The sequence below is a fragment of the Humulus lupulus genome, chromosome 5, assembly GCF_963169125.1.
Source record: "Humulus lupulus chromosome 5, drHumLupu1.1, whole genome shotgun sequence".
Classification (NCBI taxonomy): Eukaryota; Viridiplantae; Streptophyta; class Magnoliopsida; order Rosales; family Cannabaceae; genus Humulus; species Humulus lupulus.
This window is the reverse complement of record NC_084797.1, coordinates 127,986,833-128,131,011: the sequence shown is the minus strand read 5'-3', so window position 1 is coordinate 128,131,011 and position 144,179 is coordinate 127,986,833. Positions and strand designations below refer to the sequence as shown.

Genomic DNA, 144,179 nt, shown 5'->3' with positions numbered 1-144,179 from the left:
ATTTGTTGTTCTTGCAAATCATTAACATGATCAACATGTACAGGAACAACAACTTGAGAATAAGCTACATGCAACGGAACTTGCACTCTAACTTCTTGAATTTCCACTGTACATGGTTCCAAACTCCCACTAACTTCACCATTCTCAATGAATCTAGCATTTCCAGTTTCAACAATTATTGTACTATGGTTAGGACAATAAAATCGATACCCTTTAGATATTTCTAGATAACCAATGAAGAAAGCACTGATTGTTCTTGAATCCAGTTTCTTTTCTTCTGGATTATAAAATCTTACTTCCGCTGGCAACCCTAAACATGCAGGTGCCTTAAACTGGGTTTCCTTCCTATCCATAGTTCAAAAGGTGTCTTTGGAACTGCCTTGCTAGGAATCATGTTTAACAAATATATATTGATCCTTAAAGTGTGCATCCACAATGATTTGGGTGAAGATGAATTACTTAACATACTTCTAACCATATCCATTAAAGTACGATTGCCCCTTTTTGCAACACCATTTTGTTGTGGTGTTCCTAACATTATGTATTGAGCACATATGCCATGACTTTCTAGGAATTTAGCAAATGGACCGAGGCACTGTCCACTTTCATCATACCTTCCATAATATTCACTGGTTCTTCAAATCTGACAATTTTCACATTTCTATCTAATTGCCTTTCAAATTTATTGATCAACACCTCCAATGTATTATCGATTGAGACTTTTCATGCTATAAAAAGATATATCCATAAGGTGAAAAATCATCAATAAAGGTGATAAAATACTTTTCTCCACCAAGATATGGAACATCAAAAGTCCCACAAATATCAGTGTGTATTATTTCAAGGAGATGTGTGCTTCTTGTGGCTGCTTTCTTAATTGTGTGTTTTGTGTGTTTCCCTTTAATACATTCCACACAATTCCTAGATTAGTAAAATCCAAATTAGGTAGGATTTCATTCTTTACTAATCTTTCAATTCTTTCTTTGGATATATGACCCAAACGTTTATGCCACAAGTAAGCTGATGATTCATTAATTAAACCATGTTTAGTACCAACATTATGATGAAAGGTTAACAAAGTTTCAACAAAAAGGGTATCTAGCTTTAATTTGTACAAAACCATCATAAAGAATACCCGAGCAAATAAAAAGATTTTGTTTAAACAAACTTGTTGACCCTGATTTTAGTCAACTGACATGGAGTCAAAATGCTTGATGTGGACAGATATGTTGGAATGAATATAATGACAAAAACAGTAAAACACACAAGAATTTATAGTGGTTCGGCCCCAAAAACTGGAAATAACCTACGTCCACTTGAGCTATTATTGATATGGGATTCAAAGGAGTGATCAAAGAACTAGGTTTCTATGAGTTTCACCAACCTCTGAAGAATAAACAATATATCGTAATGTATTAGCTCTATTTCTCTCTTAAATCTATACTCTCAAGTAATCAAAAAGCCAAAAGTCCCCTCCTTGAGCTGTCTTTCTCTATTTATAGGCTCAAGGAGGAGTACATTAATTTGTTACAGATATTCTCTCCTAATTAATCGGATCATCATGAATTATTGGAGACAATCTCGAGATTGACTAAGATCTTTACAAAATTATCTTGAAATATGCGGAGTGTACGACCAGGTTGGTCGTAAGAAAAACTCAACCGTTATGCTTGTAATATCTTACTGGTCGATACTCTAATAGAATTCTGCCAAGTGTCAGTCACGTGTTCAGAAATCACATGCCACGTCATCCATGTCTGTTTTTTGGATAACATTTGCCCCCCAAGTTTATTTATTACGACCAACAATAAATAAACTTTAAGGAAATGACCCTTTGACTACCCCATCAGACCTGTCAGAGTAATTCGTGCCACCTTGGGAAAAGTAATCTACCCTTGTCTAATCACGACTTTTCGGTTCCCAAGTAACCTTTCGACGGCTATCACCCTTCCCCATGCTTCGAAAAAGAGGAACTGATGATTACTTCCTCTTTCATGCCACGGACAAAATATATATATAGGCTTCCCAGAGTCTTCTTTTCCTTTTTACGCAACCATTCCTTCTTCAAGAAACCCTAAAATTAGGACTTCCATTCTCTTCTGGAGGCCATCTTCCAGTGTTTTCAAGATCCAGTCTGTCAGTTCGTCGACGCTCAAAACTTTCTTAAATCTCCACAATCTTCTCTCTGGTAAGTCTCAGAACTTCTATGCTCTTTATTTTTGCCGTGCATGTCTCTGTGGATTGACTATTAAGCTTTTACGTTTATGGGTTGAGATGCATGATAGTAGGGGGTTAAATGGGTGATGTTGTATAGGATGATATTTCTTTGCCATTAAGGAGTTATGAGTTAGTTTGATAGTTGAGATCACGACTTTAGGACGTAAAACCGAAGTAAAAATTCTATTTTTATGCCAGTTGAAAAACCAAGTTTTTCCCGCCCTAAAAGGAGTTGAAAAAGCTTTTTCAAAAAACTTTTTGCTTTCACTTTTTGATCTGTTTTTCAAACTGTTCATGTGAAAAAATTAGTTTTTTGTTAGAATGTTGTTGTATAAAAGCTTAACTTTTATACTCGACCAGCATTATTCTAAAAAACTTTCTAGATTCTTCATCCTCACCTCCCCATTCTTCTGTTCGCAAATTTTAATGCCAGATTTGTGGGGAGGTGAGCGGCCAATCGATGACGATCTTCTTGCACAACTACTTGAAGGCGAAGAACAGCCAGCCCAGCGTGTTAGCGAGGTTCCATTTTCAAGAACTTCCTTCTAGACCTCAACCATCACCACCTCAAATGGCCTGTTCTAAATCCCCAGGCAAGAAAAAACCAAACCTCGAAAACAACACAAATCCACCTGCCCAGCCTGATTCTCAGGCTAGGGTTCCCTCGACCAGTGGTCGAGAAAATGCTGCCCCAGACTCTCGCATTCAAGTCAGGGCTCGCCCTCAGCATCAAAACCTTCCTGATGTCGAGTGGTATCTTTCTGCTACCAGCTAGGTAACTCCCCCGATGCTTGCCAATTACCTTAGGAGGTATCCCCTTACCAGAGTTAATCTCAAAATCCCGGCTGCTGACCAAAGAGTTAACCTGCCTGGGGGCATCTACAGCGCTTGGTCAAGGTATCACATAGAGGCGGGGGCTATCCTCCCTCTACATCCATTCTACCAGGGGTGGCCAACTACTTCGGTGTTGCCCCCTTTCAAATTACCCTAAACGGATATAGAATGCTGGCCGCACTCTATATCCTTTATAAACTTAAAAAATGGCCATAACCCACTCCTCACGAGGTCAACTTCCTTTTTAACCTTAAGTCCAACCCTCAACAATACGGGACGGGCTTTTTTCATCTTTGTCACCAGGAAACAAACCGAACGTTCCTGAGTGACACTACTCATATCTCCAACGTGGGGAAGCACAACCAAGAGTATTTCCTCACGCCAAACATGACTACGAACAACTTGGCCTTCGCTCGAGGAGGTAAATGTCACTTTTCACTGGTCGCTACTTTTCCTTCGCAAGTTCTTCTACACTTCTCTAAAGTATATTGTGCCTTTCAGGACCATGGTTACGCCCAAAGCCAACACTAGACATGGTGTTGAGGTCCAACGCACTGGCCAGGATGGCAAACACTGAAAAAAGCGTTAAGTCCCTGGTCACTGATGAAAACTTGAGGCTATCTAGCCTCCTGGCTCCTCGCCATGAAACGAGAGGACCCGTGGTGGCAGACACCACTGCCGAGGGGTATCTCGAGCAGCAACCCCAGCGTCTCCTCCCCGAAGGAGGCCAACGGGGGTTACGATCAGGGAACCCACTTGCGGCCCTTCAGCAGAGAGGCCTTCTGCGCCCCAAGGGAAGGGGAAACAAAAGGAAACAGAGCCCGTCATAGACTTGGATGAGTCTTAAGACGAAAACGGTACTGTTATTCTGCTTTTAAATAACTTGCCAATTCCCAGTCACTTGTTTGACGGGGACGACAATTTTACGTATACTCTAAATCCAAGGCCAGACTTCTTCGTGCCAGATAATGAGTGTATGACTAATAGAGTCAGTAGTGTAGCGACAAGTAGTTGTAGCTCGACTATTAAACTTTGTGACCTCTTTTATGATTTTCCATGATTTTTTATCTACCTTTGTCTTACTGTCTGCATGTTTTTCTTTATCTGCAGAGATGGCTTCCCCAATGTTTTCGATCTGTACCAGACCCAGGAGGAAGAGGAGGTCCCCCTGGACCGCCGGAGGAAATCGGCCAGGAGACATGATGGTGAATCAAGCTAAGCACCCTTGGCCAAGAAGGGTCGAACAGCTGATCCTTCCAAGGATGGGCCTACTGGCAAACCTTCTACCCAACCTCCTGCTTCTGCCGAGAAGGAGACTACCCCTGCTGCCAATCCTTCGCCTGCGGCCAAAAAAGAACAGGCCCCGCAAGCAGAACTTCCCGGGGCCAAACTCTCGAGCAGTTCCCTGCGATCAGCTAAAGATCGCCTTGCTCATATTCTGAAGCATGATCGTTGCAGGGAAGCAATGGCTAAAGCTGAGAGCATGGGGGTCGAGCAGATCCTTAACAGGGCCCTCAATGAAGTGGCTAGTGTAAGTACTCTTTCTCTTGGCTTTTATCTTTCCTCATTGTAATATAGCCTAACTCTTATTCTTTGACTGTAGGCCATGCAGACAATGACTGTTGCTCACACCCGCGCCATCGTTAGCATCGAGTAGTCCCGGGCGAAGGTTGCTGGGGAGCTTAAGGCCACGGAGGCTAGGCATGCTGGGGAGTTGGAGGTGGTCACCCAGCAAAGGGATGCAGTGGTAGCAGAACTGGCTGAGAAGCAAGCTTCTTAGGAATCTTTGAGGAAGCAAAGGGATGACTACCTAGAGTCCAGCCGAATCCAATGGCGTGAAATTAAGAAACTTAGGGAGGAGCATCTCGCTAAGGACGTGACCATTGCTGTTCTCAAAAGCAAGGTGGATCAGCTTAAGCTCACTAATGCCAAGGACCTGGAGAGGTACAAGAACACGACACTTCGGTGTTTTTATGATTTTTGGAAACACAACCAAGGTGCCGACTTCAGCTACCTCCCAGAAGATGCCAGGAATGTTGAGATATCCCGCTGCACTGCTCGGCTGGCTGCGGAAGAAGAAAGAGCTAGAGTTCCCGCTTCCCTAAGTATTCAGCTAGTTGTCGGAGCGGAGGGAGGAGAAGCCACTGGGGACGTAGTCAACCAGAGTGCTAACCAAGATCCTCCTGCTCCTAATGCTCCTTGAAATTTATATTCTTTTTCTTTTCTTTGATTACACAACCCAGGGGTCGTGATGTAAAGACTAAATTTTTATTTTTAATTTTGCTGCATGGGCAGCCAACTTTCCTTTTACTTTAAACAATTACATCCAAGCAGTACTACTTGCGGTGTAAGAGAATTCGTTTTTGATATTATAATATTTCTTCTTATTATAACATCTGTTCGCATGACCAAACTTAGCATAGTACTTTGGCTTGATTTAACAAAATATAAATTTTGAAAAATACTCTAAGTACCATAGCATGCTTTCACTCATTTTGTTCATGTGTTTACATACCTCTTGGTATGCTTTGCTATCGATGTACCTTATATGCCCCCCAAGTGACTGAGGAGCTTTAGGTCCTTGGTCACTTGCCTTGACCACGACCTGTACGAACATTACTGCTCGATAGGAAATACAACAGTTATAATACAGCAAAACAACACACGTAATGAACAAATACTTGTAAAACAAAATTTACAAAGGTTGGCAAGAATGACTGACTGCGCACAGTCCCTTATAATTCTCGTATTAAAAATAGACTAAACATGTCTTTACGAGTGATCTTAAAAAGATCTTACACTTATAAGCGATTAGCCATATAACATGGCTAACCCTTTTTCAAAACTTGTAAAAAGTAAAAATTAATAGGAGCCAGTCCTTTAAAAAGGATTGTTTATTGATAATACTTGCGTAGGTGTTCTCCGTTCCAATAGCGTGGAACGAGATCTCCATTTAAGCGTGCAAGCTTATAGGTGCCTGGATGAAGGACTTCTTCAATCTGGTAAGGTCCTTCCCTGTTTGGTCCGAGTACTCCAGCAGTTGGGTCGCGGGTGTTTAAGAATACTCGTCGAAGTACTAGATCTCCCACGTTGAACTTTCTCTCTTTCACCTTTGAGTTAAAATACGGAGCGACTTTTTGCTGGTACGCAGCTACTCGGAGTTGGGCTTTTTCCCGTTTCTCTTCAAGCGAGTCTAGGGACTCCATCATCAGTTGGTTATTCTGGTCTTGGTCGTATGTAATTCGTCGATGTGAGGGCAGATTTAACTCAATGGGCAACATAGCTTCATACCCGTATGCTAAGGAAAACAGGGTATGACCTGTCGCTATTCGATGAGAAGTTCTATTCGACCAGAGTACTTCAGGCAGCTGTTCTGGCCATGCTCCTTTAGCGTCTTCAATTCTTTTCTTTAGGGTATCTTTAAGTGTTTTGTTCACTGCTTCGACTTGCCCATTTTCCTGTGGATGTGCGACTGAAGAAAAGCTTTTGACGATTCCATGCCTTTCGTAGAAGTCTGTGAATAAGTCGTTGTCAAACTGGGTGCCGTTGTCTGAGACAATTTTTTGAGGTAAACCATACCAGCAAACAATGTTCTTGATAACAAAGTCAAGAACTTTCTTGGTCGTTATGGTAGCGAGCGGCTCAGCTTCGGCCCATTTGGTGAAGTAGTCGACTGCTACGACTGCGTATTTTACTCCACCCTTTCCCGTTGGCAAGGATCCAATCAAGTCTATCCCCCACACTGCGAAAGGCCAAGGACTTTGTATCTGCTTTAACTCGTTGGGAGTTGCGCGTGGGATCTTGGAAAATCTTTGACACTTATCACATTTTCGCACAAACTCCATTGAGTCTTCGTTCATAGTCGGCCAGAAATAACCCTACCTCAGAATCTTTTTTGACAAGCTCTGCCCCCCAGCGTGGTCCCCACAGAAGCCTTCATATACTTCCTTCATTAGTTCTTTAGCCTTTTCTGGTGTAATACATATGAGTAGTGGCATGGAGTATCCTCTTCGGTAAAGAACACCATCGACCAGTATATACCTAGTAGCCTACCTTTGAAGAGTTCTGGCTTTGTTTCTATCTGCTAGTAGTACACCATTCGTGAGATACTCCAAGTACGGTGCCATCCATGTATCCTCCATCCGGATTTCCATATTGGTCATGTCTACTCGTATGCTTGGTTCGCATAATCTCTTTACTGGCACTATATTCAAAGTGTTAGCATCTTTTGCATTCGCGAGTTTGGCTAAAGCATCTGCGTTTGAATTCTGATCTCGGGGAATTTTCTGTAGGGTATACTTCTCGAATTGCACCAACAAATCTCTAGTTTTGTTTAAGTAGGCCACCATTTTGAGGCCCCGTGCTTGATACTCCCCTAAGACCTGATTCACTACCAGCTGTGAATCACTGTAGATATCAAGCACTTTTATACTCATGTCTTTGGCTAACCTTAGTCCTGCGAGGAGTGCTTCATATTCGGCCTCATTGTTTGATGCAGTGAAATCAAACCTAATAGCGCAGTGAAATCGATGACCCTCTGGCGTTATCAATATCACTCCTGCTCCTGCGTGAGATTCGTTGGACGATCCGTCCGTGAATAACTTCCACGAAGGGGCTTTGACTTAGGGCTCAGGCGCACTAGGTTTTTCGCACTGTTCGTCACCTGGGAGCTCAGTGAATTCAGCGATAAGGTCAGCCAAGACTTGTCCATTTACTGCTGCTCGCGGTGAATATGTGATATCGAACTGCCCGAGTTCGACTGCCCATTTTAACAAGCGTCCAGCCGCCTCTGGCTTTTGCAGAACTTGCCGAAGGGGCTGGTCAGTTAAGACTGTAATGGGACGGGCTTGGAAGTAAGGACGTAACTTCCTTGAGGCCAATATTAAGCAATAGACTAATCTTTCGATTGGAGGATACCTCAATTCGGCCCCGATTAACCTCTTGCTTACATAGTAAACCACCCTTTGTACGCCTTCTTCCTCTCGTACTAGCACCACACTGGCAGCAAATTCAGCGATCGCCAGGTAAATGAACAAAGTTTCTCCATCTATGGGTTTTGATAAAACAGGAGACTATGCCATGTGGGCCTATAAGGTCTGGAAATCATGTTCGCAGTCTCCTGTCCATTCGAACTTCTTGTTGCCCCTAAGTAGATTAAAGAAAGGGACGCATTTATCCGTCGACTTGGAAATGAATCTACTTAGTGCGGCAATTCTTCCAGTTAAACTTTGCACATCCTTGATTTTCATCGGTGATTTCATGTCGATCAGGGATTTGATCTTGTCGGGGTTGGCCTTAATTCCTCTTGAATTAATAATGAACCCCAAGAATTTCCCTGATCCTACTCCGAAGGAACATTTGAGAGGATTTAACTTCATCTGATATTTGTTCAGAACGTTGAAACACTCTTGTAAATCCTTCACATGTCCTTCTACCTTTTTTGACTTTACCAGCATGTCGTCCACGTATACCTCCATGTTTACTCCGATCAACTCCTTAAACATGTGGTTAACCAATCGCTGGTAAGTCACGCCAGCATTTTTCAGTTCGAAGGGCATTACTTTATAACAGTATAACCCTGTATCGGTCTGAAAGCTAGTGTGATCCTCGTCAAGGGATGCATACTGATCTGATTGTATCCTGAGTATGCATCCATGAAAGAGAGGATCTCATGTCCTGCAGTTGCATCGACCAGCTGGTCGATCCTTGGGAGTGGGAAGCAATCTTTTGGGCAGGCTTTATTAAGGTCTATGAAATCCACACAGGTTCGCCATTTGCCATCAGGCTTAGGAACCAGTACTGGATTAGAGACCCACGATGGATAAAACGCCACCCTGATGAACCCATTCTCCTTCAGTCTTTCGACTTCCTCCTTTAAGGCTTTCAATCTATCCTTATCGAGCAGCCTTCTTTTCTGTTGCACGGGTGGAAAACTCTTGTCAACGTTCAGGACATGGCTGATAACAGCAGAATCTATCCCTGCCATGTCTTTGTGTGACCAAGCAAAAACGTCCTGGTTCTTTCGCAAAAATTCCACCAGTGCATGCTTCGTTGTTGCTTCTAAATTTTTCCCGACCTTTACCACTCTGGTCGGGTCTTTTTCGTCAAGTTGGACCTCTTCCAGGTCCTCGACAGGTCCAACCTCTTCCTCGAAATCCCTAAAGCGAGGATCTAAATCCCTATCCTCACTTTGGGCAACACCCTATTTGGTGACTCCATCACCGGATTGGGCTTGTGTATCAATAGCCATCTGTAACCTATCTGGGGGAGTGCTCTTCAACGTTCCCTTCTTCGCCTTTGTGACTAAGGCATTGTAGCACGCCCTTGCTTCCCTTTGATTACCCAACACGCGTCCTACCCCTGCGTCTGTCGGGAATTTCATGGCCAAGTGCCATACTGAGGTGACGGCCCGAAGATCAACCAGTATGGGCCTTCCAATGACAGCATTGTACGCCGAAGGACAATTGACTACTATAAAAGTAGCGAGTAATGTCCTGGTAGCAAGTGTTGTACCTGCTGTCACTGGAAGTCTGATTGACCCTGCCGGGGCGAGTCCCTCACCGGAGAAGCCGTAAATCGTTTGGTTGGAGGGCTCCATGTCCTTAACGTACAACTTCATGCGTTCCGGCGAAGATTTGTACAGGATGTTTATTGAACTTCCTGTATCAACTAGTACTCTCTTCACCATCATGTTGGCGATTTGAACGTCCATGACCAGCGGATCAGAATGTGGGAACCGGACATGCTGGGCGTCGCTATCAGAGAAGGTTATCTCACCATCCTCTGATCGAGCCTTCTTGGATGCCCTGTCCTCCACAGTCATCATCTCGATATCCTGGTCGTGACGTAGGGTCCGAGCATATCGTTCCCTCACCTTTCCACTGCTTCTCGCGAGGTGCGGGCCTCCGCAGATGGTGAGTAAAGTGCCAGCTACAGGGTCAGGCTGCAAAGGTGGGGAGCGTTGGCATGCAAGCGCATGCTCGTTGCCACCTGGAGCCTCTCATTGGGAATTTCCCGAGGACCGTACATATCTTCTTAAGTGTCCTTGTCTAATAAGGAACTTGATTTCATCCTTGAGCTGGTTGCATTCATTTGTGTCATGTCCGTAGTCTTTATGATAACAACAGAACTTGGTAGTGTCTCTCTTCGAAATATCTTTTCGAATGGGAGAAGGTTTTTTGTAAGGCACACTGGAACTCGTGGCCTGATACACCTCTCCCCGAGACTCGACAAGGGTAGTGTAGTTAGTGAACCGTGGTTCATAACGATTGCCCTTGGCTCGTTTATTATCAGAGGTGGAAGGCTCATTATGCAGCCGTTTCCCCCCATTCTTGCCATTGCCGTTCCCGTTGCCTTTGCCGTTGCCATTGGGCTTTGACCCATTGGCGGCTTTGGCGGGCTCGGCAGTCCCCTTATCCTTGCCTGGGGGTTTTCCTTCACTAGTGATGGAATCTTCGAGCTTGATGTAGCGATCAGCTCGATCCAAAAACTCTTGAGTAGTCTTAACTCCATGCTTTCTGAGGCTACTCCACAAAGGCATGCGGCGCCTAACTCCCGCAGTTATGGCCATCATCTTGCCCTCATCACCCACTGGTTTGTCTCCAGCCACTGCTCGCATGAAGCGCTAGAAGTAATCCTTTAGTGGCTCTCCTTCTTGCTGGCGTATCTCGACCAGCTGATTCGCCTCAGTTGGGTGCACACGACCCGCATAGAATTGTTCGTAAAATTCTTTCACGAACATCTCCTAAGAAACAATACTTGTAGGAGGATATTTGAAAAACCACACCTGTGCAGCATCAGAAAATGTTGCAGGAAAGATCATGCACCGAGCGTCTTCGGACACTTTCTGAATGTCCACCTGTATCTCAAACTTGTTGACATGAGATACCGGGTCACCATACCCGTCAAAGTTTGGAAGCGTGGGCATCTTAAACTTGCTAGGAGATTCTGCCATAGCTATCCTTTGAACGAAAGGAGTGCCTCTTTTCCTGTCGTACTCAATATGAGACGTTCTTCCCCCGACAATTTGTTGTACTGCCTGGTTCAGGGAATCTATTTGGGCTTGCACGGCTTCGGGAATCTCCGGGGCCTCTAGTGCTGGGGGAACGTACTCGTCGTGCCGTTCCCAGCGATAGTTGAGTACGTCTCTCAAATCCTCGTCTCTTCGTCGCTGCTCGCTAGCTCCGAGCCGGTTAAAGACGTTATTTTGCCTGGTTTGCCCCCCAGCATCACGTCTCTCGGGTTGGTCACCTCTAGGTGGTGGGCTTCTGCCCCCATCTCTATCTTTATTTCTTCAACCGGAATTTCCTCTGCCTGAGTCGGCCTCATTGTAACCATGGCCATCTCTGAACCTCGACTGGCTATGGTGGGATCGACTATTCCCTCGGTTGCCTCCTCGAGCTGGAACTTCCCCAGCGTTAGAGGGTGGCCTGCGCTGGTCGGTAGGTCCCCGTGCATTATCATGCCGTGGGGGGCCTCGGACCGCAGAGCTTATCTCTGAGTTCCTTCTATTACCAGATGGACGCTGCCCTCTGCTCGGTGGGTTCGGCTCTTCGCCCCTATGGCGTCTAGGATTGCGGGGCTGCTGCCCGGCCCTATCTTGCCTTGGCTGCGGGGGAGGCTGGGATGGAGCCTGCGCTTCAGGATCCCTTAGCGGGACATCGTCTTGAGGCATTGGTGGCTGCTCGGGCCTCTGGGGGCTCGAGGGCTGGATCGGCGGGCTAGGATTGGGACCCCTTTGGGGTGGCCCATTTGTAGGTTGATCAAGCTGTAATGCAGGTGCAGCCTGATTCCTAGCCAACTATAGGGCTGCTTCGAGGGCTGCCATGGCCTCCCTCTAACGGCGATCCATCTCCGCCTGTCTCTCACTCAATTCCTAGCGCTGTCGCTCAATCTCTTGTTCTTGCCGCGCCATAATCTCAGCAACACCTTCCTGGCTGGCCCTCAGATTGGCCAGTTCATCCTGCAATACCCCCAGGGTATTCCTCAGCATCTCGGAATCCAGTTCTTCCTCATCGAATTCCAAATGTGACTCATCTTCTGTCACATTTGGAGGAGGAGGCGGTTGAGATGGTGCAGCGCAGCGCCTGCCCAGTCTTCTTTGCGGTTTTCGCCATTACTGTTTCAACAATATCGTATCAAGCTCTCAATGAAAGAACCAGAATGTTGACCCCGATTTTAGTCAACTGACACGGAGTCAAAAATGCTTGATGTGGACAGATATGTTGGAATGAATATAATGACAAAAACAGTAAAGCACACGAGAATTTATAGTGGTTCGGCCCCTGAAACTGGAAATAACCTACGTCCACTTGAGCTATTATTGATATGGGATTCAAAGGAGTGATCAAAGAACTAGGGTTCTATGAGTTTCACCAACCTCTGAAGAATAAACAATATATCGTAATGTATTAGCTCTATTTCTCTTGTAAATCTATACTCTCAAGTAATCAAAAAGCCAAAAGTCCCCTCCTTGAGCTATCTTTCTCTATTTATAGGCTCAAGGAGGAGTACATTAATTTGTTATAGATATTCTCTCCTAATTAATCGGATCATCAAGAATTATTGGAGACAATCTCGGGATTGACTAAGATCTTTACAAAATTATCTTGAAATATGCAGAGTGTACGACCAGGCTGGTCGTAAGAAAAACTCAATCGTTATGCTTGTAATATCTTACTGGTCGATACTCTAACAGAATTCTGCCAGGTGTCAGCCACGTGTTCAGAAATCACCGGCCACATCATCCGTGTTTGTTTTTTGGATAACAAAACTGGAACATCCATTCCCAAATTTAAAAAAGTAGCCTGCAGTATCAAGTTTAGACAACGAAATCAAATTGTGAGAAACAGAAGGAACATAAAATGTTAGAAAAAGATCTAAATGATGTCCAAGGTCTAAAATTAAACGATAGGTTCCAATGGCTTCAATTAAAACTTTGACTCGATTTCCCATAAAGATGAATTTTTCATTTGGGCTTATTGTTTGGGTCGTAAGGAATCCCTACATCGTATTTGAAACATGAGTAGTACAACAAGAATAAATCCACCAAGTATTATAAGGAACTTCTGCTAAATTTGATTTGAAACATACTAAAGCACTAGGCTTACCTTTCCTTTCAAACCATGCCTTACGTTTTAGGCAATCATTCTAAAAGTGTCCAGACTTTCCACAGAAATGACACTTATCCTTGCTTGGTTCCTTCTTGTGGATTTGGGCAGATGACTGATTTAACTTTGATAGTCCTTGCTTGCCTTTTCCATCATTATTTCTTTGTTTCATTCCAGCTCCTTTCTGATCCATGAGATTTGCTTAATGAATTTCATATTTCTTAAGCCTTGCTTCCTCTTGAATGAGCATACTTTGCAATTCATGCACATTCCATTTATCCTTCAGAGTATTATAGTTCATATGAAATGGACAATACTAAGGAGGTAAGGAGTTAAGGATGAACGTTACTAGAAAATTTTCATTCACCCATGGTCTTTAATCTTGTTTCCATATTCGTCATTTCAATGATATGCTCATGCATAGTACGAGAACCATCAAACTTAATGGTGGTTAAAGTATCGATTAATGTCCCAGGGATTGACTTATCAACAAACTCAGACTGGGAGGATTCTTCCAAAAACTTCATAAATTCCTTAGCACTTTCAATTTTCTTAATTGTGGACTTGATATTGTTTGCTACAGTCATTCGCATAAACATTAAGCTCAGTCTATTAGGTCTTTCCCAAGCTTTATAGGAAGGTCTTTGTTCAGCTCTGCTAGTAGTAGTAACTGCAGCTGGTTTCTCACTTAAGAGTGTCAAATCAAGATCCAGAACATTGAGGTGAAATTGAACTTGTTCAGACCATTCAGAGAAATTTAGTCCATTAAACTTAACAACAAACGTGGCTTGCGAATGAAGAGAAATAGGAACAGATATTGCAAAAATATATAAATTATGCTCACACATTAAGGCTTTAAGTAATAATCATAAATTCATAATACATATTCAGAAAACATCAAACAAACATAAAGTGTATATTGAAGTTCTCCTTTGGGCGATACAACAATATACAACAAAACAAACATAATTGATGCTCAATAGAAATTTTACATAATTGGTAATTAACATGCTCCAATTAGATATGTTTGCTATCTTTTGATATACTAAACATAGCTAACCAAGCACATTAATATTTACCACGATAATGTTCATAAATTATAAAATAACTAATCAACCTTTGGGCGATCCAAAATATTTTATAACTATGAACTCAATATACTTATGACAAAGCTGTAAAATTATAGATATACGATAATGGCATTCATTCATAAGCATCACATAAACATGAGTAATTGAATTTATTTTAATTTGACATCCATAACACCTTTCTAATTTGGCCACTTTCGTGAATAACACACTACACATAATATAAATATCAAATTAAAATTGCAATATTACATAATCTTTATGATTTAGTCACTATGGTGACCAATAACATACACTATATTGACTACTAATAATACTTTAATTCAAATGGCCGCATACGTGTATTGTGAACATAATATAAAATTTATATATATATACATAAATTACTTCGATAATTTAGAAACGCACACATTGACATAGATGGGAGGGTAGTTTCTGCCCATTAATAACTTAAACATATACCCACTACCCAGATATGTGAAACTGCATTAACTATTTATAACACTATACTATAATCTAAAACATTGCATGCAAGCCGAATTGTTATAGCAATAAAATAATACACTTGTTCATTATGCGAGATAGAAGCAAGCATACACACAATCATATATATAGCTTTACAATTAAGTCGTTAAATAGAGCAACAAAAATATTTCAAAGCTTTATATATATATATATATCATAAATTAACATCGAAAATTGTAAACGAACGATCTTAAAGAAAAACAAACATTAATCAGCAAATATAATAATATAGCATACTTTGAAAATTTTAAAATATGTCACAGCGAAATATATATTACTTTACAATCATTAACGAAAAATCATTTGTTCTCAACCTGGCTCTGATACCACATGTGAACATTAATCTTTAGATCAATAATATTTATGCAAATCAAAACCTAATTTTAGATAAATAATAAAAGGCAAGATCTTGAACAAAATGATTTTCACAACCACATAATATATCGAGAACATACCTTGATCCATAGCAAGAGCAATTCATTTCTAGTGAATAATTGCTTAGGATTGTATTTCTCCCTCTTGACCTCTTTAGGTTGATAAGTTTTCTTGATGGAGAGGAAAAATAAAAAAATGGGTAGAGAGAGCCAATCCTATTAGGGTTTTCTTTTCTTTATATACACCTACCATCAAGGTGCTAATAGGAAATTACCTTTTATTAACCAATAAGAATTATTATCTTTATTTTAGTAAACCAATTTTTGTACTTTTCACTTGGGCCACTTAAATACCCACATATGGGCTTGTGGGTAAGTCCAACACGTTAACTAGAGCTGGTCAAAATTACCTTGTGTTCCTTAAGTACCATTAATTCACTAAAGAATATTTAATTTATAATCATATTATAGATTTGAGCTCAATAACTATTCAATTCCATAATTAATCCTTAAGGGAACCAATATTTGAGCCATTAGGAAAACATGCATTCCATTATTGTAAAGTCATGTTCCTAGAAATTCATGATATTAAATCTCAAAAAAAAAAAGTCACTATCCTCATTATACTAAGAGACTTTAATGAATGAATCAAAAGATCTAATAAACACAAATAGGAGTTCATGATAACTAAGAATTTAGACTGATCTACAAATGATCATCTATTATGATAGGAATTAAATCTTTATGGAAAATGGTAAGATTATGAAGATAATTTATATTAGTTCTTTCATATATACTCACTAATATGTATGTATATATAACACATTTACCAAGATGTGTATCCACATAAGCAATCTAAATCTAGACTACTTGCATATCATATGCTTAGTAAACTATACTAGTAACCATTCATTAACGATTCTTTGCTTTAATATGTTACTGACTATTTTACTCATTTTATATAATTTTAATTCTCTCGTACTAATACAAGATCATATCATCATAAATGAATATGAATTTTTCTTGATATTTATATATATTATTCAAACTATAATTATAACATTCAAGTATAATAAAATTTTACTTTTATTTAAATCAATAAAATATCTTTTTACATGTTTTTAGGGCATAAACCCTAACACAAAGCCCAACAGCTTAAGCACTAGGTGCATCAAGCACTGTTGCCTAACACATAGACGCACAAGCGCCCTTGTGCCAATGCCCTATTGTGCCCTTGCGTCAGCACCCAGTCATAGGCCAACATTATTGACCCTCATCACTGTGGTTAATGTGCTCAAGTGGCTACCAGGTTCTGTAGTCCTGTCGTATGGTGCCACGCGAGGTATCTTACACCTGAATAGGAAAGGTGTGCCTGAAATATGAGGAGCAAAAGTGTAACGCCCTAAACTCCAGGGACCGTTACGGTGTGCATTTTGAACAGTGCTAAACTCGCTAACCGAGTCATTTGGCCATAATCGTGTAACTAAGTATGATAAGCGGTTTAGGATTAAATTTTTTGGATAATATGTAACGTTTCACTAAAACATTTACTGTATACATTGGGATCCAAAAAATATAATTTAAAGGTTAATTACAAGAAAATATTTACAACCAGTCGATCTAAGCGGAAAAATATGGTTTAACCCTAGTTCCTTTTTGAACCCTCGGTCGTGGCGGACGAGAAGCCGCATATGTACACATCATTACCTAAGCTCTCCAACTCAAGGATGGTCCAGCTTTCTTTTGCCTTTACCTGCTCCACATAGCACCCATGAGCCGAAGCCCAGCATGAAAACGCAATATGCTCATGAACAGTAATATCATGTCACAAAATCATAACTGGCATGCCTAGCAATTTATAGCCTATTCAAGCATGCAAATGATTTCAGACACTGCTGGGGAATCTAGGATAAGAAATCCTGCCCTCCTGATCAGATGACTATCAAGTCAATCCTAATCAGATGAGTGATTTAACACTAGTGGTTCCGTTAACCATAATGAGTGACGGACAAGCAAGTCACCACGGGGCTCAGCACCCACAGCCATGCAATTGATGATTCTTATGATCATATAGAGCTTATAGCCTTGAACAGATGAGTGAATATCACTTTAAGGTTCTGTTAAACCATAATGAGTGACTGACGAGCAAGTCACTAGGGGCTCAGTACCAATAGCTATGTGACGAAGCAATCACCTGGGCTTTCTGGCAATGGCTCTAATTAAATGAGTGACTGACGAACAAGTCACTACGGGGCTCGGCACCCACATCCATGTGATGAGACAGTCACCTGGGCTCAACACCCATAGCCATGTGACTAAATAGTCACTGGGGCTCTCTGTCCCTGGCTCCAATCAAATGAGTGACTGCTGAGTAAGTCACTTTGGGCTCAACACCCATAGCCATGTGACTAAATAGACACTGGGGCTCTTTGGCCCTGACTCTAAGTGACTAGCCTTTGGCTAGACAAGCGCTTTTAGTTTTCATCAAACTTGAGGTCGGTCCGGCATTAATGCTCATTCGAGTCATTCAATGCAGATGTCGATTAGATCTAATCTTTATCGGCATGCGTTAAACACGCTAAGACCGTCCTTGACTTATTAATCAATACCAGGTGACCAGTGCTCAGTGTACTGTCGAACTTGACAAGTGAGTCATAGCTTCACAGTTAATACTGACACCATTGCCAATTCTAACTATATAGTCAGTGCCACGCACAAGTAAGCAATCCTACCAGGCATATATCATATGTCAAATATACAAATGTAGTGCATTCAGCATACTTACTTAACAGTTGGTAGCATAATTATGATCATGCACAAACACAGAGACTCAAGCTCTGATCAATCTCGTATTCAACATTCATGGCATGCCCTAATCACATGTTTTTCGTGCATCACATACTTGGTGCAGTTTTCTTACCTCTAGTTCGAGTGAGAAATAATAATTGAACAACCATTGAGAATGATCGATCCTTTAATCCCTTACCAGTCACCTAGTCATTACCAAATACAACCTCCAATTAATGAAATCAACAATAATAGGGTCTTGACCTAACCCTCACTCCCGGGACCCCGAATTGTACCCAAACGGTGAGTAGATTCGATATCGAGCCTTAGGAATTGAAACCCCAAGCCAAAAACCCTTTAAAACACCCAAAATATGTATCTGAGAGAATATGATAGCGCTGGCGGTACCCCCCTAACCCCCCAGCACTACAACCAGGGGCATTTTTCCCTGGCTAGCGCTGTAGCGCTACCCTTTGGGCGCTATAGCGCTAAGACCAAGCAGAAATGGCCCTGGTTCTTCCTCCTTCTAATCCTCCATTTCCAACCTGATTAAAAAGCTTCCAAACACCATTTAAACCCCCAAATGAACCCAAATATCATATACACATGTCCTAGGCATCACAACCCAAGTAACCTTAGCCAAAACTTCCATCAAATTCTCATCTTTCCAACTTAAAAACTAAAGTGAAACTCCAACGAAAACAGAACAAGAAAAAGAGATTCTATGGCTAAAAACTCACCTCAATCTTAGCTTAGCATCCTCTTCAATGGTAGAGCATAACCCAAAACTCTCACGGCTTGGTTCCTCAAAAAGAGCTCCAAAATTCAAAGAGAAATGGAGAGGAAATGTTGCACGGGAGAGAAGATGAAGGAGACTCTGTTTTTTGTTCACTTCCACAACCTTCTAATGGCTAATTATAAGCTTAGGGTGAAAATACCTAAATGCCCTCAAGTCTAAATAAAAGCCTTAACAGCCACCAAGGGCAAAATCGTCATTTCCCGCCTATTTCGTTAATTATAATTAACACCCTCCAATTCCCGTTATTCTCGATATTCTAAAATATCAATAATTCATATCCCATTACCCTTTAATTCTCGGTAATGTTCTAATCACCAAATCACCCCGAGACTCACCCCGAGCCCCAAAACTAATCCCGTTATGACCAGACCGAAAACTTGCATTCCATGATTGTCTCATGTCGAATGGCTCGAAAAAATCCACATATAATGTGATATTATTTATAATTCACCCACATGCATGAAAATACACAATCGCGCCCTCAATGGGCCAAATTACTAAAATTCCCTTATAATTAAAAATGGACCCATATGCATGCATTTATCATCATATCATAATATAATTCACATAAACATGCCTATAATCATTTAATGGCATAATAAATCAATTATGGCCCTCCTGGCCTCCTAATCAAGGTCCTAAACCTTATTAGGAAATTTGGAGCATTACAAAAAGCCTCGAGCTCCCCATCTAAGTCGCGGGCCTTTTGTTTATCCTTTTTCCTCTTAAAGAAGCTTGAACTATTCCTTGAGCTGAATTATTCTCTCCTGGACCATATCTACTAAGGGGGGAGCCTGCACTACTGGAGGTTGCTTATTGTTGAGACGAACTCCAGCACCTTGTAGTAGTATCGGGTTATAATTATTACCATTTATAAGTTGTAAAGGAACCCTTTGGGCATTAAGATGTGCCCTTAAGTCGTATTCAGCATGCTAACAACACTCTACTTTTCATACAATCATACATCACATACATACAGAACAATTTATCTTACAACTGATATCTCATACAGTTCAACATAATAGCGTAAGAATTCTAGCTAACTTCCTTACCTCAAGTCCAATCAAATTAAAGTGCGAGGTACTTCAGAACGAGCCTAGAATCACAATCAAACACTCGTTTAAAAATAGAGTAAGATTAAGCATACCCCACGTGTGCATGGGCCATGCACATGTGGCTCAAGTTGCATCCGAAATTCATTCATACAATAATCTCGTATAAACTTGTTAAATAATAATGACAATTCTACTAAGGGTAGCTCAATAATCTCAAAACAAGGATCATACACATGATCAAGTAGCGTAATTTTGAACGTAAAAATTAACTTCCATGTAACATGCATATATGGGGGGGTTTCTAAAACACACTTTGAAGTTGGTAATATTTACTTGTTTATTTTATCGCTACTTTCTTAAAACATCAGCAAGAGTTACCAACTTGTTAATATTACAATATTATCTCTTTGGATCATAAGGTTCCATTCTAGATTTTAATTTCACAAAATTTATTTTATGTAACTAGCACTTTAGTCACATTTGTTCTAAAATAATAAAATGTCATTGATTATTTTTTATAAAGATAAAATATGACACCATTTTCTATTTCTCACAAAATAATTAGTTTGACATAATTAAATAAAAAAAATACTCTCATTCACTTAATCAAATTTACTTAATTAATAAATAAATTAATTAACTTTGTAAAAATTTAAGACCTCAAGGTCACCACAGTTACATCTAAGTCTTAAATTTTATATTAGTTGAAAAAAAAAATCCAATCTATACTCCCATCTATTTAAATAAATTTGTTGGTCCCATTTTAAAAATAATTTTTTACTTAATTATTTTACAAATAAAAACTGCATTAATGTAGATGAGAAAATTACATATTTAAAGTGTGGAAATCATATTTTTCAGGTATAAAATATAAGACATAAATTTGGAAAATATATATTTTATATCTTTTACTTAAAAGAGACTTTTTCCATGAAACTGAAAAAATTAGCAAGCATAACATCACATAAATTTTAAGGCATGAGTTTTTCAAAACATATTTTTGCTATCTTTTTAATTAAAGAAATTTACTACAATACTAAGAAAAATTCAACAAACAATAATATAGTCAACTTCACACTCTAAAAATTATTCCCATCACCCCAAAATAAAAATAATAAGAACAAGAATCTAAACACTCCTCCTAATTCTAAAACTAAGCCTAGGCCGAATATAATATCAAAATATTACAAAAATTAAAACCAAATCACGCTTACCTTACACAATAAAATAGCACAAATTATCATGCATAAAAATGATCAAACAAACTGCAAAATAAAATAGAACCCTAAGTCTATTACAACACATAAGGCCAAAACCCACATAGTATTCTTTTAGTGTAACTTTTGCATTCTTTTATTATCACAACACCAATATTGTTTATCTATAAGTCCTCACTCTCAAAATAACAATAAGCATTTTTCATAGATATTGAACAAAATCATATATTAATATTAAGCCAAAACTCAAATCCAAATTCTTTAAAATCCATATGAACCCAAAACAAAAATACAACATAAAATAATACTAACATGCTTTCTAAGAACAAGATAAAACCAAGATTCAACAACATCATAAATGACCATTTGCCTAGCCGAAACCCATAGGCGATTGGAACCCCAAATAAATCTTTCAAACTCATAACAACATTCTTAGCATGCTTCTAAATAGATATCACCATCAATTACATCAAGGATTCTCATTATCACCAAACATAAACATATATTGACAAAACATCAAATATTACAAATCCACAACCAACAATCAAATCATGAAACAAACATAGATTGAGAGAAAATCCATTACCTTCCTTGGTAGAGTTCAACAACCCAAACAAAATCTCCTCTTTGAAACACCCCTAGGGATTTCGAATCCACAACAAGAAAAAGAGAAGAGAAAAAGAAAAAAAAAATTAACACTTACAATTTAGAAGAAGAACTACTCTTAGAGAATCAAAACCAAGAACAAATAAAACATACCTAGCAAGATCTCTAACCCTAGCCTTCTTCTCCTCTTTCTTCCCCCACGAGCTATCTCTCTTTCTCTTTCTTTGTCTCAGTCTGGCCTTTCACTCTCTCTCTAGGTGTAGTTGGCCACAACCTCAAATGGTTGAGATAGTTTTCTCTCTTTCCTTTTATCTCTACAAAACCTAACCCTAAGAGGAAATCTCCTCATTCAAAACCCTATCCTCCCCCTTGATCCTTTCCCCCAAATTCAAGTGATGGAGCACAAAAAGGGAAACTAAATCCCTTGCCTTGACCAACTCCCCTTCTCTCCCTCTCTTCCTCTACCACTCAAATTTCAACTCTCACTTACCCAAAAAGACCAAAGTCAACTAATGACACAAAGGCTCTTACCCTATTTATCTTCATTTGGTTTAAATCCATAAATAAATGGAAAAGAATTTTCCTCCCTTTCCCTCTCTTCCTCACGCCACCTCCCCTCTCTCTCCTCTTGGTTTCCATTTCTTTCACTTGTGTGAGCACAAGTCTTCTAGAACCTTCCTTCCTAATTTCTCCCATTTTCCTTTTCTTAATCAATAAAATAAATAAATAAAAGGAGCATAAAATATATTATGCATGAAAACTAATACATGCTCACCATGCATAAGCACACAAACAAGTGCTCAACTCCACTTCTATTACTCATGCACCTTAATGCATATAATCAAAAGACAAGGAATTCACAAAAACAAAACAATTAAAATTTAATTCACATAATTTCTACCAAATAATAAAAATAATAAAATAAAATCCTAACACTTAACAAACAACAATTAAAATAATATAAACACTTAATTAAAAATAAAAATAAAAAAATTGGTGCACTACATACGTATCTCTCAAGATTTTAGTAATCCTTGTTTGGTGGTCTGAAACTTTGACCAGGATCACATGGTTGATTACGGTCTCCTAATGTTGATGATGCGCTCCTTTGATCGGGAGTTTGATCATTGGTTGCTTGTTTGCCAGGCCTTCAAGGATGTTCTTCAGTGCGAGGAGTGTTCTCCTCAAGAATTCTTGGCAGTGACCATCCACTTCCGAATCCATAAATTTGTATTGCAGCCATTTTGAGAAAATAGAAAGTTTGAAAGAATTCTTAATGCTCTCAATGAAAGCACCAAACTGTCAATGACGTTTTTCATAAATTAAAATTAAATAAGAGCAATTAAACACTTATAAAAAATAAAAGAAGAAAAGAAAGAACATGAATTTTTTGGCTCCTCACAGAGTATAGCTCACATCCAAACATCTGATTGGGAGAGGTGCCTTCAGGAACACAAGCACAGGTGGTGCATGGCTCTCGTCAGCTCATGTCGTAAGGTGTTGGGTTAAGTCCTGAAATGAGCGTGACCCTTGTGTTTAGTTGCCACTATTGAGCCTTTTTACTCAAAACTAAGATGGCATTCTCTAAAAATCTTTGAAGCGATAGGACAAGTCATTACGTGGTTTAGTAGTTAAATCTACCTACCTCCACGAGTCACTTTTATTATGTAGTCTGCGTTAAAAGCTTTTAAAGCAATTTCACAGAGCTTGAGTATAGAATTTATCCATCCCCCAAAATGACTATGATCTAGGCTATTTGTAGACTTAGTTTACAAAATGTATCTTCCCTAAATTTTAGGGAAGTTAGAAGATATCTAAATTGAATTTGAAATACAAAAGAATATATTAAAATACGATCAAATGGATTTATTAAACAAATATCCCTTAAAAATAGGGTGGTTGACACACAACTATAACAAAACCTGCGTTTATAGGGAATTGTAACCGTGTAAGTTGTTATCCCAGCGTACTTTTGAGCCTACTCTATGTTTCGAGCTCTCCATAACATGAATGCCACCTCTTTATCTGTCAGACGTTCGAGACTAACCTTTGGAGCACACCCTTTCCTTCGAGCTCACATTGCATGCTCGGGTGCTAGCGATGTGCCCCCTTGGTGTGATTGATTATTTGCATAAGTAATCATACTCTTTTCTTTTATATAATTGGTCTTCACATTTGCGAGCCTGCATTTTGAGGCTACTATTTATATCTCGAAATTTAGAGTGTAACATTTTCCCCCTTCAAAAGTATCTCTTCTTGCCTCGTGAGAAGGAAACTTTTGAACTCCCTTTTTGGGAAACGTGCCCACCTGCCACACTCGAGTGGGTATACGTGTCATCACGAGGATGGTTATTAAAGGTACTCAAGTACTAAGCCTCTACCCATGTCTTTTCAATTCTCCTTTTTGCTTCCACTTATTGAGGTTGAATGTAGTCCCTTGGATCACAGATTAATTCATTTTAAAGGCTCAGATTCATTTGAGAACCACCGTTTAAGCCTATTTAAACCCTTCCTCCCAATTTACTTTACCACTTTAACTCTTTAGAAAAAACCAGAATTTCTTGCATTCTTGCATGAACTCTTCAAAGATGGATATGTCAAAAAATCCCCCAATGTCCCACACACTCTCCTTTTGACGAAGAGTTTCCAAGGATTTCTCTACACAAATATTTTCAATCCACGCTTTAGTTCTACCATCAACTTCCATTGTGTAAGTTTCTCAACTTTTCTTTTTTGTTCATGAGAGTTTTTCTTTTTCTTTTTCTTTTTGATCTTGTTCTTGAAGATTTGTTGAAAAAAGGTAGTTTTGTAATGACCCCGAATTCACTAATGAGGCTTAAGGGCCTTGGTTAGTGTGTCAGGAGGGCATTATTGGGTTAAATGTGAATTGAATGATTTTATTGATTAAATGCATAATTATATGATTAATAATGTTTGTATAATTGTGTTGGTGTTAATATGATAATTGATGATAATATGATATATATATATATGTGGTATATGTGAGAACCGCATTATTATGTGGGTGGATCTGCAGAGCACGACTCAAGGCGATCCTAGGGCTACTTAGCGGGGAAAAGTCACAACAGGGCTTAACAGCTGACTTTGGATAAGTCAAGGGTATTTTAGGTATCGGGTATCTATTTAGACTATCGGGTTATGAAAATAAATATATGGAGATATATTTGAGGTTAGGAAGTCTAGGCGGGAATTTTGGGGGATTTTACCATTTAGCCCTCGGGGACGGTTCCGGCACCCCGAGCCTTGGGATTAACTTAACAAGTAAGACAAACTTAAGGAAATCAGTGGACAAAAATATTAGACCGACTCTTTCTCAGCCCTTCTCTTTACTCTCTCATTCAAGGAAACACAAAGAGGAAACCATTGAGAATTTAGTGAATCAAGCTGGGAATTTCTGAGAATTGAGGTGGGGATTTGGAGGCTTAGCTCAAGAATTAATCAAGAACTAAATCAGAGCTAAGGTAAGCACTTAATTTCCTTTTCTGTGGTTAGAAATTCTGGGTTTTGGTTGGGTTTTGAGGTAAATATGGTTTTGATGTTTAAAGACAGAATTAAGGAGGAAAGATTGGGAATTAGCTTGGTTTTGGCTTGGTGAAGTGGTCCAACAGAAGCGGTAAGTCTCAATTCATGATTTAGAAGTTTTAATTTGGGTTTGAATGGCTAGTTTGCGTGTTTATAGCTCTTGAGTTTCAGAAACTGAAAAGAGAATTCTAGTGTATGTTAGGTTGGGTTTTCTGTGGAATTATGTTGTTTAAGTCATGCTAAAGGTGTTGGGATTGTTGGATGTTGAAGTAGGAAGCTTAAAGGTGGTTTTGGCTAAGGTTTCAAGCCTAGAAATGGTGGAAATTCTGGGTTCGAAGGGAAGGGCCGCAGCTCTGTTCTAGAGCATTGCGACCCTAGGATGAAGATGAGCCAAGGAGGCTCGGCCAGGGGTGAGCACCGCGACTCCCATTGCAAGGGCCGCGGCGCGTGTCTTTGCCCAAGGTGGCCCTTGGTTCTGTTTTAAGGCTAGGGCCGCGGCTAAGCTTCAAGGGTCGCAGCCCTTAGTTGTGCACTTGAACTTTTGGGGATTTTAGGCATGGGAATGTGATCCAGTATGCTCGGGATTGGTTTCACCACCGTGCTTGGTGGAAATCGGATTCCCGAAAGTTAGTTTTGTCACTGGAAACCTATATTTGAGTATTAATGGAACTCTATACATTGGTTGTGACTAGGTGATAAAAGCTTAGGCTCGGGAAAGGATCATGCTTGAGGAGTGTTGCTCATAAACAATAACCGTAAGGACTAAAGGTAAGAAAACTGCACCTGGTTGAATATATGTAACGGGACTAAGAGTTCCCTATTATGAAAGCTTGAGAAGATGGTATTAAGCCATGCAAGCTATTTAGTGAGCCAACTACCTAAGGGTGCCAAGGGTTACACTAGCGAACAGGGCGCGGCTCGGTCACTGGTAGCCGAGGACAGCTTAATATGCACTGAGCTTGGTTTAAGCGGGCCGGAGTCAGTGGGATAAACAGAGGGTGCGGCCTAAGTTGTCAGCCCTGATTATTATGAGATATAAATGTTATAAGTGTTTGACTGCATCCATGACTCTGAATATATGGTGATTGACAATTGTGGATTATTTAATGAGAGTTCATGCTTAGTGAGTTTGTTATCTATTTGTACTGTTTGTGTTACACACGTTTTCTTGCTGGCCTTGGCTCATGGGTGCTACGTGGTGCAGTTAAAGGCAAGGGCAAATTGGATCAGCCTTGATTGGAGAGCTCAGCGGGCAGAATGTACATGGCCAGCCGCTCAGCCGCCACGGTTGAGGTTTAGGCAGGGACACGAATCCCAGAGATTGTCTATTTTGCCTTAGTATGGCTTAGCTTTGTTTATGTACTTTTGGAAGTCTGTAAATCAACTTTTAACTCTTTTTTTTCTTTTGGGATCCCGTGTATATAACAGTTTAATTATAAAAAAACGAGTCTTTTAAGACCAAAACCCTTTTAACCATAGTTCTTACATGCTTAATGACACGCTTTCAAATTAATGACTTGATTAGCAAGTCTTGCACCTTTATAAGTATACAGTGTAACGGTCTTGGCTATCCACAGCGTTATAAGTTTGATCTATTTTTCTGATGTATAAATGGAAAAAAAAAAAAGATTGTTAAGGTAAAACTGGGTAAAAATGGCCTTCTTCTGGGTTTCATATGGGTTAGATATGAGTACTATGAGAGTTTTTCCTTTTTGTTCTTGATCTTGTTCTGAAAAATCTATGGAAAAAAGGGTAGTTTGATCTATTTTTTTGAGGTATAAATTGAAAAAAAAAATGAATTTTTTTAAGGTAAAAATGGCATTTTTTTTTAGGTTTTATATGGGTTAGATACGAGTATCATGTAGAACTAGTATTTCTGGGTTTTAGAAATAGGGTTTTTAGTACACACATTACAATAATAACCATTTTTGGGTATCTACCCACTTTTCTTAGAAAATTGGGATAGCCCAAATTGGAAATTAACTACCCACTTTATGTGGGTATAATCTTGATACTCTGAGCCTTTATTGGCTCGGCTACATTGATATCATTGCCTCGTTATTTCAAGCCTTAAACTTAAATTTTTGAGTTATTCTTTCAATTTAACCTTTTTAAATTGTAGTGTTCCTAGAATTGGTGGGAACCCGACCTTGCCATCCCATACTAACCTCCATCACCACAAACTGAATCTTTGTTCTTGTGCAACAAAAGACTGATACAGGAGTACAAAGAATGAACTAAATGTGAGGACATCAGTGCCCATTTTATTCACCAGATAATCGAGGTTAAAGAAGGAGAAAGAAAGAGATTACGAGTAGTCATTTATCCAGACCCTGATCCAGAAATTAGGCCCATTTTATTATGCCCCAATCTTAAAGTTTCCATTGCCTTTCACTCTCATGAGCTCTCCTTCGAGATCATGGAGAGCTCATCAAGCCAAAACCCTCCATCAGCTCTTGCGGTATCTTCCACTCCTACCATCGAAGGCAAATTTTTTGAGGTCGACCTATATAAGAGCTCGATTACCTCCATAGGACAGATATTAGACATTTTTTCTTGCCATGTCCTAAAGTTGTCTGGAAAGTTAATGTGTTGAGCTCTCAGGCTTCTCGAGGGGAGTAGTTATGCTCTGGGCTGAGGACAACCCGGATAGGAAAAGCAAGCTCGCGGCTTGGATTCTTGAGAAAATGTGATCTAGGGCACTCCTGCCCTTAAAGGATTACTTTAGAAAGTATACTGATTTGATCGGTATCACTCCCTTCCAACTCTAGTCTAGCTCCTATCGAGTTTTAGTAGCGTTGTGGTCATTTTATCACGAAATGAAGTGGAAAGGTCCATCACCCTATGAGATATTATATCTCTTTTTATTGAAAAGCAACCCCACAGAGATAACGGTGGGGATGGATTCTACTATCTCTCAAACTGTCATTGAGAGAAGTGATTGTTCGAGGACATCCCCAACCATCCTCCCACTTCAAGACCCAGTTTTTCTGGACGAATGACCTCGAACCATCCAAATTTTACTCACTACAATGTCCACGTAAGTCATCTTTGTAGTTTTTGAACTTAGATTTCGTCTTTTTCTTGATCTCAAATAGTTATATTTTTAAGTTGTACAACCAATTTTGACCGTATGAAGCCAACTAAGGAGATGATGGACCATCGAGATGAAATCTTGATGCTTCCTTATGGATAGCATTCCCTCCATTACCTCCTTCACGAGGATAAGCTCCACCTATGTGGTCTCCTTGGTGAAGGCAAGTTTACGGATGATGTCGAGGCTCGTAAGTATACGCGATGGGAAGACATCCCAGTCCCCCATCCTTCCGACCCTTCAAAGAAAAAGAGGAGCAAGGGTTCAAGCTCAGCCTGGGGTGAACCTCCAGGGTCATGCAATGAAGCTCAGGACGAGGCGTCCTACAGCTCAACTTAAGGTAAAGTTGTACTCGATATGTCCAATTGGTCTCCCACCCTTTTAGAACAGGAACCAAATGTACTAGTCTCTTTTGGTAACCCCTAGAATGTCTTTATGACCTGGTCAGGGGTAGATTTTAAGGGTCATAGAGATGATAGTTGGTTATCTAAGTCCCAAACCATGTATAGTATAAAAAAAATGTGGGAAGGTATATGTAACATCCAAAATTACCTAATAAGGCTTAGGGCCTCTATTAGGGGGCCAAGATAAAAAATTATGGAGAAATATTTGAATATATGTGTATCATATGATTACGTGAGTTATATTATAGTATGACTAGATATGCATGTTTAGGTGTATTAAATATGCATGAGGGCCCGTTTCTTATTAGGAGGGAAATTTTCGTAATTTGGCCCGTTATCAATATATTTGGAATATATGTGCATATATGTGATATATATGTGTGAGACCACATTATTATGTGGAAATATTTGAGTTATTCAGCATGAGGTGGTCCTAGGTAGCAAGTTAGCGGGAGAGTCACAACGGGACCAAATACCTGACTCGGGGTGAGTCAATGGGGTATTTTGGGTATTTAGTGCATTACTGGGATTTATCGAGTAATGGGAAAATTCTTAATGATTACTTAGAGATATTTCAATTAACGAGAATTATGAGACGTTAATTATGATTAACGGGAAAATGTGAAAAAAGACCAAAGTACACTTGATGGCATAAGAGGGCAAGGCTTAAGCGAAGGGGCATATGTGTAACGCCCTACTTCCTTAGAGCCGTTACTAAGTGAGTTTTAAGACAAAACAGTGTGCAATGAACTCGGTAACCGAGGTTTTGAAACAAAAGTGTGACTAATTAAAAGTTAGGGCTGTAATCTTTGAAAATGCGTCGTTTCATTAAAAACTTCTAGTATTAAACACTTGGGATCCCAAAATAAGGTTTGAAAACTATTTACATCTCAAAATTCACCATGAACAACCCTAAACCCAGAAATTCAATCAACAACAAAGTTAAAGGCTTAGAATTCTTACCATTAATGCAATTTCGACCTTGATTCAACCCTAGGCCTCCTTAGCTTGTTCATCCTCAAAGCTTGCCCAGAAATCCCCTAAAGTTCCCAACAACTCAGCTCAAAACACAGCTCAAACCATCAAAACCCTTAAAACTGAAAATCTCTAAAACTTACCTCAAAAGTTGATGTGTTCTTGCCAAATCTTCAAGTCTAACCCAAGATCCTTGATGCTCAGCCTACCATTTCTCTCCACTAAGCTTTGCTCCAAGAAAAAAATGGAGAGGAATGGTGCAAAAATGCACAAACCGTTCCTTGAGAAAACCCCTCTGTTTTCTCTGTTTTCTTTCTTTCCTTTTTCTTTCTTTTCTTTTCTTTCTTTCCACATCCAACACTTCTCTATAAATCCCACTAAGTGTAAAGCCTTATTAAAAATCTATCTCCAAAAAGCCAAATGACCAAAATGCCCTTCCTATTAACTCTAAATCCTTTTGTCCAAATAGGGCCATTTTAGTCATTTTACCCAATTCCCGCTAATCCTCAAGTGTCTCTAATATTTTCCCATTGCTTTCCAACACCTGATAAATCACCAAATAAGTATCCCCCATCACCAAAATAAATCTCAATCTATTCTCTGAATTCCTGCTCATACCCCCAGGCTCGCCCCGAGCCGGGTATAAATTCCCGTCATGACTTTCTGCTAGCCTGCTCACTGGGATCGCCTCGAGTCACAAATCACAGATACATCCACATCACAATGTGGTCTCAACAATCATCACATATCAATGCAGTTATGCCCAACATGGCCAAAATTACAATTATGCCCTTCTAACACGATCCGGGCCTACATGCATACTAATATACATAGTCATGCATCTCAGATAAACAAATAGTCATATAACATGCTTTAAATCATAATCATGCATTTAACTCATCAAAGTCACACATAAATCCCATCATGCCCTCCTGGCATCCTAATCAAGGCCCTTAAGCCTTATTAGCGAAATTGGGTCGTTACAATATGGGTCATTTTGTGTAATGACCCAACTATTTCTAAGACCTTGGACCATCAAAAAACTACTAGTCATAGCTACTACTTTTGGAGAAAGATACATAAGAAATAACATAACTTTATTGAAAACTCAAAATATTGTATCAAATACACGATAATATAAAATATGGCATGAGTACCCATTGTTTAAAAGAAAAATATAAACTTTAATTCAATTGTTTAGAAACTAAATGCGGAAAAACATGATTTAAAAGACTAAAAATAAATAACTTAATAACATAAACATATCATATATATATACATATCATAGAATAACATAACATAACATATCATAACATAAACATAAACATAAACATAACATATAAGCACATAAAATCTATCCTATTTTCCTTACCAAATGCCGGGATATTTGAGAACAAGAACGGGATTAGAAAACTCCTATAAACAAACTGTAGAAGAGGGTGAGAATCTTTAAGAATAGAGACGAATATGAAAACTAAACCATCAAGAAGAAACTTACCAAGAAGGACCATAAGTTTCAAGAACTTAAATACCTAATCAAGAATCATAAATAAGAGTTAGGATCTGAATAAAAGAAACTAAAGAAATCTAAAGGATTATAAAGAACTGAACTTAAGGAATAGGAATACCTTGGTTGATCTTATAGATTGATCTAAACCTCAACACCGAAATCACACTATATCTCACTTCCCAAGTATTTAGAAAGCTTAGAATGATAAAGCTTTTATCCCAAACCCAAGTGTATCTCTCTATACTAACACTAGCACCTTGGAGGCTCTGATCAAGTACTTGAAGAATGAAGAAAATGGCTGAGCACTAGGTCCTATTTATAGAGTTTGAGGAGTCAAACTATCCTATTAAAAAAAATACTTAAATCCTTAAATAAACATGATTATGACAAGTGTCATGCTCTTAATGGTTTTGGAAGGTTCTAGAGTTTCTAGATCTTTCTTTTATTTAAAAAAAAGTTAATTTCATTCTAATTGTAATCGAAAACTAAATTTAAATAAATTAGATAACTAACTTCTAGCTTTCTAAATCTCATAACTCTAAACTCATATGTAGTAAAATAAACATAACTGGAGCTGTACGATTCCGATTTAGACTATCTTTATACTGCTAGAAAGCTAATTCCATTATCTACAAATTTCTAGAAATATTATTTTTCGAAATTCATAATATAACTGAGTCAAAAATAGGTCGAAAGTTATAGTACCCTAAAGTTACGAAAAATATATTTAAATATCTAAATAACAACCTATTCAACAAATACCTTAACTAACCATAAAATAACAAACTCTAATTCCTTAGGCTGATTTCGAATTTACTAAGCCCAAAATCTTATTGGGCTTTATGTAGGCTCGATCCATAACACTTTTTGATAATATCATAATTAATTTATTCATATACAATCACCCCTTTTTCCACAAACAAGGCTACTAATATCATAAACCTATACTATACTATAATAATCATAACTACTAAAAAAAATTAAACCTTATGTTATAATTAATATTGTCAAACTATAGATTAAACTTATAAAATCAATAACTGTTGCTACGAGTTTCCAACCAAGTCGCGACTTGAACCAAAATCCACGGAATCTAACATACTACAACTAATACTAACTACTACTACTACTACTAATAGTACTACTACTATCTAGCTAGTTAAGTAAATATTCTTGGACTCTACAATTCTCCCCCACTAAAAAGAATTTCGTCCTAAAAATTTACTTACCAAACAATTCCGGTTATTGTGCTATCACGTCCTCCTCCAACTCCCACGTTGCCTCTCATTCAGAACTATTACTCCATAGGACCTTGACTATCGGAATACTCTTAGACCGTAATTCCTTCATCCCTCTAAATAGGATGCAAACCAGCCGTTTCTCGTAACTCAAGTCTTTCTGAAGTGCTATCGTATCATAATTGAGGACGTGAGATGGGTCTAACACATATCTACGCAGCATCGAGATGTGAAACACATTACGGCTATCTGCTAGAGCCGGCGGCAGGGCTAATCTGTATGCAACTGCTCCCACTTTGTCCAATATCTCAAAAGGACCTATAAACCTGGGACTAAGCTTGCCTTTCTTCCCATACCACTTCACACCTTTCATAGGAGATATCTTTAGGAAGACTTGATCTCTGACTTTTAATTCCACATCACTCTGCTTGGCATCCGCATAACTTTCCTGACGGCTCTGAGCAGTGAGCATACGTTTTCTAATCAGCGCTACTGCATCCTGAGCTTCTCTAACAGCTTTGGGTCCAAGAAGTTTCCTTTCTCCTACCTCTTCCCAATGTAACAATGATCGACATCTCCTTCAATAAAGCAACTCATAGGGTGCCATCCCGATCGTTGGCTGGTAGCTATTGTTCTAGGAGAATTCTATCAGCGGCAAATACTTACTCCAAGATCTCGATGTAAACACCGATCCTCTATCGGATACTATGGTCTTAGTGATTCCATGTAGTCGTACTATTTCTTGAACATAAATGTCTTGACAGGCAGGAAATGAGCTGACTTGGTTAGTCTATCAACTACTACCCAAGCTGAGTCGTGCTGCTTACTTGTTCGCGGTAGTCCTGTCACGAAATCCATGGCTATGTCATCCCATTTCCATTCTGGAATATTAAGCGGTTGCAATAAGCCTGCAGACCACTGGTGTTCTGCTTTCACTTGCTGACATACTAAGCATTTAGACACATACTCCGCTACATCTTTCTTCATTCCTGGCCACCAATACAACTCCTTGAGGTTGTGAGTCATCTTGGTCAACCCTGGGTGAACTGAGTATGGGGTTGTTGACCCACGATTTGGCCAACTGACACGGAGTCAAAATATGAATGATATAGACGAATGTAAAGAGAATAACGTAATGACAAAAGTAAAGAAAACATAGTGATTTATAGTGGTTCGGCCCCAGGATCTGGTAATGACCTACGTCCACTTAGAATGATATTGATTATGGAACCAAAAGTGTGATCAAAGAACAAGGGTTCAATGAGTTTCAACACTTCTGACAAAACAATACAAATTTACTAGGAGAAATTCTATATCTCTATGATTCAGCAGCCCAAAAGTCCCTTCCCTTGAGCTATATCTTGCTATTTATAGGCTCATGGAGGGTTACAAAATATTGTTACAGATATTATCCCCTGAATAATGGGATATCCAGAAGATTGCATGAGATAAATTCGGGATTCACAAAGATCTTCCCATAAATGTTGCCTTGCCAGCGGAACCACCGACCAGACTGGTCGCGAGTAAGACTGGTTTGTCCTGCTTCTGGTGTGTCTCCTGGTCGATACTCTAGCAGACGCTTCCAGGTATCAGCCACGTGTCAAGAGATTATTCGCCATGTCACAAATGCTAATTTATTGGATAACATTTGCCGCCCAAAGTTTATTTACCACGAACAGTAAATAAACTTTGAACGAACGACTCTTCGGTAACCCCTCCTGACGTGTCAGAACCCTTCGTGTGTTCTTGAAAAAAGCAACCCAATCCTATCTAATCATGACTTTTCAGTTCCCTAGAAACAATTTTGACGGCCATCACGTTCCCCCATACTTCGAAAAAGGAAAACTAATGATTACGCCTTTTTAATATCAGAGACAAACTTATATAAGACCACCAGAGCCATTTCTTTTCTTTTCACGCACGCCATTATTCTGCCAAAAACCCTAAAAACCAGAGCTTTACCTTCTCCGGCGAATGTTCTCTTGTGCTTTCAAGACTCAGACGGTGGGCTCCTTGATTTCCGAAGTCCTTTCTTTCACCTTCACGACCATTTTCCCTGGTAAGTTACTGAAACCCCATGCTTCTAATTTCTCGTGGTGCATGCTTTTTAATGGTGTACTGTTTAAGTCTCTTGGCATCTGGTTTTTAGGCGCCTGTAGATAGAATGTTTTTGTAGGCAGAGTAGGCTTATGAGTTAGTTTAAAACTCAGGATCATGCTTTTTAGGACGTAAAACCGAAGTAACATTTCGATTTTTAAGCTAGTTGAAAAAATAATTTTTCCCGCCCTAAGGGGAGTTGAAAAAGCTTTTCAGGAAAACTTTTCACTTTCACCCTTTGATCCGTTTTTCAAACTGTTCGCGTAGAAAGATTTAGTTTCTTGTTAGAATGCTGTTGTATAAAGGCTTAACTTTTATACTCGACCAGCGTTATTCTAAAAGCCTTCTAGGATCCTCTAACCTCGCCTCCCCATTCTTCTGTTTGCAGATTTTAATGCCAGATTTGTGGGGAGGTGAGAGACCCATCGACGACGACCTCCTCGCCCAGCTGCTCGAGGGAGAAGAACAACCAACTGATCGTATTCACCAGATACCTTTCTCGCGAGCCTCTTCCAGACCACATCCTTCTCCTCCAATGGCCCGTTCAAAGTCTTCTGGCAAGAAAAGGCCCGAGTCTGAAAGTAACCCTACTTCTCCTGCCCAGCCTAGCTCGCAGGCTGGAGTTCCCTCGACCAGTGGTCGAGAAAATCTTGTTCCTGACCCTAATATCCAAACTAGGGCTTGTCCTCGTCATCGGAATCTGCCTGATGTCGAGTGGTATACCTCCCCAGCTAGTTCGGTGACCCCTCGAATGGTTGCCAACTACTTCAGAAAATTCCCCCTCATGGGGTAACCATTACACGTCCCACCGCGGACCAGAGGGCTAACCGCCCAGGAGAGGCGAACAGCGCCTGGTCCCGATACCACATTGAGGCGGGAGCTTATCTCCCTCTTCATCCATTTTTTGTGGGGGTGGCCAATTACTTTGGTGTCGCCCCTTTTCAAATAACTCCTAATGGATATAGGATGCTGGTCGCACTCTATATCCTATACAAACTTAACAAATGGCCAGAACCTTCACCTCATGAGGTCAATTACCTTTTTGACCTCAAGTCCAACCCTCAGCACAACGGGACGGGCTTTTTTCACTTCTGTCACCAGGAAACCGGCCGGACGTTCCTGAGTGGTACTACTCATGTCTCGAACGTGGGGCATTAAAATAAGGAGTACTTCTTCACTCCGGACATAGCCAGTAACAACTTGGCCTTCGCGAGGGGAGGTAAGAGCTTATCTTTCGCTGGTCGATACCTTTCCCCAAAGTATATTCTTTCATTTTTTCTCAAACTTGACCTGTTTTTCAGGCCCTTGGTTACGTCCGACTCCAACACCAGACATGGTGTTGAGGTCCAATGCTCTGGCCAGGATGTCTGACACAGCGAAAAGCGTCAAGGCCCTGATTATTGAAAAGAACCTGAGGTCGTCTGGCCTCCTGGCTCCTCGCCATGAAAATAGAGGGCCCGTGGTGGGCGATGCCACTGCCGAGGGGGTTCCCGAGCAGCAACCTCCTGTGCCTTCTCCCAGGAGGAGGCCTATAGGAGTTACGATCAGGGAACCCACGGGAAGCCCTTCTGCAGAAAAGGCCTTCTGCTCCCCAAGGCAAGGGGAAAGAAAAGGCCACAGAGCCTGTTGTTGACTTGGGAGAGTCTTCTGATGACAATGGTAACGTTATTTCGCTTTTAAATGGTTTTCCAATTCCCTGTCATATGTTTGACGGGGACGGTAACTTTACATATGCTCCAAATCTAGGGCCAGACTTCTTCATGCCAGAAAATGAGTATATGATTAATAGAGTCAATAGTGTAGCGACCAGTAGTTGTAGCTCGGGTATTTACTTTGTTATCTTCTTTCTGTTGTGTTACTTACTTTCACCTTTCTCTCTCCTTATTAACCTCTTGTGTTTACCTTCATGCAGATATGTCGACTCCCAACATCTTCGACATGTATCAGGCCGAGGAAGAAGAAGAAACCCCCCAACTCACACGGAAGCCAAAAAAGAGAACTGGTGAATCCAGTCGGGGCCCTCCAGCCAAGAAAGTCGACCAGAAGACCCTCCTCAGGGCACGCCAACTGGGCAAAGTCCTGCGCCAACTGGGCGAACTCCTACTCCTCCTCCAGCTCCTTCTGAACAGCAAACTACTCCTGTTCGCCCGAATCCTCCAGCTGCGCCTGCCAGGGAGCACCTTTCTCGCGAAGAGGCTCATGGGGCCAGACTTATGAGCCGTGCCATCCGATCCGCCCGAGACCGCCTCAATCGCATTGGTAAAGGCGAGCGTGTTAGGACCGCAATGGTTCAAGCTGAAGAGCTGCCGGTCGACCAGATCATGAACAGGGCTTTGAACGAAATCTCCAGCGTAAGTGCTTCTTTATTCTTTGAGTCTATAGTTTTTTAGTCTTCGTGATAAGTTCTGACTCCTTTTTCTTTGTGCATAGGCCTTACTTTCTACCATTACTGCCCGTTCCCGAGCCCAGGCTTACCTCGAGCAGGTCGAGGAAAAAGCCATCGAGAGGTTCCAGGTGAAAGCGGCCGAGGAACTCTCGGCTGCTGAGGCTAAGCATGCTAAGGAGTTAGAGGCGGTGATCCGAGAGAGGGATGCAGCAGTGACCAAGTTGTCCGAGGCTGAAGTTGCGAAGGAAGCAGTGGTCAAGTTTAGGCAAGAGTATCGAGAGATCAGCAAAACCCAGCTTCGCGAAATCAAGCATTTGGGGGAGGTAGTCAAGACCAAGGACAAGGCTATTCTCTCCCTCGAGGGCAAAGTGAAGCAGTTGGAGCTGGAAAACTCCAAGAATCTGGAAAAGTATAAGAGGACAACACTCCGATGTTTCTACAATTTCTGGAAACACAATCAGGGTGCTGACTTTAGCTACCTTTCAGAGGAAGTCAGAACTGCGGAGCTGGCTCGATGTGCTGCCCAATTGGCCGAGGAGGAAGTAAGAGCCGCGACCCCTGCCACTCCAAGCGTTGCTGGTTTGGAAGAAGAGGATGCTGTTGAGGACATGACTAACCAGGATGCTGCTCAGGACCCTCCAGCCCCGAATGCCTCTTGAATTTGTATTTGTTTTTCCTTCCTTTTTGGATATACGACCCAAGGATCGTGGTTTAAAGACAGTAATTTCTTTTTTAAACTTTACTGCACGGGCAGTAAATCTTTTTTATTTGAACAGTTACATCCAAGCAGCGATGCTTGCGGTGTAAAAGCTTAACTCTTGGTGCTATAATATTTTATTATAACATTTATCCGTATGACCGGACTTAGCATAGTACTTTGGCCTGATTTAACAAAACATAAATTTTGAAAAATACTCTAAGTACTGTAGTATGCTTTCACTTATTTTGTTCATGTGTTTACATACCTTGAGAAGTATGCTTTGCTATCGATGTGCCTTATATGCCCCCCAAGTGATCGAGGAGCTTTAGGTCCTTGGTCACTTGCCTTGACCATAACCTGTTCGGACGTTCCTGTTTGTAGTAAAACTGATACTTGTAATACAGCAAAATAACACACGTAATGAACAAATACTTGTAAATATAAATTCACTAAGGTTGGCAAGAATGACTGGCTGAGCACAGTCCCTTATAATCTCGTATTAAAAATGGACTAAACATGTCTTTACGAGTGATTCTGAAATAGAATCTTACATATACGAGCAGTTATCCATACATCGTGGCTAACCCTCTTTGCAAAACTTGTAAAAATTAAAAGAGAAATTTAAACAAGCCAGTCCTTTAAGAAGGGCTGTTCATTGATAATACTTGCGCAGGTGTTCTCCATTCCAATAGCGCGGAACGAGATCTCCGTTTAAGCGTGCAAGTTTGTAGGTGCCTGGGTGAAGGACTTCTTCAATCTGGTAAGGCCCTTCCCAGTTAGGTCCAAGCACTCCAGCAGTGGTGTCGCGGGTATTTAAGAAAACTCGTCGTAGCACCAAATCTCCGACGTTGAATTTTCTTTCTTTAACTTTGGAGTTAAAGTACCGGGCGACTTTTTGCTGGTAAGCAGCGACTCGGAGTTGAGATTTTTCTCTTATCTCATTGATCAAGTCTAGGGACTCCATCATCAACTGGCTATTCGCGTCCTGGTCGTAAGTCAAACGCCGATGTGAGGGGGAATCTAACTCGACAGGTAACATTGCCTCATATCCGTAGGCTAGAGAAAATGGGGTATGCCCTGTCGCTGTTCGATGAGATGTTCTATACGACCAGAGGACTTCAGGCAGCTGTTCTGGCCATGCTCCTTTAGCTTCTTCAAGTCGTTTTTTCAGGGTGTCCTTGAGAGTTTTGTTTACAGCTTCGACTTGCCCATTTGCTTGGGGGTGTGCGACTGAAGAAAAGCTCTTAATAACTCCATGCCTCTCGCAGAAATCGGTGAACAGGTCGCTGTCAAATTGGGTCCCGTTGTCTGAAACTATCTTCCTGGGCAATCCATACCGGCATACAATGTTCTTGATGACGAAGTCAAGAACTTTTTTGGTTGTGATGGTTGCGAGTGGTTTAGCTTCGGCCCATTTTGTGAAATAATCGACTGCCACGACTGCGTACTTTACTCCTCCTTTTCCTGTTGGCAGTGATCCAATCAAGTCTATCCCCCATATTGCGAAAGGCCACGGGCTCTGCATCTGCTTTAGCTCGTTTGGAGCTGGTCGTGGGATCTTGGAGAACCTTTGACATTTATCGCATCTTTGTACGTACTCCATTGAATCCTCGTTCATTGTTGGCCAGAAGTAGCCTTGTCTTAGAGCTTTTTTCGCCAAACTCTGCCCCCCAGCGTGATCTCCGCAGAAGCCTTCATGCACTTCTTTCATGAGTTCCTTAGCTTTTTCTGATGTAATGCATCTGAGTATGGCATTCCTCTTCGGTACATAACACCGTCGAGCAGTATGTACCTAGCAGCCCGCCTTTGCAGAGTTCTTGCCTTGTTTCTATCTGCTGGTAATGTTCCATTTGTCAGATACTCCATGTAAGGCGTCATCCACGTATCTTCTGCACGGATCTCCATGTTGGCTTCGGCCACTTCAATGCTTGGCTTACTCAATCTTTCTACCGGGACTATGTTCAAGGTGTCAGCATCCTTCGCACTTGCGAGTTTAGCTAAGGCGTCTGCATTGGAATTTTGGTCTCGTGGAATTTGCTGGAGGGTGTATTTTGTGAACTGGGCTAGCACATCTTTCGTTTTATTAAGGTATGCCATCATCTTTAATCCTCGCGCTTGATATTCTCCCAGGACTTGATTCACGACCAGCTGGGAGTCACTGTAAATATCAAGCGTTTTTATGCTCATATCTTTGGCCATTCTTAGTCCAGCGAGGAGCGCTTCGTATTCTGCTTCATTGTTTAATGCTGCGAAGTCAAACCTGATTGCGCAGTGAAATCGATGCCCTTCGGGCGTTATCAATATCACTCCTGCTCCAGCGTGGGATTCATTGGATGAACCATCCGTGAATAGTTTCCACGAAGGAGTCTCGTCTTGAGGCATGGGCGCTTCAGGCTGTTTGCACAGCTCACTGTTGGGGAGTTCGGTGAACTCCGCAATAAAATCAACCAAGACTTGCCCTTTTATTGCTGCTCGCGGTGAATAAGTTACATCGAACTGTCCTAATTCGACCGCCCATTTTAACAGCCATCCGACCACCTCAGGTTTTTGGAGGACTTGCCGAAGGGGCTGGTCGATCAGAACTGTGATAGGATGGGCTTGGAAGTACGGACGCAACTTTCTGGAGGCTAGAATTAAGCAATATGCTAACCTCTCGATTGGTGGATATTTCAATTCTGCTCCGATAAGCCTTTTGCTGACATAGTAAACAGCTTTCTGTACGCCTTCTTCCTCCCGTATTAATACCCACTAGCAGCAACTTCGGTAATTGCCAGATAAATATACAAAGTCTCTCCTTCGATTGGTTTTGATAGGATGGGAGGTTGCGACATATGAGCCTTTAAGGCCTGGAATGCTTGCTCGCAGTCTTCCGTCCATTCAAACTTCTTATTCCCCCTGAGTAGATTGAAGAATGGAACGCACTTGTCAATTGATTTTGAGATGAATCTACTTAGGGCAGCGATCCTTCCGGCCAGGCTTTGTACATCCTTGATTTTCTTCGGCGACTTCATGTCGATAAGGTCTTTTATCTTGTCAGGGTTGGCCTCGATTCCTCTTGAATTTACTATAAACCCCAAAAACTTCCCTAATCCGACTCCAAAGGAACATTTGAGGGGGTTCAATTTCATCTGATACTTGTTCAACACATCAAAGCATCCCTGCAAATCCCTCACATGTCCTTCTGCCTTCTTGGACTTCACAAGCATGTCATCCACATATACCTCCATGCTTACCCCAATCAGCTCCTTGAACATGTGGTTGACCAGTCGTTGGTAAGTCGCACCTGCGTTTTTCAGCCCGAAGGGCATCACTTTGTAACAATATAAGCCCGTATCGGTCCGAAAGCTGGTGTGATCCTCATCAGGGGGATGCATGCTGATCTGGTTGTAACCCGAATACGCGTCCATGAACGAGAGGATCTCATGTCCTGCAGTTGCATCGACTAGCTGGTCGATCCTCAGGAGTGGGAAGCAGTCTTTTGGGCAGGCTTTATTGAGGTCTGTAAAATCCACACAGGTCTGCCACTTGCCGTTAGGCTTGGGGACCAGCACCGGATTTGAGACCCACGATGGATAAAACGCCACCCTGATGAACCCATTTTCTTTAAGTCTTTCGACTTCTTCTTTTAAGGCTTTTGATCTATCTTTATCGAGCAGCCTTCTTTTTTGTTGCACCGGTGGAAAGGCTTTGTTTATGTTCAGGACATGGCTGATTACTGTAGGGTCTATCCCAACCATGTCTTTATGCGACCAGGCGAAAACTTCCTGGTTCTCTTGCAAGAATTTCACCAGTGCCTGCTTTGCGGTAGACTCTAAATTCTTCCCAACCTTCACGACTCTGGTCGGGTCTTTTTCATCGAGTCGGACCTCTTCCAGGTCCTCGATGGGTCCAACATTTTCTTCAAAATCCCCAAAGCGAGGATCCAAATCTATATCCTCACTTTGGGCAACACCCTATTTGGTGACGTTACCACCTGATTGGGCTTGTCTGTCTTCTGTCATCTGCAATCGGTCTGGGGTAGCGCTCTTCGATGTTCCACTTTTTGCCTTTGTGATCGAGGCGTTATAGCACTCCCTGGCTTCCCTTTGGTTTCCTAAGACGCATCCTACCCTTGCATCTGTTGGAAACTTCATGGCTAGGTGCCACATGGAGATGATGGCCCTTAGATCAACTAGTACGGGCCTTCCAATAACGGCGTTATATGCTGAAGGACAATCGACCACTACAAAAGTGGTGAGTAATGTCCTTGAGGCAGGCGATGTACCCGTGGTTACTGGGAGTTTGATCATTCCAGCTGGGGCGAGTCCTTCTCCAGAGAAGCCGTATATGGTTTGATTGCAGGGCTCCAGGTCTTTTACGGACAACTTCATGCGTTCCAGTGTTGACTTATACAGGATGTTCACTGAACTTCCTGTATCGACCAGTACTCTTTTTACCATCATATTAGCCATCTGGATGTCCACGACCAGCGGATCGGAATGTGGGAACCGGATGTGCTGGGCATCGCCATCGGAGAAGGTTATCCCATATTCCTCTGAGCGAGCCTTTTTTGGCGCACGGTCCTCCACAGTCATCATCTCGATGTCTTGGTCATGACGTAGAGTCCGAGCATATCGTTCTCTAGCCTTTCCGCTATATCCCGCGAGGTGCGGGCCTCCACAGATGGTTAAGAGTGTTCCGGCTACGGGGGCAGGCTGTAATGGTGGCGAGCGTTGGCGTGTGGACGTCTGCTCGTTGCCACCTGGAGCTTCTCGTTGGGAAGTTCTTGAGGCCCGTACGTACCTTCTCAAGTGTCCTTGTCTAATAAGGAACTTGATTTCGTCTTTTAACTAGTTGCATTCATTAGTGTCATGTTCATAGTCGTTATGGTAACGACAGAACTTGGTAGTGTCTCTTTTCGAAATGTCTTTTCGAATGGGCCCAGGTTTCTTGTAAGGTACACTAGAGCTTATGGCCTGGTAAACCTCTCCCCGAGACTCGATGAGGGCAGTGTAGTTAGTGAACCTAGGTTCATAACGATTACCCTTGGCTCGTTTATTGTCGGAGGTGGAAGGCTCACTATACGGCCGTTTCCCACCATTTTTGCCATTACCGTTGCCGTTTTTATGGCCTTTGTCGTTGCCATCAGGTTTGGAACCATTGGCGGTTTTGGCAGGCTCGGCGGCCTTTTAACCCTTGTTCGAGGGTTTCCCATCATCAGCAATGGCTTCCTCGAGTTTAATGTAACGATCGGCTCGATCCAAGAACTCTTGGGTCATTTTAACTCCTTCCTTTCGGAGACTCTTCCAGAGGGGAGAGCAACGCTTTACCCCTGCGATAATGGCCATCATCTTGCCTTCGTCTCCTATTGTTTTTGCTCCAGCCGCCGCCCGCATAAAGCGCTGGACGTAATCCTTCACTGACTCTCCGTCCTGCTGGCGGATTTCGACCAGCTGGTTTGCTTCGGTTGGGTGCACACGACCCGCGTAGAACTGTCCGTAGAACTCCCTTATGAACATTTCCCAGGAAACTATGCTTGCAGGAGGGAACTTAAAGAACCACTTCTGTGCTGCTTCAGAAAGTGTTGCAGGGAAGATCCTGCACCGAACGTCTTCAGACACTTTCTGAATGTCCATCTGAATCTCAAATTTATTCACATGCGAGACTGGGTCCCCAAATCCATCAAAGTTCGGGAGCGTAGGCATTTTGAACTTGCTGGGAGTTTCGGCATTAGCTATCCTCTGGACGAAAGGAGTACCTTTCCTCCTGTCGTGATCGATGTAAGAAGTCCTTCCTCCGACCAGCTGCTGCACAACCTGATTGAGTGCGTCTATCTGGGCTTGCACTGCGGCAGGAATTGTGGTGGCCTCTGTGGCTGGGGGGATGTTCTCGCCGTGCCTTTCTCGACGATCGTTGAGTACATCTCTCAGGTCTTCCTCTCTTCTCCGTTGCTCGCTACCTCCGAGCCGGTTGAAGACATTATTTTGTTTGGGTTGCCCCCCAGCATCTTGTCTATTTGGTTGGTCACCTTGAGGTACTTGGCTCCTGCTTTTACCTCTATTTCCGTTTCTCCCATCAGCATTGCCCTTGCCTGAGTCAGCCTCATTGTACCCATGACCATCTCTGAACCTTGACTGGCTGTGGTGAGACTGACTGTTCCCTCAGTGACTGTCTCTGGCAGAAACGCTCCGAGCGTTAGAGGGTGGCATGCGCTGGTCGCGGTGTCCCCGTGCATCGTTATGCCATGGGGGTCCACGGACCGCAGAGCCTAGTTCCGAGTCCCTCCTATTACCAGGAGGGTGGTGACCTCTGTTCGCTTGGTTTGGCCCATCATTCACATGGCGCCTAGGACTACGGGGCTGATGCTCGACCCTATTCTGCCTTTCCTGCGGGGGATTACCCCGAGCAGCCTGGGATGGTGGATTTGCCTCGGGGTCCAGTGGGACTTCGTCATGGGGCATCTGAGGCTGCTCGGGCCTTTGCGGACTTGAAGGATTGATTGGTGGGCTAGGATTGGGACACTTCTGAGGTGGCCCATTTTCAGGTTGGTTAGGCTGCGAGGTAGGTGCGGCCTGATTTCTTGCCAACAGCAAGGCTGCTTCGAGGGCTGCCATGGCCTCGGTCTGGCGGCGGTCCACCTCTGCTTGTCTCTCGCTCAACTCCGCCCGCTGATGATCAAGCTCCTGCTGCTGTCGCGCCATAACTTCTGCGGCAGTCTCTTGATTGGCCCTCAAACTAGCCAATTCTTCTTGCAACGCGCCCAGGGTGCTCTTCAGCGTCGCATCGTCCATTTCCTCCTCTTCAAAATCTAGTTGCGGCTCATCTTCCGCCATGCTTGCAGGTGGAGGAGGAGGTGGTGGATTCGACGGTGCAGCAGCGGCAGTCTGACCAGCTTTCTTTCCTGCTTTCGCCATTAGTTTTCTTAACAACAATGAATCGGCCTCTCAACGAAAGCACCAGAATGTTGACCCACGATTTGGCCAACTGACACGGAGTCAAAATATGAATGATATAGACGAATGTAAAGAGAATAACGTAATGACAAAAGTAAAGAAAACACTGTGATTTATAGTGGTTCGGCCCCAGGATCTGGTAATGACCTACGCCCACTTAGAATGATATTGATTATGGAACCAAAAGTGTGATCAAAGAACAAGGGTTCAATGAGTTTCAACACTTCTGACAAAACAATACAAATTTACTAGGAGAAATTCTATATCTCTATGATTCAGCAGCCCAAAAGTCCCTTCCCTTGAGCTATATCTTGCTATTTATAGGCTCATGGAGGGTTACAAAATATTGTTACAGATATTATCCCCTGAATAATTGGATATCCAGAAGATTGCATGAGATAAATTCGGGATTCACAAAGATCTTCCCATAAATGTTACCTTGCCAGCGGAACCACCGACCAGACTGGTCGCAAGTAAGACAGGCTTGTCCTGCTTCTGGTTTGTCTCCTGGTCGATACTCTAGCAGACGCTTCCAGGTATCAGCCACGTGTCAAGAGATTATTCGCCACGTCACAAATGCTAATTTATTGGATAACAGGGGTATTGTGCGCTTCTTCTAAAATCTTCATCTTAATTCCATGATCATTCGACACGCATACCCAATCCTTATATCTCAAGAACCCCTGTTTTGATATCGAGAAATCTGTGCCCTTACCTTCTTTAACTGCATCCATATGTGCTACTAATGTGTCATCATGCCCTTGCCCAATCCGTATATCTTCTAACAGACTTGACTGGATGGACAAGTTAGCCAATTTACCACCAACTACTTCTATTTTGGCATTGATCAGCTCCTGCTGTAGCGGCTTTTCTATTCCAGCTAACGCTGCTAGACTTCCATAATTCTTCCTACTTAGCGCATCAGCAACTACGTTTGCCTTTCCCGATTGGAATAGGATTTCACAGTCATAATCCTTCACTAGTTCTAACCACCTACGCTACCTCATGTTGAGCTCCTTTTGTGTGAAGAAATACTTTAAACTTTTGTGGTCCGTATAAATCTCACACCGTTCTCCATAAAGAAAATGGCGCCGGATTTTTAATGCAAAGACCATTGTTGCTAACTCCATATCGTGTGTTGGATAGCGTTGCTCGTATTCCTTCATTTTCCTTGAGGTGTAGGCTATCACCTTGTCATTCTGCATCAGCACATAACCCAAACCTTGCTTCGATGCATCATAGTAGACTAAAAACTTGTTGTTGGGTGTCGATACACAAAGTACTGGTGCTGAGCATAGCTTATTCTTAAGCAAATGGAAGCTCTCTTCACACTTATCCGTCCAGCTGAACCTCTGCTGTTTTCGAGTCAGGTTGGTAAGTGGAGTGGCTATCTTAGAAAAGCCCTCTACAAACCTCTGATATATCGCCCATCATAAGTGATATATCGCCTGGCCTTATGTCTCGAGTACTCATTGTTTCATTTGTGCGAAGTTTACGTGTTTTTCGTATTCCCCGTGTGGCAATACATCGGCTCCTATGCTGCGATATATCGGAATATGTGAATAAATTAAACACGTAATTGCACTTTTTAGCATAATTTGAATTGATTAATCTGGTTTGACTGAGTAATATGAGATTCTAGCAAGTTCTGGAAGGGTCTACAGCTTCTAGAAACTTCTTTTTTTGAATTATCCTCTTAAAATGCTTAAATCCTCAAATAACAAAATTGTGACAAATGTCATGCTCTTAGTGGTTCTGGAAGGTTCTAGAGTTTCTAGATCTTAATTTTATTTTTAAAAAAAATTAATTTCATTCTAACAATAATCCAAATTTAAATTTAAATAAAGTAGAATCATATCTTCTAACTTCCTAAATCTCGTAACTCTAAACTCACCTGTAGTAAAATCAATATAACTAAAGTTGTACGATTTCGATTTAGACCATCTTTATATTGTTACAAAGATAATTTAATTATCTACAACTTTCTAGAAATACTATTTTTCAAAATTCTTAACTTAACTAGGTCAAAAATAGGTCGGAAGTTACAGTACCCTAAAGTTACGGAAAATCTATTTAATAATCTAAATAACAATCTAACCCACAAATACCTTCACTAACCATAAAATAATAAACTCTAATTCCCTAGGCTGATTTCGAATTTACTAAACCCAAAATCTTATTGGGCTTTATGTAGGCCCGATGCATAACACTTTTTAATAATATCATAATTAATTTATTCTTATGCAATCACCCCCTTTTCCACAAACAAGGCTACTAATATCATAAACCTATACTATACTATAATAATCATAACTACTAAAAAAAATTAAACCTTATGTTATAATTAATATTCTTAAACTATAGGTTAAACTTATAAAATTTATAACTGTTGCTACGAGTGTTCAACTAAGTCCCATCTTGAACCAAAAACTACAGTAACTATGATACTATAACTACTACTAGCTACTGCTACTACTACTACTACTATCTAACTAGTTAAGTAAAATTCTAGGACTCTACAATTCTCCCCTACTAAAAAGAATTTCGTCCTCGAAATTAACTTACCAAAAAATTCCGAATATTGTGCTAACATGTCTTCCTCCAACTCCCTCGTTGCCTCCTGTTCAAAACTATTACTCCATAGGACTTTGACTATCAGAAAACTCTTAGACCGTAAATGCTTCATCCCTCTATCTAAGATGCTAACCGGTCGTTCCTCGTAACTCAAGTCTTTCTGGAGTGCTATCGTATCATACTTGAGGACGTGAGATGGGTTTGACACATACTTTCGTAGCATCGAGATGTGGAACACATCGTGGCTATCTACTAGAGCTGGCAGTAGGCTAATCTATATGCAAATGTTCCCACCTTGTCCAATATCTCAAAAGGACCTATAAACCGGGGACTAAGCTTTCCTTTCTTTCCAAACCACTTCACACCTTTCATAGGAGATATCTTTAAGAAGACTTGATCTCTGACTTTGAATTCCACATCACACCGCTTGGCATCCGCATAATTTTTCTGACGGATTTGAGCAGCGAGCATACTTTTCCTAATCAGCTCTACTGCATCCTGAGCTTCTCTAACAGCTTCGGGTCCAAGTAGTTGCCTTTCTCCTACTCGTCTCAATGCAACGGTTCCTTCCATAAAGTAGCTCATAGGGTGCCATCCTGATAGTTGACCGGTAGCTATTGTTGTAGGAGAATTCTATTAGCGGCAAATACTTAGTCCATGATCAAGTACACAAGCGCGCAACATATCTTCTAAAATCTGTATGGTACGCTCGGACTGACCATCTGTCTGAGGATGAAATGTCATACTAAGACTTAACTTGGTACCCATAGCTTGCTGCAAGCTTCCCCAAAATCTCGATGTAAACACCGATCCTCTATCGGACACTATAGTCTTAGGGATTCCATGCAGTTGTACTATCTCCTAAACATAAATGTCTGCGTATTGGTCTGCTGTGTATGTAGTCTTGACAGGCAGGAAATGAGCTGACTTGGTTAGTCTATCTACTACTACCCGAGATGAGCCGTGCTGCTTACTTGTTCGTGGTAGTCCTATCACAAAATTCATGGCTATGTCGCCCCATTTCCATTATGGAATATTAAGCGGTTGCAATAAGCTTGCAGACCGCTGGTGTTCTACTTTCACTTGCTGACATACTAAGCATTTAGACACATACTCCGCTACATAATTCTTCATTCCTGGCCACCAATACAACGCCTTGTGGTCGTGAGTCATCTTGGTCGACCCTGGGTGAACTGAGTATGGGGTATTGTGCGCTTCTTCTAAAATCTTCATCTTAATTCCATGATCATTCGGCACGCATACCTGATCCGTATATCCCAAAAACCCTTGTCCTGAAATCGAGAAATTTGTGGCATTGCCTTCTTTAACTGCATCCATATGTGCTACTAATGTGTCATCATGCCCTTGCCCGATCCGTATATCTTCTAACAGACTTGACTGGATGGTCCATATAAATCTCACACCGTTCTCCATAAAAATAATGCGCCAGATTTTCAACAGAAGGACCACCGCTGCCAACCCCATGTCGTGTGTTGGATAGCGTTGCTCATATTCCTTTAGCTGCCTTGAGGCGTAGGCTATTACCTTGTCATTCAGCATCAACACACCACCCAACCCTTGCTTCGACACATTGCCGTAGACTACAAACTTAACGTTGGGTGTCGTTACACAAAGTACTGGTGCTGACCATAGCTTATCCTTAAGCAACTGGAAGCTCTCTTCACACTTATCCGTTCAGTTGAACCTTTGGTGTTTCCGGGTCAGGTTGGTAAACGAAATGGCTATCTTAGAAAATCCCTATACGAACCTCCAATAATAACCTCCTAGTCCTAGAAAACTTCTTACCTCAGACACGTTCTTTGGCCTTGGCCAATCCTTCACAGTCTCTATCTTGGATGGGTCTATATCAACTCCTTCCTTGGATACTATGTGCCCGAGGAACGCTACTTGCGATAGCCAAAATTCACACTTCTTGAACTTGGCGTAAAGTTGATGCTCCTTCAGTCATAACAAGGTAATCCTTAAATGTTCCTCGTGCTCAGCTTCGTCCTTTGAGTACACCAAGTTATCGTCGATCAACACTATGACGAATTTTTTCAAGTAATCCTTGAAGACCCTATTCATTAAATCCATGAAGAAGGCTGGAGCATTGGTAAGACCAAACGACATAACTAGATCTCGTAATGTCCATAACGAGTGCTAAAAGTTGTCTTGGGAATATCCTCTTCTCGTACCCTGAGCTCTGATACCAACTGCAATGGCCCAACTATTTCTAAGACCTTGGACCATTAAAAACTACTAGTCATAGATACTACTTTTGGAGAAAGATACATAAGAAATAATATAACTTTATTGAAAGCTCAAAATATTGTATCAAATACACGATAATATAAAATATGGCATGGGTACCCATTGTTTAAAAGAAAAACATAAACTTTAATTCAATTGTTTAAAAACTAAATGCGAAAAAACATGATTTAAAAGACTAAAAATAAATAATTTCATCCTCGATCAACACACAGTCCATTCACTCCATTCATCCTCAACACACAAGCCAAGCTACCAAGAATCCTTTCGCCTTCCGTATCATTTTCCTGCATCACACTAAAAATAAAGAAATGAGCCTAATGCCCAGCAAGGAAAATCTACTAAAAACATACATCATAAATCATAAGACAATAATATGAATATACACTATAAAATATATGACTATAAAAACATATATCATATAGGACTACAATGGCCATCATTCTTCTTGGGGCTTGCTAGCTAGGCAAATCATATGCCCATTAATTTACGGGGCTTGTTATCTAAACAAATCATATAAATTTATGGGGCTTGTTATCTAAAAAAATCATATGCCCAAGGAATATATCTTGGGACTTGTTATCTGAACAAGTTATACGCTTGTTATCTAAACAAATTATATAACCAATAACTAAAAACATATCATACATATACATATCATAGCATAACATTCCATAACATAACATAAACATTAACATAACATATAAGCACATAAAATCTATCTTATTTTCCTCACCAAAATCCGGGATATTTGAGAACAAGAACGGGATTAGAAAACTCCTATAAACCAACTGTAGAAAAAGGTGAGAATCTTTAAGAATAGAGACGAATATGAAAACTAAACCATCAAGAAGAAACATACCAAGAAGGACCTTAAGTTTCAAGAACTTAAATACCTAATCAAGAATCATAACACAAGAGTTAGGATCTGAATAAAAGAAACTAAAGAAAACTAAAGTATTATTAAGAACTGAACTTAAGGAATACGAATACCTTGGTTGATCTTATAGGTTGATCTAAACCTCAACACCGAAATCACACTATATCTCACTTCCCAAGTGTTTAGAAAACTTAGAATAATAAAGCTTTTATCCCAAACCCAAGTGTATCTCTCTATACTAACACTAGCACCTTGGCGGCTCTGATCAAGTACTTGAAGAATGAAGAAAATGGCTGAGCACTAGGCGCTATTTATAGAGTTTGAGGAGCGAAACTATCCTATTGAAAAAAATACTTAAATTCTAAATTAAACATGATTATGACAAGTGTCATGCTCTTAATGGTTCTGGAAGGTTCAAGAGTTTCTAGATCTTTCTTTTATTTTAAAAAAACTCAATTTCATTCTAACTATAATCCAAATTTAAATTTAAATAAAATAGATACCTAACTTCTAACTTTCTAAATCTCGTAACTCTAAACTCACATGTAGTAAAATCAAGATAACTGGAGTCGTAAGATTCCGATTTAGACCAAGCTAATTCAATTATCTACAACTTTCTAGAAATAATATTTTTCGAAATTCATAATATAACTGAGTCAAAAATGGGTCGAAAGTTACAGTACCTTAAAGTTACGAAAAATCTATTTAATTATGTAAATAACAATCTAATCCACAAATATCGTAACTATCCATAAAATAACAAACTCTAATTCCCTTGGCCGATTTCGAATTCACTAAGCCCAAAATCTTATTGAGCTTTTGGGCTTTATGTAGGCTCGATCCATAACACTTTTTAATAATATCATAATTAATTTATTCTCATGCAATCACCCCCTTTTCCACAAACAAGACTTCTAATATCATAAACCTATACTATAATAATCATAAATACTAAAAAAAATTAAACCTTATGTTATAATTAATATTCTTAAACTATAGATTAAACTTATAAAATCCATAATTGTTGCTACAAGTTTCAAACCAAGTCCCGACTTGAACCAAAATCTACGGAATCTAACATACTACAACTAATACTAACTACTACTGCTACTACTACTACTACTACTACTATCTAGCTAGTTAAGTAAATATTATGGGACTCTACATTTTGTGACAAAAGTAGTGACTTAGTCACTAAAACTTCAGCTGTAGGAAACCCAGAACAGAGCACATGAATCAGCTTTCTCTCTCTATATATACGCTCTCTCTTTCTCTCTCTCTCTCTCTCTTTCTTTGGTTTGGATTTTTGAGGAAACTAGGGACTAAGTCACCTAGGCTAGAGTGGGAAATTCTCAACACATAAGATAGATACAAAGAGAAGAATAATAGAAGAGAATATTGAGGCTTAGAAAATGACTTATGTTGTAGAGAGAATCTAAAACCTAGAGCATCAAAAGTATATGTTCTGATCATCTGTCAGATCGTCTTCTTTAAAAATCTAATTTCAACTCTCTCTTAGAATTCTTTTTATAGGCTCAATTAGGTCACTTATTTTAATTAAAAAATTAATAAAATAATAGAAAGTATCAGTCATTAGGTTGAAATTCTCACTGGCTTTAGGCCTGTGAAATTTCTCATTTAATTATAAGCACATTGGACTTAAAATCAAGGCTTGTATTATTTTCTATTGATTTAATTAATTAAATAATTATTTAAATCCTTTATCAAATTAATTATTTTATAATTTGAACCTTCATTTAAACTTATTTATTAATTTAGACACCAATTTGTCTTAATTAATAAATCTGGCCTAAAATCTCTTTTCTTCTCTAAATTGTACAACTCTGTGAAACTATTTAAAATTGACCTGGTCAACTTTGATAATTCTAATTGATAATTAAATCAATTAATTGAGACTATCTAGATGATTTTATCCAAGGTACAATGGGGACCATGGGCCTTTGAAATCAAGCTCCAATAAGTTATCATAAATCTAACAAATAAATTTACTAACTTATTAATTCCTCGTGACTCCACTAAAGACTCGGAATTACACTCTTGAATTCATCATATGCTCTATAACAATATAGATACACTATTAATTATCCATTGTTACAACCATAATTGTCACTCAATCCTCTATAGACGTTCTACAATGAGATGGGACTAAAATACCGTTTTACCCCTCATTGTATTTTATCCTTAAAACACTTAGCTCCTTGTAAATGATATTTCAGTAAACTAATTTAATGACTAAAATGAGATCTCTATCATTTAGCACCTTGAACCAAACTAAAAGGAAACCATCATTTCACTTCTTCATTAGAAGCTATAGATGTTCATATCTATGATCTAAACTCCACACTCAATTATACTACCGAGTTTCGAAGAAGTAAGTATGGGCTAGTCCGTAGGGTAAGCTGGTAACAAAAAAGTGAAAGAACTTAAATAATACAATCAGTTAGAATACTAACCACTCATAATTGAGATTGAATTGGCCTATGGTCAACTATATGATATGCCTAGAATAGATAATAACTATGTGTTTACTTATCTTATCTACTGTCAATATCGGTCCAGTCCGATGCAACAAATACATCCGATCTTATCTACTTTGCTAATGTTCTGGAAAGAACATAACACTGCAATGTGTAAGTAGATCATATCGTAGATTGGCAAGTCAGTGTAAATCATGTACACTGACTAATCTTAGGAGTAACTTATTTTGAACATATATAATCATATTTATATTTCACTGTGAGTACGTCACTATGAATATGATTAGCTATATGCTCAGGATTTAATAGAAGTTTATATTAATCAAATAATCATGAAAATAAAACATGTGAGCTAAGTGATTAACCAAGTCAAAATACTGATTTCTATTCTTTCATTGAAAATAAAATGAGATTACAAAGAAATTGAGTTTTAATTAGGGCATAAAACCCTAACAAACTCTACATGCCCACACATGTCTTGAGGTGTAGAGATACATCTTTCAAGATCTTGGTTTGAGTATTTTGGACGCTGCTTTGGATTGGATGTTCGTACGAGATACAAAAAGATAGCAAGGATTCTTGATAGTTCTACAACTGGTAATTTGTTATCTTTTTGGATTCGATGTTTGAAAGAATTCTTGATAGTTGTTGTGAGATATATTTTGAATTAACTTTTTTGAAGATATTAGTATGCAGTGGGTTGATGTCTAGTTATTGTCCAATTGTTGTTTTTTAGTTGCTTTCAAACCTGTTAGCATGCAGTGGGTTGATGTCTAGTTGTTGTCCAATCGTTGTTTCTTAATTGTTTTTTTGACACCTTATTTTTGGAATTAAAAAACTTTGAAAATCTTATTTTTGAAAACCTAAGGTAGTATTTTGAAAAAAAAAATTATGGAACGTAAAAAAGTTAAAAAATAGTATATTTATGAAGAAACTCCTAAAATATATACATTTTTTTATTTAATGCTTATTTGTTTTTCTACCATGGAAATTTATGTAAATTTCTGGGAAATGTTCACTCGATGCTTTTTTTTTAAAAAAAATGGTTGAAATCACTTAGGGCATGTTTGGAAGAAACTTTGTAATTACTAGGGTAATAATTACATATCCTAGTAATTAGACTATATTTTAAAATACAAAATATGATTAAATATCAAGTGGTAATTACTTATAAATTCCTATTGTCATGTTTGGTAAAACAATTAGTAATTACACAGAAAAAATAATACTATATAATAAATACTATTAAAAATTAATTGTTTTTAGTAACTGCATAGTGTAATTACACTGATTTCTCATGGGGGGGCTATTTGAATTGGAGTGTAATTGAGACCCTTCAATTACCTCCAATTACATGGTTATGGTGTAATTCCATGGGTTAGACAAAAATGTCCGTTCGAGTAATTACTTCGAATTACACCCAAATCTAATTACAGGGTGACTTTCCAAACACACCCGTAGAATGTGTTTGGAAAGCTACTTTGTAATTGGAATTGGGTGTAATTCGGAGTAACTACTCAAATTGACGTGTTTGTCTGACCCTGTAATTACACAGTAACCATATAATTTGATGTAATTGAGGGGTCCCAATTACACTCTCTAATTATCATAGCCCCCATGAGAATTGAGTGTAATTACACTGTGTAGTTACTAAAAACTATCAATTTTAAATAGTATTTATTGCATAATATTATTTTTTCGTTAATTACTAACTTTTTTTTCTTCAAAATATGATAATAGGAATTCATAAGTAATTTCCACTTGACATCCAAACGCACCTTGTATATTAAATATATAGTGTAATTACTTAGATATGTAATTATTATTCTAGTAATTACACGACCTAATAATTACATAGTTGTTTCTAAAAAAATGAAGAGAATGAATCAAACAAATAAAGATGGGTTAAAATTTTGGGAAGTTTACATTTATATGCCTATGTTGACCAGCGTTTTGGTGAACAACACTGAGTCACTTTATACGACAGAATAAGAATCAAATGAACGAAAATCAAGTAAATGACACAAAGACTTTCATAGTGGTTCGACCCCATTAGTTGGTAATGACCTACATCCACTTGCACTTTTATTTGTTAGAAAAGCACCACACTCAAGATCAAGAAGAAACAGGGTTCAAGTGAGTTTCTTAAGATGAAGAAAGAATACACTTCGAAGGTGTTTACCGAGTTTTTCGGAAACGAATACAAACAGAATAATAAAAAGATAAGAACTGTAGAAGTGCTGAAATGTAACTAAACAAACAGTGTTTTTACGTGGTTCAGGCGTTAACAAGCCCTAGTCCACGAGTCGATGTTATTATACTTGGAAAGGACTACAGTAAGATGGCTGGTGTACAAGAACTTCACACACTCACAGTGTTTCTCTCGGGTTCTCTTGAAGAAGATGAAGCTAGAGAGATTTTTGTAGAGTTTTTGCTATGTGATCTGTTGGCCGTCCCTCTTCTTGTAAAATGAAGGGGTCTTTATAGCTAGGGTTTTGGATTAGGGTTTTTCTCTACGTACATGAGTCTTAATTACTCCAGCCATAAATAGGGGATACAATTACTGTAGTAGCATGGCTACAAAACTCTATGTGGGTATATTTACGTGAAAGTATGGGGAACGCACAAAGTCAGCCGTCTTTTCCAAGTTGTCAGCGGAACAGTAGGCGAAAAGGTACCCTTAGGCGTGCTGGGATGTGTGCGGCTTTGACCTGTCGGGCGTGTCAGGCGGGATCCTGTGTCAGGTGGATATTATTCCAAATATGCCTCCTCCATGACTCGACCGCTTGGTTTAGTTCCGTGCGAGGCACGGAACTGTTTCCGCGAAGACCACTTGAAGAGCTTCTCCTGGAAGGAGCTTCCCTGAAGGATACCCCTTCGGGAGTCCGAGAGGGTCGATGAGCCTCTGTGTCGTGTTTGCTTGAAAGAGTAATCCGGACACTAAACGGGAGAGGCGAAGCCTTTCTGTCCATCCGCGAGCTCTGGTCACCTACCGTGAAAGACATTGGTAATTCTGCTTCCCCGAGGACATCAATCTAAACGCTATCCGGAAATCTGGATAACATTTATCCCCCAAGGTCACGGAGCTTTGAGAGATCTGGGAGCTTGTACAGTCCTCCGGGTATTTCGGTTTCTTAGATTAGGCGAGGGGCCACCTTCTGTGTTCCCAGAAGGGTTCCTTTTTCCCGCCTGAGTGTTAGTATGAAAAAGAAAGGGAATTTCTTCTGTTTGAACTCAAGTACTCAAGTGCGGCAAGGACCACGTGTCATTCTGGGAATGGTTCTGCGACCAAGACGTGTGCGTGAGGCGACTGGTTGAGTATGCGTGCGTCAGTCATCTGAGTAATGATTTGACAGTTTTTAATGGTACTCCAGGCCCGAGGTGGTGTAATGATGGGAAATAAATACTTTATTCCCATCCGAGGAGTCATAAATAGGATCGTCGCATCATCTCCAGCCGTTGGATCCGATGCACACGGAATGGGAAGATCGGGACCGTCCATTTGAGGAATTCGAAACGACTTCTTCCCTGCTATAAAAATGAGGGAACAGACCTTTCTTCCTCTTTACGCTTTCAAATTCTCTATCTTTCGGATTTTCAGATTTCCAAACCTTCGAACTCTCAGGCTTCCAAGCTTTCATTCCTTCGAACTTGCCACTTCTTTTGGTAAGGGATCTAGAAACTTTTCTTTTGGTTTGGCAGTGGGTTTATTCGCCGAAGTTCAGGGTTTGAATCGCCGTTCGTCTTTGCAGCTTTTACTTCTCGCGATCGTGCTGTGCAGTGATCCGGTTACTCCTTCAACCTCCAACTACCCGAATACCAGTAAGTATTTCTACTTTGCTCTTTCCTCCCAAACCTTAGGTTGTTGGTAGTTGTTAGAGTTGGGGTTTCTGCCATTATCGCCTATGTGCATGCGTGAATAGGGCTTTGGTAGGCATGTGATTGATGTGAGTCGATAAGTAGTCTCTTTTGCATGCTTTGACGATTTGCGTTTGGAAAGTCGTTCCTTGTTTTGCTTGCGTTGTTCTGGTTTGCTGTTTTAGGGCATAAGCATGAACGCCTTTAGGGTGTCTTTCTCTGGAAAAATACTTCTTTTGGTGGGCTTAGGCTCGGAGTCTGAGTCTGGTTCCTTGCTGCCCTTCGGGTGGCATGGTGCCAACCCCTCGGCAAGCTCGGTGGGAGCCTCTCCAAGCAGTTTTCGGGGAGGGTCTCCCCGACGCCTTTGATACCACTAGGGTATGACGAGGGTGCTGACTGCTTAGAGTGTTTTCTTCTTTCTTTCTTTTGTCCAGTGACGAACATCTCAAAGGAAAAACTCCTTGCTGTGGGGGAGGCTGATTCTGCCCAGGAGAAGGGTTCCCCGGTCGCTGGTGCAAAGGGGAAAGGAAAGGCGAAAGTGGTCGCGGCTAGCCCACCGACTTTCAATAGTTCAATCTGGGAGATGGACCAGAAGCCGAACCTTTTCAGGAATTATGGCATGCTGGAGCTGTATTCCTCCGAGGCAGGCCTGAAGAACATCCCAGGTCTGATGTGGCACTGTCTGTCGGTGCTGGGCGAGTCGGCTAGCCAGAGTCACGAGGGCTTTTGTGCCTGGAGCTGGGCACACATAGTGTGTGGGGCGCACTTGCCCCTAAGAAGTTACTTTGCCAATTTCTGTGTGAAGGCGGGGATTGCCCCCTTCCAGTTGATTCCTCCCAGCTACAAGCTCCTAGCGGGGTGGTTCATCTTTTGCAAGTCCCGGAAACTGGAAGCTCCTACCCCGGAGGAGGTGCTGTACTTCTACGGGTTGAAGTCTCAGCCTATGAGGGGTCATTCAGACAAGGTGGGGTTTTACAGGCTGGAAAGGCACCCGGACGTGATGTGCCCCACCTGTCATACCGCGAGGGTTCCAGACCTCCAGGAGTATTGGTTCCTGACGACTGGCTTCCCGCTGAAGAGGGTGCCAGCCCTATCTTTGGACTTCAAAATCCCTGGTAAGTGCTCCTTCCTCTCCTTTTCAACTTTGTTTCTTTGCGTTTGATTTGCCTTTTGGGAGGATCTCTAATGCTTGTATTTGAATTTTGCAGAAGTCGTTCCGCGGACACCTCGCTGTGCGGAGAAGATAAGGAGGTCCAACTTCTACGAAGGGCTTTCTGAGGAAGAGTTGAAAGTGGAGGGACTTGTGACCTCCGAATCTTTGAGGGAGTATGGGCTACTCGCCTCTTTCCAAAACATCGAGCCAGTGAGTGGCAGGGGGAAAAGTCAGGTGTCAGCCGACATCCGGGAGCAGATTGCCCTGGAGCTGTCCAAGGTGATCAACCAAGCAGCCCGGGATGAGAATACTTTATTTCCTAGTTGGGCGGAGAGGTTCCCCGACCCCCAGCCGGAGGAAGAGGAGATCGAGGCCCGCCACGCCGCGGCTTACCCTAACGAAGGGGCTCCGGGGGCTAGTACCTCCGGGAGAGGTAAGACTAGTTTTCGATTGATCCACACCCCCAGCTTGTCTGAGGTTTCCCGGACCTCTCAGATGGGGTTCGATCCCCGCTTCCTTAGGCTAGATCCGCATAGGATACCCTTTGACAGATATTGCGATAGGGTAGATGAGCTCCACGGGTGTCTGAGTGACGGTATTCTGCCAGAAGGTGTCATCATGGTTGACCCTTCTTCCCTCAGCATGTCATTCCCGGACTTCAAGGAGTACGGGAGCTTCCTGGAGCAGGAAGCGGTGTTTTGTTTTGCTCGGGGAAGGCCATCCACGTTTCTCGTGCATGGTCGTCCCTTTCAAACTTTTCTTTTTCTTGTTTCTTGTTCCCTGCTGGCGGGCTTGCTTGCGCTTTTATGTTGTTGATTGTCTTGTCTTCCGCTTATCTTCTTTCTCATTGCTTTTTGGTTCGTTAACCTTGCTTTGTATGTTTCTTGCAGAGTATCCAGAAGCCAAGATGTTGGGGAGGGTTACTTTGCTCATTAAGAAGGCTGCCACCAGCCAAGACCCGTCCACGGGGAAAGGACGGAAGACCAAGGATGGTAGGGGAGGTAAAGCTGCCACCCCCAAGAAGACAAGTGGCGAGGCGCAAGCGTCTCCGGGGGTAGAGAAGTCTCCTGCCGACGGGCCTTCCGAGACTATGATGGTCTCGAGTAGCAGCAGCGACGGGGAAGGGCTTGTGTTCCCCGTGAAGACAACTGGGGTGAGCAAGCGTCCCGGAGAAGATGCTGAGGGCGCTAAGAAGAAACGCCTTAGACACTCTTCTCCTGGTCGAAGGCAACAACAACAGCAACGACAGCAACCACAACCACAACAACAGCAGCAACAAGAACAACGGAGACAATCACCAACGCCACAGCGGCAGCAACTACAACATCCAAACCAGCAGCAGCAACAAGGGCAATTACTTCTGCTGCCGCAGCAGCAAAAGCAACAGACCGAGGCCTTAATACCCCGTCTGCCTCCTCCTCCAGCCCAAAGGGAGTCCACCCTTTCGGGGTCTCCTTCTTCTCAGCCAACAAACCTTCCTCTGCCTGGCCTGAAGTTCCACTTCCCGCAGAAACCAACCCGTTTCCCCGCTGCCCTCCTGGAGGGTGTAAGACGGGCCGATAATTTTTTGAAGAGACGGTTGGAGGCTGAGAAGGCCATTACCCAGGGAAGGGCAGACAACTTGTCTGCCGTGAAGAGAGCTGAGTTGTCCGAGGGGGTGCGGTCTCTTCACCCGGCTGGAGCGGTTTTGGATGGCCCAGCCTTGGAGAAGAGGATGGTGCCTAGTCTTGGACGTGCATTGGCGCCGTTCGGAGCGGAGATGATGGAGGACATGGCCCTGAGCTTGTGTGAGCTCAATTCTGAGAAATGGGCCATCAGTAGCAGTAAGGATCCGCTGTTGCTGACACATGCCGTGAAGCAGCAATTGTCCGGGGTAAGCCGTCAGTTGTTGTGTTTTGGGATCATCTGTCTTTTGGTCTGGCTTAACTCATTTTGTTGTCTTTCCTTGCAGGCCTCTATGATCGCAGAACGCTCGTTCCGGGAGGTTGGTGCAGTTCTGGTTCAGCTGGAGGAGAGCCAGCTGGCTCGCCAGGCCTTGGAGGCGGAGAAGCATAAACTGACCCAACAGGCCTTGGAGGCTTCGGAGAAGATTGATCAGGCCCGACGCACGGCTGAGGAAGAGGCGGACAAGAAATATCTTGCCAAATATCAAGAGTACCGGGCCAAGGCAGAGAATGAGTTTAGACAGCGGTCGGATGGGATGAAGGCCGAAAACTCCAAGCTCCGGGAAGAGCTGTCCTAAGCCAGGGTGGAGAAGGATACCTTGGAAGCCCGCTTGCAATCAAAAAATGATCTCCTCCTTAAGCAGCAAGAGGAATATTCCACTCTTCAGAGTAAGCTGCACGAGGAGGAGCAACTCCATAAGAGGAGCAGGGATCTCGTGTCTATGCTGCAGTTGGGGCTCGCCGAGAAGGATAAAGAGATCGGGGCCTTGCAATTCACTGCCAGGGGGCATGTGACCGAGAAGCAATCCATGCTGAACCAAAATAGGGAGCAGCGCAAGGAGATTGATTCCCTTAAGGGGGAGCGGGATGCCTCCAAGGCCGAGATGGACAAAGTAAGGGCTCAATTAGCTGTCGCGGAGGCACAGCTGGCAACCTCCGAGGCGGAGCGCTTGAAGGAGAAGGAGGATGCTGAGGTGATACTGAACAGGACGATTAATATATCGCATGTGGTCCTCATGCATCAACTCTGGAAAGTGAACCCGGAGGTACTAGGCTATCTGGGAGAGGATGCCGATGCCATGAAGGAGAAGCTACTCGTGTGGGATCAAGGCCCAGAGGCGTACGTCCAAACTTACAACATTGACGAACGTGTTGGAGCCCCTGAGGTGGGAGATCCCGGAGAGGCGGGGACCTCTGAACCTTCCCGTGACAAAGTTCCGCCTTCCAATGAGCCGACTCCGCCAGCCTCAGTTGAAGCCGATGCCCCCGAGGCCGCGATCGTGGAAGCTGCAGCTACCCCCAATGCTTGAAGGGGTTTTATCCTTAATTATTTTTCATTTGAGTTTTTCATTGCAGATATATTTGCCATACTTATAGCATTTTCCTTTCTTTTCTGCCGAGTTCTTTATTTAACTTTGCGTTTAGGGTAGACTTTTATACGGTAGAAACTGTTGTAGGGGCGCATGAGGTTTTGGTTCCAACGGCCAGAACCTATGCACATCCCACTTGAGGCTCTAACGACTGATGTCTTTTCCCATGTAGTTTCTAGGTTACGAAGGTTTCCTGGTTCCAACGGCCAGACTCCTTTCACCGTATTTTAGCTTTCCTAAGGCAAATAGCCAATCCCGGGACTTGTAGTTATACTGTTCGTTGGGATTGCTAAGGTGAGCCGTTCCATGGCTCGGAACGGGAGTTCTTTTGGTGAGCGTCACTAGACTTAAGGTTAGATCTTTGCGAAGCAAAACTAACTGTTGTTGCGAACCTCATGGTGGCTGACTTCAAGGACTTGGCATGGAGCCCTGCGAGGCAAGGCTCGTAGCTGTCGGGGAAATTGCCACGCCCACCAGGTGTGATCCCGGAGCAGGGGCTTTGCGAAGCAAGGCCTGCTGTGAGTGGGGGATCGACCATGTCTGCTCCTGGAGCTGAAACTTGCAATGGTCGAGGAGTTCGCCATGCATTATTTTGTGAGATCCGGAGCTGAAGCCTGCGAAGCAAGGCTTACAACGGTCGCAGATCTTGCCATCTTTCGCCTTGCGGGACCCGGAGCTGGAGCTTCGCAGCGATCGCGGAGTATTCTGCAAAGGACTTGTCAGGGAGTTGGGGGTGTTTCGGCGTAGCTCTCTGAACGTGCCCCAACCCCCAGTCCTGTTCATCGCTGGGCTACACAGGAGATAATTTTCATGATACATAATGGCAGGCATTTCAATGGCAATTTTCACATAAGCACATAATGCACATATAACACGTAATGCAAGCATGTTCATGGCAACAAATTAACCTAAGCTTAACAATTTTAAAAATTTCAAACACAATATTAGCACATAAGTGGTGTTCTGGGTATGTTTTGTTCAAGGGGCGTATGGCTATGCCTTAGCCATGTATACCCCCCCAAGTGAGCGTGGGGTCCGGACGTCTCCGGACCGCGTGGTCACTTGTTAAAACGCAGCTTTGAACACAGGGATAAAAAGTGCAGTAAAAGTGGAGTGAATCTCTCCGTGTTTTATTAAATTAGCCTGCTAGGCACGTGTTTTACAACAGGGAGGATTATTTCCACATTCTTCACTTTTGCTAATTTCACCAAGGACTTCCGACTAAATCGTCCGGGGCCTACTGGTAGTAACGGCGGAGGTGCTCCGCATTCCAGGCGCGTGGGACTTTGGATCCGTCGAGTCTCTTTAAGTGATACGTCCCATGGCCCACTTTTTCTTAAACTTCATAGGGGCCTTCCCAGTTGGGTCCGAGGACTCCCACTCCCGGATCCTGCGTAGCAGGAAATACTCTCCGTAGGACAAGATCCCCAACTTCGAATGTACAGCTCTTGATTCTCGTGTTAAAGTGTCGGGCTATCTTGCCTTGATACATTTTTAGTTGGACCTGCGACCGCTCCCGGAGCTCTTCGATCATGTCCAGGGACTCCTAGAGAAGGGCGTGGTTCCGGGTAGGGTCGTAGGTATCCTGCCTGTGAGAGGGGATCATAGTTTCTACTGGGATGACGGCCTCGCAACCGAAGGTCATGGAATAAGGCGTGTGCCCCGTCGAAGTTCTCTCTGTTGTGCGATAGGCCCAAAGTACTCGCGGAAGTTCTTCCGGCCAGTGAGCCTTGCAGGCTTGGAGTTTTTTCTTCAACGTGGTCTTTAATATTTTGTTTACAGCCTCCACTTGCCCATTAGCCTGGGGTCTGGCGACTGCGGAAAAGCTTTTGATAATTCTATGCGAAGCACAGAAGTTCGTGAAGTGTTCACTGTCAAATTGCTTTCCGTTGTCGGACACAATTTTTCGTGGAAGCCCAAAACGACACACTATATTCCTGATGACAAAGTCCAGTGCTTTTTTAGATGTGACCGTGTTCATAGGTTCAACTTCAGCCCATTTGGTGAAGTAGTCTACCGCGACTATGGCATACTTCACTCCACCCTTTCCAGTTGGGAGGGAACCTACTAGGTCAATGCCCCAAACGGCGAACGGCCAGGGGCTGGTCATTAAGGTAATTTCTGTAGGCAGCGCTCGCGGAACTTTGGCGTACCTCTGGCACTGCTCACATTTCCTGACATAATCCACACAATCCTTCTTCATGGTGGGCCAGAAGTATCCTTGTCGAAGGATCTTTTTGGAGAGGCTCAGCCCGGAGGTATGATCGCCACAGAAGCCTCCGTGAACCTCATGGATGATGGCGCTGACTTCGGTTCCGGCAACACACCTAAGGAAGGGTATGGACAACCCCCTGCGGTAAAGCTTTCCATCCATAACCACGTATCGGGGAGCTTTATATTGGAGCTTCCTTGCGTCAGCTTTATCAGTGGGGAGCTCTCCGGTGGTGAGAAATCTGAGGATGGGTCCTATCCAGGAGTGGGAATGGTCGATGATGGCATTTATCCTTCGTGTCTCAGTACTGGGGGCTTCTAAGTGCCCGATGGGGACTAGGCCATACTGTTCAATCTCCGGGTCCGTTGCAAGCTTGGCCAGCGTGTCCGCGAGTGAGTTCTGGTCCCGGGGGACCTGGCGGATTTGGTAGCCTTTGAAATGCTGCAGTAGGTCGCGGGAGAGAGACACGTAGGCAGCCATTCTTTCGCCTTTCGTCTGGTATTCCCCGGATATTTGGTTTACCACAAGTAGGGAGTCGCTGTATACTTTGATTTTTTGGGCTCCGACTTCTCTGGCCAGTCGTAATCCAGCTAACATGACTTCGTGTTCTGCCTCGTTGTTGGATGCTGGGAACGCGAAACGGATGGCGCTCTGGAGCTGATGCCCTTGGGGAGATATTAGGATGACCCCTGCTCCAGCTCCTTTTTCATTTGAGGCTCCGTCTACATAGACCTTCCATGTGGGAAGTTCCGGGACAGGATCTTCCGGGAGGTCATTCATTCCCGAGCATTCCACAATAAAGTCCGCGAGAGCTTGACCTTTTATGGAAACACGTGGTTGGTAGTGGACGTCGAACTGGCTCAGTTCCATGGCCCACTTAAGCAATCTGCCAGAAGACTCGGGCTTCTGCAAGACTTGTCGGAGAGGGTGGTTGGTGAGTACTTTGATGGTGTGCGCCTGGAAATATGGCCTTAGCTTCCGCGAAGCAATTAGCAAGCAGAGGGAGAGCTTTTCGATCATTGAATACCTGGACTCGGTGTCCAGTAACCTCTTGCTTACGTAATACACAGGGAGCTGGATACGGCCATCTTCCCGGACAAGAGCGGCACTCACTGCGTGCTCTGTCACAGCTAAGTATAAGAACAACGCCTCTCCTTCGACAGGTTTGGACAGAATGGGAGCCCAGGTTAAATGTTCTTTGAGGTGTTGGAAGGCTGCTTCGCATTCGGGGGTCCACTCGAACTTCTTGTTTCCTCGCAACACATTGAAGAAGGGGATACACTTGTCAGTGGCCTTGGATACGAAGCGGCTGAGAGCAGCTATCCTTCCGGTAACGCTCTGGACATCCTTATGCTTCCAGGGGGAAGGCATATCTATGAACGCCTTTATTTTCTCAGGGTTGGCTTCCACTCCGCGGGAGCTGACAATGAAACCGAGGAACTTCCCAGACGAGACCCCGAAAGTACATTTCTTTGGATTCAGTTTCATTCCGTACTTTCGGATCACGGCGAAAGCTTCCTCAAGGTCGTCACTGTGGTCCCCGGAGGTCTTGGATTTTACCAACATGTCGTCCACGTACACCTCCATGTTCCTCCCCAGTTGGTCCTTGAACATCCTGTTTACTAGACACTGGTACGTCGCCCCAGCATTCTTCAAACCGAAAGGCATGACCACGTAACAGTAGACACCCTTGTCCGTGAGGAAGCTGGTGTGTTCTTGGTCCGTGACATGCATCTTGATCTGGTTGTATCTGGAGTACGCATCCATGAAGGATAAGAGTTCGTACCCGGAAGTAGCGTCTACCATCTGATCGATTCGCGGAAGAGGGAAACAATCTTTCGGGCAGGCTTTGTTTAGCTCCGTGAAGTCAATGCACATTCTCCAGGACCCATCGGGTTTTGGGACCAGAACTGGATTGGCCAACCACACGGGATAGTGTGACTCCTGGAGAAAGCCTATGGACATCAGCTTGTCCACTTCAGCTTTGACGGCTTCGGCCCTCACTGGGTCTAACGGCCTCCTCTTTTGGCGAATTGGAGTTGCAGATGGGTCTATGTTGAGTGCGTGGCACGCAACATTAGGATTAATCCCTGTCATATCAGCGTGGCACCATGCCAGGATATCCTGATTATTCATCACAGTGGCCACGATCTTATCTCGAATGGCCGACGGTAGGTTTTTCCCCACCTGAATGACTTTGGTGGGATCTCCCGGGTTGAGGATCACCTCTTCGACTTCCTCCATCGGCTCTATTGCTTTCTCGATTCCCACTCTTGGGTCGAGTTCGTCAAAGTATGCCTCTTGAGCACCCCCAGTTTCTGGTAATTCTTCCGCCAAAGGGATGGCAGCAACCGTCTCCTGGACCGTGTAGACGGATCGGACGGAGATGTTATAACAGCTTCGTGCACTTCGTTGGTCTCCTCAGAGGGTGCCGATACGCCCATCGTCGCATGGAAACTTCAAGCATAAGTGGCGTATCGAGGTTATGGCCTCACAATCTATTAGGACCGGTCGGCCTAGGATGGCATTATACGCCGTGGGGCAGTCGACCACCACGAATGTGCTGTGCTTGAAGGCACAAGCGTCGCTTTCTCCTCTGAGGGTGACTGGAAGTTGAATTTTGCCTAATGGCATGAGTGCATCCCCATTGAACCCTTGAAGCTGGATGGGGCATGGGGTCAGGTCTGTCTCGGTTAATCCGATCGCGTGGAAGGCCGCTTTGAAGAGGATGTTTACGGAGCTTCCGTTATCGACCAAGATCCGTGAGACCTTCTTATTGGCAATCTGGGCTTCCACCACGAGGGGATCGTTGTGGGGGAAGTGCACATGTCGAGCATCATCCTCCGTGAAGGTGATGGGAAGATCCATCATTCGGGGACGTTGAGCAGGTGATTGAACCAAGGCGCACATCTCCCCGGTGTGTTCTAACTCCCTCAAGTACCTCTTCTGGGAGTTGCGGGTGCTTCCGGCAAGGTGCGGTCCTCCGGAAATGGTGGCTACGTGTCCGTCAACGGGTGGCGGAGCAAGGCCGGGCGGATATGGGTTGCCAGGTCCTGGAGCCAACAAGGCAATGGGTGCCGGAGCGGTTGGAGCAGGAAGCGCTGGGAACTGAGACCCGGGAGCTTGGGGCTGACCGGCTCCAGGAGCGCTAGCGGTCCCCCTCTGTCCCGGAGAATATGCAGCTCCGTGAACTGCTCCCAGTCCGGGATAGATAATGGGTATCCTCACCCACTGACCGAGGTGTCCCACTCTTGCCAGGGACTCGATCTCATCCTTCAGCTGAAGGCACTCGTTCGTGGTGTGCCCCACGTCTCCGTGGAACTCACACCTCTTATTGGAGTCTCGCGGACGCCTCCCTCCGTGAGACACTTTCGGGGGCTTCCTATAGTTGACCATATTACAGGTCACCCGATAGACATTCTCTCGCGAGTCTATCAAACTGGTATACTCCGTGAACTTGGGCTCATAGTCCTTCCGGGGTTTCTTTGAATGGTCTCCCCGGTTGGAGTTTCTTCCGCTTCGTTTGCTCCGCGATTGGCTCAAATTTCGTTCTGGGGCTTCCGCATGCGGCTGCGGCATGCCAGGAGCGATACTACATCCGATTTGTACAGCTCCGTACCCAGAGAAATGGGTTTGACTCGGCATCTGAGCAGACGCGGAAGGCCCATACACACTTGGAGTGAATTGGGCTCCTGGAAGCGTGAGGGCTGGTGCGGGAGCTTGCAAAGAAAAGCTCGGCGCAGTGACGGAAGGCGTTGGAGCTGGGGGAACTCCAAAGGCCTGCTGGTAGGCATCCTCAAGGTGGATGATTCCCTGAGCTTTTGACATGAATTCGGACAGCGTTTCTGCCCGTCTCCTTTGCATTTCCCCCCATAGCAGGGAGCCGACAGTAAGGCCCGATTGAAGGGCGATCAGCTTCATGTCATCACTGACCTTGGTCTTTGCAGCAGCTTCCATCATTCTCTGAATGAAAGCTTTGAGGTTCTCATTGGGTTGCTGCTTGATGTTGGTTAAGGAACCAACCTCCATGTCGTGGTCGCGGGCAGCAATGAACTGCCTCCTGAATGCGGACTGTAGCTCCTTCCAACTGTGGATTGATCCGGGAGCTAATCTTTTCCACCAGTCCTCCGCGGATTTGGTAAGGGTGAGTGAGAAGCACATGCATTTGGCGTCCTCACTGACACGCGCCACTTGCATCATTTTGTTGTATTTAGCTAGGTGGGTACGCGGGTCTGTCCTCCCATCATATAATTCTATGTGAGGCATTTTGAAGTTATCCGGGAGGGACGTTTCCGCGATCCTCCGAATACATGGTTCCGGGTCTTCCTCCTCAGAGTCTGACAGGGCCCCACTTTGCTTCCGGACCAGCTTGGTCAAGGCAGCAATCTGTTCCTCGAGCCTCTTCGTATCACTCTCCGGGAGGTCACGTCCCCGGAGCTTGTCATTAATATGATTTCGGAGGTCATCTCCGCGAGGCCGGGCCTTTTCTCCTTTGGCCTTTTCATACTTGGCCTCCAACCTTCTTCTTAGGTCCACCGTGGACCAACTATCTTCGGAGTGCGAGTTCGCAGCCCGACCGTCCTGGTTGACGGAATCACTGGGGCGGTTGTTCCTTCCCCTAGGCCGGGGTGCCTTGGCACCGGGCCCTTTAGGCACGGAGTGCCCCCTTGGGGCTGAAGGACGTCTGGGCTTAGGAGCGCCAGAGACCTTCTGCGCGCGGGGGGGCCAGTCGGCCTGGTGATTCACGCCTTTAGGAGGTGCAGGGGCGTCAGCGCGTACAGGCTCTCCAACTTTTTCTTTGCCCTTGTTAGGGGCGGCTTTGGATGGTCCAGCAGCGGCTGGATCCGGCATAGCGGCATCAGCACCACCTAAAACAGAGGCGTCCTCGTCCGAGTCGCCTAGGTCTCCGAACTTGCTTTGGAGGCGCTCCATCATGCGCTGCATTTTTTCGGAGAGGCGCTCCTGCTCAGCAAGCTTGGCTTTGGTGACCTCCAGTTCTTCGGCTACTTGGACCAGCTCTGGGTCCTTCTCATAGTAGCAGCCGTCCTTGTAATAACCGTCTTGGACATATTCTTCTTCGTCTTCTAAGTATGTCGTATCTTCGGTACTGACCCGATCCTGGCGGGATGTCGGGTCTTCACCTTGGTAGTCCAAGGGTTCGTTTTGCACCGCATCTTCCATCACAGTATCGAGGTTGACCCTAGTATTTTTGTCAACCGCGGATTTTCTCGTAGTCACCATCTCTTTAGCACGAAGTGAATACAAAAAACGTACACAGAAAAAGAGCTGACTAACAACTTCCTACAGCTCTCAATGAAAGCACCAAAATGTTTACCGATTTTTTCGGAAACGAATACAAACAGAATAATAAAAAGATAAGAACTGTAGAAGTGCTGAAATGTAACTAAACAAACAGTGTTTTTACGTGGTTCAGGCGTTAACAAGCCCTAGTCCACGAGTCGATGTTATTATACTTGGAAAGGACTACAGTAAGATGGCTGGTGTACAAGAACTTCACACACTCACAGTGTTTCTCTCGGGTTCTCTTGAAGAAGATGAAGCTAGAGAGATTTTTGTAGAGTTTTTGCTATGTGATCTGTTGGCCGTCCCTCTTCTTGTAAAATGAAGGGGTCTTTATAGCTAGGGTTTTGGATTAGGGTTTTTCTCTACGTACATGAGTCTTAATTACTCCAGCCATAAATAGGGGATACAATTACTGTAGTAGCATGGCTACAAAACTCTATGTGGGTATATTTACGTGAAAGTATGGGGAACACACAAAGTCAGCCGTCTTTTCCAAGTTGTCAGCGGAACAGTAGGCGAAAAGGTACCCTTAGGCGTGCTGGGATGTGTGCGGCTTTGACCTGTCGGGCGTGTCAGGCGGGATCCTGTGTCAGGTGGATATTATTCCAAATATGCCTCCTCCATGACTCGACCGCTTGGTTTAGTTCCGTGCGAGGCACGGAACTGTTTCCGCGAAGACCACTTGAAGAGCTTCTCCTGGAAGGAGCTTCCCTGAAGGATACCCCTTCGGGAGTCCGAGAGGGTCGACGAGCCTCCGTGTCGTGTTTGCTTGAAAGAGTAATCCGGACACTAAACGGGAGAGGCGAAGCCTTTCTGTCCATCCGCGAGCTCTGGTCACCTACCGTGAAAGACATTGGTAATTCTGCTTCCCCAAGGACATCAATCTAAACGCTATCCGGAAATCTGGATAACAGAAGGGTTTTGTCTGTAAAATTCTTACAAAAGATATCTCTAGCTCTTTCTCTCCTCTTTTTCCCTTATGGTTAATGATTGAATAACCCCTTATTTATAGAGAGTCTTAATGGGCTATGGGCACTTACAAGAAAATCTAGGCCCTACTGGTGTAAGTATGGGATCAGTGCATTCAGTTACATATTCAAATAATATAAGAATAATGCAATTTTAATATCAGTTACATAAATATCTTGAAATATTTGATAGTTTCTCGTGAAACCCGGATCTTTGGGTAAAGCATACTGATTATCAAGCAATTTTGGTACTCCGAGCAGCTTCATGAGATGACACTAATCTCCTCCATCATCTAGCAGGCAATTGGCTCTTTACGAAACAACCTGACATAGTCTCCCCAAGAAACTACTCCTAATTTGACCAGCATTCTAAATTTAATATGGTATGACGCCACGTGTCTTCTTCGTTGTAGCCACATCATCCAGTAAAAGTTTGGTTAAACATTTGCCCCCAAGTTTATCCTAGGGCGACCAGCACTGGTTAAATTTCCAATCTTTGACCAATGAACTATCTTTTCATCTTCTTAATATCACTTTACAGCTCATAGCTTTGCTTTTATATGCAATGTCCATGCCTCCTCGAATACGCAATTGACAGCTTTTGGGTTTCCTAAGCGTCTGTCACACTTTTCTACTTTGTCATCATTGCACCTTTTCAGCAAAAAATGAGGCACCCTTTCACCATCCCATGCACATTACATCACATCACGGTAGAAGCTCATGATGAATTTTTTGAGATGACGTCACCTGCTTGTTTCTGAGTCGTTGCCTATAAATAGGTCTTCCCATAACCTTTCCTTCTTTACTTTTTAAAATTTTCCAAGCTTTCTTTTTCTTTGAAATCCTCTCAAACTGTGACCTTGCTCTTCATTTCCATTTCCCAAAATCCCCTTTTTCTCCCAATCATTCAACCAAATTTCAATCACAGTAAGTTTCTCACTTCACTTTTGGATTTTCATGACTCGTTGTTACTTGTCGAATAACTTCCATTCATCTCTTGGAGATTTCATATTTGTGTGTTCTTGATGTTCTTGAATTTTTTTTTTGTAAAAAATCACTGAATTTCTAGGAAAATTTCTGTTTAAGGAGTAGTAAAATGATTTTAGGTCTTGGATTGCCCTTGATCATGTTGTTGGCTTTGAGAGGATTTTTTTTTTTAAAACTCAAGGAAAAACTACTTGCCTTTTCTAAGATTATTAAGGACATTGTGGAGGTCAGGTTCTCTGTTTCCCAGTCTATTAAAGTCACTTTCCCCCCTTGGTCACCCCCAACATTTTTGACTGTCTGCTTAAGGAGGACCAAGAGGTGGTCTCGCGATTCATTTCGCAGGCTCTTGCTGCCTTGGTGGGAAACAGTTCTTCAGGCTGTACATTCTTCCTGGGTGGAATATCTTGAGGCCTAGGTGGCCTTGGTGGAACAAACCATCCTCTTAAATTTTTGTCCTGTTGGTGGTCATTATACTGTTGATGGTCACGGGGTTGGTAGTACCGACTGTCCTCTTCATCATCATCATAACCATCTTTGTACGTTATTTGATAGCTACTGCTAGCCTTTTGGTCATTTCTTTTTCTGTTTCTTCTACGATTATGACCATAGTTGTGTCTGGTAAAGTGAGGTGGTTGGCCTCAATTCTGGCTAGTGGGTCTCTCATCCATTGGTTATCGGTACCGAGGACCGGCTTCAGAATTTGGAGGCTTTCCTCCTCTTGAGGCTATTTTCCTAGGGTGATCATTAGCAGGTCTTCCAGATCTAGACACTTGTCTGACACAACCCTACTCCCTGTTAGGAAGCACCTATTCATGTTGGTGGAGCAGTCGCTGCACCCTTCGCAAAGTTCCCCTATAGGAGTGATGGCTTCCAGCTGGTCTAGGAGGGACCACTTGGTCACGAGACTGCGATCATTGGGTACATTTTGTGGTTTGACCAGCAGGCTGTTGGGTTTCAAGATTCTCCTGACCAATGTTCTCAGGCTGAGGATCCACTGGTCAGCCTTTTGCTGCTTGATTATGCGACAATATGGCCTCTAGCAACCTTGTTGCCTCAACATTACCACAGTCAACTTCTTCTTGGCGAGCTTCAAGGGTTCACTGTCTATGATCCATCCAGGCTTTAAAATCTTTTCGTTGTTTGGTGAGAGCTTCAGATATAGCCACTTGAGTAGTTGCCTGATGGCAATGAATTGCCCTTGCATCTGCCCCACGATACATTTTAGTTGTTCAGGGTCGGGGTGCAGTTCTTCTCCTATGTCCACATGGGGCTCATCATTTCTGAATTTGCCTAGTGGAGGTAGGTTTCCAGAATGATGAAATGGATGAGCAGGGCACAAAGGAGGGATCAGACTACTCGAGGGGTGGCCAGGTTGGGCAGTGTTAGGGTTCCCCCTATGGCTCTTGACTTTGGCTTCTAGTAGTGATAACCATTGTTTTAGGTGGATCTAATAGAATAAGATATTGAGTTCAACTCTCAATGAAAGCACCAAAATGTTAACCAGCGTTTTCCTCAACAACACTGAGTCACTTTATACGACAGAATAAGAATTAAACGAACTGAAATCAAGTGAACGACACAAATAATTTTATGGTGGCTTGGCCCCAAGAGTTGGTAATGACCTACGCCCACTTGCACTTTAATTTATCGAAAAAGTGTCACACTAATGTTCAAGAAGAAACGGGGATCAACTGAGTTTCTTAAGATGGTTAAAGAATACACTTCCAAAGGGTTTTGTCTGTAAAATGCTTACCAAAGATATCTAGCTCTTTCTCTCCTCTTTTTCCCATAGGGTTAATGATCGAATAAACCCCTTATTTATATAGAGTATTAATGGGATATTGGCCCTTACAAGAAAATCTAGGCCCTACACATGTAAGTATGGGATCAGTGCATTGAGTTACATATTTAAATAATATAAGAATAATATAATTTAAATATAAGTTACATAAATATATTGAAATTTTTTTTTGTGTCTTGGGTAAAGCGTATTGATTAACAAGTAAGTCTTGTACTACGAGCAGCTTCATGAGAAGGCACTAATATGCTCCATCATTGAGCATGCTCTTGGCTCTTTATGAAACAACCTGACAGTCTTCTGATGAGAATTCCAAATTTAATGTGGTATGATGCCACATGTCTTCTTCGTAGCAGCCACATCATCCTGTCAAAATTGGGTTAAACAACCTAGAATCCAAATTATTTACAAAAACACCTTCAACCAAATTATTTACACAAATATTGGTGCCACGTCAGCACCATATACCAAAATCCAAAATAATCACTACATGAATTGGAAAAAATAGGAAAATCTCGCTTCTGGAAATATTTTCATTTTTCAAGGTTTTAAAAAAGTTACCTTTTGGTATCTTATGATGGTAATAAGATACAAATCGGTTACCTTTTCGTAAAAAGTATTTTTTTTATGGACTAATAAATTTCACTTTAAGATAACATTATCTCATATGTATTTTAGTTACCTATTTTGATTAATTAGTTTTAAAACCATGATTTTAATTTTAGGTTATATTGTGTTGTCTTATTGTTTAAGATACTTTTACATTTTTTTGTGGCAATATTTACATTACCTTCAAACATATAAAAGTAAATAATGAGTTACAGTTAAAGTATAAGAATTTACTATATAGCTTGTTAGCAAAGTTAGGATAGTTAATTTTATTGGTAATGTGACTCATTTTATGATGTTTAAGGTGCTATTTGGTTTACTTATAAGTTTTTTTTTTTAGAAATCTATCAAAACTGCTTTATAAAATAAGCTTATATTAGAATATCATGAGTCACTTTATAGTCCCCCATTGATATATTGAATTTTGTTTATATTTAAATTTGATTACTTGTATGCTAATAATAATATAATAGAAACTAAAAGGTAACTTTTGATTTCGTTCATATTTTTGGGTGATAGTAAAAAAATATATGTTTCTCACATATCAAAATGACCATCTTGAAGAGTAGGTCGTGATGGTATAGCTTTTGAGTCCAACCGATTAGCGGTGTGGCCGTAAAATTTTTTTGAAGTTAAGGAGAGAGAGAGAAAGAAACGTTAAAAAAAAGTGGGCAGGGGAGAGAAATAAATATAAAAAAACAAAAAAAAAAGTGTGCTGCGCCTGACGGAGAAAAAAAACAGAAAGAGAAAGTTATATTTTTTTGTAAATCGGTATAATATAGTATGATATTTGTGTAAATAAAATTAGATAAGTATTTCTGTAAATAAAATAATTTTGTGGTTGTGGGATGTAATTTTTCCAAAAAATTTCGACAAAAAAAAACTTAAAATTAAATTAATTAAAAATTAAATAACTTAAAAGGCAAGTTTTCTATCTATATGTCAGTTTTCTTTTTGTCTTTGTATCATTAATTGCATCTCCACAATTATAGTCGTTTTTAAAATGCTTATGTCGTTTGTGTACATGTCTTTTTAAATACAGAAACGTGTCAACCTATGGGTAGTTCTCATGAACTCCATCATCTATTTTAGCGACCTTCTTTGTCATTTTCCGTTTTACTTCTCAACCTCTACCAAACACCAGCTCTCTCCAAATTTCTTTCAGTACTCTCATTCCCTAACCAATGATTCTCACTATTCGATCCACTCAAGTTTTAATTTCCCCTTTCAATTGAAGAAAATTACAAAAAAAATAAGAGAAGAAAGAGAAACCTGTGGAAATGGTTAGAAAATTATATTTTCTGCTTCAATTTGCTTTTGTCCCAGATCTCTCAGAAGCCAAATCAAGCAGCATACAAACACAGCCTCAGGCTGCAAAATCTTTCAACATCAGCTATATCCAAGCACCATTTTTTGTTTTTTTATACAAATTTGTTTTTAATATCCAAGTATTTTTCCCCCAAATATTTGGGTATTTGTAAATTAACCACACATATTTTTTCTTTGTAAAAGAAAAATTTTCAGAGTTGGTCATACAACTTTGTTATAACCACAAGTTGTTCCTCAACTAAATATACAAGGGATGAGATAAGTATTGCATTTGGGGATGCCTATGGTAATTAAGTTTATCTTTTCTTTCCTATCTTATTTATTCTCATATAATTATAATGAAGAATAAATTGGTAATTTTTTTGTATATTATCAATAATGATGTTTTTGAACACAGATTTATGCAGCTAGGCTAGACGACCCAACAACAAGGACATTCGAAAGGTGCTCTTCTGATTCATTTCAAGTGAATGGGGCCCCATGTGCGTACCAAATATGTTATGTATGTCTGTACAGAACGGGACCTAATGGATGGAAACCCAAAAGTCCCATCAGTGGGCACCAAGTCTACAGCGAACTTGGCTAATCTATCAAATTTTAGAGTGTATTCGGTCATCGACATATTCCCTTGTAACAGTGTACTGAACTCCTCAGCTTTTGCAGCTTTAATGGCCTCATTATAATACTTCTCATTGAAGAGGGTTCTATTGTGGTTACATCCCTAGTCTGGGACACCACCTCCCACCAGATTCGGGCATCTTCTCGAAACATGTACGTGGCACAGGCCATCCTCTCATTGCCCACCACCCTCATAAAATCTAGGATGGATGTAATCATACCCATCCACTGCTCTGCCTTGAGTGATCTATGGCTATAATTCAAAGACTGCTATGTTTTACTACAACACCTTTATACCAAGTGATACTTGGTTTGGTTTAAATTATTGTGGATATTCATCTTCTTCACATTCTCAACCTATTACTCTTCTTTTGTTTCTTATGATTTCTATTCATGTAACTCTTCCTTTCTTTTTTTTTTTCTTTTTCCATTAATCTATTAGCCACATATGTTATAGATGATTATGTATACTAAAATTTGAGAAAACTCGTTTGCTTTCCACAATCTTACAAAAAGTACGTGAATTTGATCCATAGTATTTGTTTGGCTTGATTAATTTTTTATGATTATGTTGACTCATTTTTTCATCAACTCACAATGAGTGATAAATGAAGAGTTTTTTGTGCATAATATCTCAGTGTAGATCTTTAATAATAAGCAGTGAGCTAAAGAAAAGAGAGATAACAACAGCAACAAATGAATATTACAAAGATTTATAGTAGCTCGGCCCAAAAAAGATGACCTTTGACCACTTTAGTGAGTATTATTTATGAATTTTAAATCCTCATGAGCAAATTAAGTTTGATCTTGCTCTTGGGGAAGTTACAATAATGGATAATAGAAGCTCTCTCTTAAAATGAACAGTTACTGACGGTTTCACGACTCTCAGGTATCAGATCTCTTCCTCTTTGTTGTTGTACGAGTTGCACTATTTATAGCCGCGGAGATGGGTAAGGCTGATGATGACACCTTGTTTTCCGATCAGATTAAATCTTAGTACACTTGACTTGGAGACAAACTTTTGTCTCACCAAAAATTAAAGTTCGACATGTCTTGTTCATTTAATGGTTGAAGACCCACTCAGGTGTGGAACGAGTAAAGGGAGGCGAGGGCCACTGGCGAGCAATGAGGGGACTCGTCGACCGGCTACTGGTGACCGGCTACTAGCGATCAGTGACTGGCGAGGTTCCTCGTGGATTAGCTATGTCTGATAGCGACTTTAGTAGATCCCTGTGATGCATGTTCGTTCGACTCAAGCTTCTGGTCGAGGCGATTGGCGAGGGCCCTTTTCTTCTTATGATTGGTGTTGTCGTGGCTATCTGGGGATCATTTGGCTTCACACGATGGAAGAAGTAGGCCGACAATGGCGAGTCCTGCCTCTTCTTAAGTATTGGGAAGGTGGCAAGGGCCACTCCTTATGGCAGTTAGTGGTGACTATTGTGTCCCGACACTTTGCTTGACAAATCATCGATTCGCAGACTGCCGCGTGGAAGTGCCAAATTTTGGGTATAATAGATTATATTTTAAAAACTTGAAAAATCTATAATAATCACAACTTTAAATAAAATCTAAATGTTTAAATTTTTCTAGGAGAGAATATAAGTAACAATTGTTCGAACCAAAATATATTCACACATGTATACAAACTCGTATATGTTTTTCATATACATAAAATTTGACTTCACATTATAAGATCACTTTTTATTATAATTAATTTATTATGAAAGGTATAAGATGATAAATTATAGTAGAAATTATGTATACATATAGTCTTATAGGTCGTCGAACTGTTGGAGTTTCAAGAAGCTTCATGTTGTATTAATTGAACCTTAATGTGGACAAATTTAACTAGAATTGATGATATTTTGCGTAACCATATGGATAACATGGTATGGTTTGGGCCTCTTTTGTTTAACACTATGCGATTCAATGCAAGATAAATTGTTAGTGACAAGAAAAGCATTATATAATGAGATGGAATTTTCAATTTCAGTTTTGTAGCAATCGAATAATTGTGGTAAATACTCTTGTGGATGTTAAAATTTCCACACCGGTGAAAGATCCACATCTCGTGCTAAGGTCCTGTGAAGATCCCAAATACGTACATGTGCCTACATCCCTAGAAATGTGTTTGGAAGCCTCGCCAGGCAAAGCCCCGCTGGCCACCCAGTGCCTCGTCCCACCAAGTTGCAGCACCTTGAGAGACCCTCGTCTCGTGCCTCATGCGCTCATCCAGATCTGTCTCGTGCCATGCGCCTCGTAAGGAGGGCCCCGCGCGCAGATTAGACCACCATCTCGCGCCACGACCTCGCGCACCAAGCAACTGCCCCCTCGAGAGACCCTCATCTCACGCCTCGCGCGCCCCCTGGATCTATCTCGCACCACGCACCTCATCAGGAGGGCCTTGCGCGTGCGTCAGACTACCATCTAGTGCCAAAGCCTCGCTCGCCCGTCCAGATCTATCTCGCGCTATGCACCTCATGAGAAAGGCCTCGCACGCGTGTCAGACTACCATCTCACACCACGGCCTCACGCGCCAAGCAGCAGTCCTCCCGCGAGACCCTTGTCTCGTGCCTCGAGCACTCGTCCGGGTCTGTCTCGCACCATGCGCCTCGTGAGGAGGGCCTCACGAGCGCATCAGACCACCATCTTGTGCAAGCACCTCGCGAGGCGTAGTTTCACATGGTCTTCCCTCCCACGTCAGACATCATGTGAGGCTTTTTCCTCCCTTGTGAGGATAAGACCCCAACATGGCCTAAAGAGATCATGCAAGTACAAAGTACGTACGGGGGTACGACCCTGAAAACCCCAGATGTTTTATCCTAATCTCTGCGCCAAACAAGTAGTGGTCGTACGAGCAAGGCACCTTATGTGGTCCTTCCCAGCCAGCCTCTGACATTGGTACTAAACGGATAGAAGAAGTAGAACCAGGTACTAAAATTGAGGTGTTCCCGCAGGCCCTTGGCGTGTACTGGAGGCAACTACCACGTCCTTGACACCACTGCCTTCTGTAGACTGAACATGTAAGGTCATGTTCCCCAAGGACCACCATGTACAGTGAGTCAATATTGCTCTACTATAAATATGACCTCCCTTCACCTGAGAAGGGGGTTGAATTTTGAGAGTTTTGTAACTAATCATTGCTAATGAAAACACACATTCTACGTTCTCTCTATTTTCCGTTCTAAAATTCTAGCATTTACGTTTCGTGTTCTTGAAATCATAAGAAAGTTTGCTTGAAGTTCAGTCGATTTAAGTTCACTTCTTTTACAACTCACAAAGTTCTTAATCTAACATAGTTGACGAGTTCTTACCGTCAATAGTTTGGCATCGTCTGTGGGAAGGATAAGTGCTTAGCCACTGTTCTTCTATTGACTCTGGTAAGGAAAGATGCCAAGATGTTCTAAGCGTTTGAGAGAACCATGAGAGGTTGAGGTCCACCTGGATGAAGATCAGCTAAAAGCCTCCATGAGGAATCCTCTACCACCCTAAAATGTGGAGGCACCAAAGGAGCCTAGTGTTCCTAATGATGAAAGGGAGGCTTAGTCCCCAGTTGTCCAGCCCGATGAAAACCGTCCAGGACCAGCGACTGCCCCTACTGGTGGCGCAAGAGCGTTTCCTCCCCCCAAGGCCACCGCAAGTGCCGAACTCTGGCCCGCAAGATATGGGGCCTTCAACGCGCAGGCCCGACAAGAGTCCCCGAGGACATTCCATAAGCTCGAGCTCTAGGACTTGGTTCTACGAAGAGGAGACATGTGAGTTAAAGTGAAATAATCAAAGGCTAGAAACCACCTTAAAATTATGCAAGAGGTGTTGAATGGCCTGTTACTGGGAAAATCAAGCATGTCTTTTCCTAAGCTAAAGGAGAAAGGTCATGAAGAAGGAGAAACCACAGTCCCTGTAGATGACAGGAGGACTCGACTCTCCACTAGCAATACCCCTCGGCCAAAGCAGCATGAATGTCCCAGACAGACGAAGTAACCTAAGGGGCCAGAGTGGAGGAGCAACGCTAACCCTCAAAACGAAGTTGAGGTCACTTCAAGGGAAACCCCCAGACTTGAGGGAAGTACTCAACAAAAAAAGGATGAATGAGAGGACCGCACCTCCTGTAGCTCCCCTAGAAGACAAAAGAAAAGGAAAGGCCAACCCATCAAATTTGAGGGACTCCTTGAATAAAAGGAGGCAAGACTTAGACACTGAGATGAGAAGCCTACTGTAACGACCCAAACTCACTAATAAGGCTTAAGGGCCTTGATTAGTGTGCCTGGAGGGCATATTGGGAATTATGTGTGGTATTAATGATTAAGATGCATGATTATGATTTAAAGCATGTTATATAACTATTTGAATATTTGAGATGCATGACTATGTGTATTAGTATGCATGTAGGCCCTGATTAGGTTAGAAGGGCATAATCGTAATTTTGGCCATTATGGGCATAATTGTATTGATATATGTGATTATTGTTGAGACCACATTATTATGTGGATATATCTGTGATCTGTGACTCGAGACGATCCTAGTGAGCAAAGTAGCGAAAAAGTCATGGCGGGGATTTATACCCGGCTCGGGGTGAGCTTAGGGGTATAAATGGGAATTTAGCGAATATACTGGAGTCTATTTTGGACATTGAGGAATATTATTGGTGGTTAATTAGGTGTCGGGAATTAAGCGGGAAATATTAGAGACACTCGAGGAGATAGCGGGAATTGGGTAAAATGACTAAAATGCCCCTAAGTGGATTAAAGGGTTTAGAATTAATAGGGAGGGCATTAAGGTCATTTGGCTTTTAAAGATGAGTATTACTGAGGCTTTATGTTAGTGGGATTTGTAGAATATTACAGAAGTCTGAAAAGAAAGAAAAAGGAAAGGAAAAGAAAGGAAGGAAAACAGAGTGGTTCTCCTTGAGTCGGTTTGTGGTTCTCTTACCACTTTTCTCCATTCTTCTTGAAGCAGAATTCAGTGGAGAGCTAGTTCAATTAAGACACAAGGTTACTGAGCTAAGATTGAGGATTTTACAAGGGTTTAGCAAGGTTAGGCCATCACTTAAGGTAAGGTTCTGTAATTTCTTCAGTTGCTGGTTTGGTTTCTGAACTATGGTGTATAAGTTGAGTTTGATGGGGAACTTTGGGGAAATTCAGGACAAAGGTTAAGGAGAAGCAAGCCAAGGAGGTCTAGAGACAGTTTGTGGTCGAAATCCTATCAAAGGTATAAAGTCTAAACTCTAACTTTGCTGTTTAATTGGTTTCTGCTGAGTTTTAGTGTTTAGGAATGGCTATGGTGAATTCTGAGTTTGTGGATGCATGTGCTTGAGTTCTAGATATTTGGGGTGCTTGGGATGAGTGGAGTATGGTCATAAGGTTGTTTTTAAGGTTGGGGAAGATTTGGAAGAGTTTTGGTTGAGGTTGGTTCGAGAAAATCGTAAGAAGTGAAAACTGAAGCTGGTCTGTCTGTGACTAGCGCTATAGCGCTAGCCTTTGGGCGCTGTAGCGGTAGGCCAAGATGCTGAGGGGTTTTTTGGCTTCTGTTTGTAGCGCTGTAGCGCCCTCCCATGAGCGCTATAGCGCTGCCCTCCCTTCTGAAGGGGATTTTAGGGTTGTTTGCAAGGGCTTTTGACCTAGGGTTTGGGGTTTGATTCCACCACCTTGTTTGGTGGAACTAGGACTTCTCGGGGGCTCGGGATTGACCCCGAGGCTAGGTTTTGGACTTGAGGTTCAATGATGACTTTGGACATGATTGTGTTTAGGTGAGTGCTAGGGCTCGAGGGGGATCGTGCTCAAGGAGACGATGGATCAAAGCTAGTGAATTGAAAGGTAAGAAAACTGCACCCGATTATATGTTTGTGTTGGGACTAAGTGCTCCCAAGAATTGTATCGTGTCAACGATGGTATTACGCCATGGGACATGTAAAGCGGCCTAAGAATGTCGTACATAGTATTTGTGCACAGGGCGCGGCTTGGCCACTGGTAGCCGAGAATGTTCACTGAGCTCGGCTTAAGCGGGCCGGAGCCAGTGGGATAACGGAGGGAGCAGCCTGAGAGCGCTAGCCCTGGTTATCATTTGTGCAGTGATATGTGATATGAATTGATATTCTTGGTATGTTGAATACTTGGTCATGCTGAATGATTACACGTTTAAGAACTTGTGATGCTATGTGGGATATAGATTTGTCTGTTGATTGCTTATGCTCTGTTGTTGTGTTTTCTTGCTGGGCCTTGGCTCACGGGTGCTACGTGGTGCAGGTAAAGGCAAAGGCAGATTGGACCAAGCCTGAGATGGAGAGCTCCGAGGTGAAATGTACATAGCCAGCCGTTCGATCATCATGGTCGAGGAGTGGATCAGGACAGGGATTACCTAACCGCTTGTTTTGCCTTAGTATGGCTGGTTATTGTATCTGAATCTTATAACTTTTGTAAAAGATCTTTAAACTTGTATTTTTGGGATCCCGTGTAAACAAATAATGTTTCTTAATGAAAATATGGCTTTTGAGACCAAAACATTTTAAACCCTAGTACCTTTATAGTCTCAGTAACACGATTTTGTTTAACTGACTTGGTTAGCAAGTCTGACACTTTATAAACACACAGTGTAACGATCTTGGCTACCCAGGGCGTTACACCTACAGAGCAAGATAATCACTGCGTCTGGGGGACATGCTCTCGACGATGAGTTTGATTATGAATCACCCTTCAGTAGGGTAATCCAGTAAACTTCAAAGAGCCTTACATGACCCCTTACAAGGGCAATACAGATCCAAAATACTATCTTGACGCGTTCAATGAGATAATGAAGCTAAGGGGAATTAATAGCAGAGCCAGATGCCACTGCTTTGCTGTCACGTTAAAGGGTCCTACGTACAAGTGGTTTAAGAGACTCTGGCCAGGGTCCATCAGGCCCTGGCAAAAAATTTCTGACGAATTTCTCTAGCAACATCACGCTGTGTGTGATTACACCATTCCAGGCACCAGCCTAGCTAACGTAAAACAAGGAGAAGAAGAGAGCCTGAAGAGCTATATCCATAGGTTCAATATGGAGGCAGCCAAAGTAGGAAGCCTAGCCCGGGGGGAGTTAAAAATGGCCATTACAGTCGAAGTACGCTCGTGTAGTAAGTTGTGGGATAACATGCTGAAGAGGGAGGTCACTGACTTAGAAGATTTCTACAAACAGGCACAGAAATGCATCTGTGTTGAGGATTTTCACGAAAGTCTTAAGCCTAGAAGGGCGGGTCATCCCTAAAACCCTCAATCCGTGAAGGCCTAAATAGCGCAAAGAAAAAGAGGGTCTGCGAAGGGTTAAGAGATGATCGTCCTCGGAAGCCCCAATGCGTTGGTGACCACAGACAGACCCCATACACCTTTTAAACTGACCTAACACATGCTGGGGAGCATATCTTCGTCATGAATGAGAATCAAGTCCCCTTCAGGAGACCCCGCCAATGCAAAAGATCGATAAAAAAGAGACCCCAGTAATTATTGTCAGTATCATAAAGACATTGGCCACACCACCGCAGAATGTACTTATTTGAAGGTAGAAATCAAAGATCTTATACGCAGGGGACACTTGGGTAGATACGTCTGCAGAGAAAATAAAGTCTGGAAGAAGGAATACCCTCACCATGGGCACGAGATGTAGCCCCAGAGGTGTAAGGAGAGGTTAGGACCATCTTCGGTGGGCCAGGATTCGGAGGCGAATCGAGTAATGGGCGAGATAGATATGTCAGGGAAGCCAGACGAAGTCCACCTGCATGCATCTTAAGTTTGGAGCAACGCCCCCAAAAGAGTTTTAAGGGGGAGAATGACTCAATAACATTCACCAAAGAAGACGAATGGGGTGTGCATTTTCCTCACAACGATCCCTTGGTGCTGACTGTACAACTTGATAACATGAGGGTGCATCGGGTCCTGGTGGACAATGGGAGCTCCGTAGACATCCTATATCGCCCAGCTTTAGAGAAGATGGGACTGAACATGAGGAACCTAAAGCCCTGCAATACCTCCCTTTATGGGTTTCCAAGAGACTCAATACAGCCCATAGGCGCAATTGACTTAGCCTCACCATGGGAGAACACCCTAGAAAAACCACCATAATGGCAAACTTTGTCATGGTAGACTGTGCCTCGACCTTCAATGCTGTATTACGGAGACCCTCCCTAAGAGAATTGAAGGCAATGACCTTAGTATATCACTTGGCCATAAAATTCCCAACTCCTAGAGGGATATCGAGCGTGAAAGGGGAGCAGAAGGAAGCGAGGGAATGTTATAATACGTCCCTCTGCACAACCATGAAACCGTCAATGCCTATATCGATGGTAGTGCATGGAAGTGCAAACTCACACGAATTGGACCCACTGGTCGCAGAGGAACCCAGGGCTGAGCCAATAGAGGTATTGGAAGAATTCACAGTTATGAATAAGCCGTTGAGGAAGCTAAAAGAAGGGAGAAACCTTCCAGATATCATGAAAGAAAATTTGGTAGAATTTCTTAAGGATAACCTTGATGTGTTCGCCTGGAGTGAAGATGACATGGTGGGGATAGATCCATCAGTCATGTGCCATCACTTGAACATCGACCCAAAATCAAGACCTGTGAGACAGAAAAGGAGGGCGCTAGATTTGGAGAGATACACGACCTTGAAAGAAGATGTTGACAAGTTGAAGGAAAATGGATTTATCCAATAAGCATTCTACCCAGTATGGGTATCCAACCGAGTCCTAGTCCTAAACCCAATGGGAAGTCGAGGACTTGTGTGGATTTTACTAACCTCAATAAAGCCTGCCCCAAGGACAACTTCCCGCTTCCTAGGATAGATCAGTTAGTAGATGCCACGACTAGGCACGAGCTACTTAGCTTCATGGACGCCTATTCCGGGTACAACCAAATACCCATGGACCCAGCTGATGAAGAACATACTTTGTTTATAATAGACAAGGGGCTCTATTTCTATAAGGTAATGCCTTTTCAGTTAAAGAATGCGGGCGCTACTTATCAAAGGTTAGTAAACAGAATGTTTGCAAATCAGATAGGAAGAAATATGGAAGTATATGTAGATGATATGTTGGTAAAGACAAAGAAGGCAGAAGAGCTCATAAACGACCTCGGAGAAATGTTTGACACCCTCCGAAGATTCAGAATGAAGTTGAACCCGCTTAAGTGCACCTCTAGAGTTTCGTCGGGGAAGTTCCTCGGTTTTATGGTAAATTCCTGGGGTATTGAGGCCAATCCTGATAAAATCAGAGCATTATTGTAAATGAGCCCACCGAGAAACAACAAGGAGGTACAATGCTTAACATGGAGAGTAGCAGCACTCAATTGGTTCATTTCCAGATCCACCAACAAGTGTCTCCCCTTCTTTAACATCCTAAAAGGGAACAAAAAGTTTGCTTGAGATGAAGATTTTCAGGAAGCCTTTGCTAAGCTAAAAGAGCACCTCAGAAAACTGCCCCTTCTGGCTAAGCCAGAGAAAGGGGAAAGATTGTACCTATACTTAGCAGTGTCGGAGCATGCCATTAGCACCGCCCTAGTCAAAGGGGAAAAGAAGCACCAACAGCTCGTATACTATGTTAGCAAGCAGTTGGTAGATGCAGAAACCCAGTACCTAGAATTAGAATATTATCATACGCTTTGGTAGTGGCCTTGCGAAATCTAACGCCCTATTTCACACTCATGCTATTGAAGTGCTCACTAACACCCCTTTGCGTCAAGTCTTGCATAAACCAGAGACTTCAGAAAGGTTGCTAAAATGGTCGATTGAATTAAGTCAGTTTGACATCACTTATACCCCAAAAATCTCAATCAACGGGTAGGTACTTGCAGACTTTAAAGTCTAGTTTGCCTATCGAACCCATGAAGAGGGAGAAATAGAAGAAAATGAACCAAATTACGAAGGAGAAAAGAAACATGAAGAATGGAGCCTCCATGTAGACGAAGTGTCCAACGAAGGAGGGGCAGGAGCTGGCATAGTAATGATAGGACCTAGGGGGCATAAGATGTATTGCGCAATAAGATTCGGATTTGAAGCTTCCAACAATGAAGCACAATACGAAGCACTCCTGGCTGGCCTGCGACTAGCCAAGGAGCTGAAGGTTACACATTTACATGTCCTAAGTGACTCATAATTAGTGGATTTCAGGTGAAAGGTGAATATCAAGCAAGAGGGCCAAAGATGGTTGCATACCTAGCCAAGAAGAAAGGGTATTTGGACCAGTTGGAACAATACACCATAGAACAAATCCCAAGAGAGCAAAACACGAATGCCAATGCTCTTGCAAAGCTCGCCTCCACCCGAGATGAAGATACACTTGAGTCCATCCATGTGGAATACCTGCCCAGACCAAGTATAGCAGAGGGGGAAGTTCACATAGTCAATGCTCCCGATGATTCATGGTCCACACCCATCTCGAGGTACTTAAGTGATGGAACATTGCCTTTGGAGAAAAAGGATGCCCGTAATCTAGTTTACAAAGCCACCTAATACACCCTGGTAAATGGAGTCTTGTATAAAAGACGCTTCTCCACCTTGCTCTTCCAGTGTATAGACAAGGAGGAGGCTTCGAAGGTTCTATAAGAGATACACGAAGGAGAATGTGGAAATCATGTTGGGGGGCAATCCACGGCAAAAAAGGCAATGCGACAGGGGTAATATTGGCCTACCATGGAAAAGGACATGAGCGACTTCGCAAGAAGATGCGACAAGTGCCAATGGCATGCGAACTACCTCAGATAGTCACCAAATGAGCTGGTGAGCATGACCAGTCCATGGCCCTTTGTTGTGTGGAGGATCGACTTGATTAGCGCTTTACCAACAGGAAGAGGAGGAGCAAAATCACCACCTTTGTCAACAAGTTTATCGTCTATAGGTATGGAGTGCCCTACAAGATAATCTCTGAAAATGGAACCCAGTTTGAAGGAGGGTTGTTCGACGAATATTGCAGAGAAAGGGGGATCAAGAGAAGTTTTTCCGCTATAGTACACCCATAAGCCAATGGACAAGTGGAGGCCATCAATAAGATCCTACAAAAGAACCTGAAAACAAAATTGGAGAAGTTGAAGGGAGCTTGGGTCGAAGAACTACCTAGTGTGCTTTGGGCCTAGAGGACCACTCCCTGTTCTACTACTGGAGAAACACCTTTCCCCTTAGCCTATGGGTGCGAGGCTGTACATCCAATACAAATGAAAGTCATCTCTTTCCGTGTACAAGAATACAATGACCACGCTAACCACGCAACATTGGTTGAAAATTTGGACCTATTGGAGGTGAGAAGAGAACAGGCACAACGGAGGTTAGCAACGTACCAGCAGCGCGCCGCAAGGTACTATAACTCAAGGGTGCAAGAAGGGACACTAAGGGTCGGAGACCTCGTGTTAAGGACAGTCCTACAAAACACTCATGACCCAGGGGCGGGTGGGGCGAATTGGGAGGGACCCTACTAAGTTGCCGAGGTGGTGCCCCCTAACACCTACAAGCTAACACATTTGGATGATACCATGATACCCAGAGCATGCAACGCAAAGCACCTAAAATAATATTATCAGTAAGATCTCCATATCTGAGACAATAAAGTCATTACTTTGTTTAAGTATGCAATTTCAGGTTAAATAGTTAAGAATTAAGAAGGTTATCCCAAAACACTCAATAGATGCAATACTGCCATGAGCACCTTTTTAATCTACCTATCTTTAACGAGAACATTTCATTTTTCATCCCAGTGGTTACCTTTCTTTTTTTTTTTTTTGAAAACACCCATATAACAGATATGTGCACATAGTGGGGATAAAACAACCAAAGTGTTCAATGAGATAAATCCCACCTACCACTTGGGGGACAGGAAGGATATATATATAGAAAGAGCCTCGTAAAGCATCTCTTGGGTTCATGAGGATTAGCTACCCTCACCCCTAAATAAAGAGGTAACAAGACAAAGGTATTCCCCAAATTTATGAGGAAAAACTACTCTTGTGAATGATAAAGGGTGCCTATCAGATAGGCGAAAACAACCTCCTAGAAAAGGTCAGTACCTCCATGAGGAGTAAGGCTTCAAGGGGACGTCCATCAATAATTCTGGAGCAGCATACAAGCCGTCCAGCCAAAAAGGATCCCAAAGGAGACCATTGCAAAAATAGTACTATACATAAGGACGAGAAGGACACTTCTCGCAAAAAATCACAAGCGCACGGAAGAATATATAAAAGGATAATAAGGACCCAAAGGGTCAATATATCTTTACAAATACAATCAAGGTGCACTGAAGAGACTATTACTACCAGTGCAAATAAAACATCAACAAGTTATCAGAAAAAAGAGAGACCTATCGAACCCATTTTGTTCCTGCATACAGGAGCAGGCTCAAAAGGACCTAAACCATAAAGAAACAACAACAAAAGATCACACACACACACATATATATATATAAAAGGAAGACGTGAGAGTGCTACAGGATAAAGTTAGCACCAACCACAACATAACTAAAAATGTTCCTCAAGGAAAAAGAAAAGAACACGAAGAAACCTCTCTGGCATAATAAGGTTTGAATAATTATACAACCAAATCAAAATGGAAAATAATAGCTATAGAAATAAAATCTCAAGGCCTCCCGCCGCGCACATTCCACTCCGGCGCTTTGCCAACGACATGGTCACCGAAAGAGGAGAAGTTGAAACCAGGATACCGCCTCCACACTCCATATAGGGTGCACTCTACAGACTTGTATTCAACCTTTGCCAGATCGGCCTCCAAGATGGTGATCCTCTCCCACAACATCTCAGCCCAGGCTTCCATTCTCTTCTTCTTTTTTGATTATGAAAAGGCCCTCGCCAGGGCTGTCTCCAGCTTGAGATTGGCATCAGCAAGCTGTCCTTCTAGCTCTTGAACTCTGACCGCAAGATGATTCTTTTCAGCATTGGACGAAGATAAGTACTGTGCTGAGTCTATCAAGCGTTGAGCCACAAGAGAAGTCTACAAGGAAGCAAAAAGTGAGCAAATAGGGAACCCAAAACACTAAAAAGACCAACGTAAGACGCATGAACTCACCCAAGTAGTGTAGTGCATAAGGGTCTCCCTAAGGTCCGCCATTTTAAAATTCTCGAGACCTCTCCACTCGGTCTCGGGGATATCCTCGGCAACCCGGGTATACCTTCGAACGTAAGGGGCTGATGTGCGACTCACCCAGGACATCCCCTCCAAATGAGGAGCATCCGAGTGAGCAGGGACAGATGACCCACTCACTGAGCGAGGAGGAGGCTCGGGAGCATTAGATGAAGGGTTCTTGGAATAGGCATGACTAGTGGGGGCGTGAGGGAGACTGTCAAACTCATCGTAGGATGGCAAAACAAAGCGCCCTTGAACGAATTGTGGTCCGTGGGAATGAGAAGTCATGTCGCGGTTCATAGGAGCAGAAGAAGGCATCCCGGAGGTTAGAGATAGCCGATCTGGACGTTTTGATTCAGGTGAAGTCTCCTCAGGCACCCATTCAACATCACCCTTGTTTGGGTGAGGTTCTGCTGGAGTTGCCTTCTTCTTTCGCTTAGAAATGTGCCATAGCAGGTCAGGCTCTGAAACCCTGGATAGACCATAATAGTTGAGGTTGGCCATAGTAAAAAGATGGGCAGCCATTTTCGTTGAAGGGTCTGCATCAAGGAAGACATCTATCGATGCCGCCTCCGAATCGAGAATGTCAAAGATACTGAAACTCTCTGAACAATCAACTAAGATATCAATATGAGTCTAAGGTCCACATTAGCAAGCTCAATGTAAAAGGAAAAAATTGAAGTACTTACTTGGAAAGGAGTGGAAATTTTCGTAGACAGAAAGAGGACCTTTCACAAAGAAAAAGTCTTGCTTCCACGAACTAGGGTTAGAAATAAAACCTTCGATCAAAGAGACCTGAGAATTGGCTTTTTGTAAAAAGTAGAAGCCCTTCAATTTAGGAGTGGGCATGAGATTGTACATGAAATGCCCCTTCTGGATCGTGGGAGCGTGACCGTTAAGCTTCATGAATGCCTTATATAGGCAGCTTAAGGTCAACCGGCTGTTGGGTGCTAGCTGAAGTGGAGCGAGGTCAAAGTGGTTCAGGATTATCAGCCCGACATTTATTGGATGGTCCCACTCGCCTTCAAAATATGTTAGCTCAAAGCGACGTAGCCCTAGGGGATTATCAGCCCGACATTTATTGGATGGTACATACAATTTGTACTCCTTACAAATATGGTATTTCTCGAAAACTCTAACAGTCTGTTTTTTGACACATTGGAAATAATGGTGGACGCCAGTACAGGACCAGAGTCCGGCTTCTCGGGAGCAACATGTTGCATCATTCTCTTGGACATGTTTTCAAATCAAAGGAAAATGGTGAGGTAGAAAATGAGCACTTTACCCTCCATTTTCTCCTTTTTGCGGGAGTTTTTCATCGAGACATCGGGTGTGGGAGCATCAAACAAGGGTGGACTGAAGACAAAGGCTGAGGAGAACCAGGAGCGACCTCAAGACTACTTGGAGGATGCGGAGGTGAGGATTCAGGAAGGAGGTTGCCCTCCATGAACTCCAGCTCCTTTTGTAGGTCAAGAAGGCTCACTCTAAGGATGACAAGGTAGGCGTCAAAATCAAAGGAAAATGGGGCTCCATCACCCCTCAAAATCGAGCCTATCTTGCTTTCAAAAACCAAAATAATCTGCCTTAAGCTCAGCCATGCGTTCTAAGTGATGTAGGCGAGCCCTCCTTAAGGTGTCGTATCTTTGGTAAGGGTTGTTTTCGGGAGACCTCGATTCTGAGGATATGTCTACAAACTCGACCCCTGAAGGAACACTAGACGACCCCTTAAACGCCATAAAGCCGTGTCTCATTGGTAATACAGGTGCAAGTGTATGTGGAAAGAGTACTACAAGACACAAAGGAGTAAGTTAAAAACCTCTACACACAAGTGCTCAAAATGACCAACTACGAGGTGCAATGGAGGATATATGTGCTAATGGGTGCATATACATAAGTCAGCTCACGAGGAGCCCCAAACGAGGCAACCCTTCTGAAATAACGCTAATTTAGACCCGTTAAACACGAGAAAGGGTGAAGGCAAACCTTGAGTGGATGAAGTTGTGCCCCATCACAGCTACAAAAGTATCAAGGATCAAAAGTATGCGCCTACAAAAGAAAGGAGATAGAAAGACACCATTTTTAGTCTCCAAGTACATATATAAATATTTATATATAAAAAAAAGACAAAGTGCCCTTGTGAGGGATAGAACCACTCACCTCTTGGAAGCTTCGAAGACAAAAGCACCACCAAGCTAGAAGAAGTAAGTGTAGTAATTCTCTTTGAGAAGACGACCTATTTATAGGAGGCTCAAACTCATCCTAGCCATTGAATACAATGTTTGATCTATGGTCAATAATGAAGCCAAAAACCCATATTGGGATCCACGAAGCCAAATAATAGGCTCACATTCAATCTCAAGGGATCATGAGGATCACCACCTCCAAAGTGTGTTTTTACATACCACCATAGCAAAGAAATACACTAACACCACCTATGCTTTGAAGACACCATACTGAAGTGTCCACCACAGTGCCTAAAGGCCCTCTCATAGACTGGGGGACAAGTGTGGATGCTAAAATTTCCACATCGGTGAAAGACCCACATCTCATGCTAAGGTCCTATGAAGACCCCAAATACGGCCATGTGCCTATACCCCTAGACGTGTGTTAGGAAGCCTCACTAGGAAAAGCCCCGCTAGCCAATTGGTGCCTCATCCCACGTAGCTGGAGAACCTTGCGAGACCCTCTCCTCGTGCCTCATGCGCCCGTTCGAATCTGTCTCGCGCCATACACCTCGTAAGGAGGGCCTCAGATGCACATTAGACCACCATCTTGCACCATGGGTTCGCGCGCCAAGCATTTGCCCTTTTGCGAGATCCTCGTCTCATGCCTCGCGCGCCCATCGGAATCTATCTCGCGCCATGCACCTCGTAAGGAGGGCCTTACGTGTGCATCAAACCACCATCTCGCACTACGGCCTCATGCGCCAAGTAGCTGCTCCCTTGCGAGACCTTCATCTCGCGCCTCACGCGCCTATATCGTGCCATGCAACTCGTGAGGATGGCCTCATGCGTGCGTCAGACTACCATCTCGCACCATGGACTCGCGCACCAAGTAGCAGTCCTCCCGCAAGACCCTCGTCTTGTGCCCGTCCGGGTCAGTCTCGCGCTATGCGCTTCGTGAGGAAGGCCTTGCGCGCACGTCAGACTACCATCTTGTGCCACGGCCTTGCGCGCCAAGTAGCTGTCCTCCCGCGAGACCATCATCTCACGCCTCAAGCGCCCGTCCGGGTCCATCTCGCGCCATGCATCTCATGAGGAAGGCCTCACGCACGCATCAAACCACCATCTTGTGCCAGCACCTCGCGAGGTGTAGCCTTGCACATGGTATTCCCTCCCACACCGGGCATCACGCGAGGATTTTACCTCCCATGTCTCTTGGGAGTAGATCTCCCATGAGGCACCATAAGAACTTCAACATTCAAAGGTTAAAAGAATAGGACGCCTTGTCAGGATAAGACCCCACGTAAGGCCCAAAGAGATCGTGCAAGCACAAAGTACGTATAGAGATACGAACTTGAAAACCCTAGATGTCTGATCCTAATCTCCACACAAAAAAAGTAGTGGTCGTACGAGCAAGGTACCTTATGTGGTCCTTCCCAGCCAGCCTCTGACATTCTAACTAAACAGATAGTAGAGGTACAACCAGGTACTAAAAGTGAGGTGTTCCTGCGGGCCCTTGGCGTGTACTAGAGCCAACCACCACGTCCTTGACACCACTACCATTCGTAGACTACACATGCAAGGTCATGTTCCCCAAGGACCACCATGTACAGTGAGTCAGTAGTGCTCTACTATAAATATGACCTCCCTTCACCTGAGAAGGGGGTTGAATTTTGAGAGTTTTATAACCAGTCATTGCTAATGAAAACACACATTCTACGTTCTCTCTATTTTCCGTTCTAAAATTCTAGCATTTACTTTTTGTATTCTTGAAATTATAAGAAAGTTTGCGTGAAGTTCAGTCTATTTAAGTTCAGTTCTTTTAGAACTCACAAAGTTCTTGATCTAACTTAGTTGACGAGTTCTTACCGTCAACAACTATTAGCACCACAAAATTAAGGACTCATTGGTCAAAATAAATGATGATCAAACTTGATTGCAAAATACTAAGGGAAGGATCTCCTCTTGATAGAATAAAAGGAAAAAAAATATGAACTATAACATTCGTAGACTCTTGCCTCCTGAATTTTTTTGTTTGTCAAAAATACCTCTGAACTATAACATTTTTAGACTTCAGCCACTTCCGTCCAAAATAGTAATGGTTTGCTGATTTGTCAGTTAAATAAAAATTTTAAATATGTTTTTATTAATTTATTTTAAACTAGATAAAATAAATTATAATAATTTTAACAATAAAAAATTAATAAAAACTGATTTCAAATTTATTAAATTATATAAAATCAAATAAATAAAAAAATAAAAAAACATAAATAGTTTTTAATACAAATAAAATTTGAAAAAAAATCGATACTTTTATACTGAATTATACTTTGAACTAAACTAAAATAAAATCATTAATTTTTTGCTGGATTGTTTTCTAAATGTGTTTGATTATATACGTTTGAAATATAGTTTTGGTTGAGTTTTTAATTTAATTTACTTTAGAAATATTGTTTTTAATTTTTTTACAATTATATTTGGATTAAAAAATTTATATTTATTGATTTTTTTTATAGGATTTTATATAATTTCATTTTAAATGATTTTTAATTATTTTTTATAATTTAAAATCAATTAAATAATAAAAAAATATTTAATTACCACGTTAGCAAACCGTTAACGATTTGGACGGAAGGGACAAAAGTGTACAAATGCTATAGTTCGAGAGTATTTTTGCCAAACAAAATAATTCGGGGGACAAAAGTAAAAATAATATTTTATCAGATAAAATGACTAGACAAGTCATCATATCCAAGACATGTCATAATGGGTAAACAAAGTTATATCCTCTTCTAAGTAAACAAAGTTATGTGAAATGTAATTCCTCCTCTTAAAATACCAAATCTGAACGTGGGTGGTCTCATAATCAGTGTTGATGTTGCAGTAGATTGCAATAATGGGTGGTGCAGCAGGGAAGTTGTGATTCGTGATCATAGTGGAAATGTTCTTGCTCCCAAAGGTACTTTCATGAACTTTCCTTTTAACCCTTAGGTAGCTGAACTGATGGCAATTAAACATAGTGTTGAGACTGTTAAAGAGTTGAACCCAGAATGCAATCTTTAAGCTAAAACGACCACCCAATCAAATTTGTGACTGCGATCATTAGTGAGGCGACTTGGTAGGGTATTAAAGACTTCCATTTCAACCCCAAATTATCTATATTGTTGCTCATTTGGTGGTTTGTAAACATTCTGATTTTTGGGATATGGATTTTCCTCACTGGTGTCTGTTGCTGTTCTAGAAGATTTATTTGTAAAAAATAAAACTATATCATAAATAAAAAACAACTCCTTTAATCACCATAATGGAAGCTTAAGATAGGATAAAAAATGAACAGGTGCAAATAATTGTTAGAAAATATTATATTTCAATGGAATAATAGAAATCAAATTTACAACTCAATACAAAAATACAATTGGACAATAGGAATGATAAAATAAATTTACAAATTTAATGCACAAACTACAAATAAAATAGATATATGAAGAAGTGGAAGAAAAGGACATTACAAACTCAAAGCAAAATAATACAAGTAAATATAAAGAATTGTGACTCAAAGCAAAATAATACAAGTAAATATAAAGAATTGTGACACGATTTTTCGCCAACAGTGTATTAAGAAATTAAACAAGTAGATTAGTGCCAAATCATAAACCGTAATGAAATAATAATCCCTCTATCGAACACACACAACTTTTACGTTGTTCAGTGGTTAAAATTTACCTAGTCCATGAGTCAATATTATTACTTTTCTCTCTCAATTTCTGCAGAGTTTTGGTAATACAAAAATGGTCGTCCCTTTCCCTGTCCATTATTCCTAGTATTTATATGGGAATTTTACAGACAAGTTTGGGTAACTGCGTGAATAAATAAGGTATCGACTTAATATAGATTATTCCAATTTACATTGGGATATGATTTGATAAAAAAATAGAATATACATTTATTATCTCGGATAATAAATGATAGATTTATGATATAGCCTGGGCATTAATGAGCATATAAGGAGTCTCCAATCTCTTGGGATCCTTCAGTATGCGTTCTGTCCAAGTTTCCATGAGCTGAATATCTCTCCCGAGCTCGTTTTCAACGAATATCTGAACCCTAGCTCGTAGTAAGCTCAGAGCGCCCAAAGTTGGGTCTGGTTATTATAAGTCTCGAACTCAATTATTATCCCAAGAGGCGCTATGATAGTAACCTATGTATCGTGCTGTCTAGCTTCCAAACTCGAGTTGTTCACATCACTGTTAGCCATATATTCTACTTGGCTATTTTTCGACATATTCATCTTCCAGCTATACCTGAGCTGAGTAATTGAACTCGTGCTAATTTTAGGGTACAACATTTGCCCCCCAAGCTTCTACTCGTGCTTGATGTCGTCACTTTCTGACATGCACAGCAGGGTCTTTTAGGCTTTTTCCATGTAAAATCGTGTCTGCCCACTACTCAAGTACTAGACACGTGGTTGCCTGCAATTGGCATCCATTCGGCTTTCGAGGACTGTGACAACTGTCCTATCAAATTTTTGCCGCCATATGGATCATTTAATCTAGGCCTTTGGATCTTGAGCTAACCCAATCGGATGGCCCGAATTAATTCTCGTAGTTTACTTATAAATAGGGTGATCAGGCTTGAAGCTTACAACCTTTGCATTCTATAACTTTCCTTTCAAAAACAAAGTTTCCCTTTTTCTCTCAAACTATTCCCAAAACCCTTCATCGCCTTTTATACTTTCAGAAGCTTTCAAGGAGCTTCCTATGGACATATCAACATCCTCTTTGAACGAACATATAATATGTAAGTATTTCCTCACCTAGTTTGAATTTTTTCAATTCTTTATTTTCGAGTGAGTTTTTTACTTCGAAAAATGCTCTTTGCTCAATATCGTTTAGCCTATGTCTGAGTGTAGATAGGAAATAGGGTTTAGTTTAAGCTAAATGATTGAAATCAGAATTGTTTAGAAATAAGGTACTCATAAAACTGGGCATATTTTTTAGGGTTTTTTCTGAGAAAATTCTAATGGTAAATTGGTTTGTATACCTGTTTGGGGTGTAGAAGCCGAAGGGGTTTTAGGTTTAATTCTAGGTAGCTTAAATGTTACGATTCCTTAGGCGGTTTTGCATTAAACTACTTTCAAAAGGAAAATAGTGGGTTTGACGGATCTGACACACGAATCTCAAAGTATCTGGGAATTTTAAGAAATCAACGTGCGTGGCCTAGGACCATGCATGAGACCACGCGTTGAGTCTAGGACACAACTTAGCTCGTATAATATTTCAAATCTTGAAAGTAAACCACTTAAACCTTTGGACTTTCGTACGTCCACAACCATAGCCAGAAACCATCTTAGGTCGTCTACTAATAGGGCGCTTTGTTATGAAAAATGGCACTTGCAACGAAGAATGTCGCGAGCTCCTCTACTCAGAACAAAAATAAAGGCAAGCAGGTCACCTCTGAGTCTCCCATCTCTCACTTCGGTCATGTGGTGGAGAGAGAGAGATCGTGGTCAACCCTAACACATTCTTTGAGGCCGAGCACATAGTCTCCCAGATAACTACTTAGGAGAAAGTAAACAAGATCCTACTGATACACAAGATTAAGATGGGAGCTGACGGTCTTATCGCCCGACCTGCGCTGGAGGGAGAGCGGAGATGCGCCCCTCTCCAAGACGACTACGGGTCTTGGAGTGATGAATACCTGAAGGCTGGTGCTTTCCTGCCATTGGACCAGTATTTCATAGACTTTCTGAACTACGTCAAATTGGCTCCATTCCAGCTCCCCCCAAACTCATACAATCTTTTGGCGTGGTTAAAGTATTGTTTCTAAGGCACGAGTGAGAGGTCCCCACTCCAACAAACATTATGTATTTCTTTTGCCTCAAGGCCAGTCATGACCAGAAGGGGCGAGGTGATGGTTTTTACTACCTCACTCTTTTCCCAAACTCTGCCTCTGTCATCGATCTCCCCATCCACCCAAATGACAATAAAAAATTTATTATTTATGTCAAATGGGTTCAAGAACTGTGACCATCGATACTTCAACCATCCTCGTAAGTCTTCTCTCTTTGTGAATTCAACACGTGAACTTTTTATCACTTGTGCACTATACATATTTTTTTTTTGTATAAAGATTCTGACTGAGTTTGCTCTTTTTGCAGCTAGATCCGTGAGGACAAAGCGGTCTATGACCCTTGGGGGTCAGTATGAGACCCTGTCTAGTCTTCCTCCCAGAGAGAAAGACTATTGTCAAATTGTGAACGTTTGAAGCATGGTGGCTTGCAATCTGATCAGCAAGGGCCAGGCGTTAGCTTTGAGGACCCCAGCTCCTCTTCCTGTCATCCCCGAGCTTCCCCCTTCTGAAGAGGCCTTGCCAGCCAATGAGGACACCGAGGAGGAAGAAAACATGGCACCACTAGTTCGTAAAAGGCAAGCTTCTAAAGATAATCAGGGGCCCGATCCTAAGCGAGCTGCGTCCGGGGCAGTAGCTGGCCCCTTCGGCCAAGGTAACCCATACCCTTATAGAGAGTTAGACCAGACTGCTGTCAGTTATATGCTAATTCAATTTAACCCTAACCAGCTTGTTAGTCATAATCCTAATGACCCGGACCTAAACTTAACCCTCCTCTAGTGCGTGGACCATTTCATAGTTACCATCGTAGCTTTGATCATAGCTATCCCAACGATACCATCATAGTTGACAACACTTTTCATTTTAGATCCACCATTTTTTAAGAGTATGGGACAAATTGTAGGTCCTAGCCTTCCCTTCTTCATGGCACGTATGCCCCTGGTTTTAGGCAGTACGTAGACGAGCCCAACCCCGAGGAAGGACTTGTACCCCCTAGGATCCAGGAGGTCATAACTTTAGATTCTCCCCTACCTTCATTAATCCCAGAGTTAGAGGTTGTGCCTAGTCGATCAATACCCTCGAGCTGATCATAATAGAATCCTCCCCTAGCTCGGAGGGTAGGGTTCTTGCTCCTCTTCTTTTGTTTACAATACTTTACAATAATTACTTCTGTGAATTGAATCCGTTGTTCCCTCTTTTTCAAGTGAAGAGATGGAACTGCCTAGAGCTCCAGATTTGAGGGGTGCTTTTAAGGCCGGCGGGACCAGAGCTAGTCTCGTGGTGAAGAGGCTTATGGTGACCAAGAAAATACCTTTGAAGACAGGAGGTACCACCAAATCTCCGTATAAGGACAAGGATGCCAGAACTTCCTCCAGCTCTGGTAACCACAGTTACAGTCCAACAAGCTCTTCCTCCTCCTCGACACATACCTCCATTAAATCCTCAAGTGATCCAGGGTGAAGCTCCCACTGTCCAAATTTCGGTCAAGCAACACGACTTGGACAAGATCCCCGAGGCATTTGGGGTATTTTATACGACGCGGCAATGGTCGGCCATGCTTATAGAGCCAGCGCTAGAGACTTAAGGGGCATTGAGTAGCGCAGTCCTGAGGAGGTCCTCGAATCTGCTATGGGGATGACCCTTACTAAGAGTCCCCTTCACTCCCTTAACCTTTTCTTTTTCTTTAGGTTTCTTTTTTAAACTATTCTTAACTTTCTTCATTCTTCTGCAGTCTGTCCTGGCCCAATATCGAGGTTAGCTTGATTTAAAGTTAGGGATGAGGAACTCCGAGCTACCCTGGGCGCCGCTCAAGGGAGCGAAAAGGCCGCCAAAGCTACCCTGATTTCTTCTCAGAAGGGCGAGTAGTCTGTAAAAGATACCCTGCTCGCCTCCCAAGCTCAGGTCATGGAGGCGAGCCATCATGCGGATCAACTTCAGGCCAAAATTGAAGAGCTCAAGAAGAAGCTGACTGAGGCCAAGGCCAAGGAGGAAGCTGCAGTGTCCTCCTCTCAAATGGAGGAGATACTTTGCCGTTGCTGGGCGTTCAGCCAAGACAGGAACTTCTCTTTCATGAAGCCCGAGTTATGGGATCCCTATCTTGCTCGGCTCAAGATTCGGTTCTCACAGGAACCCTCAGAAACTGGCGAAGCTTCTGGAGCTGCAGAGGGGGATGGTGAGGAGGTGACCTCACTGGAGCATGCTAACGGAGCTCAGTGATCTTATTTCACTCTTTTTATTATGATTATCATTTTTTTTAACTTTTGTAATACTCCCTTGGGAACAAAACAATTGCCTTCACGCTTAGGTCGAGGTTTTTTCTCCTCGATATGACAATATACTTTTGAATATACACCAAACTTGTGATCTATTTGTGTTTCCCTCAGTTTATTATTTTCTCATGTTTATGAATCCTTAGACTCTGTTACATTCGAAATCTTAGGGATTGACTTTTAGATTGAGATAGATTTTATCAATATCTTAGATGTATCCAAGATTTTTCTTGCTTATTTGAATCAGGCCTCGGACCTGGTTATTTCCACGATTTCTAATAAACTTAATAGCTTTATATCTGTTAGAAATCAGGCCTCAAACCTAGTTATGTCCAGGGTTTTTTTATAAACTTAATAGCATTATACATGTTAGAAATCAAGCCTCAGACCTGGTTATATCCATGTTTTTTTTTTTGTAAGCTTAATAGCATTGTACCTGTTAGGGATTAGGCCTCGGACTTGGTTATATCCAGAAGTTTTAGTGATTTCTCAAACATAGTTTGCATTAGGTTTATTAAAAACTCGAGCTTTAAAGAGCTGCGGAATAATCTATTTCTCCAAACTCCTAAGCTTTTCATCATTATTCGAGTAAGCTGAACTTTCTCTAAAACTCTCCTCGGTTATGTGTCCCCTAAGGAACCAGAACGTATAAATGTTCTTGGTTGCTTTCACAACGTGAGATCATAATAATAAAACAAAGAAGTGGTTATTTAATAATCCAACTGCTATTGAATTGAAATGGATTTTATAAATAAGCCTTACATAAACAGCAATACTATTGATAATACTTTTTAAATGGAGGGCATTCCAGGTCCATCGGACTATTTCCCCATTTAGTCGGGCGAACTTTAAAGTTCATTCGCACAAGACCTCTATGATTTGATACGGTTCTTCCCAGTTCAGGCCTAACACACCATCCTTGGGATCTTTATTCGCCAAAATGACCCTTTGGAGAACTAGATCGCCTAATCAGAGTTTGCATCCCTTGACCTTTGAATTGAAATAACGAGTGATATTTTGTTGATAATGGGCGAGGTGTAACTGCGATGCCTCTTTTTTTCTTCGATCAAATCGAGGGATGCCCTAAGAAGCTCGTTGTTATGATCTTGATCAAATGTCCTTTGTCTGTGAGTAGTCACCATTGCCTCAATTGGAAGCATAGCCTCGCTTCAAATGGTTAGGGAAAATGGGGTATGTCCCGTGGAGGTTCTATGCAAGGTCCGGTAGGCCCAGAGTACTTGTGGGAGCTGCTTGGGCCATAATCCCTTGGCTTCATCTAATCTTTTCTTCAAGCTTACCTTCAGGGTCATATTTATCGCCTCGACCTGCTCATTGGCTTGTGGGTATGCGACCGACGAGAAACTCTTGGCTATGCCATATTTTTCACAAAAGTGTGTGAAGAGATCACTATCAAACTACTTTCCGTTGTCTGACACGATCTTTATAGGGAGTCCAAATTAACATATGATATTATTCACAATGAAATCCAGGACTCTCTTCAAGGTGATGGTTGCCAGAGGTTCAACCTCTACCCACTTTGTGAAATAATCGATCGCCACTATTGCATAACAAACCCCTCCTTTTCCCATTGGTGGGGAACCTATCAAGTCAATTCCCCATGATGCAAATGGCCAAGGGGAAGAAATCATGGTTAGCTCGACTAGAGCAGCTCAGGAAACTATGGCGATACGCTGGCATTTGTTGCACTTTTGCACATACGAGATTGAGTCCTTCGTTAAAATGCGCCAAAAATAACCCTGTTTCAGTACCTTCAGTGCTAGATTTTGCCCCACCCCTCCCACCACATGATCTTCGCAGAAGCCTTCGTGTATTTCTTGTAAAATAGTTTTTGCTTCCTCTGGCAGAACACATTTCAGGAGGGGCAACGAATGACCTCACTAATACAAGATTCCTTCAACAATTACATACCGTGGAGCTCGATAATGAAGTTTTCTCGCGTCTTTCCTATCATTAGGTAGCTTCTCGGTCATGAGGTACTCCATTATAGGAGTCATCCAGGTCGGTCTTACATCAATCATTTTGACCACCATCATTTCTCGCGTTACACTCGGGTTTTCCAAGAACTCCACCGGAACTACATTCAATGTTTCGACCTCTTTGGTGGTCGCAAGTTGAGCCAGAGCATCAGCGTTGGAAATCTGCTAGCGAGGCATCTACTCAACGGAGCTAAACTTGAACTCAGAAAAATTTTCCTTTACCTTAGCGTAGGCTGCCATCTTGATGCCTCGAGCTTGGTACTCCCCTAATATCTGATTTACCATGAGCTGGGAATCACTATAGCATTGGATGGCTTTCGCCTTCAGCTCTTTCACCACCCTTAGCCCTGCCAATAAGGCTTCATACTCCGCTTCGTTGTTGGATGCTTCAAACCTGAACCTGAGAGTTGTATGGAACCGATGTACTTCAGGTAAGATTAAGATTATCCCAGCTCCCGATTCGTTCTCGTTTGACGATCCATCAACGAAGATTTTCCATTATTCCTTCACTTGCTCCTTTATCAGGTCATCCTGAAAACCAGTGAACTCAGCCACAAAGTCAACAAGGGCTTGACTCTTGATTGTTGTTCATGGCATGTATGATATCTATAACTGGCTAAGTTCGATGGCCCATTTTAATAGATGTCCCGACGTTTCAAGATTTTGCAACACCTGCTTTAAAGGTTGGTCGGTTAAGACGTTAATAGAATGGGACTGGAAATATGGCCTGGGCTTTCTAGGAGCCAAAATGAGACAGAATGCCAGCTTCTCTATCAGTGGGTATAGTGATTTAGCTCCGATAAGCCTCTTGCTTACATAATATACTGGTTTCTTTCCCCGATTTTCTTTTCAAACTAACACGGCACTGCATTCTCTGTCATGGCAAGGTAAAGAAACAAACACTCTCCAGATGTCAACTTTGATAGTATGGGGGGGTTCAGCTAAATGCGATTTCAGAATGTTAAATGTGTGTTCACATTCTTCGGTCCACTCAAATTTCTTGTTTCCCCTGAGCAAGTTGTTGAATGGTAGACACTTGTCATTGGTTTTTGAAATGAAGCGATTTAGAGCCGCCACTTTCCAGTCAGGCTTTCTACATCTTTACGCGACCTGGGCGACGACATTTCTAGTTGCAACCTGATTTTTTTTAGATTCGTTGCTATCCCCCTTGTGTTGGCTATAAACCCCAGAAACTTTCCTGACGCAACTCTAAAAGTACACTCATGGGGATTCAGCTTCATGTCGTACTTTATTAGTATGCCAAAACATTCTTCCAGGTCGGATACATGGTTATTGGTAGTCTTTCATTTGACGAGCATATCATCGATATATACCTCCATGTTTCTCCCGATCTAGTTAACGAACATCTTGTTGACCAACCGTTGGTATGTAGCCCCGACGTTTTTCAGTCTGAATGGCATAACTTTGTAGCAATATATGTTATGCTTGGTCATGGAACTGGTATGCTCTTATTCTGTAGGGTTCATCACGATCTGGTTATATCCAGAATACGCGTCAACGAAAGACATGAGCTCGTGACCAGCTGTGGCGTCTACCAACTGATCAATTCTTTGTAGTGGGAAACAGTCCTTGGGACAAGCCTTGTTGTGGTTGGAGAAATCAATACAGGTTCTCCACATCGCGTTTGGCTTCGGGACCAGCACGGGGTTAGCAACCCAGATTGGGTATTTTGCTTCCCTGATAAACCCGCATTTTAGTAGACGAGCTACTTCTTCTTCTTATGCTTCAGGTCGTACTGTCCCCAAAAGCCTCCATTTTTGGGACTTTGCAGGCATGCTCTTGTCCAAGTTTAAGGTATGCATTATTATACTCGGACTGATTCCCACCATATCCTTTTGCGACCAGGAGAAAAAATCTAGGTTCTTCTGTAGAAACTCGACCAACTCCTTCCTTTCGACTTCAATATTTTCCCTAATTTTTACAATTCTTTAAGGTTATTTCGAATCAATGTTTATTTCCTCGAGCTCTTCTATTGCTTTAAGCTCGAACCTATTTTTACCTACCTGTGGATCAATATCGTCCCATTGGGCGACCTCACCATCTTCTTCTTGAGGTTCTTCCATCCCACGGGTGACTTCCATTCCCTAGGAGTCCTCACCTCCCACATTTATGAGCATTGCCTGTTACCCAGGTTATGATTTCCCTTCATAGAAATGCTATAGCATTCTCTGGCGGCGAGCTGGTCTCCTTTTACGGTGCATATCCCCGAGGTTGAGGGGAATTTCATTGCCAGATTTCATTGCCAGATGTCAAAAAATTTAATAGCTTTCCCCAAATCACCATGAACACATGAAGAGAAAAGTGAAGAACACTAAGGAAAGGCTTACCTCTGAGATGCAATTTGAATACCCTAGAGTGGTTATGGCTTAAGCAGTTGCTACATAGAAGCTTTCATTCTCCTCTAGAACTCCTCGAGATCAAAGACTTAAAGTAAGGTAAGCATGAAGAACAAACAAGAAGTAACTGTATGCTTTAGGAAGAAAAACGTGAAGTGCCTAGAACCATCAGCACTTACCCCTTCTTTTCTCTAATTTATGGTCAAAATACCATTTTACCCTTCCCATTAATTATTCCCTTAACAAACCCCAAGGGCATTTTGGTCATTTACCTTAAAACTCTAATTGCACCACTAATCTCCAAAATTATCAACTAATCCCTCAAACATAACTATTCCACCAATAAATTTCCTTTTACCAATTATCTCAAATTCTTGAAATTCCAAAAATACCCCTAGGCTTGGCCCGAGCCGTGTATTTATCCCTGTAGTGACATTTCGCTAAAATCGCTCGAAAGGATCCACTCCTACCGAATATCACATATATATCAACATAACAATGTGGTCTCAAGCATGTATCCTCAACGGGTCAAAATTACGAAAAATGCTCCTTTTTAACGAAAATGGGTCTTTATACTCATATAATACACATAATCATGCATACTCAATTATTTGATAATATAGTTTGCATAATTACTCCACATGCCCTCCCGACACGCTAATTCAAGTACTTAATCTTTTTAGGATTTTTGGGATGCTCCAACTGTCCTCTTCTTACAAAAATTTCGTCCTCAAAATTTACTTGAACAACTCGGGATACTGGTCCCACATATTTGACTCTAACTTCCGAGTCATTTTCTCTACTTTCTTGTTTCTTTATAACACTTTCACTAAGGTGATAGTCTTATTCCATAAGACTTTATCCTTTTTATCCAGAATCTCCACTGGCTTCTCTTCACAAGATAAATCTCGGTGTAATTCCCGGGTCTCATAACTCAGTACATGTGTAGTAGTTGACACCTCTTTCCTTAGCATCGATACCTAAAACACCCTATGAACCCCCACCAATGCTGGGTCAAGGCTAATCTTTAAGCCACTTGCCTAATTCCTTCCAGGATCTCAAAGGTCCAACAAACATAAGTCTCAATTTCCTTTCTTTCCAAATAATTCTATCTCTTTCATCTCTGAAAACTCGGATAAACACATAATCTCCAATCTTGTAACTCCACGTTCCTATGTTTGGATATGCGTAGCTATTCTATCCCTTCGATGAAGCGGGCGTTCCCGCTCTAACTTTCTCAACAGCTTCATTGGTCCTCTGAACCATTTTAGGAACAAAATACTTCATTTCTCCCATTTCATCCCTAGAAATGAGTGATCTAAATTTTCTACCACATAATAACTCATACGGAAACGCTCTTGTCGTTAACTAGTAATTGTTGTTGTAGGAAACCAAATCAAGGGATTATACTTACTCCAGGGTCCCTTAAAACCTAATTCACATGCCCAAAGCATATCCTCTAATATCTGTATCGTCCTCTTGCATTTTCTATCTGTCTGAAGATGATAAGTAATATCAAATCCCAACCTTGTACCCATCATCCTCTGCAAGCCTTTCCAAAACCTGGAAGTAAATATGGGATCTTGATTCAACACTATAGACTTCGACGCCCCATGGATGTTGGTATTAAATATGATAAATCAGGATACACAACATAATGGTTCTTTTAAAAAAATTATTAATACCAGCCACGATCATACATACATAGATATATTAAATCAAACACAAATATATTAAATATTACCTCTTGTAGCCTACCAAGAGTCCATGAATCATTTTGTATAAATCAACGATCTTTCTATCCTTATTCTAAAAGCTCACACCTTGATCATCCAGACCAATCCTCAAACACAAAAGGATGTGTGTGTGCATGTAGGATTAATAAGATTGATTTAGAACTCTCTATATGTACTCAACACATGAGATCTAGAGAGGTTTGAGAAGAGAGAGATTATTGAAATTAGAATTTCAGGTTTAAGAAATTCTATCATTTCTTTTCGAGAGAGAGTCTGACAGTCAAAACTTCTGAAAACTTAAATTGAAAGTATCGCTTTTTTTAGGTTTACAAAGATAAATGAACTAATTTAATTAATCTTTATTTTATTTAATATAAAGCCGATCAGTGATAGCCTATTTAATTTAAATCATATTTAAAAAACAATAATTAAATAAACAAATTAATTTGAAAAACATAATTCAAATCTAAAGGATAGTTTTATCTCTCAGTGGCGCCACACACACTCACTGTAGAATGAGTGTGTCGTGAGCCACATTAGGGTTTTCCCTAATTTTCTTTTTTGTTTGTGTAATTAGTATTTAAGATGATATATTTATCCTAAAATAAATATCAGTTAATTCAAAATTAACTTTATCTTAAAATATAAGTTTTAAATAAATAAATATCTTATTATAAATAAAATAATTAATAATCTCTCTCTATATTAATCCAAATATGATTAATATTTATTTTAACATATAGTTTTTCAAAGTAAACTATATAGTTAATTAATTAATAAATTTGTAATTTATTAATTGCCCATAACTATCACATAATTATTTTCTTGCCCTAAAAAATTAATTCCTTTGGAATTTAGTCATTCTCTCTACAAATCTTTCTTTTGACATCCTTACCCTTGATAGTGTAGGACAGAGGTGATCTAGGGACCATGGACCTATAATACGAAGGTCCAATAAACCAGATTCTTAATTAAACTCTTTAATCTAATAATCTTATTTATTAATTCCATGATTACTCTACTATAAATATGAAATTGCAATCTAAGTATTTATATAATTATATTTATAGAGTTTTCTGTTGTAGTCCACTGTGTTGACTATTTTTTTCGCTCTCAACTTAATAAAAGAACTTTAAAGAAAATAATGAAGATAAACAACTAGGTTTACATAGTTCATGTTATAAAACAACCCTAGTCCATGAGTCTTTAGTATTATAGTTCTTGAAGCTTGAGATGGCAATCTTCAATGGCGGTTTTCTTAGGCATCGTATATATTGCTCTGCGTACAAAAGTTTTGGACCCTTTAACAAGGGTATCCAAGCCCTATTTACAGGGACTGAAGGTCATTAATATCATTAATTACACATATTCCTCAATTATTTGGGGATTTAATTGCTATTTAACCTATCTGCATGTTCTGATAAAGACTATGGGCCCATGCGTATCACAGGGGGCCCAATCCGTAGGTTGTAGCCCATCAAATTTACAGGAGATATGCCCAATAAACCGTTAGGATGTGGCTACACATTTTATCGTGTTAGGCGGCGTTGTGGGAAATACCAATTGTCGAGAATACGAACCTAACCCCTTTAATCGAGGCACCAAAAAATATGTCACACAATCTTGTTGTTGCCCAAGGATACAGTAAATGACACCTGGCGCTCCCTCCAGGATCGAGGACGAAGCTCCTAGACCTGGAGGACTATCGAATCAAGAAGATGGGAGGACCTCTAGAGTGGTCCTCAGAAAGTTGCCTCACTTGGAGACATCCACGCCCCAGGACACTCGACATGCGGGGAGGATACTACACTTCGAGGAGCTCTGGGAAAACTCTATAGAACTTTGCTATACCCCGAGGAGCTTAATGACTTCTCTAATGACTGCCACTTGTCCAATGATGAAATCACGGACAACATTTTCCCCCCAAGTCTTCACTCGTCCCTAGACAGTGGAGATTTAATCTGAGAGGGGTAATTTCAGGGGTCTTCGGGAAGTGACTCTTGTGCTTTATGATGTCATACTTGAGAAAAGTGAAACCACATGTTGAATCGCCATTGTTGGGACCATCAATCGATGCAATTAATGAGGAGTCTGTTACACTCCCAATACGTCAATCCATACCCGAAGCGCCCTTTCGCCCTGTACCCAAGGCTACCTTTTCCCATGCCAATAATCATGATTCGTGCCTTGATAATCGTGAACGTAGGATCACGCTCAAGTGCCTACCTTGCAGAAGATCAACAGTTAGGGTGAAGTTGCTTCTACCCCAAGTTTGAGTATAAAACTCAAGAACCCGCCCTCACATAGTCACCTTCGTCATTTGAAATTTGAAAAGCACCAGGGCTCTTAAACTCATCCCAAACTCGTACCATTTCCAGAACCCAAAACCCTCATCACCGTACCTTTGACGGCCAGGACAGATGTAGAGAATCCTCTTTCTTCCGATTGAACAACAAGAAACACTTATGGGTTTGTACGCAACATGGTACCTACAGGTGCTTCATATCGAGTAAGTAACTTTGGCCTGTTCTTGTTTTTAAATTCTGGTTTGTCGAACGTGTGGTTGCATGCTTAGGGCTTTGATGTTTTTTTCATTCAGAGGTATTTTTGACCTCTCTTTAGTCGTTTTAGGTCTGCTGTGATGTTTAAAATGGTCCAAATGGCATGTTCTACACTTTATGTGTTTCTTCGTGCTTCAAGGCATTTTACTGGAATCTGGAAAATTTCCAGATTTCTGTGAGATTCGTGAAAATTCCCATAGCACTCTTTCTCTTCTATTCCCTAAGCAGTAGTCTTAGGGTCTCTCATTTTAACCCATTTTTTTTCTTGTCAAGGCGCTAATTTCTTTGTTTTATTTCAGATGTCAAAAGAGCTACATCACCTCCACCAGCAAGGATTTTACTACTTCCACAATGAGTTCCTATAGATGGCTCGGGATGCGGGATGACTCCCCGAGAAGAAAAAGCAAAAGGCCGCAGAACAGAGCATGTCCCTCATAGTGAGGGAAGACAATGCTCCAGTGGGGCAAAGACTGGTCCAAGTTTTCATCTCGAAGGAAAAGGCCAACATGGGTCCCCTGCCAACGAACAAAACCTATACCGCTGATAGCTTCAAGGTGGAGGAGAACCAAAGTAAGCTGAAGCACCGGAGAGCTCTTAACAAGACCCTTTCCCACTATGGGGTGGATACATGGGACATGCTAGTTTGCTTGTCCTAGGATAATGAGAGGGTGCACGAGAGTGTCTACGACCTCGGAGTGTGGAACGTCTCTCACCTCTAAACGCAAGCCACACTACTGTTCCACTAGTACTATGCCGCTTTTTGAAATTCATTGGCATAGCTTCCCTCCAGCTATCCCTGAATGGATATTGGGTACTATTAGGCCTGTTCGTTTTGTACAAGAGGAAGAACTGTCTGGCCCCCTCTCTGACAGAGATACTCTATGTCTATATCTTGCGAGCCTGTTCGAAGAGGGATAATCATGACAGGTTCTATACTTTTATGAAGAGTACGTACTCGAGTTTTTCCTGCAAGGATCCGAGCGAGAAAAAGAGCCACGCGCGAGACTACAAAAGCCACTTCTTCTAGACAAGTGGCTTCCCCACGCAGACTAATCCTACCCTACTCCTGGACTTCACCAGAGTTGGTAAGTTCTTATTTCTTGAATTATCTTTGCTAAATTGTCTTCCCCTTGAGGCTAGCCCTTAGGAGTTGAATTTTTGTAGGTCCTTTCTGCTGCACTCATGTGAATGCCTACCACACGAGGTTCAAGAAGAAGCAGACCCCACTTGACGAGAAGATGAGCCTTGCTTTCCTCGTTATAGAGGCTCATCTGCGCCAGTACGAGATTCTGCAGAAAGGTCAGTGCATATGTCCCGTGAGCCTGTCCAGTTTCAATGACTCAAAGAAATCATTGAAGGATTTCAAGCTTCACACGAAGTACGTAGCGGGGCAGGCACTCCTACTGCACCCAGAGGATGTGCAAGGAGCATGTGGAGACAGTGCTCGCCATCCAGGCCGCTGTGGAGGCCCAAGAGGAGCTCAAGGCAAAGCTTGAGACATGGATAGAGTCGTCTTCTATGCCTCAAGGTAAATCCTATTGGGAAAACTTTACAGGATATTTATTATTTTCGTGTAAATGTTATATTAAAGAAATTAATATAAGAAAACCTTGAACATGTTTCTATAATAGAATTTAAATAGATATAATCATAAGAACAATTACATTATATGCAGTGGAATGTCTAAGTCCTTCCTTCAGTTTCTCTAACCCTTGTATCCTTTCTATCACATGGTATCACTAAGAAACTGAATCGATCTTTAAATTTCTTCACAGTCTTCCAAAGTATCCTTAGAATCACCTAGAATAGAGTAGGCAATTCTCAATGCATGAGATAGATACAAAGAAAAGAAGAATAGAAAAGAATATTGAGGCTTAGCAAATGACTTATGCTGTAGAGAGAATCCAAAACCTAGAGCATCAAGAATAGATGTTCTCATCTTCTTAAAACAAGTGATTTCAACTCTCACTTAGCATTCATTTTATAGGATCAAATTATGTCATTTATTTTAATTAAAAAATGATATCAACCATTAGGTTGAAATTCTCATCAGCTTTAGGCTCGTGAAATTTCCCATTTAATTATAAGCTCATTGGACTTAAAATCAAGACCTGTATTGTTTTCTATTGATTTAATTAAATAATAATTATTTTAATTCTTTGTCAAATTAATTATTTATAATTTGAACCTTAATTTAAGCTTATTTACTAATTTAGACACCAATTTTTCTTAATTAATAAATCTACTCTAAAATCTATTTTCTCTAAATTGTATAACTCTGTGAAACTATAAAAAATTGACCTGGTCAACATTGGTAATTATAATTAATAATTAAATCAATTAATTGAGACTATCTAGATGATTTTATCCATAGTACAGTGGGGACCATGGGCTTATAAAATCAAGCTCCAATTCTTTATCATAAATTTAACAAATAAATTTACTAACTTATTAATTCCTCGTGACTCCACTAAAGACTCAGAATTACACTCTTGAATTCATAGAACGCTCTATAACCAATATAGATAGGTTATTAATTATCCATAGTCAAAACCATAATTGTTACTCAATCCTCTATAGAAGGTCTACAATGAGCTAGGACTAAAATACCATTTGACCTATCATTGTATTTTATCCTTAAAACACTTAGTTTCTTGTAAATGATATTTCAGTAAACTAATATTAATTAATGAAATGAGATCTCTATCATTTAGCACTCTAAACCAAACTAAAAGAAAACCATCATTTTACTTCTTCATTACAAGCTATAGATGTTCTTATCTATCATTATCACTCCCATTCAATTATACTACCGAGTTCCCAAGATGTATGTATGGGTTAGTTTGTAGGGTAAGCTGGTAACGAACAAGTTAAAGAACTCATATAATACAATCAGTTAGAATACTACCCACTCAGAATAGAGATTGAATTGACCTATGGTAAACTATATGATATGAATAGAATAGAAAATAACGGTATGTTTACTTATCCTTCTACTGTCAATATCGGTCTAGTCCGATGTAACAAATACATCTGATCTTATCTATTTTACAAATGTTTTGGAAATAACATAACACTACAATATGTATGTAGATCATATCGTAGATTGGCAAGTCAGTGTAAATGCTGTGCACTTACTAATCATAGGACTAACTTATGTTTGAACATATAATCATATTTATATTCCACTATGATTATGTAACTATTAATATGATTTGCTATATCCTCGGGATTTAATAGAAGTTTATATTATACAAATAATCATGAAAATAAAGCATGTGAGCATAGTGATTGAACAAGTTAAAAATTAATTTCTATTCTTTAATTCATAATAAAATGAGATTATAAAGAAATTGAGTTTTAATTAGGGCATAAAACCCCAAAAAACTCCCCCATAATCCTTTACCATGCTAAGCATGTAGGGGAGGGAGTTAGTCCCAACCACACCTGGGTTTCCCAATCACTCCTCGAGTGCGGGCAAGTCTCAAAAAGTCAATGGACGGAGGAGGTGTTCCAGGAATATCAGGAATTGATCGATGTTTTCCTTCGTCATCCAAAGTGGAGGAGCAGGAGTAGAAGCTTGGGGGTAAAATGGTGTACCCAAAAATAAATACAAACTGAATTACTCAGCACCGGGCATAGCTGGCAGATAAGCTTATGAAGAAAGTGTACAGATAGAACATCTAGCTAACTTTGGTGTGAGCAGCTTAAGTTAAACTTAAGAGCTTACAACAAAATGATAATATCCAGACCGCCTTCTAGAAACTCTGAACATGACCCGTGTCTGGTTAGGATGGTTCTTCAACATCTAGCTCAAAGGAAGTGTCTAGCTTGCGGAAGCCAGGTCATGATACCCAGTGAAAGATCCCAAAAAACTCAAAGATTCCTTATACACTCATTAATGCTCAAATATTATTATGTATTTGTGACCCAATTCTGGGGGCATGGAATCAATAGGCATTAATGTATTTATGTAAATGGGATGTTACCAAAAAATTTATGTTGCCATATTTATGCACGGTTACCCAAAACTGTCTAGGCAGAATTCCTTTTAAATATAGGGGAAAATGGACTGAAAGGGGAGAACATTTTTGTATACTGAAACTCTGGTGAAATTGTGATAGAAAATTTCACAGTGAGAAATAAACTGATTAATATGAGTGACTCATGGACTAGGTAAATTTTTAACCACTGAACCACGTAAAAGTGTGGGTGATCTTAATACTTTTTTGTTATTTGAATTACGGTATAGCAAAAGCCTAATATGTCTGCTGTCGGATTTCTTAATCCAGTGTTGTTGAAAACTCACGTCAACTATAATTAAATACAAATATGAGCATAATTCTCACTTGGTATACGAAGATGAGATATGATGCGTAATCGTAAATCTAAGAACTGACTATCAAAACTTGTAGCAGGCAACGTCTTTGTAAAGGGATCAACATGGTTGTTTGCTTATACAATCTTCTGAAGATTACAGCTCGCCTTTGTCTTATCTCTCTTACAAGGTGGTTCTTACTCTCTATATGCTTTGCTCTCTTATGGCTTCTTTGTTCTCTTGAGTTGGAAGTCGCTCTGCTGTTGTCACAATAGAGTATAATTGATTTATCAACGTCTGGAACATTTTCCAGATCACCCAAAAATTTCCTAAGCCATACAACCTCCTTAGTTGTTTTGCTTGCAGCAACGTATTCTGTTTCCATGGTGGAGTCAGCAATGCAAGCTTGCTTTATACTCCTCCATATAATTGCTCTACCCGCAAGTGTGAAAACAGATACAGATGTAGATTTCCTAGAATCTTTGTCAGATTGGAAGTCAGGATATGTATATCCGATTGGAATCGATTTCTCTTTTGAATATACTAGCATATAGTCTCTTGTTCTCCTTAGATACTTGAGAATGTGTTTGACTGCTGTCCAGTGATCAAATCCTGCATTTGACTGGTACCTACTGACTATACCCACAGCGTAGCAAATGTCAGGTCTGGTACATAACATTACATACATTATGCTTCCTACTACAGAGGCATAGGGTATCTATCTCATTTTCTCTTCCTCTTAATGTGTCTTAGGACATTGGTTCTTGGAGTGGTGAACACCATGACGAGATGGGAGGTTTCCCTTCTTGGAGTTCTGCATCACATACTTCACAAGTATTTTATCTATATAAAATTCTCAAGATAGTGCCAACAACTTTTCCTTGTGGTCACAAATTATTCGTATCCCAAGAACGTAGCTTGCCTTTCCCAAATATTTCATTTGGAATTGGTTGGCTAGCTAGGCTTTTACATTAGATAATTTATTCACATCATTCCCAATGAGTAATATATCATCTACGTACAAAACTAGAAAGACCACTTTGCCCTTATCAATTTTCTTGTATACACAATGCTCATCGACATTTTGATCAAAACCATAAGATTTAACAGCTTGGCCAAATCTTATGCTCCATGATCTGGACGCTTACTTAAGTCCATAAATGGACCTTTGTAGTTTGCAAACCTTTTGTTCTCTCCCTTGTTCTATGAAATCCTCTAGTTGTACATAAAGATACTTTCATTAAGGTGGCCATTAAGAAAAGTCATTTTAACGTCCATTTTCCAAATCTCATAGTCAAAATGATTGACAATGGATAAGAGGATCCAAATGGATTTTAGCATTGCCACATAAGAAAATGTTTCTTCATAATCCGCACCTTCTTTCTGTGGGTATCCTTTAGCTACTAGCCTTGCTGTGAAATTCTCTACTTTCCAATCAATTCCTTTCTTTCTCTTGTATATACATTTGAACCCAATGGGTTTTACATCTTAAGGCGAATCTACAAGCTCCTAAACTGAGTTGGAGTACATCGACTCCATCTCAAGTTTCATAGCTCCAAGCATTTGTTCCTTATCAGATCATTCATCTCTTGACCAAATGCCAAGGGGTCATCAACATTTTCATCAGATATTGCAACTTGTGCTTCTCCGAATCTAGTGTAACGAACAGGTTGTCTTACAACTCTCCCACTACGACGGACTATTGTAGTATCCTAGTTTAGCATTATGGTATGTTTTTTTCCAACTTCTAAAGTCGGTTGTGGTGTGGTCTTATCACCTAGTAACTCCTCGAGTACAACCTTACTTCGAGGTTTGAAGTCCCTCATATAGTTTTTTTCAAGAAAAGTAGCATTTGTCGATACAAATATTTTCTTTTCTGTCGAACTATAGAAGTAACCTCCTCTAATGCCTTTAGGGTATCAAAAAAATAAACATACTTAAGATATCAGTTCCAACTTCATAGTCTTAGCTTTTAGAACATGTGATATACATCCCCATATACACACATGCCTCAGACTAGGTTTGCGACCTGTCCACAATTCTGAGGGTGTCTTAGCTACAGACTCAGATGGAACTAGGTTTAAGATGTATGCAGCTGTGTGTAAATTCTATACTAAAAATGATAGGGGCAACAATGAATAACTAAACATTGATCTCATAATGTCGAGCAAAGTCCAATTCCTCCTTTCTACAACACCATTTTGTTGTGAAGTACCTAGTGCAGTGAGTTGTGAAACAATTCCATGTTCTATCAAGAAATCTTCAAATTCCTTGTCAAGGTATTCCCCACCTTGATCTGATCATAGCATTGTCAGGTTTTGCCTAACTGATTTTCAGCTTCGGCTTGGAATTCTTTGAACATTCAAAGGTTTCTGATTTCCTTTACATCGGGTATACGTAACCGTATCTTGAGTAGTCATCAATGAAGGTGACATAATACCCATAACCACCTTGAGCTTGTACATTCATTGGAATGCAAATGTCTGTTTGAATTAACTCGAGAGGTTCTTTGGCTCTAACTCCTTTAGAGGAGAAAGGTCTTTTAGTCATTTTCCCTTCTAAACAAGATTCGCAAACTGGTAGAGTTCTGACTTTTGACACACTTAGAGACCCGTCCTTAACTAGTCTTTGAATCCTTTCTATGTTAATATGACCTAGTCTTAAGTGCCAAAGATATGTATCGTCTTGAGGTACATTTTGTCGTTTTGGTTTTGGTTGTTCAGATTTGAACATTTTAGTATTGAGTAGTGAAGACATTTCAGATCTTATCACTTGTAGACCTTCCTCTAGATTTCTGTTACAAACAAGTGAATCATATTTTAAAATAATAACATAATTATTATTAAAATAGATAGAATAGCATTGTCCTAAAAAATTTGAAACACAAATTAAATTCCTTTTAAAATCAAGAATAAAATAGATGTCTTTTAGAGACAAAAATTTATTTTTAGTAAAATAAATTTTCGCTTCACACATTGCTCTACCTTAAACAAAAGCCCCTGTCCCCACTCTCAGCGTGAACTACCCTTCTTGGAAATCTCCCCAAAAGCTAAGGATTTTCAAATCAGAACAAACATGACACTACTACAAAAAAGGTTGCCCTGAAAAAAAATTTAGGACTCGCGGGGCACTAGTACTCTATTTGAGAGCCTTAAAAACTGAGGATTTTTAGGACTCGCAATGTTTTTAGGGCTCGCAATGCGAGTCCTAAAAGAATGTTTTCAAGCATGCCTCTTTATAGTTGATTCGATCATTGATCCTAATTTTGATCTCGTTGTATCGATCGCTTGTTCATTGAACTTGATTGTTACCTTAACACCTTCACTTGGCATCTTGGCTATGTCAGGCATGGTACATAGTGCTCTACCAGATCCCACCTCCTCTATAGCATTATCATCATTCTCCTCCTAACCAACATCATCAAGTTAAGGAAGTAGACAATCATCATCAAGTCTAGGAAGTGGGGAATCATCATCAAAACATCTTGGATCAGCCATGGAAATGTCTGAAAAGGAAACGATTATTATTAATGTTAATAGACAATCATCAACATAATAGGAAAATTAAATGTAGAATGAACACATCCAACCTTAAGAAGAAGAAAAACGGCAACATTTATCAACTTATATGATCAACCCATGCACTATCACCATCAAAACGCAAACAAATATCATCATCATCTACACCATCATCAATAAAGTATTCGGTAAGTTGTGGTTTGGGAATTGTGACTGATTGCTGAAAGAGTGGTAAGTCGTGTACATCATTCTCTTTGTCTCTCCAATCTATCGGTTTAGTAGGAATCACGACTGACCATTGCTTGTCTGATGGATAATTCACATAAAAAACTAGTTTCGCTTGTGTTGCCATTATGAAACTATCATTTTTGTGCCCAATCTGATTTAAATCAACTGATGTAAAACCTAAATCATCAACCTTTACTCCCTTGTCACTTTTCACCCACCCACAAGAAGACTGGCACTCTAGTTGTAATATAATCTAATTCCCAAATTCCTTGGATTACTCCATAAAATGTCATATCACACCCAACGAGATTTTTGTCCTTTGAACTAGAGATTTGCACAGTTTTTGCTACAATACAAACTCCACTATTCTATGTGGTTCTTACATTATCTCATTCCAAAGTTTTAAATTGAGTACCGTTGGCGATGTATGATGGGTACTTAAACACATTCAGAGAAGGACCATGAGAAATCAACTTAACTTTGTCCGACACATGACTTGATGTTTGAGTCACTTCAATTGCAACCTTTGTTAAAAACAAAAAATGAAATAAAAATTAATGACATGTCATGCAATCAAAACAAAAGATATAAAATTATTTACTCAAATCAATACCTTGTTCTCTAACCAAGTACTAAATGTACGATAGTGTTCATCTTGGATCCATTTTTGGTTCTTCGACTTAGATGAATATTTTTTTGAATCTAAACGAAATGATCCCTTCATAAATGTATACAAAATTAGTATGATTCAGTACAAATATCACAACAATGTTTTATCATATCGTACTGTCAAAGATAACTTACTCGATGCCAGGTTGAATCTCATCAATGTTTTGCAATACAAGACAGTGTGCTTCATGTCTTTCATCTTGACTTATTGAGCATACAACACCACCTTTTCCACCATAACCACCATTAATTTTATCTAATGTAGATTGATCGCCCACGCTTGTCATACCATGCAAGTATTTTGAACAAAATTCAATGGCTTCTTTTGCAATATAACATTCAACAATACATCCTTCGGGTCTACTTATATTTCTAACATAACTCTTAAGAATCTTCATGTATCGTACAGAGGGATACATCCATCTTAGGTAAACAGGTCCGCATAGTTTAATCTCTCTAGCCAAATGGATTGTAAGATGCACCATTATGTCAAAAAAATGTGGGAAGAATCGCTCCAAGTAACATAGGACTATAGCAATCTCCACTTGTAAATTGTCCAATGTTGAAACATCAATCGTCTTACAACACAAATACTTGAAAAAAATACACCCGTTTGATTATCTGTCGAACCTTTTTAGGTAGCACACCACGAATAGCCACAGGTAGAATGTGTTGGAATAGGACATGAAAATCATGAAATTTCATGCCGAACAAATTCAAATTCTTCATATCCACCAATGTTCTTGTGTTTGAAGAATACTCTTCTGGAACTTTAATAATTTATAAACAGCCACAAAGTTCTATTTTCTCATCCTTAGTGAGTGTATAACAAGCTGTCGGTAAAAATGTTCTCTTAGGGCCAGCTTTTGGATGTAGCTTTTTTCGCAAACCCAATGCAGCCAAGTCTTTTCGATGTTCCTAGTAGACTATCACACACATTTTTCTCAATGTGCATATGTAGAGTCCCAGAATATTTACTTAACTAGCTAGCTAGTAGTAGTTAGTATTAGTTTGTAGTATGTTAGATTCTGTAGATTTTGGTTCAAGTCGGGACTTAGTTGGAAACTCATAGCAATAGTTATGAATTTTATAAGTTTAACCTATAGCTTAAGAATATTAATTATAACATAAGGTTTGATTAATATTGCTAGTCCTAGGTGTATTATTTATTATAACCTAAGGTTTAGATAGAGCCAGTAAGAATATGACACTTGTCATAAGCATGATTATTAGGGAATTAGGGTTTGTTATTTTATGGTTAGTTAAGAAATTTGTGGATTAGGTTGTTATTTAGATAATTAAATAGATTTTCCCGTAACTTTAGGGTAATGTAACTTCCAACCTATTTTTGACCAAGTTGTTTTATGAATTTCGAAAAAAAGTATTTCTAGAAATTTGTAGATAATTGAATTAGCTTTCTAATGGTATAAAGATAATCTAAATCGGAGTCATACAGCTCCAGTTATGTTGATTATAATACATGTGAGTTTAGAGTTACAAGATTTAGGAAGTTAGAAGTTAGGATTCTATTTTTTTATTTTTATTTTTAATTTTTAAAACAAGCTTTGACTCCTTAGACCTACCTCTGAACGATTTGACCGAGTCCTAAGCCTTTGACTGAAGAATATTCAAATATTTTCAATTAAATTCATTATTTTTATTCAAAGCCAAAAAGAAGATTTTTATTCCTAGAACTCTATAAATAGGACTTAGAACGCAACCTTTCTCCTCACTCTTCAGCTGTGATTAGACTCCAAGGTGCTAGTACTACCACAGAGTGATAAACACTTGAGTTGGGAAAAAGCTTTGCCATTCTTAAGCTTTATAAAATACTTTGGAAGTGAGGTTTAGTGTATTTCAGTATTGGAGTTAGACCAATCCATAAGGTCAACTAAGGTACTCCTATTATTTAAGTCCAATTCTTTAAAACTCTTTAGTTTTCTTTAGTTCCTTTTATTCAGACCCTAACTTTTGTTATTGGTTCTTGATTAGGTTCTTGAAACTTAAGTTCTTTCTTGGTAAGTTTCTTCTTGATGGTTTAGTTTCCACATTAATTCTTTATTCTTTAGAAATACTCACCATTTGTATTGTTGGTTTTAGGAGTGTACCAAATCCCGTCCTTGTTCTCATATCCCGGTGTTGGTAAGGAAAGATTTTATGTGCTTATATGTTATGTTATGTTTATGTTATGTTATGTTATGATATGTTTTGTTATATGCTATATGTTATATGTTTATGTATGATATGTTTTAGTTCGTGGGTATATGTTTTGTTTAGATAACAAGTCCCAATAGTATATTCCTTGGGCATATGATTTGTTTAGATAACAAGCCCCATAAATTTATATGACTTGTTTAGATAACTAGCATCGTAGAATTATGGGCATATGATTGCCTAGCTAGCAAGCCCCAAGATGTATGATGGCCATTGTAATAGATGTTTTTGTAGCCATATATTTTATAGTGTATGCTTATGATAAATGATATATGTTTTAGATAGTCTTATGTTCTTTTATTGTATTTGATGTAGTCTTATGCTTATGTTTACGATGTATATTTTGTTTTTAGTAGATTTTCCTTGCTGGGGATTAGACTCATTCCTTTATATTAGTGTGATGCAAGAAAATGATTGTGGAGGCAGAAGGATTCTTGGTAGCATGGCATGTGTGTTGAGGATGAATGGAATGGATGGGCTGCGTGTCGATCGAGGATGACGTTTATTTTAGTCTTTTGAAATATGTCTCTTTTGTAATTCCGCATTCAACTTTTTTTGAACTTGTTTTAAGCTATGTTTTATGTTTTGTAAACAATGGGATCCCATACCATATCACAGTTTATTTTACATTTTTAATAAAGATATGATATTTCTTATATTTTGGGTTTTCAATAAAGGCGTGTTATTTCTTATGTTTGTATCGAAATAGTAGCTATGTCTAGTAGTTTTAATGGTCCAAGGTCTTAGAAATAGTTGGGTCATTATAGTTGGTATGAGAGCAACAGTCCATTTACATGAAGTTCTCCTTGATACACACGCTCAAGCTCCGAATCTAACCGCCAATGTAAGTGTTTATGTTATAGTTGTTATGATTATGTGTATTAGCCCTTATGTTTTCAGTTAAGAATATTTATAAATTAGTTTATTTTTTTCGTTATTTATTTTATTTATTATCTTTGCATTTATGATTGTATATAGTGAAAATATTTTTCCAAATAAATATCATTGTTATTTTTGAATGACATGTATGAGTTTGATTTTCTTTTACAATCATAATAAATAATAAATTTAATAAATAATGACCAAGTTCGGTGAGGGTGGATACGAATCAATGAACCAGGTTCTAAATTTAGAGTTAGGGGGCCATAGTAGTGGGAACAATTTTACTGATCCCAGCCCTCCCTCAGTATGGTTAACTTTGGAATAATGATGAGTTTCGAGCCTGAGAATTAAGTCATATAGGATAATAGAAACACACTTCGAAAATAATAAAGATGGCTTATTTTTCTAAGTTTAGAAACACACCCTAATTATAAAGAAGGCTTACATAATTTTTTCATAAGAAGTCATAATTAATAGGTCCGAGTTATGTTTGCTTAGATTAAGTTTTGCCTTAGAGCCTATTAGGGTAAGTTCTAATATGCTTTCTTGACTATTAGAATTTTTCTTAGGATGTCGCTCAGAAGGTCTGCACGCACAAACGATAATGCCTCCAATGCTGCTCCTGAGAGCAATGAAGCCCCTCCAGTTCGCAGAAGGGTAGTGCGTTCTACCGCCAACCGAAGCGCACCACAGCCGCCACTGGTTGACAACACCGTAGAAATTGCAAGACTACGACAACAAGTGGAGGAATTAGTATAGCAACAGCGACAACAGACTCAGCCTCCGCCTCTGCCGCAACCACAGCCTCAGCAAATGGCTCAAGTACCCCATCAAGTAGGTCGTTATGGGGGATGGCCAATGGTGAACCATGCGCCATACCCATCTCAGCACATGGAGCCAATCTATGAGAGATTTCATAAGAAACATGCTCCAAACTTTGAAGGGACAACAGACCCCTTTGAGGTGGAAGAATGGCTCAGAAATGTAGAGCCGATCCTAGCGCATATGAATCTCAGCAACATGGACCACATATCTTGCGTTTCGTCTCTGCTTAAGAAGGATGCAAGAATATGGTGGGACTTAGTTCAGCAGACTAACAATGTCGCCACCATGACATGGACAAGATTTGTGGAGCTGTTCCACAAGAAGTATTACAACTCGACAGTCATCGCTACAAGGGTCGAGGAGTTCGCTAGTTTGAAGCAGGGCAACTTGACGATAGTAGAATATGTTTGACAGTTTGATAAATTAGCCAAGTTTGCACCAGAAATGGTTCCAATTGACTTTCTGAGGGTGACCAAGTTCATTAGAGGACTTAGACCAAAGATTAAGCTAGGATTTAAGCTAGCAAACCCGAGAAATACTAACTATGCCGATGTTCTAGAAACGACAATAGAAGTAGAATGGCTTCAGGTGAATGTTAGTAAGGAGAAGGCTAGTAAGCCTTAGCCTAAACAGCAGGGTCAACCTCAGAATGGTCAGAACAACCACAACAACAGCCGTCAGCATAGTAATAGTAATGGTCAAAAGACAAGGCATCCAGATGATAAGTAGGCCAATGGTGATAAAAAAGCACTGACAAATGATGGAGGCAATAAGTCAGGTTATTTAGAATACCCGCAATGCTCTAAGTGCCAAAAGAAACATCTTGGAGAATGTCATAAAAATGTCAAGGGATGCTTCAACTGTGGTCAGGAAGGTCACCAAAGGAGGCAGTGCCCCCAGCTCAAGCAAGAGGAGAAAATGGACAATACAATGGTTCCTGCCAGGGTATTTGCTTTAACCCAAGGAGAAGCTGATGCTAGCAATAAATTGGTTACAGGTTAGATTTTTATCCTCAATAATGTATGTTCTGTATTATTTGATTCGGGAGTAATATACTCGTATATCTTATTAGGAATGATAGAGAAATTAGACAAACTTTGTAGAACTAGGTTTGTGACATAGTTGCCTTCGGGTAAAATAGTCCTATCATTACGAATAGTACGAGGTGTACCAATAAAAATTGAGGACGTAGAACTAGAAGGAGACCTGATAGAGCTGGAAATCAAAGACTTCGACATGATATTAGCCATGGACGGGCCTGCAAGGCATGGCGCAACCATCGATAGAAGACGTAAGCAAGTGATGGATTAGACTCCTGACGGTCAGAAACGATGCTATATGGGAAAAGTTTTAGGACTACATACACCACTTATTTCATCTCTCAAAGCTCAGAGGATGAAAGAAAAAGGGTCACGCATTCTTAGCCAACGTTATGAATGTGGTAAAGGAAACACCACTAAAAGTTGGAGACTTCCACAATGTAAAGGAATTCCCAGAGGTATTTCCTGGCAACTAGCAGGTTAACACCGACTCGGGAGATAGAATTCACAATCGAACTAGTACCAGGCACCGAGCCATTCTCTATGTGGAGCACTGGTTCTATTTGTGAAGAAGAAGGATGGAAGTATGCATACGTGTATAGATTATCACGAGCTGAATAAGGTGACAATTAACAATAAGTACCCGCTACCCCGACTTGACGACTTGTTTGATCAACTCCGAGGGGCAACTGTGTTTTCAAAGATTGATCTACGGACCGGGTATCATAGCTCAAAGTACAGGAAGAGGATAATCCCAAGATGACTTTTAGAACTCGTTATGGACATTATGAGTTTCTAGTTATGTCTTTGGTCTTACCAATGCTCCAGCCGCGTTTATGGACTTAATGAATAGGGTCTTTATGGATTATTTGGACGAATTCATCGTAGTGTTCATTGATGATATCTTGGTATACTCAAAGGACGAAGTCGAACATGAGGAACATTTAAGGTTGATCTTGTTACGACTAAAGGAGCATCAACTTTACGCCAAGTTCAAAAAGTGCAAAATTTGGCTTTCGCAAGTAACGTTCCTCGGGCACATAGTATCCAAGGAAGGAGTTGCAGTAGACCCATCTAAGGTAAAGACTGTAAAGATTGGCCAAGACCAAAGAACACATCTAAGGTAAGAAGTTTTCTGGGACTAGGAGGTTATTATTGGAGGTTCGTAGAAGGCTTTTCTAAGATAGCCACTCCATTTACCAACCTAACCCGGAAACAACAAAGGTTCAACTGGACTGATAAGCGTGAAGAGAGTTTCCAGTTGCTTAAGGATATGCTCAACACCAATACTTTATGTACCGACACCTAATGATAAGTTTGTAGTCTATTGCGATGCGTTGAAGCAAGGATTGGGTTGTGTGCTGATGCAGAATGATAAGGTGATAGCCTACACCTCAAGGAAAATGTAGTTGCCGATGCGCTAAGTAGGAAGAATTATGGAAGTCTAGCATCATTAGCTGGAATAGAAAAGTCGCTATAGCAGAAGCTGATCCATGCTGGAATAGAAGTAGTCATTGGTAACCTGACTAACTTGTCCATTCAGTCAAGCCTGTTAGAAGATATACAGATTGGGTAAGGACATGATGACACATTAGTATAACATATGGATGCAGTTAGAGAAAGGAAGGCCACAGATTTCCCAATATCTAGTTAGGGGCTATTAAGATACAAGGATCGGGTATGCGTGCCAAATGATTAAGGGATTAAGATGAATACTTTAGAAGAAGCGCACTATACCCCATACTTAGTTCACCCAGGGTCGACCAAGATGACTCACGACCTTAAAGTGTTATATTGGTGGCCAGGAATGAAGAAAGATATAGCAAAGTATGTGTCTAAATGCTTGGTATGCCAGCAAGTGAAAGCAAAACATCAGCGGCTGGCAGGCTTATTGCATCCACTTAGCATTCCAGAATGGAAATGGGATGATATAGCCATTGATTTCGTGACGGGTTCGCCACGAACAAGTAAGCAGCATGATTCAGCTTGGATAGTAATAGATAGATTAACCAAGTCAGTTCATTTCATGTCTGTTAAGACTTCATACACAGCAGATCAATACGCAGACGTTTAAGTCGAAGAAATAGTACGACTGCATAGAATCTCTAAGACAATAGTATTCGAAAGAGGATCGGTGTTTACATCAAGATCTTAGAGTAAGTATTTACCACTGATAGAATTCTCCTACAACAATAGCTACCAGTCAACAATCGGGATGACACCCTACAAGCTACTTTATGGAAGAAGGGTCGATCGCTGTTGCATTAGGACGAGGTAGGAGAAAGGAAACTACTTGGACCTGAAGCTGTTAGAGGAGCTCAGGATGTAGTAGTGTTGATTAGAAAGCATATGCTCGTTGCTCAAATCCGTTAGAAAAGTTATGCGGATGCCAAGCGGCGTGACGTGGAATTCATAGTCGGAGATCAAGTCTTCTTAAGGATATCTCCTATAAAAGGTGTGAAGTAGTTCGGGAAGAAAGGAAAGCTTAGTCCCAGGTTTATAGATCCTTTTGAGATATTGGACAAAGTGGGAGCAGTTGGATATAGATTAGCCCTACCACCAGCTCTAGCAGATAGTCACAATGTGTTCCACATCTTGATGTTGCGTAAATATGTGTCAGACCCATCTCACGTCCTCAAATATGATATTATAGCACTCCAGAAAGACTTGAGTTACGAGGAATGACCGGCTAGCATCCTAGATAGATGGATGAAAGAATTATGGTCTAAGAGTTTTCCAATAGTCAAGGTCCTATGGAGTAATAGTTCTGAACGGGAGGCAATGTGGGAGTTGGAGGAAGACATGTTAACCCGGTATCCGGAATTGTTTGATAAGTAAATTTCAGGGACGAAATTCTTTTTAGTGGGGGAGAATTGTAGAGTCCCAAAATATTTACTTAACTAGCTAGATAGTAGTAGTAGTAGTAGTTAGTATTAGTTTGTAGTCTGTTAGATTCTGTGGATTTTGGTTCAAGTCGGGACTTAGTTGGAAACTCATAGCAATAGTTATGAATTTTATAAGTTTAACCTATAGTTTAAGAATATTAATTATAACATAAGGTTTGATTAATATTGTTGGTCCTAGGTGTATTATTTATTATAACCTAAGGTTTAGATAAAGCTAATAAGAATATGACACTTGTCAAAAGCATAATTATTAGGGAATTAGGGTTTGTTATTTTATGGTTAGTTAAGAAATTTGTGGATTAGGTTGTTATTTAGATAATGAAATAGATTTTCCCGTAACTTTAGGGTACTGTAACTTCCAACCTATTTTTGACCCAGTTATATTATGAATTTCCAAAAATAGTATTTCTAGAAAGTTGTAGATAATTGAATTAGATTTCTAATGGTATAAAGATGGTCTAAATAGAAGTCCTACAGCTCCAGTTATGTTGATTTTACTACAGGTAATTTTAGAGTTACATGATTTAGGAAGTTAGAAGTTAGGATTCTATTTTTTTATTTTTAATTTTTAAAACAATCTTTGACTCCTTAGACCTACCTCTGAACGATTTGACCGAGTCCTAAGCCTTTGACTGAAAAATATTCAAATATTTTCAATTAAATTCATTATTTTTATTCAAAGCCAAAAAGAAGATTTTTATTCCTAGAACTCTATAAATAGGACTTAGAACGCAGCCCTTCTTCTCACTCTTCAGCTGTGATTAGACTCCAAGGTGCTAGTACTACCATAGAGTGATAAACACTTGAGTTGGGAAAAAGCTTTGCCATTCTTAAGCTTTATAAAATACTTTGGAAGTGAGGTTTAGTGTATTTCAGTATTGGAGTTAGACCAATCCATAAGGTCAACTAAGGTACTCCTATTATTTAAGTCCAATTCTTTAAAACTCTTTAGTTTTCTTTAGTTCCTTTTATTCAGACCCTAACTTTTGTTATTGGTTCTTGATTAGGTTCTTGAAACTTAAGTTCTTTCTTGGTAAGTTTCTTCTTGATGGTTTAGTTTCCACATTCATTCTTTATTCTTTAGAAATACTCACCATTTGTATTGTTGGTTTTAGGAGTGTTCCAAATCCCATCCTTGTTCTCATATCCCGGTGTTGGTAAGGAAAATAGGATAGATTTTATGTGCTTATATGTTATGTTATATTTTTATGTTATGATATGTATATCTATGATATGTTTTAGTTCTTGGGTATATGTTTTGTTTAGATAACAAGCATATAATTTGTTTAGATAACAAGTCCCAATAGTATATTCCTTGGGCATATGATTTGTTTAGATAACAAGCCCCATAAATTTATATGATTTGTTTAGATATCTAGCACTGTAGAATTATGGGCATATGATTGCCTAGCTAGCAAGCCCCAAGATGTATGATGGCCATTGTAATAGATGTTTTTGTAGCCATATGTTTTATAGTGTATGCTTATGATATAGGATATATGTTTTAGATAGTCTTATGTTCTTTTATAGTATTTGATGTAGTCTTATGCATATGTTTACAATGTATGTTTTGTTTTTAGTAGATTTTCCTTGCTGGGCATTAGGCTCATTCCTTTATTTTAGTGTGATGCAGGAAAATGATTGTGGAGGCGGAAGGATTCTTGGTATCATGGCATGTGTGTTGAGGATGAATGGAATGGATGGGCTGCGTGTCGATTGAGGATGACGTTTATTTTAGTCTTTTGAAATATGTCTCTTTTGTAATTCTGCATTCCACTTTTTTTTTAACTTGTTTTAAGCTATGTTTATGTTTTGTAAACAATGGGATCCCATACCATATCACATTTTATTTTACAGTTTTAATAAAGACATTGTATTTCTTTTATTTTGGTTTTTCACTAAAGGCATGTTATTTTTTATGTTTGTATCGAAATAGTAGCTATTTCTGGTTGTTTTAATGGTCCAAGGTCTTACAAATAGTTGGGTCATTACAGCATAACATCTAAATTATGTTGCAGAAGTAAGTTTTACCAATATTCAATCTCAAAGAAAATTGATTTATTCTTCCAAGGACTTTTAGACTCATCTGGACTAGTCATACTAACTTCAGTCTTATCCTTGCCAACATTCTTTCCACGACCCTTCCTCTTCTTAATTGGACAAACAATAGGTTTTCCTACCTTAAATTGAATTACAGATACTTTATTAAGTACTTAAATCCCAGTCAAAGGAACTGGGGCCAAACCAAACTCTTATTCACCATTGAATGCATTTTTCCAAGTTCTATAATAATGTCTCTGGGGCAACAATTTTCTATGTCCCATATAGCACACCTTGTGGGAATGTTTCAAATATTAAGAGAAAGTCTTCTCCTCACAAATAGGACAAGCTTTGTATCCTTTTACACTGTAACCGAATAAATTTCCATAAGCAGGGAAGTCGTTGATTGTCCATAACAACACCGCTCGTAGGGTAAGCTCTTCTTTTCAGTATGCATCATAAGCCCAAACCCCTTCATTCCATAAAGTTTTCAAGTCATCAATTAGGGGAGCTAAGTAGACATTGATATCATTACCAAGTTGTTTAGGTCCTGATATCAACAAGGTCAATAAGGTAAACTTCCTCTTCATACAAAGCCACGGTGGTAAATTATATATGACTACCATAACAGGCCAACAACTATACTTACTACTGAGAGAAGTATGAGAATTAATTCTGTTTGTATAAAGTGCTAGACGAATATTTCTAGGTTCATTGGAAAATGAAGGCCATTAAAAATCCACTGTCTTCCACGCTGGTGAGTTAGCAGGATGTCTAAGTCTACCATCCTTTATTCTCTCATTTGCATGCCAAGGCAAATTCTTAGCATGATCAACATTACGATAAAACCGAATCAAATGAGGAATTGGAGGAATATGCCACAAAAATTTTGTTGGTACTCCTTCCTTAACTTCCTCTGAATTCCTTTTCTTTTGCTATCTGGACACACCACAAGTAGGACACAAATTCGCATCTACAAGGCTATCCCGATATAATACGCAATCATTACGACAAGCATGTATCTTTTCATATTGCAAGCCTAATGAGCACATAGTTTTCTTAGCCTCGTAAAATGATACGGGCATCTCGTTTTCTTCAGGAAATAAATCTTTCAAAAAAACTAACAATTCCGTGAAACTCTTATCACTCCATCCATTTTCGGCTTTCATATTGTACAATGTAAGAAGGGCTAACAATTTTGTACATTTAGTGCGACCAAGGTAAATCTGCTTTTCAGCGTCATTAAGAAGATTTTGAAACTTAACAGGATCTACTTCTGCTTCATAATATGCATCATCAATCGTTTCATCTAAATTATCCTCATGATCAAATTGGCTATAATTGCGAACTTCATTCATCCTAGGAGGGTCAGGAGTATCATGAAGCTCTTCACCATGCCAATGCCATATTTTATAATTTTTCTCTATCCCGTACAAATATAAGTGCTCTTTTATCATTGTGGCGATCATCCTTTTCATATTTCCACACTTACTACAAGGACAACAAATATAATTTGGATCTTTGGCATGATCCAAACTAAATTTAAGAAACTCATCGACCCCTTTTATATATTCTACTAACAACCTATCAGCTGACATCCATTCCTTTTCCATAAAGTGCCTATTTGTTTTAATAAAAAAATAAAAATTATGAAAATAAAATAAACATACAAACAGAAACTAAGTACAAAAAAATCTATAGAAAACCGGACAACATATCCCCAAATTTACTAGCGTAGCCATCTATCACAATCAACACCAACATGTCAAACAAATTAAACAACACACAAATTTTCATTTATATATCACCGCAACACACAAAATTCTCAGAACCTACTTCACTAAGACATGCAAGTTCTCAATCTTCTGTTATCACCGCAGCACACATAATTCTCAGAACCTATGTCACTACGGATGAATATCTAAGATATTCAAACTCCACTAAAGTAATACAGTTATCATTCAAAATTGTAAAATATTGAAAATTAAAAAAAAAATCAAATACAACATACCTCTTGCAATTAGCTACCAATCCAATGCTTCAAGACCAATCAAAATATTAACCCAAACATTATTATCAACATTATAAAAAATAAAAAAGTTAGATGTTGACATTAATATTAAAAAGTGCACATAAATACAATTCAAATAGTAAATCATGTTAATTCCTAGAGATCTTATACCAAGTGTTTCAAATCACTAATTCTTTTATTTTTAAAAGGAATAACTAAAATATTTTATAAATCATAAACACATTATTTTATAATAGTTAAATATTTAGAAATAACTAGAATAATATTCATGAATGTTTATGAGAACTACTCTTCACACTTGTTTTTATCTCTAATCTTTTCAATAAAAATGTTATTCTATTGATCCTAATTACTTTTTCTTTAGTATTTATTCGTGAATTAAACCAACCCAAAAAAAAGATATATAACTCATAATACATGTAGCATCTCAGAATTTTAATTAGCTTGGTAGTAGTAGTAGTAGGAGCAGCAGCAGCAGCAGTAGCATTATTTTAGTTTTCGTGGATATTGGTTCAAGCCGAGATTTAGTTGGAAACACGTAGAAATAGGTAGTAGTAGTAGGAATTTAGTTTTCGTAGATATTGGTTGTAATGACCCTAAATTCGCTAATGAAGCTTAAGGGCCTTGATTAGTGTGCCGGGAGGGCATAATTGGGTTAAATGTGATTTGGATGTTATTATTGATTTAAATGCATAATTATATGATTAAAATGCTTTTATGATGATATTGATGTTAATGTGATATATAAATGGTATTCGTGAGAAGCACATTATTATGTGGGTAGGTTTGCAGAGCACGACTTGAGGCGATCCTAGGGCTAGATAGCGGGAAAAGTCACAACGGGGTATAACAGTTGACTTTGGATAAGTCAGGGGTATTTTAGGTATCGGGTAGTTATTTAGACTATCGGGTTATGAAAATAAATATATGGAGATATATTTGAGGTTAGGAGGTCTAGGCAGGAATAATGGGGAAATTTACCGTTTTGCCCTCGAGGACGTTTCCGGCACCCCGAGCCTCGGGATTGATTTAACGGGATAAAGGATAGACTTAGTTAAACAGAAGCTAGTGGAAAAGAAAATTAGACCGACTCTTTTTTTTCTCTCTCTCTCTTATCTCTCAAGGAAACTAGGAAAAACACAAGAAAAACAGAGAAAATTTGGGGGATTTGAGTTGGGATTTCAGAGGATTTCAGTGGGGATTTAGAAGCTTAGCTCAAGGATTATCCAAGGAACATTTAATCAAGGCCAAGGTGAGAAAAGAATTGTGTTTTTGAGGTTAGAAACTCTGAGTTTTTCTAAGTAGGGAGGTAATTGTGATTTTGATGTTTAAGGTTGAATTGAAGCTGAAAGCTTGGGAATTAACTTGGATTTTGCTTAGAGAAGTGGTTCAGCAGAAGAGGTAAGCTTCAATTTGTGAATTAGAGGTTTAAATTCGAGTTTTGCATGGCTGGTTGGGTGTTTTGAAGTTCTTGAGTTTCAGAAATTGAAAGTAGGATTTCAATGAGTTTTAAGTTAGGTTTTCAGTTGAATTAAGTTGTTAGAATCATTCTAAAAGTGTTGGGATTAATTGGTTTTGAATTAGGAAGCTTTGGGATGATTTTGGGTAAGGTTTAGAGGCTGAAAATGGTGGAATTTCTGGGTACGAAGGGAAGGGCCGCAACTCTGTTCTAGAGCGCTGCGGCCCTAGGATGCAAAGGAGCCAGGGAGGCTCGGCCAGGGGTAAGCGCCGCGGCGCCCAAAGGAAGGGCCGCGACGCGTGTCTTCTTTTAGGGGTGGCCTTGGTTCTGTTTTAGGGCAGTGCCGCGGCTAAGCTTCAAGGGTCGCAGCCCTTAGGTGTGTACTTGAACATTTAGGGTTTTGAAGCATGGGAATCTAGCCTAGAGTGCTCGGGATCGATTTCACCACCGTGCTTGGTGGAATTCAATTTCCCGGAAGTTAGTTTTGTACCCGTAAACCTATATCTGAATAATAATGGAATCCAATACCTTGGTTGTGATTAGGTGTTAAAGCTAGGGCTCAGGAAAGGATTGTGCTCGAGGGACGTCGCCTGTAATTATTAAACGAAAAGTTAAAGGTAAGAAAACTGCACCCGGTTGTATATTTGTAACGGGACTAAGGGCTCCCCAGTATGTATGCTTAAAAAAATGGTATTATGCCATGTAAATAGTAAACCAATGGCCTAAGCGTGCCAAGGTTAAATTAGCGCATAGGGTGCAGCTCGGCCATTGGTAGTCAAGGACAGCTTATTATGCACTGAGCTCGGTTTAAGCGGGTCGTAGTCAGTGGGTTAAACAGAGGGTGCGGCCTAAGTTGTCGGCCTTGATTATTGTGTATTTGATTATTAATGATGTTTACTTGTATCTTGGAATCTGAATACATGTTATAGGGTTAACATGAGTATTGAGTGTTTTAACATGCTTTAAAGAGTTAATTGTTTGCTGGTACTGTATGTGATGTGTATTATGTTTTCTTGCTGGGCCTTGGCTCACGGGTGCTGCGTGGTGAGGGTAAAGGCAAGGGCAAACTTGATCAGCCTTGATTTGGAGAGCTCTGTGAGCTGAATGTACATGACCGGCTGCTCAGCCACCACTGTTGAGAGGAAAGCAGGGATAAGAGGACCGGAATTGTTTATTTTGCCTTAGTATGGCCAATGATTGTCTATAACTTTTGAGATTTTGTAAATCAACTTTCAAACACTATTTCCTTTTTGGGATCCCTTATGTAAAACTGTTTAATTTTATAAAATGTATCTTTTGAGAGCAAAAACTTCTTTTAACCCTAGCACACTTATGATTAGTGACACAATTTAATTAAATGACTTGATTAGCAAGTCTTGCACCTTTATAAACACACAGTGTAGCGGTCTTGACTATCCAGGACGTTACATTAGTTCAAGCCGGGATTTAGTTGGAAACTCGTAGAAATAGTTATGGATTTTATAAGTTTAACATATAGTTTAGAATTATTAATTTTAACATAAAGTTTGATTAATATAGCTGGTCCTAGAAATATTATTTATTATAACCTAAGGTTTAGATAGAATTATTAGCACACTTATAACATGCATGTTTATTAAGGATTTAAGGATTTTAGATGAATAAATTAATAAAAGATAGAACTAGAAGCTCTAGAACCTTCCAACAACTATTAGGATCACATTTTACTCAGTCCAAGTTGTTTTAACAAACTTCAAGTGTGCTGAAAACGTGCAAAAACGTGTTTAAACTATCACAGCTATAAGGGTCGATATGTCACCTAAGGTTGATACGGAAAACACGTCGACTTCGCACGAACGAACTACGGAGGCTCGGGAATATGGGGGAGGCGATATATCACCTATAGGGAGTGATATATCGGCTCCACACACATATTTTGAAACTTTGTGGAATTAAATTAGAAACAGCCCTTAATAACCTAGATTTGCTCCTAAATGTTTTTGACCGAGTTTTGGGCATCTATTGAACTGAAAATTCATATTCATTTATTTATTATTTTTAAAAGGGGTTAGTTTCATTCCTTGAACTCTATAAATAGGACCTAGCATTCAGTCATTTCATTCATTATTCATGCATTATTTAGAGGCTCCAAGCTACTAAGTTTATTCTAGAGAGAAAACACTAGGGTTTTGGGATAAAAAGCTTTTCAATCTAAGATTTTCTAAACACTTGGGAAGTAAGATAGAGTGACATTTCGGTATTGAGGTGTAGATCGAAGCTCTAGTCTATCAAGGTATTCTTATCCTCTGGTTTAATCCATCGTAGTTCTTTTATTTTTCTTTCATTTTCTTTTATATCCTAATTTGATTTTATGCCTTTTGGTTATGTGTTTAAGTTTCTTCAAACTTAAGGTTTTTGGTAAGTTTCTATCTTGATGGTTTAGATCTTTTTTTCATCTCCATTTTTTAGAAACTCATAATTTTTACTGTTGGTTTTAGGAGTTTTCCAATCCCGTTCTTGTTTCCAATATCCTGGTTTTTGGTAAGACAAATAGGGTAGATTACATGTGTTATGATATGTTTGTATGATATGATATGTTATAGTGCTATGTTATATATGTATATGAATATGTTTTATGTCATAGTCACTTGGGTATTATAGTTGCTTAGATAGCAAATGAAATCCCAAGTTTTTTTAATCATTATCGTAGATTAGAGTTATGATTTACCCTACCTCGATTAGTAGACAAAGGACCTAGATGGGTTATCATATACTATTTTGTGATCTTACCTACCTCGATTTGTAGACTGAGGACCTAGATGGTTTTATCACATGCTACGGTAATGAGTTAATGACCATTAATATTATAGTCCTATGTTTATATAATATAAATTTTTAAGCCATATGTTTTATAGTATATGTTTTTAGTCATATGATTTACGTTATGTTTTTAGTAGATTTTCCTTGCTGAGCATTAGTGTTGACCACAGATTTGGCCAACGACGAGTAGACGTCAAAACTACACTAAACCTTCAAGAGAAAAAATGACACTGAAGATTTTTATAGTGGTTCAACCCCAATGTGTTGGTAATAGCCTAGTCCACTTAGAGTTATGATTATAGGTCTACGCTGAAGATCCAAAATGTTGACCACAAATTTGGCCAACGACGAGTAGACGTCAAAACTACACTAAACCTTCAAGAGAAAAAACGACATTGATGATTTTTATAGTGGTTCAGCCCCAATGTGTTGGTAATAGCCTAGTCCATTTAGAGTTATGATTATAGGTCTACACTAAAGATCAGATGAACCTGAGTCAACTGAGTTTCTTCAGTGTAAAAGAAAAGAATACAATACTTCTCTCAAAATACAAATACTCTCTTACGAAAATCAGAATTCGACCCTCTAAATGATGCCATGAGCTCTGTATTTATAGGCCCAAGATCGTACAAACTGAAATCCCTTATAATCGAGATCTTTCTATTACTCTCACAATATTTAGTTAATAATAATATTTAAAATAAAAAAATACACTACTTCTTTGGGATAATCTGAGAGAGTCCCGCGTAGGCATGACTAATTCTAGTCTAAGCCGTTGATGGAACTTCGCTTGCATAACAATAATCTATTCAGTAAATCAACTTCACTCCTTGGAGAAAAACTGGTTGGCCAAAACACTTGACCGGTCAGCCATGCACTCCACCGGTCGGCCAAACACCTCACTGGTCGGCCAAGCACTCCTCCGGTCGATCAAGCACCTAACTGGTCGGCCACGCACCTCACCGGTCGGCCAAACACCTATCTGGTCGGCCAAGCACCTGACTGGTCGGCCACGCATCTCACTGGTCGGCCAAACACCTATCTGGTCGGCCAAGCACTCTTCCAGTCGGTCAACCACCTCATCGGTGGGTCAAGCACCTCACCGGTCGGCCAAGCAGGTAACCGATCAGTCAAGTATCTCTTGCCACTTGTCACATTTATTCCACGTCATCATTTTTCAAATTTTGGGGATAACAATTAGGCTCATTCCTTTTATTTTAGATGGTGTAGAAAAATAAGCTTGGAAGGCAGGATGGATTCATGGCAGCTTTGGCATGTGTATTGGGTATGGATTGAATGGATGGATTATTGGAAGATCGATGATGAAGTTTATATTTTTGTGTCTTTTCAATTTATGTATTTATTTTTTTCGCAATTAGTTTTGAACAATTAATTAAGAGATCATTTTTTCGTTAATATTTTTATGTAAGTAGCAATGGGATCCCATATTATGGATTTTTAATAAAGTTATAATACTTTATGTGTATATGTATTCCAAAATAGTAGCTATGTCTCAGTAGTTTTTAATGGTCCAAGGTTTAGAATTTGTCGAGGCATTACAATACAACAATAACTTTTTTAATTAGTTTAAGAAAACAAAGAAATATCTTCAATCTACAATTACTATCTATTACATACTAATTCAAAAACAAAGAATGTAGGTTTCATATATAACTATCTATTATATATAATTTCTGCAATTTTCGGATTTTTAATAATTGAAACTCAAAAATTTAGCAAAGAATTAATTTAACATAAACAACCTCCAAGAGAATACTTATCCACTGAATAAAATGAATGTAAGACATTATTAATCAAAGAAATGCAAATATATATATATACCTGTTGCTGTTGCTGTCGCCATCCTTGATGCCGTCGTCATCCCTACAGCCTCTGCCGTTCGCCGACGAGAAACCCAGTTGCCAAAGAGTCATGACAGAGAAATCCAGGCACCTGCATCCAAGAACCCCCCTGTCGTGGTGCTTGCAACCAAGAAACTATACACGTGCGTGCCATGGTGTCTGCCGTTGCCCATTGGTTTCAAACCCTAGCCGAGTCCTCTCTTCTCTCTTCTCTCTTTTTTGTGCTGAAATTTTTTTATGAACCCTAACTCTAAATGCTCTTTGGGAGCCCTGAATACTCTTTTAGGACACCTAAGGTGAGCCCTTAAAAATCACCACTCTTAAATTTTTTATTCAGGATTTTTAGGACTCACATATGTTTTTAGGACACTCATTGCGAGTCCTAAAATGTTAAAGACTCAATGAGAATCCTAAAAACTCCAGAGACAGTTTTTAGGACTTACATTTAGGTGTGTGTCCTAAAAAGGTGTCCCGTAAAGGGTATTTTGTAGTAGTGTGATTAGTGGCTCCTGAATAAACTATTAAGGTATAACAATTATTTTGCACTAAACAAGCCTTCGCGTCTAGCAAATCAGATTTACTATCCTTTTTGTTCTTTAAATCCTTCAGGATCCTTTTATAGTTCCTTTTACAATGCCCATCTATTTGGAGTGGGAACAATTCCCATTGTAGTTGGAGTGGGCAACTTTTTTGCCCTTTACTTTGTTAATGCTAGGCTTCTGAGTTATGTGCTCAATCATTGGCAATATATTCTAGTCACTTTTACACCTTTTAATAGTATCAGTTAATCTGTCATTAGCAAGACTGGAAATATGAGAGTTTCCTCCAGTCATTATATTACTATAGTTAAACAAAAGAAAATTAATCAATACAGCAATGCACTCATAACCATAAATCATAGTATTCATACAATGAAATAAAAAATAAACATGATGCATGATTACAAAACCTATTTGTCGTACCCCAAAAATACAAGCTGAATTACTCGGCACGGGGTACAGCTGGTAGACAAGCATATGGAAGAAAGCGTATAGATAGAGCCTCTAGCTAACTTTGGAGTGAGTAGCTCGAGTCAAACTTGATAGCTTATGAAAACCAAATTGTCTCCAGCTCGCCTGTGGCACCAACAACTTAGTTCGAGATGCACGAGAGCCAGATCGCCTTCGTAAAACTCTGAACGTGACCCGTGTCACTTCATATTAGTTCTTTGACACCCAGCTTGAAGGAAGTGATCAGCTCACGGAAGCCTGATCATGACGCACAATGACGGATCCCGAAAGACCCAGAGATTGCTTATACGCTCATTAATGCTCAGATACTATTCTATATTTATTTCCTGATATTGTGGGCATAGAATCAACATGCATAATGTATTTATGTAAATAGGATGTTACCCAAAAATATATGTTACCATATTTATGCACGGTGATCCAAAACTGTCCCTAAAAAATTCCCTATAAATATAGGGGAGAATGGACAGAAAGGGGGATCGACATTTTGTATACTTGAAACTCTGGTGAAATTGTCAAAAACAATATCTTGGTGAAAACAAAACATATTAATAAGAGTGACTCCTGAACTAGTTGGAGGATTTGAAGCTAGCTTAGTCATGAGATTCCTTGGGGAGAAGCTTAGCATCATCTGGGCAACTGAGGTAACGATTTCCAGCTTTGAATCTCCTTATTTCTCTAGTTTTAGATAAGTTCTGGAGTTTAGAAACCTAGTTCCGAATTTTGAGATTTGATCAGGTTTTGGCCAAGTTTAGGCTTGGGTTTTGTGTGGTTTGAGGTGCTGAGTTGATTAGGAACTTTACCTTGAGGATTTAGCTATGTTTTGATAGGTTTTTGGTGGGTTTTGTCTTGGAGAAAACAGGGAAATTTCTGAGTTTTCATGAATGAGAAGAAGAAGGAGGTGTCGAACCTCCATTTGAGTCGCGGAGCCAGTAGGGGCGTGCCGCAACACGTGTGGTCCAAATGAGAGCCTTGGGCTCTCTGACTTGGGGCAGGTCATGGCTCTTTTTCCTTGATCCACAGCGCTTGAAGGGATTTTGAGCCTTGGGAGGGTTTTGTGTGCGAGAAATCAAACCTATGGGCTCGGGATCGATCCTGCTACCTGGTTTAGTAGAATTCAACATCCTGGAGGCTAAGACTCAGTCCAGAAGCCTTCATTTTCTCGTTTTCATGGGATTCTATATTATGGTTGTGACTAGGTCATCGCTAGTGGCTCAAAACCACGATCGTGCTCGAGGGTCATTCTTAATATACATTGCATTCAGGCCTGAGGTATGAAAACTGCACCCAATACGTGTTATATGCGGTTAGGGCTTGGCCGAGTTCTTGACTGTACTATGAATAGGGCTTGAGCCCTTGAAAATGAACGTGGTTAAGGTTACATTTGTGCTCGTTATTTAAGCATGCTTGAATGCTCTGTGTCTGGTTAATTGTTTAATGATTGCTTGCATTGTCTATGTAATTAGGGCTCGGCCCCGTTAAGGAACATGGTTATTGCTATGTCTATATTTAATTGGCTGAAGAATATGATTAATATGTATGCATACTTGTGTTGTCCGAAGTATGCTTATTTATATTTGTGTCTGTTTGTCTGATTATCTGAATATCCGGTTAAGGCCTTGACTTATTAGTCAAGGGCGGCAATAGCACGCTGCCCACTGGTTGAGAGGCCTCACCCTAATAATATGTTGGCTGACCCTATGGTTGTTGGAAAAAAAAGTGCTTGGCTAGCTCTATGGCTAGTTACTTAGAGCTAAGGGCAAAGGGTCATTGTTGACTCTATGGTCTCATAGCTAGGGTATAGGGCTATATTTACTAATTTTGGGATCCCCTATATGTACTAATCTTTTAAATGAAAAGCCAATGTTCCTTTGACAACATTTTTTAACCCTAACCCTTAGCATTAACCTTAGTTACACATTTATAACCAAAGTGACTTGATTAGTAAGTTTGACACTATTTAAAGTACATAGTGTAACGATCCTAGATTAGGAGAACGTTACAAAAATGTATAGAAAAGTTAGGTAAAAAATTGGCATTTTCGAGTATTGTGGGACAAGGGGACAAAGAGACATTTGTTGGGCTCAAGAAAAATTGCTCCTAATTGTATGCTGGGCTTGGCAGCAAGCTTGGGTCGTGGGCTGTAGGGTGAGGAAATAGGCTTTGGAAGCTGCTGGAAATGCATGGGCCTGGAAAAGGTGCAGGTGGCCCGTTGGCAGAGGAGAATGGACCAGCGAGAGCTGTGCGGGCCTGGTGACTTGCTGGGTCGTGGTGCAGGCTGAGGAGGAAATCTAAGTTACCAACTTTCTTATATTTTCTTTCAAATCTACCCTTTTTCTTTTCTTTCTTTTATTTCTTTCTCTTCAAGAAGAAAAATGCAACAAATTCCCTTCAAAATAAACATAAATTAAATTATAATAAAAAAAATTCATGTATAAAATAAATCATATTAGTTTTTTGAAAATATTATTATAACTTAATTTAAATAAGCATTTAAGTTTCATGCAAGCGAGAGTTGTACAAAATTAATTTTTGACTTGGAGAAAAATCTTTTATCAAAATATTTTTGTCATGGTAAACTTTCGTGCAATCCTTATATTTTTTTTTAATAGTCATATGCATCATACATAATTTCTTCTAATTCATTCAACTGAAGCTTTCTTTTCTTGCCTGCTTTGTCTTGAGAAAATTTTTACTGCTTAATTGCCCAAATGGCTCTATGTTCTAATTCAGCAGGTAAGTGGCATGCCTTCCCATACACAATTCTGTAGGGTGACATGCCAATGGGCGTTTTGTACATGGTACGATATGCCCATAATGCATCAGTGAGCCTTAAGGACCAATCTTTCCTAGTTGGATTAACAAATTTCTCTAAAATGTGCCTAACTTCCCTATTAGACACTTCAACTTGACTACTAGTTTGTGGGTGATATCGTTTTGAGACATTATGTGTAATGTCATATTGTTTCATCAAATGCTCAAATGGCTTATTACAAAAGTGTGTACCGTTATCACTAATGATAGTGCGTGGTGAACCAAAATGGGAAAATATATTTTCTTTCAAAAACCAAAGCACAACTTTTTCGTCATTAGTGTGACATGCAATAGCCTCAACCCATAATTAACTCCAACAAGAATATAAAGATTACCAAAAGAGTTAAGGAGTGGTCCCATAAAATCAATGCCCCAAACATCAAATATATCAATAATAAGAATAAGATTCAAAGGCAATCTCCTAGTCACACTTCTCAACTTTTGACAACACTCACAAGCTTTACAATAAATATATGTATCGCGAAAGGTAGTAGGCCAATAAAAACGATATTATAAAACTTTAGCAATTGTTTTCTTACAAAAAAAATGTCCTCCACATACATGATCATGACAAAAAGATATGATTTTAGGTTGGTAACAATTTGGAATGCATCTTCTAATTATTTGATAAGGGCAGTATTTAAGCAAGCAAGGATCATCCCAAATAAAAAATTTCACCTCAGAATAAAATTTAGATTTATCATGCTTAGACCAATGTGATGGTATTTCTTTAGTGATCAAATAATTAACAATATAAGCATACCATGGCAAGGAAGAACACATGCATCAATTGTTCATCCAAAAATGTTTCAGTGATAGGAGTGCATTCATGAGTATTTTCAACAACTAGCCTAGACAAATGATCAGCATAACATTTTTAGACCCTTTTTTCTCACGTATTTCTAGGTCAAATTCTTGTAAAAGTAGGATCCAATAGATTAAATGAGACTTAACAACTTTTTTCGACAAGAGATATTTTAATGCAACACGATCAGAATGGACAATAATTTTAGACCTTAACAAATAAGACCTAAACTTCTCTAATGCAAAAACAACAGCAAGCAATTATTTATCGATTGTGGAATAATTTAATTGGGAATCATTTAAAGTTTTTCTAGCATAGTAAATTACCTGAGGTATTTTTTCAAGTCTTTGTCCTAAGACAACACCTATAGCATAATCAGAAGCATTACACATTATTTGAAAAAAAGGTATTTTCCAATTACGGGGTCGAATAATGGGTGTAGTGGGAGAGTACCAAATGCTGACGGTGACGAAGGTTACCGACTTTCGGTGGACGCGGAGCCAACGAGTTCAGTCGAACAGCGTAACGAGTCTAAGGTGTCAAAAGATTTTTCAATTTATCAAAGGCAACATGGCAATCATTATCAATGACAAAAGCATTCTCTTTTCCAAGTAAGTGGCATAAAGGCCGAGAAATTTTACTAAAGTCTTTTATAAATCTTCTATTGAAACTAGCATTGCCTAAGAATGACCTAATTTCTTTCACAATTTTAGGAGGGGGAAGTTTTGAAATAATATCAACTTTAACTTTATCAACTTCTATTCTCTCAAATGAAATTACATGACCTAAAACAATTCATTTTTTAACAATAAAATGACATTTTTGCCAATTAAGCATAAGGTTTTTATCTTTACAACGACTTGTGAAAAGAGAAAGATGGTGCAAACATTCATCAAAGGAAGATCCAAACACAGAAAAATCATCCATAAATACTTCAAGAAATCTTTGAACCATGTCAGAAAAAATTAAAATCATACACCTTTGAAAAGTTGCATGTGCATTGCATAACCCAAAAAGCATGCGACGATAGGCGAAAGTCCCAAAAGGGCATGTAAATGTAGTTTTTTCTTGATCTTCAGGGGCAATGGGGATTTGGTTATATCCCGATGACCCATCAAGAATGCAATAATATGCATGACCAGCCAAACGTTCAACCATTTGATCAATATAGGGTAAATGAAAGTGGTCTTTTCTAGTAACATTATTTAGCTTTCAATACTCTATGCACACTTTCCACCCCGTATGTACTCGAGTAGGGATTAATTCATTTTCTCGTTTTCAAAACTAGTGATCCCCGACTTTTGAGGAACAAATTTGACTGGACTAACCCATTGACTATCAGAAATAAGATAAATGATAGCTACATCTAATAGTTTAATGACCTCTTCGCTAACTACTTCTTTCATATTTGGATTTAGCCTTCTTTGACATTCTTGAGAGGTTTTAGCATTCTCTTCTAGATGGATTCTCTACGTAGGCCTGGTGCCTTGCTAGGCTGTGGGGCTGGGGTGAGGAGGAAGTCTAAGATACCAATTTCTTTTATTTTCTTTCAAAAATCTAACACTTTTCTTTTCGTTCTTTTCTTTCTTTCCCTTCAAGCACAAAAATGCAACAAATTCCCTTCAAAATAAACATAAATAAAATTATAATAAAATATTTTTAAGTATAAAGTAAATCATATCAATTCTTTGAAAAAATTAATTATAACATAATTTAATTAAGCATTCAAGTATAATAAAACACCATTTTTGGCCTGAAACTAAACAACAATAATTCAAATAATTAAACTACAACATTTCATAACAATATAAATATTAAAGCACACAAAAATATATAAAATTACAATAAACCTAATAAATTCAAAATTACTTAAAAACTCGAGAACTAAGCAACAATTATAATATAAAATATGGAAATATAACTCTATTTTGTAGAGTTATCATGTAAGTTGATGATATGCTCGTTAAATCAAAGACTACCTGCAACCATGTATCCGACCTGGAAGAATGTTTTGGCATCCTAAGGAAGAATGACATGAAGCTAAATCCCCAGAAGTGCACCTTTCGAGTTTCCTCGGAATTTTTTTTTGGCATCATAGTGAACACAAGGGGGATAGAGGCGAACCCAGAGAAGATCATGTCATTACGAGAAATGCCTTTGCCTAGGTCGCATAAAGAAGTACATAGCATAACTGGAAAATCGGCGGCCCTAAACTGCGTCATTTCAAAATCTATTAACAAGTGTCTCCTGTTCTACAACTTGCTTAGGGGAAACAAAAAGTTTGAGAGGACCAAAGAATGCCAACAAGAGTTTCAGCATCTGAAAACTCACCGCTGAAACCCCCATATTATCAAAACCTGCAGTTGGAGAATGTTTGTTCTTATACCTAGCTGTGACAGGAAATGTGGTTGGCGCCCTATTAGTTAGAGAAGAAAATTGAGTGCAGAAACTAGTGAACTGCATGAGTAAAAGGCTTCTGGTAGCTGAATCCAGATACTATTTAATAGAAAAACTTGTGTTCTGGTTGATCTTGGCCTCGAGAAAACTCAGGTCATATTTCCAATCCCACATTGTCCACATCTTAACCGATCAGCCTTTAACGCTTGTCTTGGAAAAACCTGAAGCATCGTGATAATTCCTTAAGTGGGCCATCGAACTCAATCATTTCGAGATATTATATAAGCCATGAACAACAATCATGAGTCAAGCGCTCGCTGATTTTGTGGAAAAATGCATAGGATTCTAGGATGATCCAATGAGAGAACTAGTGTGGGAATTGAGGAAACTCTTCGTTGACAGATCATCTAACGAGAACGGATCCGGAGCTAGGATAATTTTGATCTTGCTTGAGGGACATCGATTCCATATAACTCTGAGGTTTGGTTTTGAAGCATCCAACAACGAAGCAGAATACGAGGGTCTATTGGCGAGAATGCGAGTGGGAAAAGAATTAAAAGCAAAGGCAATTCAATGTTACAATGATTTCCAACTCATGAATAATCAGATATTGGGGGAGTATCAAGCTTGAGGTATCAAAATGGCAGCTTATCTAGCTAAAGGTTAAAGATGAGTTGTCTGAGTTTGAGTTTTGCTCTATTGAGCAGGTACCCCGCGAGCGGAATTCGAATGCTGATGCTTTAGCCTAACTTTCCACCACCAAAGTTGTAGACACGTTAAACGTAGTCTCGGTGGATTTCATAGAACAACCGACCATAACAGAAGAATTGGTTGTGGTCGGAGTAATTAACACAAAATTGACTTGGGTAGCCCCTATAGTAGAATACCTCACAACCGGTAAGCTACCAAATGACCTAAAGGATGCAAGAAAATTTTTATATCAAGTTCCACGGTATGTTGTGGTGGAGGGAATTCTCTGCGGTGTGCTCTGCCCAAGGAAGCATAGAGTATCCTACACGAGATTCATGAAGGATTCTGTGGAGACCATGCTGGGGGGCAAAACCTCACTCTAAAGATATTGAGGCATGGCTATTTTTTTCCTATGCAAAAAAGGACTCAACCTCATACGTCCAAAAGTTTGATAAGTGCCAACGCTTTGCAACAATTGCTCGAGCAGCACCTATGGAGCTAACCATGATTTCATCGCCCTAACCATTCGCAGTATGGGTGATCGACCTGATTGGTTCACTGCAAATTGAAATCGAAAGAGTTCCCTATTTAGTTGTCGCCATCGACTACTTTACAAAGTGGGTCGAGGCCAAGCATCTGACAACCATAACCCCGAATGTAACATCATATTCCATTTTAGGCTCCCAAAGAAGATCGTATCTGACAATGGAACCTAGTTCGATAGTGATCTTTTCATGAACTTTTGTGAGAAGTACGACATAACCAAGAGTTTTTCTTCAGTGGCATATCTGCAAGATAGTGGGTAGGTCGAGGCCGTAAATAAAACCCTAAAGGCGAGCTTAAAGAAACGACTACACGTAGCTAAGGAATTATGGCCTAAGCAGCTCCTGTAAGTACTTTAGGCCTATAGGACCTCACATCGCACCTCCGCAGGGCACACTCCCTTCTCTTTAACCTTTGGAAGTGAGGCTATGCTCCCAATTGAGGCACTAGTGACATCACATAGATAGATAACCTTCGACCAGGATTGAAACTACGACTGCATATGTACACATCGCCCCTAACGCTCTCTAACTCATGGCTAGCCAAGGTTCTCCTTGTTAGGAAAACTCATATACAGGATCTTTATTTATTTTCATGTATATATAATATTAAACAAATTAATATGAGATTGTAATGACCCAACTATTTCTAAGACCTTGGACCATTAAAACTACTAGACATCGCTACTTCTTTGAAGAGAACATACATAAGAAATATTCATAACTTTATTAAAAAAACTCCAAAGTAAATATTTGAAATACATAAATGTGCGATATGGGATCCCATTGTTTAAAATAAAACATAACTTTAATTTAAAAGAAGTTGTTTACAAAACTAAATGCGGAAAATACATAAAAACATAATTTAAAGAGACTAAAAATAACGTCGTCCTCGAATTGACACGCAGCCCATCTATTCCATTCATCCTAAACACACAAGTCAAGCCACCAAGAATCTTTCCGCCTCCGTATCTAACTTCCTGCATCACACTAAAAATAAAGGAGTGAGCCTAATGCCCAGCAAGGAAAATCTACCAATCAAACATATAACATAAAACATAAACATAACACTATATCAAAACACATACTATACATATACTATATCAATACATATGACTAAAAAACATAAACATAAGACTATATCAAAACACATATTATACATATACTATAAAATATATATCATAACTCTGACCCATGAAGATGGTAAACTTTGGGGTTTGCTAGCTAAGCAAATATAAGCCTCAAAATCCATTGAGGTTTGCTAGCTAAGCAACTATGAGCCCCAAGCAACATAAAAACATTGGGGTTTGCTAGCTCAACAGCTATAAGCCTCAAAATACATTGAGTTTTTCTAGCTAAGCAACTATGAGCCCCTAAGCAACATAAAAAACATTGGGGTTTGCTAGCTAAGCAACTATAAGCCTAAAAATACATTGATGTTTGCTAGCTAAGCAACTATGAGCCCCTAAGCAACATAAAAACATTTTCATATATATCATAACATAAACATATCATATCATATAAGCACATAAAATCTATCATATTTTCCTTACCAACACCGTGATAATTGAGAACAAGGACGGGACTTGGAACACTCCTAAAACCAAGATAAAAACATATGAGTTTCTATAGAAAAGAAGATGGAAGAAACTAAACCATCAAAGAGGGAAACTTACCGAGAACCTTAATGTTTAAGAACTTAAACACCTAACCACGAAACCATAAATAGATGTTAGGCTCTGAAAGAGACTTAAGGAAAACTAAGGAATCATAAAGAATAAAACTTATGAATAATATTACCTTGGATGAACTAGAACTGATCTAAACTTCAATATCGAAAACACACTTTATCTCACTACCCAAGTGTTTATAAAGCTTAAGATGATAAAGTTTTTATTCCCCAAAACCCAAGTGTATCACTCTATAGAAATCCTAGCAGCTTGAAGGCTCTGAACACAGCTTGAAGAATGAAGAAAATTGCTGAGCACTATGTCCTATTTATAGAGTTTGAATAGTGAAACTATCCTATTAAAAAAATACTTATATCCTTAAATAAACATGATTATGACAAGTGTCATGCTCTTAGTGGTTCTGGAAGATTCTAGAGTTCCTAGAACTTTCTTTTATAATTAGATCCTTAAATAAACATGATTATGACAAGTGTCATGCTCTTATTGGTTCTGGAAGGTTCTAGAGTTTCTAGATCTTTCTTTTATTTAAAAAAAATACTTAATTTCATTCTAACTATAATCCAAATTTAAATTTAAATAAAATAGAATCCTAACTTCTAACTTCCTAAATCTCGTAACTCTAAACTCACTCGTAGTAAAATCAACATAACTCGAGCTGTAGAATTCTGATTTAGACCATCGTTATACCTTTAGAAAGCTAATTCAATTATCTACTACTTTCTAGAAATAATATTTTTTGAAAATCATAACATAAATGGGTCAAAAATAGGTCGGAAGTTAGAATACCCTAAAGTTATGAAAAATCTATCTAATTATCTAAATAACAACCTAATCCACAAATATCT

General features: G+C 40.5%; 1 protein-coding gene across 1 annotated transcript; it reads right to left on the bottom strand.

The window, feature by feature from the left end:
• Nucleotides 1-13,519: 13,519 nt before the first annotated feature.
• LOC133779464 (uncharacterized) lies at nucleotides 13,520-14,008 on the bottom strand. Its single transcript, XM_062219423.1, has one exon. It carries the CDS (start codon nucleotides 14,006-14,008, stop codon nucleotides 13,520-13,522), a length of 489 nt encoding a protein of 162 aa, XP_062075407.1.
• Between the last annotated feature and the right edge of the window lie 130,171 nt (nucleotides 14,009-144,179).

What these genes read in the sequence shown, in the direction of transcription:
- LOC133779464 (XM_062219423.1), bottom strand. Translation starts at nt 14,008, where the DNA reads ATGTGTGAGCATAATTTATATATTTTTGCAATATCTGTTCCTATTTCT.